The 142,677-nt window shown below is 47.2% G+C and overlaps 2 protein-coding genes and 1 long non-coding RNA gene across 24 annotated transcripts; 2 read left to right on the top strand and 1 right to left on the bottom strand.

Annotated features, from left to right (window-relative positions):
- The first annotated feature begins 9,955 nt into the window (after positions 1 to 9,955).
- RGMA (repulsive guidance molecule BMP co-receptor a) lies at positions 9,956 to 37,545 on the top strand. Of its 2 annotated transcripts, XM_056347486.1 has the most exons (4): positions 9,956 to 10,290; positions 17,507 to 17,622; positions 30,286 to 30,797; positions 33,383 to 37,545. In XM_056347486.1, the coding sequence occupies exons 1-4, from the start codon at positions 9,956 to 9,958 to the stop codon at positions 34,082 to 34,084; spliced, it is 1,665 nt and encodes a 554-aa protein (XP_056203461.1). In that variant the 3' UTR covers positions 34,085 to 37,545. The 2 variants fall into 2 exon arrangements, with proteins under 2 accessions (XP_056203461.1, XP_056203462.1); XM_056347487.1 differs by lacking the exon at positions 9,956 to 10,290 and having other exon boundaries at positions 17,265 to 17,622; positions 33,383 to 37,544.
- Positions 37,546 to 42,400: 4,855 nt separating this feature from the next.
- CHD2 (chromodomain helicase DNA binding protein 2) lies at positions 42,401 to 137,129 on the bottom strand. Of its 21 annotated transcripts, none has more exons than XM_056346580.1 (43): positions 136,663 to 137,129; positions 109,417 to 109,488; positions 108,608 to 108,702; positions 104,306 to 104,366; positions 95,661 to 98,842; positions 95,192 to 95,325; positions 80,915 to 81,134; positions 78,366 to 78,452; positions 71,880 to 71,941; positions 70,401 to 70,523; positions 69,923 to 70,072; positions 68,873 to 69,006; positions 67,999 to 68,224; positions 67,187 to 67,287; positions 66,493 to 66,537; positions 66,158 to 66,333; positions 65,366 to 65,490; positions 64,560 to 64,776; positions 63,825 to 63,914; positions 62,723 to 62,913; positions 61,512 to 61,700; positions 60,833 to 60,995; positions 60,296 to 60,448; positions 59,724 to 59,795; positions 58,402 to 58,551; positions 57,649 to 57,797; positions 57,034 to 57,130; positions 56,181 to 56,273; positions 55,526 to 55,699; positions 54,419 to 54,594; positions 52,890 to 52,931; positions 51,709 to 51,848; positions 50,835 to 50,973; positions 50,546 to 50,696; positions 49,085 to 49,207; positions 48,655 to 48,783; positions 47,779 to 47,919; positions 46,468 to 46,602; positions 44,920 to 45,098; positions 44,417 to 44,516; positions 43,672 to 43,888; positions 43,049 to 43,298; positions 42,401 to 42,934 (listed from the first exon to the last, which is right to left on the bottom strand). In XM_056346580.1, the coding sequence occupies exons 6-43, from the start codon at positions 95,251 to 95,253 to the stop codon at positions 42,601 to 42,603; spliced, it is 5,505 nt and encodes a 1,834-aa protein (XP_056202555.1). In that variant the 5' UTR covers positions 95,254 to 95,325; positions 95,661 to 98,842; positions 104,306 to 104,366; positions 108,608 to 108,702; positions 109,417 to 109,488; positions 136,663 to 137,129; the 3' UTR covers positions 42,401 to 42,600. The 21 variants fall into 21 exon arrangements, with proteins under 21 accessions (XP_056202555.1, XP_056202553.1, XP_056202552.1 ...); XM_056346578.1 differs by lacking the exon at positions 136,663 to 137,129 and adding an exon at positions 129,864 to 130,099; XM_056346577.1 differs by lacking the exon at positions 136,663 to 137,129 and adding an exon at positions 126,953 to 127,125.
- Positions 73,829 to 78,059, top strand: LOC130152661 (uncharacterized). The gene is made up of 2 exons (XR_008823070.1): positions 73,829 to 76,573; positions 77,614 to 78,059. It is a non-coding gene; the product is annotated as an uncharacterized LOC130152661 (long non-coding RNA).
- Positions 137,130 to 142,677: the final 5,548 nt, after the last annotated feature.

The raw sequence follows: 142,677 nt of genomic DNA, 5'->3' as shown, positions 1-142,677 counted from the left end.
AGTGTCATCTCTCAAAACATAACCTGTGCCTTCCCACCCCAGCCTGGCAGCCAAGACATCGGCCAACACCACCATGGCACCTCATCCATTCCATCCATGGCTGCTGACTTGGATCGGACATCAGCTCTGGTCCAGGACACTTTGGAGAGAGCTCACAGTCAGGTTTGAGTCCAGGCATTTCTGGCAAATCTACCTCTGATTCAGCAACAACATTGGGTTTGAAGGTTTGGCTTTTGAAAACTCACCAGCTCAGCTAAAATCCCTAGCGGACAGAATAAGTCTGGGAGATGGTGCCAACAGCCAAAGTGAGACAACCTGCTGAGAAGAGTCTTCCAGGAAGCTGGTTGAGCTGTGTTGGCATTATCCACACAATATTTTCTTCACCACAAAAACAATGTTTCTGCCACTGCTACCACTAATTTCACTCCATCGCTTGTAAAACAACCCCTGTCTGTACATCTGTTTCCTGAAGGGGTTTATAACCCTCCCATTTGCACCATTCACTGTGGGACTCACTTCAAGTCATACAGCAAGTGCGTGATGCAGATCCACTCGGTGGTCACCTCTAGTTGCTGCTAAGCGTCACATCTGCTCAGAGGAAGGTGCCCTTTTTGGACACCAATCCACCCCAGCACTACTGCAATCCAGGAAGAAGGATGAACTTCAGGATGGAAAAGACAAGACAAGCAATATGTGAGGTACCATTACAAGGGGACTTTTCCAAAGCTCTGGTACTACACGTACCAAACTAGAAGTACCATAGCATAAAGTTACCTCCAAGCAGCTGACCGTCTGCCTCCACACGAGGAACAGTTTTGGGCTGGGATGACTGAGCTCAAGTGTGTCAGGCTGGGGGTATCAGCCCGACAAGAGAAATGGGTCACAGATCGATGGGGAATCCAAGTGTACAGGAGGCAGTTGGTAGGGACGTCACATGGGACATTTTGTCCATCAAAGGTCTCAGTTAACAGCTGTATCTGATGCCAGTAGCCATGTATTTCACATATTTGTTCTGGCTAAATAGCTTTTTGTGCTTAAACTTGCCCTCACTAGTGCTTCTTTCAGCTGAATATGATACTCTCAACTTTCTTCCTAAACCATCCCATAGTAGTCTCCTACAAACTGAAGTTAGTCTCTATTCAGTGCTGACTTCTGCTGAAGCACTGCTCAAGCACCAGTTCCAAGTTCCTCCAGCCCAAATGGCCAATGTAAAACTCTGGCATAAAGATCAGCCACAACTTGTGTTCCTTGGGCAGAGTGGAACCCCCCCCAGGAAGGATAATGCCTGTGGGTGCAGGAGACAGAGCTCACACGGAGCTGGCACAGGGCTTGGTCTTTTGTTGAAGGACACGTGACACAAGACCCACAATTCTTCTTCCACATTTCTTCACAGAAAACGGTTGTGATCCAGGAACAGCCTTGCAGCACATGTGCTGAGGGTAAACAACTGCACTACTTTTAAAACAGTGCAAACAGGACTACGAAAACATGGACCAAATTCTACATCCTAAAAGGGTTTTTCCAGCCCTGTGTCCTCTGGTCCTGTTCCTTTGACCTTGCCTTTCCAGCATTAACACATACCACACATTTTTCAAAAAGCATCCAGCAAAATAAGATATTTCACTGCATTCGATCCTCCCTGGGAGAGATGAGAACAAAAGCTCCTAATGCACGTTAATCCCATCACCAGAGCGCTGCTGAAAGATGGTTGATACTTGGGATAGGAGCACTGGCAAGGAGTAGGAGAGCCTATAGCCTTATCAAGGCTCCCACATCCCACCCCAGCAGTAGCTGTCTATCAGTGGTTGGTGAAGCAATTCTCACATATAATTTGCCCAGCGTAAGTAAGTCCACAGCGAGGTTCATTCGTGATCACAAAGCACACAGCACCGTGGTTCAGACTCCGCGATCTGCTTGTGTAACGTTGTACAGGGCAGGAAGGTGGCGGGCGGTTTGGGTGGTGGGCAGCATATACACACTGCTCTGCACGAGTTGGGTCAAATCTCCTCCTCGGCAGGAACCCCTGTGCTTCCACCTCAGAAAAAAAAAACAGAAAAGATAACTTGCATCCATGGGAATTTCATGAACCACTTGTCTAGGGGAGAAGAAACCCTCTAACAAATAAAACTAAATACAAATAGACACAGTCTAGATGAAGGGTGACATCTTCAATGGGAGGAAGGGAGAGTCAAGCAGCAGTTTCCATGCTGGGGCTGGGGCTGGGGCAGGTGGTGGCAGCAGCCACCGGGGCTGTGTACAGACTTGTTCTCATTTTTGTCCTTTGACCCCCCTACCCTACCCCCCCCCCCCCCCCATCCCAGCAGCTGAGCCTTGTTTACTGGTATTTCGGCAGCCCATCTCCTGTTTCCATTAACCCTCAGAAGAGGTGGGGGGGGAGATAAAGGAGCAAGATCGTCACACTGGTGCCCTGAGGAAGGGCAGCAAGCTGCATGCAGGCAACACCACGGGGGGAGATTGAGCCAGTATTTGTCCGTGGGGGAAGCACGGAGATGGCAACCTGGCATGGGCTCGCTGCTTTGCCTGGCACGCAGCACATGGGAGGGACAGGGCGTTCATAACGACTCTGAAGTCGCCAGCTTTGCCTCCGATGTTGAGCACCTTGGGGGGCTTTTGCTGTTCTGATGATTAGACAGATGGTGTCAAAACTAGCCCCACTCTGCCTTCGGGCGGTGTTTATTCAGCACAGAGATGAGACATTTTCAGAATTCCTCCTCCCAGTCTGACCTTGTAAGAGAATAAAATCCATAGGATTTTTGTCCAGATGACACCATGGAGACTCAGTGCTCCTGGACAACCATACCCCATGGGTTAAATCCAAGAGTTTAACATAAAAACAAAGGAGAGACATTATCCTGCTGACAGTCAGAGCTGCTGAATCCAACTGATCTGAGCCACTTCTGGCCAAAGAGATCAGAGATGAATGATACCTGCTACAGGCAAGAAGGCATACTGCCGATTCTCCTTGCTCCCTCTGATAACACTGCATTTGCTACAGCATGGCTGGTACCTGGGCTATAGCTCAGGGTTATTTGTGGGAACAGTCCTGGGACAGTCCTGAGCCATCCCAGCTATAAGCCAGGCCAGTGCTGTACTGTGAATACCTAAAACCTGCTCCAGGAAGCACACATCTAGGAAAAGCCCTCCCAAGTCCTTACATTTTCAAACCATAGTGAGAAATGCACTCTGCTTACCTGCAAGGTCATCTAGTTTTAGATTTGGGATATTTATATTTATGGAGTTTGGCATTTCTCTTCTTTTTTTCCTTTTTCTTTATGGAACCTATTGTTAGCAACAAAGTAATTTCATCTTTGCAACACGGCCAACTGCGAGGCATCAGCCCTTGGTTTGGAGAAATCCCATTAACCATTTTACAAGATAAATGCTAAACCTAATGACAGGCTGCCGTACAGTTGTTAAGGATGGATAGACAGACAGACAATTTCAGCCCAGCTGCAGTCAGTAGCCTGGCTTAGCTGTAGGTATATTCGTCATAGAGGGACCTGAAGGATAGTGAAGGGCACAGATTTAGCATTATTCTTGCAAGTACAGGTTCAGCCTCCCCACCCTGTGCCTGGGAATTGCCAAATGCCACAAAGAACAAATTGAGGATTAAAAGGACCCCTTGGTCCCTGCGATGTCCTGCTTTGCTGCTGGCCCTGGGGACCATGTGCTCCCCTTCTCTTTGTCTCTGATCGGGACTTGGGCAGGTGGCGAGCCACTGGCTGGACCAGACAGCAGCCCTCCCGCCGCCCCGCAAGCGTCAGGGTTCTGATGAATATCCATCTAATTGGAATCAGGGATTCTCCAGACCAGCCCTCCAACTGGAGAAATTAGCTAGTTTATTCCAATAAAGATGCTAATACAGGGGGCTTTGTGAAGGGTGAGAAATTCCCATTGTCATTCAGAAGCAATTTGTAGCGGATTTGAAGCCTTTGAAAAGGTGATGTGCTGGTGGCTGGGTTTGTATAATACCCATCTCTGAAATTCACAGCTGAGCATTCTTCCCCTCCATATGCTTCAGCGCTGCCCAATTTGTATTCCCCGGGTGAGGAGGCGCTGGAGCGGAGCGGCGAGCGATAGCCAGCCACCAGCAACGGCGAGGGGAGGGTGGCTGGTCCTGGGGAGGGGGACATCGCTGCCGAGGGTGGCTGGTCCTGGGGAGGGGGACATCTCTGCCGTGTACGGTGGGGCTCCACGCTGAGCTGCTGGGGGTGGGGGTGCTAGGCAAACCTCTCTGATGGGGTGGGCAGCACCCAGCCTGAAAAAAGCTGCTTTGGGGAGAAGGGTCGTAGATGCCTTCACCCATTAATCGTTCAATGCTTCTTCAGGGTCTTCCTGCTGTTTTGCTGGCATCGAACTCCTCCACACAGCTCCTTTGCTTTTTGGAGCTCCAGCCTTCATTACTCTTTGTTTCTAGATTTAAGTCATCAACTCTGGAAGTGACTGAGACTGAAGTTAACACCATCTTTCCAGAACAACACCAAAATCCTTAATTGAACTTTCTAATTGAGTTTAATTTTCCCCTGATGCTCTCTCTTCAGGTGTAGCCTTCTGAACTGAAGACTGTACAGGCTGGTGTCCTGCATGAGGCACCTAATGGGACTGAATTATCTAGGGAGAGGTTTATGTTCTCCAAACTGCTTGGCAGGTAACATTTTACGGACCTTCTAGCCAGACTTGCCTCGAATGTACCAGCCTCTGCAGTAAACCTAATCAGCATTTTAAAAACTAAGCACTTCTGCAAACTGCAACCTAAATTCACATAAAAATTAAATGCCTCCCTAAGCTACTCTTCGCAGATTGCTCTAGGAGATACAACGATATAAAAATGTTTCTCTAGTCTATCAGCAGCCTGGAAATGGAGGCAGAGCTCTGTACCACAGTGAGGGACTATTTTTGCTGAGGGGGCATCCTCCACTGAGCTTATATCCTTTGCTCTGTCCGTCTTGTGATGTAAAGTCAAGGGATGGCAGCAGAAGCCATGAGCAGCTGGGGTTGCTCCGCAGAACCCCAGATGCACTTGACCCCTGTCCATCTCTCTGTCTCTATAGCTTTATCTGTGCGAAGCCTGGCACTGTTTCATGTTTGCTGTCGATTTCATCGCGCCATTGAGTGACATAAGCGACAGGAGATGCTCTACTAAAAATGTTATGCTAAGGCCCCCACTCAGCCAGGTATTTCAATGCACGCCTAAATTTAAACACAGGATGGCTGCACCGGACCCAGCGGAGGACTCCCACGCCTGCTGAAATTACCTTGAGGTCAGATGGTTTAGAAGCACAGGCGAGGGAGGAGGGGTATTTCCATCTGCTCAGGATCCTGCCTTTGACCATGGGCCATGGCCCCGCTCAGGAGAGGACAGGATTGACCAGGTCAGAGTCCATAAATGCTCACTCACGGTGAGGAGGACTCCTCGGCTGCAGCCACTGATGGGCTCATTCCCGGAGATGTGAAGCTCAACAGACTTTTCCACAGTATCTTTGCCAGATCTTCACATTTTTCAGTGGGAAGCCTGGCAGACAAGCAATGTGCCCACACGCGGCTTTTCAGCAGCGGTGAACTCCTGGCATGGCAGAATTATAAGTTCTCTGTTGAACCAAAGCTTAAATATTTTCTCTAGCAATACCCGGTAGCAGAAAGGGCTTTTGGTGTTCCTCAATAGCCGTGCTGTGCATTTACTGCTCAGGCTGCAGTTGAACCAATATCAGGTTTTGATGCTTAAAGGAGGCGTCAATTTAAAAGTAATAGATAGAAGAATATTAATAAATGGCTGCATAGGGAAAAAGGAGGCTTGGTCCCCAGCCAGGGCGGCTGATGCAGCTGTGAGATTTTGCTTGGCTGCGCAGCCTGGCTTGCCACGGGTCTCTTGTGTGACCAGAGCACAGATGAGGATCATACGGAGTAGGAGAACAGTCTTGGCTGAGCTCAACTTTGTGCTCTGAAATAAGCTAAATTCAGCTCTAAAACCCCCTGAGTAGGGATTACAGAATCTGTTTGTGATCACAAAGCACTAGATAATTGTAACTGTACACTTCTTTTCTTATCTCATTTGCAACGTTGATACGAACTTTAATGAAAATGAGGAAAAAAATGTTTCTCAGACATTTTGGCCAGCTCTGAAGCAATGCTTTGCATTATCTACCCAGAAAGAATATCTTTGTTAGCACAATAGCTTTTTTTTTTTTTTTTAACCTCTTGAAAAATGGAGTGAAGATAGCATTTTATTTTTGGTTTCCAGTTGGCTTCATTTTCTACATGGGGCTCAGAACTGGGGAGCTGTGCCTTTTCCCTGGTCCTTGATCAGGACGGGGCCATAGTACCTTCTTCCCAATGCAACAGGGAAAGGAAAAGAAAGGAACCAATTTCACTGAGATGTCCCAAATAGGTAGGTCAGGCCCAAGCCAAGGAAAAGTGTAAAGATCAGAACAGAGACCCAACAGTACAAGTTGACAGCACCTCCATAATGAAACGTTCACAGGGCAGAGGGGAAAGGGAAGGCTACCACCCTCCAGGCAGCAACCATGCAGCCCCGTGGTCCATCCTGCGCTGGTTCACTGCCAGGCTCCAGTCTGGAGACATCCTTGTCCTCCCCATGGTGAAGAAAACCCATACAGAGCTAAACACACCCCACAAAACACAGGCACCATCACCTGCCTGGGGGCCAGGTCTCACCTCCTTGCATGGGTAACATAGTGTCAGTGCCAGCAGCTCTGTGGCACTGGAAGGATGAACACAGCCCTTCCTCTCCTCGATGGTTCCACACGATTTAGCTCCAGGCTCTGCAGCTTAGGCTCCTGGTGACCCCATTATGGTTTAGCCCGTGATGCACTGAATACAGGAAAGGAGCTGGAGGGAAGGGTGTCCTTCCTCAGGCACACGGTCCCCATGGGGGTTTTCTCAGTGTCACCATCGGGCTGACCAATGCAGCTGCGTCATCACCTCCTGAATGGTGCCATTGTTCCTGCCTCCAAAATAAAACAGACACAGGAGGCGTTTCCACCCAAAGAAAACCAGTTTCCACTGGTGACTTCTCCCCCCTTGCTCGAGAATCCTCCCTCCCTCCCTTTCAAGGCCCCTGTAGCTTTTCTTTGTGCCTCTTCTAGGATGAAAAGAGGTAGTCATTGATTGTATTAATAATTCAGAGCCTAATCTCACGGACGGGTGTTCACGGCCCATGAGGTGGCAATCTTTCATCTTGAGATCAGGATCAGCCAGATCTTTTAGAGGTCAAGGAAGATAGCTGCAGCATGGAAAATGCCTTCAAAATAATAGGTTTAGGCAACTCTTGTGCACAGATGAAAATGGCAAATGAAAAGCTTGTGTGTCTTGTGCTCTCCGTTGCCTGCATCTCAACCTGATGATGCCCACAAGCCTTGAAAATGACTTCCATCTGTTTCAGTGAGCTGTGGAGTGATCTCTGCCACATGCCCCAACCCATCGACATTACCCAGGTCACCTGAACCCTCTGGCTCCTCAGGACAGCCACCTACCTGCCTGCTGATGAGGGATCTTGCACTACTGTCCCTCTTCTTCCATGGCCACGCTCCTCCTTTAACTGCCTGCTCAGTTGTGCCGTCTTAATTGTTTCTGGAAGGACAAAGTGTACCGGCACTGTACAGTTGCTGTGTTTGTTTTGTGGCCAAGCAGGTCCCCGTGCAGGGAAAGGGTCAAATTAATCTTCAGTACAAATAGGTGAAACTGGTCGCAGGCACTAAATTGGGGACTCCTGGGACAAAGAAAGAAAAGGGAAAGCTGAATACTCTTAGGTTGAATTTTCACCTAGCTGTACTTTACACACAGGGAGCAAATTTGCACCACTGCTCTTGGAGCCTATCTAAAAGGCCAGTAGTCTATTCTCAGACGAGTCCTTCTCTTCTCCCACGATCTGCAGTTATCTATCTGCTGTGTCTACGTTACTGCCCTGTTAGCTGGGTGTTGCGCTCACCCCAGAGGTGAAGGTCATGCAGGAGAGTGTCCATGGAGGAGTGCCATTACACCTACACCTACGCTCTGCACCTTGCTGGAGGAGGAAATGGCAAGGTCCAAGACACGCACCTTGCACCTGGAACTGAAGGTGCCAACTCCTGCTGGCATGCCAAAGATTAACAGCACACTGATAAGAACTGGAGGAAGTGGCCGGCAGGGACTTCTGAGAGTTCCCACGAGCACGGCTGTGCTTTGCTGGGAGCCTGCCTGCTCCGGGGCTCCTGATTCCCGACAGGAACCAGGCTCAGCACCAACTTGCTGCCACCGCGATGCTCTGTCGCTGTTACCAAGGCACTTCCAGCGCCCTGTGCATTAGCATTTCTTCTGTCTTGTGCTTTGTCTTCCCAGGGAAGCACTTCCCCAGCACAACCACAACTGATGCGTTTGCGGTGGCAATCCATCCCCCCCCAAACAGTGGTGGCACAGTCCCCAAGTGCTCAGATTAGTAACGCTCCACCGTACAGCATTTTACAGCCTGGGACTGGAGCCCGACCCACTGTGCACACCTGCAGGAAGGCCTGGGCTTGCGATCACTTCTCCCCCCTTCCTCTTTGTCTGCTGCTTTCACTGAGGCTTCTCCCAACAAGCAGTTTACCTTCTCTCGGGCAGGGTTTGTGCCTGGTTTCCTGTCTGCGCAGCGTCCCAGGCCTGACAGAAGCGGCTCTGTCTGTGCTACAGTATCCAGACCCCACAGTATCCAGAACTGTGAACTGATTTGCAAATAATAATTACGGAAGGAAGCCGTTCCTTCTATAGCTGATAACTTATCTGGTATACATCAGGTTTTCCCCAGTCTTTTCTCTGCTCCTGCTTTAACAATTCATCCCCAAACACGTGCCTTTGTCAGGACTAAAAACCCAGTGTATCCACATTTAAGAAAAAGACCTCTTTGATGGCAGGGTTTCCCTAGCAGGGCTGTTTAGGTTTGTTGTGATTAAATCACATCCATTTTCTAATTTGTACCTAACACACACTCAAATCCCTTCTTAAGCCCGAGCTGTACAGGCACATTTCGTCTTCACTGCTGACTTAATCAAGCAGCGGAGAGCTGCTGTGTGCTCTCTGCAATTGTGTCTTGCTCGGGGGGGGGGGGGGGGGGGGGGGGGGGGCGGGAAGGGGAGGAAGAAATGCTTTGCAAAGGGCTGCTATTATCCATGCACTACGGCGACAGCTTTAGCACGTTTGTGACTCTGGAGCTGCAGTAATTAAATGTGTGTCTGACACTCTGGCAGGCACAGCCTTGCACCCAGAGCTTTCCCATCCCAGCGGCAGAAAAGAAGCAGGCACCCTGGTACCCGTGCGTGCCAGAATCAGCCCCCCCAGGCCTCTACGGGAGGTGGGAGGTGGGTGCCGGCCCCAGGCTCACCCTGTGGTGGTGGATGCTGCAGTGGGGGCTGCCACACTGCCCGGCTCCAGGCGATGCCGGGTGCTGGGGCAGCTGGGGCCGGGGGGGCTACACCCAGGGGCTGTTAGGGCAGCCTGGGGTCTCCATCCCTTCCCCATCACATGAACACAGCCGTGCAGAGGGTCCTCTTCCTGCTCCCAGCCCCAGTCCTCGCCACAATCCCCCGCCAACGCAAAGATGCTCCCGGCACCTACGCATGCCCCAGTCGCAGGACAGGGGGTGCCCCCCCAAACCCCCCTTCCCCTCCATACCCTCCCGCTGCAGGTGGAGCCTCCGCACCCCCCCCCCGGGAGCGCTGTCCCCTGCAAGCCCCCTCCGCCTCCCCCAGCCCCGACCGCCGGCACGGGGGTGCGGGGGTGGTGGCGGAGGGTCTGCAGCGGGGGGACCCCCTCCCCCAGCCGCCCCTCCGCCCGGCCAGGGGCCGCGCCTGCCCTCCCTCCGCCGCCGCATGCTAACGACGCTGCTCGTGTGCGGAGGGCAGGAGGGAGGAGGAGGAGGGAGGGGACCTCCCTATCTGGCTCTATCTCCGCCGCCGCCGCTCACATGCTCCGGGCGGGCGATGCGGCTCCCCGCGTCCCGCTGAGCGAGGCCGCGCTGCACCGCGCCGGGGCTGCCCTGCGCCGGGCAGGGGGGGCTGCCTGCGCCGCGGCGGGCCCTTCCCCCCCGCCACCGCCGCTTCCACCCGTGGGCGGGGTCTTTTCTTTTTCCTTTTTTTCGTTTTGTACTATTTTATTTTATTTTGTTTTATTTTATCGGGGTTTATTCGGCTCGGGTTTATTTTTGTTTTATTTACCCCTCCTGGGAAAAAAAAAAAAAAAAGCCGCCGCTCCCTGCACCGACCCCCGCGGCGGGCTGGAGAGGCTGATGCGGCCGCTAAGGTAAGCGGGGGCGGGGGGCTGCGCGGGGCCCCCCGGCAGCACGCTGCCCCCGGCTCCCTGCATGGCCCTTCCTCCGCGGGACCTGTTGAGGCTGTCGCTCCCGGTCCCCGGCTGCCTGCTCCCTCCCCAGCCGACAGGAACCACGATTCTTCCCGTTTTCTCTGCCCAGCTCGCTCCCTCCGTCCGGCTTGATGCTAGCCTGGCGTGCATGCGGTTATTCATTTATCCTTCCTTCTGATGGTTGCCACTAAAAATGCACCCTGCTGGGCTAAGTCAATGGAATAATTCCTTGCAGACCACTGATGAGAACCAAAAATACCCTCCCCAGGATTTTCCCCTTTCCTTTGGATAGCTCATCACGGGGCTGATCGTGATTATCGAGACCGGAGCGCTTCATTTGCGGAGACACAAAGCTTTCCCTTAACTCCCGTGGCTGCAAAGCGCTGGGGTGTTCGCAGGCTCCGAGGGAAAGAAAGAGGGGGTGACAGCTGGACAGATGTGGGACATGGGCAGGGACGGCCACATCTGTGCGCAGGGAGAGGACGGGCAGCTGGAGCGTGTCTGGCCGGGGGGAGACTTTGCTGCTGCTGAACCGAGTCCGTAAATAGCCCATAACCTCAGCCAGGAGCCGAGGCAGGGGCACAACATAGTCCTCAGCCAGGACATTCTGGAGGCACCAGCCCTAGCAGCCCCTGTTGAGGCTTGTTTCCACTCTTGGGACCTGCACGTTGCCCTTCCTAAATATTATATATATTTAAGGAAACCGGGCTGTGTTTGCAAGACAGGTGCTTTTTGTTGTGGTGGTGGTTGCAAGGCAGGAGATGAAAGTTTGGTGGTGTTTTGATGTGATTCTTGATTGCTGCCTGTTGGAGTAATTGCATCGCAATTGCTCAGAGGTAGAATCAATTTCCCCAAATTGAGATTTTAATGGGAGCTCGCAAGCTGCTGTTATGTCATGTGGTTTAAGGCGGCGTTGGATTGCATTTATTTTATAAATTGGATAGTTTTGCAGGCGGCGCAGGGATAACAGCACCACCCAGTGGGGCCGCAGCCCCGGCCCAGCCCAGCCCAAATCCAAGCCCAAACCCAGACCCAAGCCCTGCCCCAGCCCCAGTCCAGCCTAGTCCCAGCCCAATTCCAGCCTCAGTCCCGGTCCCAGCCCAGCCCGGAGCTGGGCACACCTGGGAGGACTCCTGGTGCCACCTCTGAGCTGCTCCGTCCCCCCCCCAAAAAAAACTCCCACTTTCATTTGCCAAAACACCTATAGAGGTGCTGGATTAAGGTTGTTTAATTATTTTTTTTCCCCATAAGAAGGAATGTTCTCTTTCTCAGATATTCAGCAAAAAGTTTTAAATCGGCTGAGGACACTGTTGCTTAGGGTTCCACTACCAAGAGCGCAGGAAAGGGGTCCTGCAGTGGGCTGTATTTCTGGCCACTGCTGTCAGGAATTCACAAAAGAAGACCTGGGAAAGGCAGTTGGGTTTCACAAAGCTTTTTCCATAGGATACTTTAAACACCCCTTTGTCAAAGGGCTGAAGATGTAGATTTGCAAACACTCGATGCTATCTCCCACCTTTAAATGAGATCCAGGAGATGTCCTTAGCTGACCTGTCGGTTAGACGGGGGAGAATTAGGGAGCTATGTTTGCACTTTCTCAAGATACCAGTAGCTTTTAAAAGCAGCAGAGAAAAGCTGTCCCATTACATGGAGTGTTTTCTGTCTCTGCTGATAAAACACCCAGTTCTCTGCAATTCTTCCGTGCTGCTTATTTTTTGGCAGTTCAGATTTATCCATCTTTTCTGCTGAGCTGACTTTTGGCCATTTGAACTTGCTCTTGGGAACCTCCCAGCCCACCTTCTTCTTTTATTATTTTTTTTTTTTAGAGGGGAGCCCAGATGTGAAGAAGTTACACTAAAGAGATAGTGCTTTATATTTACCCCAAAGATGAGACTGGGCCAGGAAGACCAGCTCCCTGCAGGGAAGTAAATATACAAATGGTGAATTCCAGCCAGCCCTCCAAACACTGCCGAACAAGGGATGGTTACATCCTCCCCTGTGTAGGAGTCAGGCCTCACCCCACAGGGCTTTGCAAGCAAGGGAGAGACACGAATGAATGCCACCAGTCAAAAAAAAAAAAAAAAAAAAAAAAAAAAAAAAAAAAAGGTTGATGGGATGAACTCTCTTTGCCTGAAAATATCCCTGCTTGTTTCACTTTCTGTCATGGGTGAAACTGGAAGCTTTCCACCAGTCCATCTTCCCTTCCCCTTGTCCAGCCTGCCTGGCTGTGAGCATTTAGGGGTGATTTTTATGGCTGTGAGCTTGGAACAGGCATTTTGAAGGGGGCGCGCACAGCAGGGTTACCCACAGCGACTTCAGTTGGGGCTGCTGTTAATCAGTTAATCTGAGGATGCAAAGGTGCAGGTCAACAAAATATTCCCACTATTTTATTTATTGGAGTTATAAAATTTTATTTTATTCCACCTTCAACCCACTGGCCTTTTTTTACACAGCCAGATTGGTGAATCTAGTGCTCACAGGGGCAGCTGCGGGGAGGTGGATTAGCTTAAACCAGCAAACTCTTCTCTGCACTTCGCTGCACAGGAGTGTGTTGGCCTTCAAAGCCCAGCTCCATGCCATCACCTCCGCCTGCCCCATCCAGTTACTGCAAAAGTTCAGCGTGGGGCACTAATGAAACCTTGGGGGGACACTTTCCCTGTCAGCTGCCCTACCAGGAATTGTACTGCAAGGCAAAAGGTTTGTAGGGAAGGGGGTTTAGACGCATCTTCAGCAGCTTCAAGGCGTACAGCTCAGGGAGAGCGTCTGCTGGTGCTGTCAGCCAGGGAAACTGTAAAATGATGATAAAAAAACCTGTATGATGAGTAAAAGGAAGGTCTTTAAAATGAACTGCAGCGTTTCCCAGTATTGCAAACATCAGAGCTGTGGCTGTTACTTTAAAAAGATGAAGAGGGTTTTTTTTGTTTGTTTTTCTTGCTCAGAGATCTTTTTCTTTAGTAAGGGAACTTTTCAGAGCACAGGTGTTTGGGTTTACTTCCACGAACATTTCGGGATCAGTTGTCAAACCTCCCTAGACAACAGTTTGGGGATTTCCACTCCAAACTTCCTTTCTTCCTCCTTTAGGGAGCAATTTGCATTTTGCCGCTCACCCCAAACACGTATCATTGCACCACATTTCAGGATTAGCTTCCTGCGCAGGTGACCGTGCCTTACCCCAGCCCAGCCATGAGCAGAGCCCGTTGAAAGCCTTGTCCTGAGGCAGAGCAGGCAAAGGCACGTGCTGAAGCTGTGTGGAGATAGTTGTGTGAAGAGTGGCCACGCAGAAAGTTCATGGGAGAGTCAGGAGCAGACCAGGAGCCCTGACATCCATTTCTCTAACTACTAGTTACAGTCCTCAGAAATACCCATGTTTACTATTTTAGCCATATAATTACAGGTAGTGAATAATTCCATTAGGAAGGCTGTAAGGGGAGGTATCATCTGTAAACCTTAGGGTTCAAATTAGACATGTTCATTCAGCCCTGTTGAAGCCCACGGCCATACACGGTGTGATGCAGGGCAGAGAAAAGTTCAGACGAGTGATTCCAGCTGTGTTTCCCCTGGGAACTGGGAATCTTTCTGCTCATCCTGCAAATACCTCCGAGAATGCTATCAGCTCTTCACCCCTCCATAACACCACCAAACACGAGAATCAACGCGCAGCTGACCACGGAGGTGCCTTTGCTCCCGGAGCTGAGCCGCTGCTCAGCGTAACTCCGGTGTGCCTCAGAGGTGTTTGCATTTTAGCGGTGGGCGGTTTCCCACATACTGCTTGCAAAGAGCATCAGGCTCGGCACTGCCCAAATGGGGAGCCCCAGCCAGGCTCTGAGAAGGAAAGAAGCTGGGGAAAATGCAGTCGCTCCATGTTTCCAAGCCTAGATATCCCTGTTAAGCAAGGCAGGGATCTGAATTTCCCATAGACAGCGATTTCAGTAGGTGATTTAAAGTCCAGGTCTTTGATTCAGCTAATCAGAAAGGTAAAGGTAATTTGAAAAACGTAGGAGGGGGAGCAGGATTTCAGAAACACACCTTATTTGGGGCCTTTTCCTGCTCTGCAGTTACAGTTTGGACACATCTGTTGTTTTCTCCAGCGAAATCCACTGCTTTGATCGGTGCCAAAAACAGCAATCCCATTTGCAATGCATGATGCAACTGAGCAAAATCAAGGAGAAATTTTTACAAACTGGCGCCAGGGGCATTGGACCGTTGCTTTATGGCAGTGCAGTTTTCCCTTCACCAAAGGCAGAAGATCCAACAAGGGTCTTATTTTAAAAATAATGCTTCAAACTGGATTCCAGTCTATCATTGCAATGTGTTAGCTTGCCACAAAACGGCAATACCGAAGTGGCACTTTAGGTCAAACAATAAAACCAGCCTCCCAGCAGCTATTTGGCAGCTGGCTTTTAGAAGTTCGTAATTCAGATGTTTTTTTGAGTTAAAAATAAATAGATCATGCTATATGTTATCAGCTGGGATAACAGCAGAAGTGATGTTTTTCAGATTGAAATAAAAGCAAAAGTTGCATTTCAAGAGGATGGGGTGAGAGCAAGAGGAAGGGATTTGGGGTCTGAAATCCCATCTCCTGGATCTTTTCCCCCTGCCTGGGCTCTCCCCAGCTCATGGACCTTCTCCCTCCTCCCACCAGGCCCGTTCCAGCTTTCCCAGGCCTTTTCTGGCTCCAGCTCCCTACACATCCCATCAGCAGGCATTTTTTCTTGGGCGATAGCAGCAGCTGGCAGGGTTTGGACATGCTTGCCCCTGTTTGATATCCCCCACAACGAGGTGCTTCGAATAGGCATTCCTCCCATGCTGCCTTTGCTACGGGTCTGGATCTGGCCTGCCAGCTTTCATCTTCTGCCCAGCACAGTCTGGCACTGTCTGGCAGTTCTTCTGCACACAGAGCTCCCTCTGACTTTAGTGGACATCATCTGAGCGCAGCTGTAGGAGGATCAGGACCAAAACACATCTCCAAGTCAAGCAGGCAAGGCCCCAGGATTTTTGGATCCCATCTGGGTCCCCAGGTGGAAAAGCTTCAGCATTGTAATTCCTGTTGCAGCCTAGATAAAGCCCCAGTGATGTTCCTCCTTCGTTTGGAGGCTAAAGGGCTCAAACCCCACAAGGAGAACTAGATAGGTATTAATAGTTATCGTTCCTTCTTGGATATTTGCTCCCATTTCCTCTTCCTCGCCTCACCCTCCATGGGATACCTGTTATAGCTAAATCAAGATTCAATCTGCGACAGGGAGATCACAAGCTGTCACTGGAGACTTTAAGCTACCATCACTCCAAAAAGCATCCTTAAGGGTATTTGTGAGGCAGAAGAGAAGGGGATTTCCCAGGACAGCTAGATGTAAAGTCAAAGAGCATCCCAGGCCTATACCAAGCTGCAGGAGGAAAAACACGTTGTTAAAGGGCATTTACAGAGTTGGGAGGATTGGGTAAAAATAACAGCATCCTTTTCTTTGCATAAGGTCCCCAAGAAAAAGGAGATGAAACATTAGGATGGCAAGGGGGGACTTAATCAAAGGAGAGCTAATGATCTAAAGCAGGGAAGTTAAAGCGTATTAATTAAAGCGTATTACACCCGTAGGCAATCTCATTCAGAAGTGAAGGTGTCTTAATTCACTGTGGCTAAAACATCCTTCAAGGGAAATTTTAAAGAGATCCAAGTGGGCTGTTAAGGTGATGCCTCCCTCCTGGCCTCCTGGGTGGAGCAGCCCCACTGCATGGTGGAGCTTCGGATCCAATCTGCTCACCGCTCCTGTGGCATCGCAGGAGGTGGACAAGAGCAGGATTTTTAAGCCCAGCAGCCCAACGCCTGTGTGCTTTGAGCTGCTGCTCCACCTGCTTGGTCTGTGAGCAGGGAGGGTGCTCCCAGGGCTGCCATCTGCCCGGGGGCTGCTCAGAGGGTCTCTAAGGGGTGCTTATGAAGTGAGAGCCCCAGAACAACGGTACCAACACAACTGCTGAGACTTTCTCCCAGCGAAAGCGGAACATCCAGGCCTATACGCAGGCTGCAGACCAGGCTGAGATCCTGAGAGAGTGTAGGTACATGTTAGTCCTCTCCATCAGTCCTCAGCAGGCTGGCAGCTGGATTTGGGGACTCCGAACCCTTGTCCCCCTTTCTGAGGACTATTGGTCTAATGATAAGGATCTATAAGACTTGCCGTTCCTTAGTCATCGGGGATTACCTCACTGCTGCCAGTGCCACTGCCAGTGCCCGTGTGGGTGAATGACCTGGAAAGGTTGTGAAATGCTCACACTTACGGCGCAGCTGGGGCTGGGACAGCATGGAGGAGCTCCCTGTGCCGGGGGGGCTGGCCGTGCCCCAGCAGGCGGGGGTCACAGCATGGCTCTCGCATCCCTGCCCTGCACGAGCTGCCCAGCATCTCCTTGCCTCAGTTTCCCCCCTTTGCTCTACGGTGGCCTCTTTGCTCCAAACGGCTTAATCTGGAAGAAACCCAAAGCGAAGTGCTCTTGTTAGGCCCAGGGGAGAGAGCCAGGGAGGGCGCGCTGGCTGCTGCGACCTCGATGGGGCGGGAGGAAGCCCCCCCCCCCCCAAACAGCAACAGCACTGCGGCGCACGGCGGCGGGCAGACAGGGCAAAATCGCCAAAGCCCTTCCCGCTGCCCACCCCCGCGGCGTGGGACCCCCGCCACCCCCCACCCCGACCCCCATCCCTGTGGGGCTGCAGCCACGGCCGTACCCCCCCGTGCGGGTGTCCCAGCGCCCCCTCCCCGCCGCCCCCGGTGCGCAGCGCGGCGCCGGCTCCCCCGCCCCGCCCGCCCGCCGCAGGAGCATGGCCGGGGAGGCGGGCGGCCGCGCTCCGGAGGGGAGGAGGCGCACGGAGAGGATGCAGACATTGGAAGGCAGCCGGGATGATTGATGGTTTGAGCTGTTTTGTAATGGGAGGGGAAGGAGAGGAGGAGGAGGAGAAGGAGAAAAAGTCCGTGTAATCTTTCAGTGCGGAGGCCACCGGAGCCCGGAGCTGGGGCCGCCCGTCCCTGCATCGCTCCTCGGAGCCATGTGGGGCTTTTGATTTCCCCCCCCCCAATTCTTTTCTTTCGATTGATTTATTTTTCCCTTTTGTTTTTTATTCCCCCTCTCCCTTCTCTTTTTTTTTTTCTTTTTTTTTTTCTTTCTTTTTAAACTCTTCTTCCAGGGAGAGGATAGTGGTTAAAGCTCGAGCTGGATGGATGGGTATGGGGAGAGGGGCAGGATCCACAGCCCTGGGACTTTTCCAAATCCTCCCTGTCTTTCTCTGCATCTTCCCTTCAGGTAAGGAACAGCCTCTTTATTTTGAAGAATTTTTTCCTGTATTTCTCGCAGCCTTTGGACAGCCGCCTCCATTCCCCGTCTCTGGGCCTCTTTCTCTCTCCCCCTCTCTGCAGCAGTTTGCCACATGTTTAAAATAAGCAAGTGGGGCTCAGTTTTGGTGGTGCCCCCCCCCCCCCCCAATCCCTTTTCCCAAAGCATTTGCGCTGGGTGTTTTTCCTTGACCTCATCTTCTTTGTCTCCCCGCTGCCTCATCCCACAAGGAAGGAGATGGTGGAAAGCAAAGCGATCCCGGGCGGAGGCAGCCGGGGGTTGTTGCTGACAGCGGCAGGCAGGTTACGTTGTTCTCCCGTTCCCGGGTGTGCTCTGTGCCTGGCGGGGGGGGGGCGGGGGGAGCACAGGACGCGGGACCCCCACGTGAACGCCCCAGATGCCAAATTCCTGCCCGTGAGTGCGGTGGGGGGTCCCCGCTCCGAGCCCGCCTGGAAGGGAAGAGCCAGAAAGCTGTTGCGGAGGGGGTAAGGGGGGGTCGTTGCTTTGTGATTGCGGGAAGGTGGGGGGTCCGGGGTGTCGCAGGGCCCCGCGGAGGAGGGAGCACGGCCCGGGGCTCACCTGGGCCAGGCAGCGCGGCGGGCGGCGGAGGATGCGCGGGCGGCATGGAGCGCCCCCCGCGCCGCGCTGCCCCCCTTCCCGGCCTCGGGCCGGGCGTTTCGGGGGGCTTAGCACCATTATTTCGTTGGAAAACACCCTCTCGGGCCAGAGCACCGGAGCCGTTGTGCTGTCCGGGGGTGGGATGGCAACCAAATGGTCCCGCAAGCATCGGCTGCCCGGCCGAGCCCTCCCCGCGCACCCCCGGCCGCTCGCACCTACTGCGGGTCCCCGCGCCCCCCTCCCCACCCCCGGTTTGTTTGTATTGTGTCAGAAAAGGAGAGAATTTCAGAATTACAGCTGAAAACGCCATCTGTTTCCAATGAATCCCCCATAGTTTTTCACAATGTTTTTGGCAGATCTCTGCCTGCAAATTCCTTCAAGCCCTGAGTGCTTGTTTTTGTTGGGGGAGGGGAAACCCAGTCCACAGAGGCGGATTTGTTCCTTCCAAAACTCTCCAGTTTCTTTACCTCCTTTTTTTTTTTTTTTTTTTTTCATTTGCAAGGGGTGGGGGGGGAAAGGGGAGAAAGCAGGAGTGAGAAAGAAAAGCTTTAACGCTTAAATCTCCCCGTTTATCTTGCTAGTTTAGTAAACCTTTCCCTGTCTTTTTTTTTTTTTCATTTATTAATTTTTAAATCGCCTCTGCCTTTCTTTTGCATAACCGTAGGTGAAGCCGTCTTGCAGACACATGTAGTAAATAAATAAATAACTGCTTTACGCCCTTCCTTCCCCCCCCCCCCTTTGCCCTCTTAGCCTTACAGCAGGAGAGCGAGCCTTTTCAGCTCTGCCCTTAAGACTGAGGTGTCCCTGCGGACCCCACTTCTCCCGAGGGACTTCCCAGCAGGCTGGAAGCTGAACCCCTTGGTTTTTTTTCTTTTTTTTTTCTGGAAACTCTGGAACTGCTCCCATATGTGTTGCTTAACGCCCTTTTCGGAGCAGTTGAGTTGCAAAGCGTTGAGGCTGTGAGATTTACGGTGCAAGAAAGAACTTGATAGGAGATCTGGCTGGCTGCTTTGTTTGATTCTCCCTTCAGCAGTCAAATAAGGTGCAAAGAACTGGCAGAACGAGGCGATCCGGAGCCCGCGGGAGCGGGGTGCAGGCGGAGACGGTGCTCCCCATGCGCAGGGCTGGGAGCATGCCGGGGGCTTTCGTTGAAAGCTTTTTGGGGTGGGAAGATAGGAAAAGGAGGGGATTTATTCCATGGCATATCCTTTGCCCCTTTTTGCCTGTGCTTCCTGGGAATTTGTGGGTTCCCAGCAGGTTCCCAGCCCTGAGGAAGCTTCGCGCTCCTCCTGAGAGCCCTGGGTGAGCGGGACTGCTGGAGGCTGCCCAAGCGGGCGCTTGGCATGTCAGATCAGTGTCTCGCTGAGTCCTGCCCTATTTATTTATTTGCTTAACCCCCCCACATACACCCCCCAGGCTGGATTCCCGCTTGTGCTGCTCTCACACCAGTGGCTTCACCCTGCTGCCTCCTGGGCAGCCCCCACCTTCGAGCACCCTTGGGCTGGGGTCACCAGCGTGGGTCATCTCTGCGTGGGTCAGGGTGGCCGCTGAGCGTGGGGCAGCTGGAGAAGGAGGTTTGGGCAGAGCAGGCCACTGCGGACAGTTTCCGACAGAAGTCCTGCTCAGTGCCCAGTCCCAGCATCGGGTGCTCATGGGTGCTCTCCCCTCCCAGCTGAGACCCTGCTTTCCCCGGGGGGGGTTGGCAGACCCCAGCCCCTGCCTCCCATTAAGGGCTGGGCTGAGTTTTCTTGCAAATCCTTTTGTACCCTTTGTGCTTTCAAAATCTGGCCCTGCGTGTCTTGCCGCAGATGTCAGCCTTTGCTCTCCCCCTCGTACTCTGGTTTGCTTTGGCTTTCCCCGTTTGTCTTTAGTTTTGCTGTTCTGGCTGTAATACACTCCGGCCTCCAAAAAAAAATTTGGGATTTTCTGCCCTTGGTCTATCCAGGCAATGTGGTTGATTCCAGATAAGGATCCCTCCCTACTGGAGGTGTATTGGATCGGTTGATAAATGGCTTTTGTCTCGGTGGCAGGGAGGGAAGTGATCACAGCATTAAGCCGAAATTGAGCAGGGGGGCTTAGAAGCTGTTAAAACAACACCCCCCCCCCCAATGCTGCAAATGGGGAGTCGGGCTGGGGGCCGGGGAAGGTGGTGGCAGAGGAGGAGCGCGCCTCTGCGGGTTGTTGTCAGGGCAGAGAAGAAGGGAGGATTTCAAACGTAAACCTGGAAATATTTTGGCTTCCCTGTTTTGTTGCTTACTCGGAGCTGGTCTCGTACTTGGAACAGGGAGTTCTCTGCAATTGCCAGCAAGGCTCGTTGTGGGGCTGGAAGGAGGCGCCTTACGTTTAATGCAGATGGGGTGGATATGTTGCTTTTTTCCACAGAAAATCCTGAAATTCCCAGCCCTTGGTTACTGAGAACAGGGGGAATGTTAAGAATGACTTTGGATTTATCATGGCAGCAGCTGAGGTTTCCTTCTTTGTGGCCTGAACAGCTGTGTTGAGTTGGATGTGCACATGAAAGCGCTCACAGGGCTGGGCAGCCATAAAAACTTACTAACCTGGGGGCTCTGATCTCCCTGCACCAACCTGCTGTCCCCAGAGAGCCAGGCTGCAGCGCTGGATCTGGCCCCAGTGACAACAAGTTTTGCTGGCTCTCTTCTGGCTTCCTGATGGGCACATCCCATAAAATAACCGTAGGCTCTGGCAGGGTGGTGTATGGCCCAAGCGAGCCCCTCCTCAGCCCATCAGTCCCTCTGGGGACCCCACAGCTGAGCCCTACAGCTACCAAAGGATAAGTGCTAGTGGGACAGCAAAGAAGGTCAAAGACAAGCGGGGTTGGTCCATCTGGTTGGGTTTGATTTGCTTTTCCCATTGGAGCAGACTCTGAAGCAGGAATAAGGGGGAGTGTGGGAACCCACGAGCAAAAGAGCATTGGGGTCCCAGGTGGTGTGGAGGGGGCTGGGGTGAACTAAGGCTGCTGCAAGCCAGGAGTGATGCATGCTGAGGCGATGGGGGAGGGGTTTGGGGGAGGATGAGGGATGCTTGGAGATGCGGCTGTGGTGGGGCAGGTGAGGGGATGCCCTGGCCTTTTTCTGGCTGTCCTAGCAAATGCTGTCCTGATGCTGCAGATCAGAAGTGAGCTGTGCAGGCAGAGCCCTGCCTGGCTGTGCAGAGCACCCGGAGCGCTCTTGTAAGAGGAGAGCCCCTAAATGCCTTTAAAAAGCTTTGTACCCTGCACTTGGCAACTACTGGGATGAAAAGAAGAAGATATTTATTCCCTTGTCCCTGGGCTCTCAAAATAACAGGGCGTTCGATTGTAGCCTCAAGATTGCTTTGCACTCAAGTGCAGTCCGGCTGAGTAAATCACTGCTTCACCAGCTGAAATTCCTGCAGCAAGGGGGAGAATTGAATTATGGCCAACTGCAAAACCAGATGCCATCCCCTTGATGAAGTCATCGGGCTCTTACTGCAGAGAACAAGCTGGCTCCTACACACACGCAGCCCTCGTAGGCGCAGACTGAGCCGCTCTGTCTAACAGCTCAGCCGTGGTGTGCGGGGCAGCTGGAGGCTGGCACTTCTGCCGATGCGAGAACAGTAAGTCCTTCAGGGTGGAGCACCAGAAGGGTGTCGAGTCCCGCTTTCCACTGCATGAGCATCCAAGGCAGTCTGGCCATTTAATTCCCAGCAAGCAGAGCTGTCCCTGCATGTGCGTGGTTTTTATGGGTCAGGCAGAGAGCAAGCTTCACTTGAGCCCAAAGTATTTTCTCCTCCCTCGGTTTCCTCTCCTTCCTGGACAGCTGTTGACTTTGGTCCCCAAAGCCCTAGTAATGATCTATGGCATTTTGGTTTTCAGACAAGCTACCTTTTTTTCTCGCTGTGTGACACGTTTCAGCCGGCCCTCTCTGAGATGACAGGGACATGTGGCAGGGCATATTAGGGACAGATCTTGGCTCTGGGCTTTGCCGGCCCACAGCGATGTGAGAGCATCACTGTGCTGGGGATGGGAAGGTGGGGAGCAGCGGGACTGGAGGGGTGGGCTCCAGTTAGAAAGTTACTTTTTCTCTTAAAACGAAAACCTGAGCCCAGGAGGGCCAGCAATCGGATGCATTTGAAAATAAATAAACCTCTGAAGGTCTGTGGCTGTGAAGGAGGAACAGATATTGTGGCTTCCGTGGGGCATGAGTGATGGTGAGTGAGTCTGGTGCCAGGTGGAGCTAGCCTACAAGAGGGGATCCACTAGATCCCCTGTGTGCCTGGGTGCAGCTCCAGCATCAGTCAGGTGCCCACTTGGGTTTTCAGTGGGCTCATGGGGCTGCTGCTTGCCAGCCGGGCAGCTGCCACCCCACGCCCTGTGCGCAAACCAACGCCTCCGATTGAGATGCCGCAATTTTTTGGCAGGCATTTAATTGTATAAATTTGCCTCATCCAGATTTATGTGCTCCGGGCTTCTCTCCATCTACTTGTTTCGTGTCTCATTTACCTCTCCGTTTGAAGGGTTGAAATTTCACAAGAACACGGTGGGGATGATTATTCCTAGAGGGAATCCACACCTGTGAGCAGAAAGCGTTTCCTTGCCAGCCCTGCCGCGGCCCGGGCGAGGGGGAGGAGGGTGAGGGACCCACTGCCACACCTGGGGGGCCCTGGGGCGCTGGTGGGTGGCAGCCGTGCCTTCAAAGGCACCCTGGGAAAACAGCTTAGGCGTGGGGAGAGTGATGTCTGCTGCAAACCCAAAGTACTCGGCGATGGGGGTGGCTGGCAGAGGTGGCCTTGCCTGGGTACCACTGCTTCAGAGAGATGGGGACATGGGTGGTGTTGGCTGGGGGAGGGAGCGGTGGGTAATGCTTCATGCACAGGAAGAGAGCGAATCCACCTCTCTTCCCAGTGGGCTCATCTTGGGTGAAACCCTTCACGTCCTCAACATCCTCATCTGTAAAATGGACCACTCCCCTCAAGGAGATTTGCCGGCTCTTGAGGACTGTTGGTGAAAGCAGCTAGGCCCTCCCCAGCCGGGAAAGTCAGGTGTGCAGCTCCAGCACCGCTTCCCAGCCCACAGCACGCCATGGCGGGCAGCCAGCTTCCTTAGCACCCTTCTGCAGATGGAGAATCAGAGATTGCTTCCCTCTCTCCTTGTCCTCCATCCGCCAGCTTGTGGTGGAGCAAAACCTGCATCCTCTGAACCATCCTTCCTCTGAGCAGGTGAAAGCTCAACAGTTGCGGCAAAGGCAACGCTGAAGCCTGAATCCCAGGATGAAGTTTTACAAGCAAAGTCTGTGTGTGACTGTGGCTGCTCCGGCTGTGAAGGGTGGTTCCTCCTTTCAGCCCATCACGCCTCCTGAACTTCCCAAGGGTTGCTGGTAATTCTCAGAGCAGCATCGTCAGCCACTCGTGGCCTCAGCTGCAAGCTCCATGATTGATGCCCTCTCCAATGGTGTCTGCTCCCCCTTCTCCCTGCGTGGGGATGTGGAGAGAGCCTGAAGGAGCAGGGAGGGGGGCTGGGAGAGATGCATTCGCCCCCGCTGAGCATGCCGGGTCAGTGGTAAGCTGACTCTGAGTCAAAAGAGCTGACTAAGTGACAGGAACAATCAAGGGCTCCTTCGGCAGCATCCAACGGTTTGTGCCGTAGCTGGCGAAGACACTGACTCTGCTTTTTTCCTGCCTGTGCTTGCCCCGTGTCTCCGCACGCCTGGAGAGGAGAGATGGGGGCCGTGAACCCGGCACTGAGGACAAAAGGGAGTTGGCCGCGGCAGGTCCTGCAGATGCTTTAGTGACTGACACAGGCTGAAACGGGAAAACTCCTTCTGTGTCCCTCTTTTGACTTAAAAGGATCTGGAGAGAGCCTTTCCCCAGCAAGACAAGGACCGGGTTAGGAGATGCTGCGTGGCTGGAGCTGTGGTGGCAGGGACATCCCGAGTCACGCTGTCAGTGCGTCCTTTGCCTGGATTTAACGCATCGGCTGCTGTTGCCGGTGGAAGAGAGCCCAAACCCCCGCGGGGAAGGTGGCCCCTCCGAGCCACCCTCCCCACACACGCCCTTGCAAAATATGAGCTCCAGCTCTTTAAGAGTCAGGTTTATTTTTCTCCTTCAGTTCCCTCCTCCGGGTCCTCCCCCCACTTCAGTGCAACTGAAACCTGATCTAATCCCTTTGCACATGGGTAATTTATTGGTCTATTGGGCTTTTCTTGATGGCAAATTGCATTGTCTTTCTTCCTGGGTTGAGGCTTTGGAGCAGTTTGCTGCATTCCTGCAGCTCTTTTCTCAGGGCTGATCTTTCACACCCCCTCTGAGCACAGCCAAATCAGTTTTATTGGGCCTCTTTGTTATGCAAACAAGGCAATAATAACCAGGCTATTATTCTGCAAGATTGTGCTTGATTAACAGTTCAAAGGAGGTCGCTGGAAGAGCCCCGTGCTGCCATCGCGCACAAATCCCTTCCCGCAGCTTGGGTCAGGTGGCCCTTGGGTCCCCCTGGCCCCGCGGTGCCCGGGGGGGCTGCGGGAGAGCTGCCCCTGCCCATGGCATCCCATCCATCAGGGCTGCGGACCGCTCCGATGGGCTTCTTGCTCTCCCTGGTGTGATAAGGCGCCGGCTGATGCGTGTCGTAGAACCATAGAATAGTCTGGGTTGGAAGGGACCTCTAAAGGCCATCTAGTCCACCTCCCTGCAGTGAGCAGGGGCGTCTCCAGCAAGAGCAGGTTGCTCAAAGTCCAACCTGACCTTGAATGTTTACAGGGATGGGGCATCTACCACCTCTCTGGGCAACCTGTTCCAGTGCCTCACCACCCTCATTGTAAAAAATTTATTCTTTATATCTAGTCTCAACGGGCATCGAGATGGCTGGCACATGAGGTGGCTTGTGTAGACTTCCCTGCTAGGACAGGGACAGTGCGAGGGGCTGGACGCAAAGGGCTGATGTTTTCCATCCCCTTTGGTTTTGTTTTGGACTTCTGAAGCCTTGCTGGAAGGGATCGCATCAGCCAGGCTTTTGAGGAGCAATGTGATTTTTTTTTTTTTTTTTTTAACTCTTTGGGGGTCATCTTGGTGTTGGTGGTGACTGCTGTCTGCCCAGGAGTTGAGCAGCCCACACCTTGAATCTGGTAGATGTTGCAGGTATTTAGCACCTCCAAGAATTGCGCCTTTCCTATTGAGGTGTCAGCATAAATATGTTTATTTAGATTACTTAAATAAATATGTGTTCAGGAGCCTAAGTCTAGGTGCTCAGATCTGAGGCCAAAGGCAATTACATTTTACTGTGTTCTCAAAAAAAGCCTTTTACTGCATGTGTGAGGCTTGCACATCTACACTTCAATCTATGTATTTGGAAAGACGCGGGATGATGTATTTGCATCACATGTGGGTGATGAAATACTTTCCAGCCCGTTAGTAACCAAGAGGATATTAAACAACATCTCTTAGCAGTGAGCACTTTAAAATTAACAGGTCTGGTTAACATACACCCAAGAGTCTTAAAAGAATTGGCTTTTGATTACTGAAATTAATTTCCAGTAATTCTCTTTGCTACAGAAATTACAGGAGAACAGATGAATTGTTGATTTTGTACTGGTTTTCTGAAAGAGCGTGATTTGGGTAGAAGAAATCCAGGTAACCTGATACCAGCTGAAGGGAAAAGAGGGGGGCACTGATAATTAAAAGGCTGTTAAGGTTAGATGTGTGCATATAATATGTTTGAACACTTAATTTTAACAGCATGTAATATCATGTACCAACGACAAGGGCAGAGCAGTGGGGCTGGGGTCGCATGATACCCCAGGCTCCTGAGCATGTGTTTGGTGGGCCATGGGATGCTTGCTGGATGGAGGACTGGTGCTTTGCAAACCGGGTGCTCTGGAAAAGGTCTTGGCCAAGCAGCACATCTTGGTGCCTGCTGCGGTGCAGTGGCCCGGCGAAAGGGGTGACCTTGGGAGAGCAGTGAGCGTGTGTCCAGCATCGGTGTCGCCTGGCGGGGTGGTAGGTTTTGCAGGAAACAAGCCTGCTGGAGGGAGGTCTGATGGTAGAGCTGGGCAAACACCTTCCAGTGAGAACTTAAAAGTGCAAACCGTTTAGCTTATCTAGAAGATTGACAAGTGACTCGATTGCAACGTGTAAATATCTTTGTGGGAAACATACTGGTTACTAGCGGACCTTTTACTGCTTCGGAGAAAATCACTGGTTCTTTTTATGTCCTTACAATGAAGTCAGATAAAATCCACTTAGGACCAAGACCCGTGTTTTGTAAAGGTGATAAACTCCTGAAACAGCCTGCTGAGGAAAGGGGTGGCTTTTCAGCCCATGCAGACCACAGAAGTCCTCATGGGAGGTATACCTGAACAAACATGGGGCAGGGGGCTACGCACAGGGGGCTGTCTTAGTCCCGATGATTTAATGATTACTTCTGGCATTAAACTTACTGAAACCATTGGTTTCAAGATACTGAAGGAAATTCTGTCCTTGGTTTAAGTGGCACCAAGGCCTTGAAAGGAGAAGGTGATAGGGAGGTTGGGAGGTGGCTGAGCTACCAGGGGTTGAAGTCACCCGTCCCTGGGATGAAGGACCCCTTTGCGATGGACAAGGGTGGTGGCATCACCCAGACCCAGGGGTGCCTCTCAGATCCCAGGAGAGCCTTGCTGGGTTCCTGCTTGAGAGGGATTTATTTCCGTGCTAAGTCATCTGTGGTTGAAAAGCAGATCCATTGTGAGTCGATGGAAAATAGATTATGCGAAATTGAATAAACATCATTTCTTGGCCTGGGTACAGATGAGCCTGCACCGCTGTGCCAAAGCTGCTGCCAGAAGGGACGAGGCAAGGCGTGCTTGTCAGGAGGGGGAGAGGGTTGTGTTTGCTCTCCTCCACAGCCTTTATCGGCCACGGTCCCTCCCCAGCAGCGGGAGGGGGTTGCCAAACTCGGTGGCCACTGGTGTGGTTGGAGAAATGTCTATGGGAAAGCCCAGGCGTGAGCAGCCCGGGAGGGCGTGCAGCCCTGCTCGCAGGCTGCCTCTGCTGCTGCGGCACCTGGCTTTGGAAATCTGGCCTTATATGGGGCCCTGAGCGAAACAGCAAAAAGGGAATGGGTGCCAAAACCGGAGCGATAACATCTTAAAGAAGAACGCTCCCCCTTCAGGCCCAGGGAGGAAGGAGATGGGCTTCCCTGCCCTCAGTTCTGTTGGATTTTTTTAAACTCGGTACCTTATAAAGTCACGCGTGACCCTGGGCAGTGTTGCAGTGGGGGATGCTCGGCATGGGGACGCGTTCAGCGCTGGGTGTTGGAGGGCTGCTCTGTCTGTAGGCTGCCACAAGCTCATGCCTGAATCTCCTGATTCAAGCGAATTAAGCATGTCCTTAAAGAACAACAGGCTATGGCTTCGTTCCTATTAAAAAAAAGTCCCCTGTACGCAGCAGCTGAAGGGCTGGAGCAGCCAGAGCGTGCAGCAGCCTGGGCTCTGCAGACGGCTGGCTGGGTGGGATGCTTTGCACGCTGCATCCTGGTGCCTGAGCGAGCTGTCAGGTGAAGTGGGGGGTGTGGGTCCTGCACGGCCAGGGACATGTCTTCCAGCTCCTCCTGGGGCTATGCTGGCAAGTCTGACTGCAGTGACAGCGTGTTCGGCCGCATGCAACCTCAAGGTATCCTCTAGCTGTACATTAGCATAACTACTAGGAAAGCAATGATTTTAATTGCCTCATGCCACAACTGTTTGGGATAACTGGCAATAGTGGGACTAGTCACGCTCCTGCACGCTTTTTTGACTCCTGCCTTCCACTGGGAGGGTCCTGGGGCATCTGCAAAGCTACGCTCACAGTATCTCATCACAGGGAGTGAGATGCATTTTCCTTATTTTCCGCCCTGATAAACCCACACCCACACCACGAGCATCTTGCCCTGAGACGCCCCTGCTTGCACTCCCTGTGCCAGCAAACTCGCTTGCTCCTGTCACTCTGACTGTGCTACTGTGTGCAGCTGCCAGCATTAAATACCATCCCTTACTTCTCCCTCTGGGTTTAGGCACTGTGTTAGCTGTAGCGTATTGCAACAGCCATGTTTGAATGTATAACCTTCCGAGCCAAGGTGGGCAGCACTGGGGAGCCGGGCTTTTTTGCGTGCTGGTAACAAGACATTGTTTGCATCCCATTTCTCACCTGGGAGAAGCAATAATACTCCTTTGCAACCCAGCTGGCTGTGATGGGAAGCCCGCTGATAAGCAAAATGTCTTTGGTGGAAAACCACACTCTTGGGGTAGAAAAGAAAGCGGTATGAAATAATAAATATTTCTAAATTTGAGCCATACAGTGCAGAAGGCTTAGCAGAAACATGAGCCCATGTCCCAGGTCAAAAGCCTGTGACCAAGTCACCTCTGGTCAATGACGAGTTAAAGGCTTTCCACAGAGCTTCTTGCAGGTTTAAATGAGATGCTGCCAAGACAAAACAGCTCCTGGGTTCTTGGTGCTGTTGCTAGCATCTGAGTTTATTAAACACGAGTTTTAAAACTGTGAGGAACCTGTCACCATTTCCTATTTGCGCTTGACTCTTCTTGGAAAGGGAGAGGAGACAGGCTTGTTTCTTAAAGCTGGACTGCTTAGTGTTTTATGGCCCCGGTCTCCCTTTCTGATTTTCCAGCACCAACTGTGTTTAGGTTTCCAGCACTGCGATGTTTAAAACTAAAACATACTGTTTTCCCTGAAACAATACTGGGGTTTGTAACTTTCTTTTTAAACAAATCTGAAATGGTTTTGGCACAGATGCCTTGCCAGCCTCCTTCTAAGCAAACCCCGAGACAGTAATATACGTATATGCCTGCGAGAGGCACCATGAAAGCATCTGGAAATGGTGGGGCTTTCCTTCTTTCTGCTGCCTTTTGTGCCTAAGCCCATCCTGTCTCCAAGCCCTCCGAGGGGGTCCATTAAGAGGAGATGAAGGAAAACACCGTGAATTTTAAGTGGTGTGAGCCTGGGTTGGCCCAACAAGACTCCAAATTGGCAGGGGCAGAGCGGTGTCTGTGCGGTGTGCAGCGATGCCCATGTGCTTTTCATACAGCTGCTTTCGAGGCTGCTCCAGGGAGGCCCCAGGGGGCAGAGGCTGTGGAGGGAAAAAGCAGGATTTGAATTTTCTTTGCCTTACTCCGCCTTGCCAGCAAGCACTGGGGCTCTGGCTGGGCAAAAGCCCTGCTGCCTTCGCCTTCGCCTCCGCGTGGGCAACGCAGGCGGGCACAAAGGGGAGGCGGGGGCTCAGCTGGCATCCCTGCACCCTGCCGCACCGGTTTTTCTCCTCCACCTCTTGTTCTCTCTCAGTGGGCTGTGGTGGGGAATGGGCTCCTGGGGCTGGGCAGAGGTGTGCAGCAGTCAAGAAAGAGGTTTTTTGGCTCCTGGTTCTTTCCAGGGGCACGGGGTTACTGGCAGGCGCTGCTCCCAGCGCTGCTGCAGCCATGAGGATGGTGAGGTGGCCGCTGGCTCTGCTGCAGGGGTGGTCACGTACAGATCCTGCTCTAACCTCTGCACGTTGACGTGTGGCTGGGGCACAGCGGCCGTGCTGGGGCTCAGTTTCCCCATGCCCACGAAGGAGGAAAAGGAAGGTGGACGGATTTTTGCGCTGGTAGAGCTCGGTCTGGACACAGTGCACGGGAATTTGTGCAGCACAGAGCTGTGAATTTCAAACCCTAAAAAGGCATTAAAAACCCAGCTGCATCTCCCCCCGCATTAATGATGCTGTCTTATCGCTGCTAATGACTATGGCCCATTCTTCCACACCCTGGTTTTCCCCCAGGAGCATTAATCTAAAAGGGGGATGCTCTTTGCTTTCTTGGCTGAAATTGGGGCAGATCCTGTTGGTTTCTTTGGCTTTGATGCATGAGAGTTGGGTCATGTGAGAGGGTCACAACTGGCGAGCGAGGCCTTGTCACGCGGTAGAGCCAATGTCATGAGTTTGGTCTGTGGGAGGAGGACACCAACCTCTTGCCGGGGGTAGGGTTGGGTGTCCCACACGCAGGCGTGCAAGCATTGACCACCTTTGTTTTCCTCCCCCTCCCGCAGTGACTTCTCCATGCAAGATCCTCAAGTGCAACTCTGAGTTCTGGGCGGCCACATCGGGCTCCCACCACCTGGGCGCGGAGGAGGTGCCTGAATTCTGCACGGCGCTGCGCGCCTACGCGCACTGCACCCGCCGCACTGCCCGCACCTGCAGGGGTGACCTGGCCTACCACTCCGCCGTGCATGGCATAGACGATCTCATGGGGCAACACAACTGCTCCAAGGATGGCCCCACATCCCAGCCCCGCCTCCGGACGTTGCCCCCCGGGGATAGCCAGGAGCGCTCTGATAGCCCTGAAATCTGCCACTACGAGAAGAGCTTTCACAAACACTCGGCCACCCCCAACTACACCCACTGTGGGCTCTTCGGGGACCCTCACCTCAGGACTTTCACAGACACTTTCCAAACCTGCAAGGTGCAAGGGGCTTGGCCGCTCATAGACAATAACTACCTGAACGTTCAGGTCACCAACACGCCGGTGCTGCCTGGCTCCACGGCCACCGCCACCAGCAAGGTGAGCCTTGGGCATGTCCCTGTGCGCAGAGGTGGGCAAGGGCAGAGGTGCTTCTGAGCAGCCTTTCTTTCCACTGTCTCTCTCCTCTGCCATTCGCACATCTCCTTGGGGAGGGTAAGACCAGGTGGGGGCTCCTCTGAATTTGAGCATTTGGCCCTAAATAGCAGACACCCATCCTTCCTTTGTCCCCACCTTCACGTAAATGGCCTGTGGTTTCTCCCGGAGCACATCCAGCCCCATCACGGTTAGCAGGCTGAGATGCTGCAGCTCAGAGGGCCATCACGGCCAGAGCGAGGGATTGCAAATTAAAGGGCTCCACCTGGGCGACTACCAGGTGGTTGTGAACAGCCAGACCAGGAATGATGGTGGCATCTTTTGGAGGACACCCAAGGTCCAAGCAAACCCAGGACTGCCCTCCAGGGAGTTTCCAGATTGCAGGAAAAACCCTGGAGAGAGCTGAGCTCCTCACGCTGTGTTCCCCTCTGCCCAGGCTCGTTATTGTCTCTGTGGTTTGCAGCCCAGTCGAGGCTTTTTGTGGGGCACAGTCTGTTCTGGATGTGCTTTGACAGCCTGAAATAAACATCCTGAAGGTACAAGGCAAACACTGAGAAAACCCAAGTGAAAATATGCTGCTGTGAAAATGTGCAGGACTTGTGTGGCACGGCCTCAGCTTCAGGAGGAACCTGGAGCTGATGAACTATTAGTGTTGCTCCATGGTGCACAAGCTCTGAAGTTAACAGGCCACTTGGTATGCCAAAAAAGGGGAGGCTTAGCAGGAAGCACCCTCTTGCTTTTGGAAGTGTCCTGTCCTGCTGTGGCTGGGACTTCTGCTTCTCCCTGCATGTGGGGAGAGGAGAGAAGCAAATTTAGGGCAGGGACTGCTTCTCAGCTCTGTTTGACCTTTTTAGCTTGAACTAGAGCTGGCATTTTGGTTTTGGCCTGTCCCTAATAAACCTTAAAGATACTTAATGATGTTCGCAACTCCTTACCTACCAGAAGACATCAAAACCTGCTGAAACTTGAAAGGAAGTCTGGCTTGAGGAAACTGGTCCTTAAGGACCCCAGGGAACTGCAGCTTCTAGGCTGGATCCCAGGGTCACCATCTTAATTGAGCCTTTTCACCATTATCTGCCTCACGGGCTTGCGGTGAGGAGTTAGTCATGAGATCTGCAGCATGAGCTGTGGAAAGCGCTACTGGGTCATTGATAGAGGACCATGTGCTGCTGGAAAGGATGGGAGCCTCTCGGTCCATAGGGCTCTTTTGTGTTTTTGCACAAAACCCCATGTTCTCTGGTGTGCCCTTCTTCCGCCAGCCAGAGGCAGGGCCGGACCCAGAGGAGGTAGCAGGAGGTCCATGCAAGGGGTAGTGCAGTTGAAACCCAGCACACGGTGGTGCCTCATGACAGGGCCGAGGAGGGGAGAGAAGGGCTGCTGCAGGGCTGGGAGCATCTGGGCACTCAGCAGAGGAGTGGGTGGGAGAGAGGGACATTGCCAGGGCTTTGGACAGCTCTGGGCTCCTCACCAGCACCACTGGGAGCAGAGGTGCTGGGAGCCACCAGCCTGCCCAGCCCAGTCCTTGGGGAGCCTGTTTTTCCCTTCACACTCAGCCTTTGGGCGTACCTGCCCTGAGGCTGCTGGAACTGTCTCTACTCCAGTCCTGCCCCACTGGCCAGGTCTCAGTCTGCCCCTCCATGGGTGCCATGTGGCAGGAGGCTCCCCCTACCACTCCTCCTTCATGGAAAGAAACACAAGATGAAGAGCAAGTCTGCAAGAAGTGAAGAGGAAGCATAGTTTGCATGGGAAGAAGAGCAAGTTGCATTTACTCTTCCTCCTTCTCATCAAGCCGTCCCACCAAAGCCGGGTCAGCAAGGGAAAAGCAAGCACTATGAGGTCCTTCCTCCTGCAAGGGATCTGTGTTTGAGCCCAGAAAAGGGTGGGGAGGCATGGTGGGCTCAGTCTGCGCCCTTATCACCCCTAGAAGGGCCTGCCCACTTGAATATGTCGAACACCTGTGTGTCTGCATGGTTGAGATGGAGCATGACGTGTTCTGAGGTCCAGAGGAGAAGACTCTTGTTGATCTGCAAGTGAGCAGGGAAAGGAAGAGGCCCAGCCCTTGGGATGTAAATGCCATGGGAGCCACAGGAGAAGCTCCACCACCTTTGGGAGAGTCAGGGCTTGTCCCCCTCTGCCATCTGCCAGGCCCTGGAGGCAAGACAGCGCTGCATGCATGGGCATGCTGCCACAGGCCTGTGAGTAGTGATACTCCACCCAGCTCTAGCTACAAAGGAGTGTTGGGCCTCGAGATAACAGCGCAGATCATCCAGGTGGTACGTTCAGTCCAGCCTCTGGGTCTTGCCTCCATACACAGTGTCCTCATCCCTGTGCTGAAGCAGGATGGCCATGCCTGGGTGCCTGAACGTTGAGGCAACTTCTTAGGATGAAGCACTGACCTATGAGCTGAAAGCCACATGCCCAGCCAGGCTGAGCAGACAGCTCCTCCACCTCCCATGCTCCCGGTGGTGGCCATATGCTCTCAGGTGGTCATTGCTCGTGGTAACCGTGTTCCTTTCTTTCCTCCCCGACAGCTCACCATCATCTTCAAGAGCTTCCAGGAGTGTGTGGACCAGAAAGTCTACCAGGCAGAGATGGACGAGCTCCCCGCTGCCTTTGCTGATGGCTCCAAGAATGGTGGGGACAAGCACGGAGCCAACAGTCTGAAGATCACTGAGAAAGTGTCTGGCCAACACATCGAGATCCAGGCCAAGTACATTGGCACCACCATCGTGGTGAGGCAGGTGGGCCGGTACCTCACCTTTGCTGTGCGCATGCCGGAGGAGGTGGTCAATGCCGTGGAGGACCGGGACAGTCAGGGCCTCTACCTGTGCCTCCGCGGTTGTCCGCTCAACCAACAGATTGACTTCCAGACCATCCGATCGGCTCAGACCACAGAGGGTCGTGCTCGCAGGAAGGGGCCCAGCCTGCCAGCCCCCCCTGAGGCCTTCACGTATGAAACGGCCACGGCCAAGTGCAGGGAAAAGCTGCCCGTGGAGGACCTCTACTTTCAGTCCTGCGTCTTTGACCTCCTCACCACAGGGGACGTCAACTTCATGTTGGCTGCTTACTATGCCTTTGAGGATGTGAAGATGCTTCACTCCAACAAAGACAAGCTGCACCTCTATGAAAGGACACGGGACCTCGCCCCGGGCAACACGGCTCCCTCGGGGGGACCCCCCGCCCTCTGGGTAGCACTGCTGTGTTTGAGTCAGGGTTGGTTGTACTTGTTGTAGAGGTTTGCTCCTTCACGCCACGGAGAGTGGGGAAAGGGGAGCAGGAGGAACCAGGGATGAGATGATCGTGCTGGACCATGGGAGGCTGGGTATCAGGGCCACATGGGTTGTCCTCAAACCTCAGCCCCTCTCTTTGGCACCAGGTCCTCCACCTTCCCAGCTCTTGCCTGGGAGGAACATGCTGCCGATGGGACCAGTCAGGAGTTTTTGCTGAACTGTACCTTGTCTGGACCTTCCTCGCCTCCCCCTCTCCTCCTCTTCCTCTTCCTCCTCCTCCCAGTAGTGTGGGTGCTGAGGAGCCCCCAACTCCCTGTAGCGCTCTCCCACGTCCCAAAAATGCACGTGGTGACTGTGACCTTGGCGTGCATGAACATGGCTTTGTCTTCAGAGAGCAGAGCCCATGGGGAGGGCACAGAGCAGCCAGATGAGGCCAGACCTGGCCAGCACAGCAGGGTGGGCTTTCTGCTCACTGGGGCCGTGCTCCGCTTTTCAGGCATGTCCTGCTCTGCCCACAGCCCCAAGTTGCAGAAAGTGGTACAAGGGGCTGAAGAAATGATTGGGAACGGTCCCATGCTTGCCTGGCCACTGGTGCCAGTCATCTTCTGGGTGGAAGGAGGACACAGTCCTCAAGCCTCAGCTTGCATTTGCTGTGGTTCAAAGGGCATCTCCTGTTTTAGCCAGCTCATTTGGCTGATTCACTCAGTAGTTTTATTCCTGGCTCCCTTGTCTCTGCCTGGACCCACTGAGGACTCTTGATGGCAACGGGAGAAACCTGGCCAGTACCCAAGTGGTTTCTGCAACTTCTGCCCAGCGTTGGATGAGTTCCTCACACCATTTGCTCTCCGGTCCCCTAAAGCTGGCAGTGGGGAGGCTGCTCAGTGGGAGACCCGATCCGCACCTCCCTCCAGCCCTGCACCCACTCGCCTGCCTGCGGCTCGGCCGGGCCCTGGGATGGAGCAGGAGTGTCGCGCTCTGTTTGTTTGCTGCTAGGTCTCTGCTCCGCTCCTCATCCTGGGGACGCAACCTGCAACCCCATTGCAGACCAGTTGCACCTTAAGCCCTTCTGGGCTTGAATCAGAAATGGGGCAATGTTAGAAATCCAGCCAGGAGATGGGAGGCAGCAGAGCACCACCCCCCCACCCCCCCCAAATGCCTCTAAATGTCTGTTCCCTGCCTTGAAACCATCAATAATCTCCTTCCCCCTCCACGTAGTGCTGCCCATCTCCTCCTGTCCATGATCCTCTGTGGTTCACCTCATCACTCGCTGAACAAACAGCAAGACCACCTTTGGTCTGCATCTTGGAGACCTCCTGATGGGTTTCCCCTCCTTTCCTCAGGGGGAAGTTCCCAGAAGCAAGCCCCAAAACGTGTTACTGTTGGGGGCACCTCCTGCTCTCAAGGGAGGTCTCTGAGCATGATGAGACAAGCTAGCACCAAAAGAGGTGGGAACAGGCTACATTTGGCAGTCTGAACTGGTGCCAAGAGGCAGCCTGGTGTAAATACTCAACGTGACTATTCATTGTGTCCTAACAGCTCTAGAGCTCCATTTGTAAAGCAGCAGAGAAATGCAAAATTGTGTCAATGGATGTAATTTATATTGTCTCTTTAATATATAGAGCCCTGGCATTGATCTCGTGTGACTGTACAGATGAAGAGATGTAATTGGTTTTTAAATGTTTAAGGAAAGAAACGAAACGAAAATATGTGTTTACTACTTTGCTCCTTGCTTTGTTTGCTGGTGCCCCAGGTATTCTGTTTAGGGGAGATTTTGAAATAAGGATATCACAGTTTGGAAGCGCTGAGGAGAGCAACCACTGGATCACGGCACAGGACAGTTTAGTTTCCCAATGCACTAACTGCTCAGCTAGGCCCATTTGGACTTTTTGTTTCCTTTGTTCAACGATGAACCAAGTTTTTGTCTTCCCTGGAAATTCAAACCACAAGTTTTAAAAGCCAAAATTTGTCACTAAGTAAGAGGAAACATTTATTTCTTGCTGTGCTACCCCATAGATAACAGCAGCTCTGCAAAGCATCCCTCTGAAAACACAGTGCTTCTTGAAAGCAGTCTTAGCTGGCCAAGCCACAGCATGCCAACAAGTCAATGCTTCCCTTAAGACCTCCCCTTCCTATAAAGCAGTCACCCTACGGCACGATGCACTGTGGTTTAAGGGTGGTAATTTCCAGCCAAGGAGAGTCTGTTTAATTATGGTGTGGCGCAGTCCCACTGTCCAGGTGAGCACTCCAGTGGTGGCCAGCTGTTGTATGGTGGTTGGGGTATCCCTATTTTGGAAGCAAACAGTGAAGCACTTTATTTTGGTTGTGTTTGACCCAGTTCTGGTTAAAGGTGAAGTGTGGCCAAGAAAGACCCGATACTTGGAAAAAAACCCCCAAACAAACGTAGGCAAAGGCGGGGGGGGCAGTACAAGAAGGCCCCCCCACCACCTCCTCCCTGTGTTGAGACCCACGGGAGTGTCACCGTGTGTATATACTGTAAATTATTTATTGAGAGAAACGCAAGTAAAGTTTGAGGTTTTTTGACAATAAATGAGTGGGTCTCATTTTGTTCCCAGTGTGTTGGATGGTGCTGTTCACCGTGCAGGGTGTGAATGCCGCCCCATTTCTGCATTCGCTCTAAAGCAGCTGTCTTCTGCCTGTAACCCAGAGAGCCTTTGAAGAGCTCATTTCTGTCCTGAATTCTGAAGAATTTCACTCTGGCGCTCTGTCTGTAGCCAAATGAGAAAACCAAAAAAGGGGTGGGCTGAGAAAATACAAATAAACTACTGGAGCTAAGGAAAGGAGATGTGGGCGATGGAGTCCCACTGGGTACCATCGCCCTTTCCCTGCTCACCCGGCAGCAGGGACGTGCACCCCAATGATTTCCCCTCCTGATGATCTCCCCTTTCCTGGGCATCACTCTTGGCCCCAGTTGGGTCTGTTACTGCCCTCTAATGAAGAAAACCAAAACTGCAATTTAATTAGTTTTCTTCTTTTAAAAAAAGGTGAAAAACTCCTTGCCCCAGGCGCTGGGTCCGGGGAGATGCTGAGGCCGGGCCACCAGCACCAACGGAAAACATGTTATTTGGGCAAATCCATGCACAGACGCCCAGCACCAGCGGTCGGAGACCCAGCCTCCCCTCCCTCAGAGCCCTGAAGAACCGGCAGCTTTTGGGAAGAGCCAAACCCGCTCCTCCTGCCGCTGCTCGCAGTGCTGACGGAGCTTGGCTTTAGCTGAATCTGCAAAGTCACGTAAAAGCTGCCCGGGGGCCGGGGGTCCGCCTGCCCGTAGGTCACCAGTGGTCCCCCGCTCATCAGCCTCAGGCAGCAAGCGACACCTGCATCTGCTGGTGGGAGAAAGTGCCAATGGAAGGGGATGGTGACCCCCGGGTGACCACAGCGCCCCATCCTTGTGCGGCACTGAGCTTTCCCCGGGCGGGCAGTGGGGAAGGCACAGGCCGCGCAGGGACACCGGGGCAGCGGTGGCAGCAATGTCCCTGTGGCATCTGGGAGAGGTTCACACTGCTCTCCAGGCCATGGCCGGTGAGGGTGCAGCCCCAGCCTCTGCAGGCCCCTGGGTGCTCCAGGGTCCTGTCCCGCCCCGGCCCTCCCTGAAGCACGGTGGCTGAGGTGCCACAGCCGGGTGTCCCGGACAGGCCCTTAAGGCCCGTTTTGGCGGCACCTGCCCGTCCCCAGGCCCCAGCCCGTCGTCCCCGGCCCCTGGCCCCAGCCCATCATTCCCGGGCCCCAGCCCATCATCCCCGAGCCGGGGGGCCCCAGCCCGGCCCCGGGCCCCGGGCCGCAGCCTCGGCTGCTCCCAGCTTCATGTCCGACCGCTCGCTCGGGGTGCGTGGGACGCGGCGGCCACCCGCCCCTCACACCCGGCCGCCTGGGAACGCCACCACCACGGAGCAGAGCGCACCGAGAAACGGCGTTTTGCTGGGAACCGGCTGCCCTCTAGAGGGTCCGCTCCGGTGCGGCCTGAGGAAAAAGGGGTGGCGGGGCCGGGCTGGGACCCCCGCGCTGCACAGCGGCCCTGCCGGCCACCGGGGGCCAGCAGCAGCCACCGGGGGCCAGCAGCAGCCACCGGGGGCGGCCGCCGCGCTGCACGCACCGTGCCTTTACGGAGGAGACGCTCCCATGGGACCGACTGGACCACAAGCAGGAGATGTGGGAAGCTGCATCACGCCAAGGGGTCACGTCCCCGTCGGCTTCGACCTCGAGGCCCTCGGTAAGTGTTGGCAGCGCGGTGCTGTGGCTGGGGGCTGGCAGGGGGACGCCCACGGCCCTGGCATCGGGGTGCCCGTAGCCCTACCCGCCCCCTGCCCCAGTTCCTCGGGCCCCCGCGTCTCCAGCCTTCCCGCGGCACCCACCCCTGGGTAAGAGATGAGCCAGCACAGAGCTAAGCAGACACCTTCACCTGCCTCAGGCGGGGTGCTGTCCCCAGGGCAGGGACACCTGCACCAGCTCCCCATGGCCCCTGCGCCTCCCTCCTGCCGAGCCCCCTCCTCCCCCCGCAGCCCCCCCGCCAACAGCCAGTCACTCTTCCCATGAGGGGATCCATCTTTCAGGGGCATGTAACACAGCCGTGAAATTTCACTCTGGGCTGGAACTCGGCTCAGCAGCAGCAGAGAGGGCTGGGAAGGGCCGGACCCAGTGGTTACAGGTGCGAAAAGCACTTTTTACAATGAGCTTTTCTAACTTGGGAGGAACGGCTTCAATCCCTGCGCTGTCCTGCCGCGCGGGCCTCGGTGTGCGTGGGTGTAGGGTAAGCAGCCTGCAGGATGCCACCACATCCCACCTGGGGAGAGGCATGGCCTGCCCAGGAGGGGCTGGGGACAGAGCGGAGAACTCCGCTGATGCAGCGGGAGCAGCACTTCTCCTAGAGAAAAGGGGAATTCTCCCCAGAAAGGGTCAAAAAGAAGTTTACGCACCTCCAGAGAGCCAGAAGAGATGGAGATTGGAAAAACACATCAACATCAGTAACCATCCCAGTGAAATCCTGGTGGAAATGCACCGCTTCTGATTGGGCAGAAATTCCCATCCGAAGGGGCTCCCAGGTCCCTGTCACTGCAGACTGTGAAACTACATAAACCAGCCGAGAAGAACAAGCTTATTCCTGCACGATAACCATAGCCACGGCAGCACGGCCGCAGCGGGCAGGGAAGGGCCCTGCAAGCCCCAGACAGCCCCGGGGTTCCATGCTCACCCTGCGCTTCCACCAGACCTGCTGCTGCACCGAGGGGCTGCGGGACCTCCCCAGACACACCACACTGGCACGGTTCTGAAAATCTCAGTAACACTTTTTAATATACAAGAATCAAAAGTACAGCAGTTTTACAATGTAGGAAAATTTAATACATACTATATAAACAACGTATTTACATCAGAAATCACTAGGACAGTGGCATTTTTTTTTTTTCACAAATATAAATTAATATTAATTACTGTTTTTAGTCAACAGGTTTAAAAGTCCAATTTTTTTACAGTAAGAGTCCTTCTCTCCCCAGAGGGGAGGCAGAGGTCCGGAGGAAATGGGTGAAAGCAGAGTAGTATTTTTGTGTGGATCATTTAACTGTTCACGTGAGGACTTCAGAGTGCTGTCAAGTATCCATTTTGGTTGGGCACCACATCACCTGTCCCAGCAGCAGGTTCAGTTCGCTGGATTCCTATCCTATGAAATCACAACTTTACACCATTTCCAAAGGGGTTAGGCTGAAAACCTTTTTTTTTTTTTTTTTTTTTTTAAATAAAAGCCCAGCAAGTTGCTACTTTTTCCTGCAAAGAGGCTAGATGGAATCTCGCAGCTGTTTTGGAAGGAAAAGCTGTACCAAATGTTGACACAAATACTGCAGTGAAATTTATGGCTGTGGACCTGTCCCCTCTGATCCCACTCACACCCAAGTGACCGTGTCTTGTTATGGTGCTTACGTTGAGGGGACATAAAATGTATGTGTGTGTGCGCACAGGGAGGACTTTCTCTCAAATCTAATTCTCCAGCTTCATTAAAAGCAAACTCAGAGAAGACCACCCACCACCAGGGAACAAAACCACATGACTTCAGTGTCAGGCTAACGTGACAGCAGGGACAGCTCTTCAGTGGATGTGGGTAGAGCTTTTGCTGTTTGCACAAGAAGGAAACCCCAACCAACCTCATACCTGGAGCCCAGGATGAGCAGAAATTCCCACATCTGGACGTAGAAAATGCCTCTTGCTGGGGTTCAAAGTTTTCCTGCACCAACCGTAACACTGGTCTGGCCAGTATTGCCTTTTGCTACAGGTGTATGGCACAAACCTTCCATCACGATAGCACCGCTTGGTGAACAAAAAGAGCAATTCTCTTTGCCCATCGATGTTTCTTCCATTTTCACATTAAAAGCTAATACCGCTGAAAAGAAAGGACCTCTTTGTTGAATACCACAGCCAGCGCGCCTGCAATCACAGCTTAGTGAGAAACACTGCAGAAACATGCTGTCTCAACAGCTCCCATCGCCCCGGCAGCTCCAAGGGGGACTGTGGAAGACTTCCCTTCACCTCCTCTCGCACAGGTAAACAGAAGCGTAACACTTTCTCAGGGCAGTACAGTGCCCCTAATGAAGCAAAACTGACCTGCATTTGGTGGAAAACTTGCAAAATAAAAACAAAAAGGGGAGCAAAACACTTCCCGTGTGTCCCGTTACAGCAGTAGGCTCAGGAAGGAGTGACAGCAGCAGATTCAGGGGATGCACTATATGGAGGGGGGCACATGGGGGTATTAGTGTTGCTTTGTGTGCACCTGCCAAGGCACTGGCTGGAGTCAGGAAGCCGGCCCTGAACACCCATCTCCCCTCAGTCTTTCAGGGCAAGGACATCACAGCTTGTTAGGGTCAGATACTGGCATCTTAATAGGAGGCCCAGCTTCTATTCCCAACCAAAAAGAGGAGTCTGGAACAGCCTGGTCTTTAATACTGAGCTCTGGGAGATGACGCATCCCCAGACACCAGGCCCCCAGCAGCCCGGCTGCTGGGGGAGTTTTGTGGTCTCCAGGGATGCGACTCTATGGACAAAGACCTAGGACATGAAAAACAACCACCCAAGCTACTTCTGGCCAGCAATTTGTGTGCAACCCCTCTCACCACACCGCTCACCAGGCTGGACACTGTTCTGCATCACACGCTGTGGCTCAAATACTCGGAGAAGGGTTTGCTCTGAAGTTCACTGAGCTGGGCTGCAGACTCCTCTTTCCCCTTTGCCATGCTGGGCTCTTAAGACATTTGTTCCCAGGATTTTTAGGGACCCAATCCTGAAATCCTCATTCCCTCCCTGCTCACTTAGGTGCTAAGGCCCCAGGCGTTATTTCCAATTTAGACAGACAGAAGGTCTTTCGGCGTAGGTACCTTTAGCAATTCAGTTACTGCTGAAATGGTGGCAGGAAGGTGACCACTCACTGAACAGTCACCAGTCCAATGGATTACTATTTAACTCTGCTCTAACATTCCTTATCCTTTGCCTGCAGTAAAGGTTTGTGATCACTGTTTCATGAAGCACAGAAAAAAAATAACTTGCCCAAAGACTAGAGCACTTCAGTGGCGCAGGGAGGTTAGGAGCTTCAGGATCCCCAAGATGTCCACAGGCATCTTCTGACCTTGCAGCTCCCAACCAGCAACTGTTAGTTTCTGGACCATCCAAGCTGCCCATGTCAGAAGAGTAGAGGAGTTTTGTTACGAATTCCTGAGCCCTGTCCACCGGGAAATACTGTTCTCACCCCAGTTTCTTTCCTACTGGTTAGAAGTGAACTAAGTCTTTGCTAAGGAAGTAGGGGGTTTTTTTCCCACATATTCCAAAGCCCACGGAGTCAAGATTTGCCAGTTTTAGCCCTGGAGATGGAAGAGCCCCCACACCTCTTCTTGCTGCAGGGGACACAAAAGCAATCAAAGCAGAACCAGTTTCTTGAAATGGATGAAGACATGGAAATGGTAATACGGCCAGTAAAGCAATGGATTGTCACCAGCATAGCTCCAACTCCTTTGGAGGGACTCCGCAGGGACATCGAGAGGCCCTCTTTCAACCACACTTGGCTGTTGAAGGACTCCCCTGTCCCTGCTTGAATACATCCTCCCATTGTCTACACCGGTTACACACAAGCCCATCCCAACCAGTTTATCCCCAATCCCAAAGCAGCATCTGTCACATAACATCAAGTCAGAGCAGGCACACAGCCTTCTACACAATCCTAAGCAGCATTGATCCAGCTTCTCAGTTTGGGGAAACACTGGCTGGGAAAAATTCCCTTGGGTCCACTGGACTGGCGAAACGCAAACAAAACAAGAATGAGGCAGCAAGGTTGGTTCCAATGTTCAATGGTAGAAGAGGGAAAAGGAAACGGGAATCCAAATTAGAACAAAGAACTAGTGAAAAATCTTCCTCCATTTATAATCCCCCAAAATCCTCCTTGACCCAGCAAGATGATAGCAGCTTGTTCAAAGTTTCTGTTGCATCAAACCAAGTATTTCAGACGTGCGCTTCCCCCCCTCTCAGTCACCTTATGTCTTCCGAATGTTCCAGTTATAATCTGGATTGTTTTTCTGTTCTAATGACCTATCCAAAGGTGACCTGTGATCGAGAGGTGACTTGGAATCGTGAGGGGATTTCTGAGAGGGGGGTGAGCGAGGGTCCGATACTGCAGGGTGAGGTGGAGGGAGAGGCTGTTTGTAATCTCCCGATTTGTCTGTGTGGAAGGACCGGTAGTGGTCCGAAGGTCCCTGGCCATGGTATCCCATGGGTGGCCTGTGATCTGACATCCGTCGGAAATCCTGCTGGTGGTAGTTCTGAGGCCTGAACTCATCGGATCGTCGACGCTTAGAATCGTGATGGTGTCTGCAGAGAGAAAACAAGTGGATGGAGATCAGTTCCCCGAGGAAAGCCTGGCCGCCGTGGCCAGATGCATCACTACAGACTCCTCCCAGCCTTTCTGAGATGAAAGGGACTTACCTGTCGTAATAATCTCGATGGCCTCTGTGGTCTCGGTCACTGTTGTACTGTTCGTATGGCCTCTTGCGGGAGAGGTTATTTGGTCTGTAGTTCCCAGAGCTCCGGTGGGGTTCTCCACGAGATCGCCGATCCCCATAGTGGTGGTCCTTGTACCAGTGCTGCTCATACTGGTGATGCCGCTCCCCACCCCACATCTGGTTGCTGTTGCCACCATAGCTGAACTTTCGATCCCTCTGCCATTCTCCTCGGTCTGCAGTGAGGAAAGCACCAGTAAGTGTCTTTCATACTTCAGTTTAAGCCCATTACTTTGCTGAATTCTCAAAGAAATTGTAACTATTGCTGTGCCCCTTTAACCTTCCCCTCCTTAAACTACATGGGCCCAATGTTATTCTTTGAATTTGTTTATCATTATTCTAGAAAATCTTACTCTGTCCTGTTCTTATACTCTTTACATCACTGTATCATTGTGTCTTCTAGTCCAACAATAATTACAGTGGTAACGTATGTTCCATCCCTCCACCTTTAAACCTGACCAGCCGCAAGTGCCAGAAGGATCAAACAGTCCAACTTCAAGCAGCCATTAGGTCAGAAGAGATGGTTTCTCCTGGCTTGCCCGTGCTCACCTGTATTGCTGAAATGTCTCTTGTTTGGATGGCCATAGTTGTCACGTGGGTGCCCGTGCATCTGCTGCTGGGCATGGGAAGGGGGCAGGTGGATCTTCTGGGAATGAGGATTGTGAGGCACGTGAGACTGGGACATCACAGAATCGCGGCTGGAGCCTGAAGGCTCTGGGCGGAATGGCTTCTTCATGCTGGACATGTCCTCCTTCTTCTTCTGCTCCTGCAAGGTAGAAGAGAGGGTTACAGCTCAACTGCTACTCCACCAGAAGATTCAGACTGTGTGAGCAATGGCCTTGTCTGTCAGGCTCTGGATTCTTCCGTAGACTCTGCACACTGTGGGCCACCCACCCCTGAGGACTTGGTGAACCAACTGTGCCCAAGCATGGTGTGAGTGGCAGCGGCACAGATGCGGTGGAGGACAGGCACAGTTCTGCCCCATGCAGCTCCGCTTCCACGCCCTGTCTCTACAGGGCAGCACTCCTAGGCTCGTCTCTCTAAAGGTCAACTCAACACAATGTGCCACACCAAGTAAGGCTTTTTCCTGGTCAGAACAGCCAGGACAAAATGACCAGTGTTGTTAGGTGAAGGGAGAAATGGCACCTGAAAGAGGAGGCAAATGCAACCAGACTGTTAAGAAAATCACAACAACAATAAAGCAAGCCCATGATAAAGAGGAAGAAAGTATTGACACTTCCAAGTGCAACAACTTTTAAGACAGCAACTGGAGGGAAGGTACTTCAGATCTCACCTCCTCTTCCTGCGATCTTTTCTTATGAGCCATCTTGTAGAGTTTGTGCAGTTTTCTGGCATCAAATTCTGTGAATTTTGACACAAATATCCATAGGTTCCTAGAAAGACACGAACATTTTCTGTTAATCGCTACATCAGCAGTTTAACTGCCAACTGCTTTCAGACCAACACCAAATCAGTTCCACCCTCTCTGGAAAACAGTCTCAACCCAGCTCAGGATGGGATGATCAGAAGAGCTGGAGCCAGGTTCTTAGAAATAAAATAAAGAGGTTTGCACTCATTTGTCTAAACTAGCTCTGAAACCAATTTAAATGAAACCAGCACAAACTGCAGACTAAGCCCTCACCTAAGACTGGTCATGGACTGAGCGGGCTAGAGAACGCAAGATTTCACACATCAAATGAGAGGCAAATAGCACACTCATTCACATAAACCCAGCAGCCTCTGACTACCATTTTTAAATATCACAGACCAGCCAAAGACGACAAAATAATCCCCCACCTTCTCCATAGCTTGATATGATCCTGGTCAGTGTAGGCTTTAAGGCACTCAGAGATGCGGTCTCCAATTTTTAGGAGGCAGTTGCGTGTGTGCTCCAGCTGTTCTTGAACTGTCAGTCCCTTATCAGGCTTATCGAGTTGCTTCAGTGCTTTTTTGACTGGTCTCATCCTTTCCTTGCACTTGAAAAAGCAATAGAGAGCAGAAAGTGATCCATTTGGCACAAGGGTCTACACTGTTCCCTTGTTAATCAGACAGAGCTGAAAGAAGTTCATTAGCATGAGATACTAACTTTATCTGACCATTAGGCAAGGAGAAATCAGCTATGAAAATAGCAATTTGTTGGACATGCTGCAGAAAATGATCAGGAAAAGCCGAGAGACTCTCCACTTCCACTGCGCCTGCCTTTCAGAGGGGAACAATTTGCTTTGCAAACCATAACCACACAGTGTCTTGCACTGATCCCACGGCAGGCAGGGAAGCGTAACAGAGCATCGACATGCTGAACCAACAGCCCCAGCTGAGGAGCGCTCACTCAATAGCCTCCCTGTCCACCCCCATCTGTGGCTGCTTTAATCTATCGCTTTTACCAAAACTGGAAGACATGAGATGAAAGCACCATCTTTATCAGCTGTGCGCATCAACGCTGCGCACAGACAGCGGATCAGACAGGTTTCTACTGCCTGACTGGATCTTTCATGCATCACAGAGGGAAAGTTAAAGAAAAAAACCAGACAAAAACAACACAGGACCTGCAGCAAATGTACAGGGAAATGCTGAAATACCACTTTTTGAGAACAGTTCCGTAAACGCAAATCTGTGTAAGTCAGGCCAAGGAGAGTCTGCCATGACCACTTCTACTGAAAGGCTACTTTTACAACAAGCCTTGCAGGTGTGTTTGCTGCAAGAGCATTTACACAACCAGGGACGTGCTTACAGCTCAGACAACTCTGTACCTCCTACAGCCGTACAAGGCCGCCCTCAAAATTCTCCTGTATTTCCCCACCTGGAAGAGCTGCAATGGCTCCCTGGCTTCTACAGGAGAGACACGCTGCCACATAAGGCTGCAGGGTCTTCTGTAACCCAGGGCTTCCAAACGAGTGGTGGAAACTTATCAGGTGAAGAAGAGAGCCCTTCTGCATGTTCTGTTGACATGCTGCCACCTTCTGCCCTGGCTGGCATCCCTGGCAGAGGGAGGGGATGAACACGTGCGCTCATGCACAGCAGAATTGTGAAGGGAGTTAATCTGAATCCTTTAATAGTGCAATCGCCTGGTGAGAACTGGGAGCTGGAAGAGGTTTGAAGTTTCTTCCAGTTGAAGTGCCACTTGCAGCAGTCAGCTGGTTGGCGCAGAGGAGGCTGGTGGACCACTCTCGCACAGGGCTGTTCTGCCGCGCTCACAGATCGGGCAGAGGAAATCACTGTGGGGCACTAGGAGGGGGTTCACACCCTGACACCTAAACCACGTCCTTGGACAACATGTAATCAAACCCCAGCTGCCTTGCTGAGCTCCCTACCACTACTCTCCCATCTCCCGAGGAAAACACTTACTATGCTGAATGTTTCTTGGTCCAGATCATCATCCTCATCTTCTCCAATGGGGATCGGTTCACTCCCAGCGGTAATGTGGACAGGACCTTGCGATCTCTTCCCTTTACTTCCAGATTTAGCGTCACCACCTTTAAGCTTTACAAGGACAAATTACACACATCACGTGATGAGCCAGATTGCAGGATCCCAAGCGACCCAACTAACAACCTCTGCACTATTGTTACTGGCAGCTGTTAAATCCTGGGCACTGCTCCTACAGCTTTCCTCCCAAGATCTCAAACTGTTCAGCTGCAGTGCCTCTATTTAGCTTTACGTCATCCCAGAGGGAGTAGAGAAGTCAGAGCTAACATTTTGGACATGAATATGAAACTCATACTCATGGAGAGAAAACCAACACTGAAGACTTGGAAAAGAGGTTAAGCTAAAGAATATATATATCCCTTGCAAAGGACAGAGCTCAGACTAGCCTCATGTCTATGAGGATCTGCAACTTCATGTGACATCAGTAGTCCTCAGACCCTCCGGAAAGCAATCTCAAATCATGGCCTGCTAGTGTAAATTTTGATTTATATGACTTATCTGAAGTCAAAGTCCTTTAGAGTCAACATCATACCAAAAATCACTGGAAAGCAAACTGTCCCCTACATATGCAACAAAACTTCTTGGTTTGCACTTATGACCTCAGTGCCAAAACACACTGGGAATGCAGCACATACCCGTTGCTTGGACAGGTACTTCAGGGCATTATTATAGAAGCCTTTATTTGAACCCAGCCCCAGGGCAGCTGTACCACAATTCAAGGGACATTTTAGTCCACAACATACCATTGATGTTGAAACACTCATTTTGGGGAGTCCTGAACAGCAACAAGGAGAACTTACAGTCTTGATGGTGTGGACACTTGGATTATTTAGGGTGAGTTTAAATTAAAGGGGAATACAGACAAGGAGCTGCCAATCCTGTGATAAATGGCAGCTGAACACAACTTTGATCCGAGTGCTCCAGGCTCTTCCCTTTTCCTTCCTCAGCATCAGCTATTTGGCCATATCACTGGCACAGGGACAGCAGTACTTTAAAGATAGTCTGACAAAATCTCTTCCTTTTTGCTCACATTCCACCAAGCTTTACGATATATTGCCTTTTCTACTTTTCATTGCAATTCTTCACAGTTAAGAATTCAGGAGGGCTGAAAAAGGGCTAATACCTCCCCCCACAGTGTTTCACTGATGTCTCTTCACACAGGGCATTTAATGAATCATAGCTTGCCCTTCTGTTCTATCTCTTTAAACTGCTCCTGAGAGTACCACATACCTTTTCTTTCTTGTCTTTTGTCTTCTTTTTTTCTTTATCGCTTTCCTTTTCCTTCTTAGTGGTAGTCTGTTTTTCCTTGTTCTCTTTGTTCTCTTTCTTCTTCTGTTTCTTTTTCACTGGGCTCTTTTCCAAGCCATCCTCCTAGAAAATCAGTCGTGGCACAAAGTTGGAGTCCCTCACCTCACATATACTTTCTTCCATAAAGCTTACATCCTTGAAACACAGGCAATTTTTGAGATCCATCCAAAATTGCCCTCACAGCTCTTTAACCAGACAGCAAGCCCTGCTTAACCAGCTGCGATCCACCCAAGCCCTCACAAAAGGGCATTAAAAAAAATAGACAGAGCCCCAATCTCTAACTAGCTGGCAAACTGTAGATAAGCACTGCTTTCCCATGCCAGCTGCGCTGGAGAACGCTTAGCCCCTAAGGTAGATACTGATCAGCACACAAACAAAAAGCCTTAGACTACAAGCCAAACCACTCAAAGACAGAAGGTTTTCCAAGCAACAGCATGACCTTGGTAAACTCCAGCTTCACCACTGGCTGACGTACTGAAGAGGGAAACAATTCTTCTTTCTCCCCTTTATAAGGGCAACAGACTTTGTCCTGAAAAGACCTTTCCTCCAAGTCAGTATGTGGATGTGTGTGGCCATTCTAGGATCCCCCAAAACACTTCAGGCACTAACCTAAAAGAGTGGGTGGGAAAGGTCCTTCTTTCACCCTGACAGCTGTAGATATGGTTTTGCAAGTTTGCCAGTCTCCTGGGAAACACAGCTCGTAGTGTCCCCCAACTCCACAGAGCGTTTGCTAGGCATGCTTCTCACAACACAGCTCAAGAAAACCTGGAAAAGCCATTATCCACCAAGTTGACTCACCTTGACCTCACCCTCTTCTGACTGGTTGTCTGAGTGCCGAGGAGAGGAGAGTTCATTCCCATGCTCATCTTTGACTTTGGGAGCCTTGTTCTCTTTCTTTACTCGTGGTTTCCTCTTCTTTAGCTTGCCCTGGTGGCGAAAACACAGAACAAGTCAGGGCAAGAAAACAGCTACAGCTACTACCCCGGGGACATACCCTATGTCCTGAATATCTTGGCAGGGTGGCAGGAAGCCTGATGAACCCGAGCCCTTTGGTAAGCGTCGTAATTACCTGCCCCTTACTGAAATGATAATTAGTATCGCAACACAATCAGACAAGTCCATACTCTTTCACATAGATGATGTTCGGTGACCTGAGAACACAGGCTGTCTCGCACTATCAGCCAACCACTCATCCTGAAACCCCCAGAATCAAGCAGCCACATCTCACCTCTTCCCCATCTTTCATGTTTTCTTTCTTGTCCAGATCTTTCTTCAGCAGTTTCAGTAGATAATCAACTCGGGTCTGGAGCTGTTTTCCCTGAGGTTTCTTATCTGTCTCAACAGGCAGGATCTTTGATAAAGAAGTAAAAAAAAAAAAAAAAAAAATCCACATGCACCTATCAAACCTTGACAAGAGAGATATACACTAGCAGCAGTCCTTCCAGGCCCAGCAAAGGGCTGGAGATGCTGCACCTTCTGGCAGAACAAGAAGATTCAAGCATTTCTTCCAGCTCCCACACAGATTCTCCCTGTTTAGCCAAGAGCAAAGCTCCCAGCAAGCAAGCATCCCTCCCCTTGGCCTTTTGCATAAGTGAAAAGACCCCATGGCGGCTCTATATTTGCTACAATCTTTCTTGTAAGTGTGTGAAAACAAAAAGAAAAGAAAAATGCCAAAACTCTGCAAACTGTATTTGGGACCTTGAGTTGCAAAACTGAGTCTCCTCTCCGTGACACATCAGATTTGTTCGTGACAGCCTTGCCACAGCAGGCTGGTCCCCTCCGGTAACCTGAGACATTGCTACAGCAATGATGCAGATGCAGAATTTTTAGCGGAAAACAAGGCTGCAAGATGTCACTTTGTGGAGGAAGTATCTCAGCTTGCCCACGAGGTTACCTTCATACTTCACTGGAAATTGGCTGGCATGTCTCAAGCAATTGTTCGCATTGTAAAAGGCCTCTCTGCACTTCACGTGGGAGGGCTCCCAGCCACAGCCTGATCTTTGCTAAAAACACTAGCAGGGATGTCATGAGAACGTAGCACATGGGCAGCAAAGCTGGCGTAGAGATTCTTGATGTTCCTCAGCACTGTGCGGCAGTTTGCTCTCCTTCCATTGTGCTGACACAACGGATGGAGGCTTATTTTTAACCTGGATCATTTCAACATGGACCCCATAAACAGTTCTTACGGGAATGACTGAGAACAGAGGAACTAGATGGAGCCTTTCCAGCTGGCTTTGCTGCCGTGGCCAGTCATGTAACTATACCCTCAAAGCTAACACACACCAGTCTTGACATAAGCAGTGTCAAATCTGTGAAAAATTATTTCCACACAGAAATTCAGACGCAGCTTCTTGTGAGATGCTCAAGGAAATATTAAGTCACAATTATGCAATGCACCCTCTATACTGTGCATGTAACCACACATGTCAGCATTACAGTTTTCCTCCTGCATCATTTCAGTGTGGTTCATATGGTACTGTTCAGAGAAAATTTACTGCCAATCAAATAACACAACTCTGCTTTCCATTAAGCCTGCAACATTCCATAGAGGTCACTGTTTTCCTCATTATTATTTATTATTATTTTTGGAGTGGTTACAAACATAAACATCTGTTTCTGGAGTGAATCAAATGCTCTCTATGGACACTGCAATGGACCCAAAATGTAAGGCACAAGCAAAGTGACCCACCTTATCAGATAACTTCAATTCCGGATCTGTTTTAATTAGCTCCCAGTTTCCATAGCCATGCTCGTAAATTCCCACTAACAAGCGTGAATCCTCCTCCACTCCCCAGTCTACATCAAAATGGGCAGCTTTGACACGGCAGGTCAGGCGGTACCTGAAGGCATTTCAAACAGAAGCTACTTTTAATGCTGTGGAGGATAAAGCAAAGCCACATATCTAGGCTATGCTCTCTCCACTACAAAATCCAAATTCCCTGAACCTCTTCCTACATTGCCTGCTTAGCCAGACTCACTTCTTCCTTTCCTCTGGGTCTGTGGGAATGGATTTATGCAGCATTTCAAACTCCTCTTCATGCTGGATGATGGATTTCACATTGACTTGGACACCAGAAATCTTGATAGTAGGACCTCTTCTTTTACCAGGTCCTTTCCCTGCTCAACAATAAAACACAGCAACTCAGAGAACTCCGACAGAAAGAAGCGCCTCTAAAAATGTCTAGGCACACAGAGATCAAGGCCTTGCCTGCAATCTCCTGTTCAAACATAAGGCTGTCTGCTAAGGCAGGCCTAAAATGTAAGTTTTCTTTCACTAACTTACTTAGCTCTGTAATCTAAACACCTCCCAGTACAATTTTCTTAAAAATACATCTAAGCATGCTGGAGCTGTTGCTTCAGTAGTTTTGTTTAGTTGCAACAGGCAGGGACCCAGCAGGAGATCCAGCCCAGACCGTGTCTCTCCAGACCCACAGCACAGAACAGCCATACAGAGAGCAGGGACAATGCCAGCTCTGGGAAGGGCTAACAGTGGATGCAGCTTTACCATAGAGTACACGGCACCGCTCCGACTCCCTGGTCTCAGCAGCAGTTAAAACATGATCTGCTTTGCCTTGTGGCACAGCATTAAATAAGCTGATTACTTCAGCCTCTCCCCACAAAAACTCGTGTTCAGCAGAAGCCAAAAGACCCAAATGGCACCTTCCAGTCTGAGAAAACTCAAGGGTTTCTCACTGACAGCTGCCCGGCAGAAGGCAGTTTAAGTTTGTCCTTGTTCTTCGCTTTTAAATCGCAGTGTGGCATGCCTCCCCATCCAGCAAGGGAACGGTTTTCTCACCAGCTCCATAGAACACCCCCAAAAACATAACAGCAGCACACAACCTTCTTGCTTACCTTCACTGGGGTTTTCTTTCAGCTGCTCCTCATATTCTTGCATTGCTGACACACAGCTATTGTGGATGAGTTCTCCTAACCGTTTCAGATCAGCCACAGACTTATCCACCAGCTCAGCATCCCGGGCAATACACTCCAGCCTACGAAAGGGGAAAAAAGTTTTGTATTTGATACAGCTTATTTCCTCCCAGTCACTTCCTCAGCAATTGTTTCATAGCTTTTAGTAGTCAATGCTATATATCTATGAATGTATGAAACCTGCATGAGTCGAGTTCATGCAAGAAACAACACCGTTTTAGTCTTTTTTTTTTAGGTCTAACAGCTGCAGTACAGTGCAGATGTAGTATAACATCCAATCCTTTGGGTCTTTCAGTATTAAACCCAAGGTGAGAACTATCTTGGGCACAACAGGTGCCCTCTGTGACTGTCCAGTGTTCTTTCACATTCTCACAGCTCCACATTAACTCCATTTGATGGTCAAAAGCTGCCATCTGGTGTCCCTTTTGCCTGGCTGAAGTTAGTAACATCAAGGTCCACACACAAACCTTGTGCTTCACAACAGAAGAGTATAACCAGCTGAAAAAACAGTCATTTCTCATACAACATATATGGATCCCTGCCTCAGCTCTGAGACCTCAACAAGGGCTACAGCTTTCCAGACCCAACAGACATGCCCGTCTCCCTCCCTCCTTCATACCAGGTCACAGCACTCATGCAGCGCTCTGCAGACCCCCGCTCGAGGATGACGTGCGCCTCTCTTCCCTTCAAGAGGGATATGGCAGTGAGAGAAAGACGCTCTGAATTCATTCTTGAAACTAACACACACAGAGAAGCTTGGCAAGCGTTTTGGGTAGCATTTGCTGTTCAAACAGCTGATACCTCTCCTTTCTAGGCAGACTGGAAATGCCCCAAGGGCCAGACTCTGCCAGCAGGATGATGCTGTGTACAGCCCAGCACCACTACTGCTCTAGCTGTTTTTTGGCCAACATTCATCAGCACCATCAACCGAGACATGAGGGGCTGCATAGCAGTGCTAGCGTTACCGATCACACGACAGCAAGGCTTTGTGCTGTCCATGGAGGTTGTATCAAACACCCAGAGCAATGTGTGTATGGCTGTGCTCACGAATACAACATCCCCCCGGTGACTCCCCTCTGGTGCAAGCCCAGGCTGGGACTCACCGTTCAAGAGGCAGTCCAAACTTCTTGTAAGCCTTGATAAACCTAAGCAAAAAAAAAAAAAAAAAAAAAAAGAGAGAGAGAAAACAAAAACTAAACCAACTGCCATAAAAAGTAGGTCTCCAATATCACAAATATGCTTGAACATATTAATTACAGCCTGCCATGTTATCAACCTTGCATTCCATACTGATTAGGCTAAGCATCACTCAGCACTGGGAAGCCTAATCCATTAGCCCCCAAAAAGAGTTTTGTGACCTTGGCTGGAGAAGAACACAACATTATTGTGAATGTTTGACAGATGACGGGGAAAAGAAAAAAAAAAAAATAGAAAGAGTTATAACTGTAGTGTAAAAAAAATTTTTAAAAGTATTGGCTCACACCATGTTGGTAATTAACTTCATTTTTCCAAGGAGAAGAGAGGCATTAAATCAATGCCATCAGTATTTTTAACGCTCAGGCTACAAGTGTAACAACCCATTACAGAAGAGCCAAATGTGGTGCAATCCATCACAGAGGTTTGCAGACAAAAATTGCTATATATTTTTACGTCTTATTTTTATTGTGAAAATCACTGCCATAGCTAACAACTTCAGGGCAAGAGTCAGGCACCGTTGCTGCAACTGAACAGTGCCTTGTGCTGGGAGCAGACCCAACAGCTTCAACTACACATTTTTAAAATTAGTTAATTTTTTCCCCTTCTTTTTTTTCATCTTGTGCTCTTTCAGGTTCTACATCACAATAACTAAATGGCTGATATATTTCACATCGCAACACCTCCTTCCTTCTCTATGGTTTCAGGCTGGATATGGGGCAGCTTCCACAATCCAAAAAGTCTGACCAACCTCCTGTTAAAAAACACATTAACTCAGAGATGGAGAGAGTCAAGTCACAACTCTCTCTTTTCCATCTTTGGTTGGGTATCTGGGCAGAGCCATAAGCAAAGACATTTGGGAAAGCTCAAGAGTCAGAAGATACGAGAAGAAAGTAACGCTCTGGAATTCAGCCTGCAGCTCACTTCAGGGACTGACAGCGCAGAAGAGGACACACAACCACTGGGATAAACAGGACCAGTGGCTTCTCATGGAGTCATTTTGCCAGAGCTTGTCTTTCACTTAAAGCTTAAATCAGCAGGACTACTGCCAGAAAAACGTCAGGAAGGCCAGAGTCCTGCACTTCCAGCTCTGTGTCCCATAGCACCTAAGACCTCACGTGTAACACTGAATTAGCTCAATCCACTCAGCCCAGGAAGGGCACTTACAAAAAGGACTAATTTCAGGAAGTTAGCAGGTTCACTAAAGTAGCCTACTAAAGACAATCCAGTCCATTTTGCACAGACCTGAATGTTAAGGTCATCAGCTGGGAGCAAACTGAATTACACAAAGGTGCAGAAGCTGGCCCAATGAACCAGCTCTACACTTCAACTACTGACGTGCTTACAGGAGAACAATTCCTGGACTAATCAGGGGTTTTCTCCACCTGCATGGGATTTCTGTATTTGTTTTCTGAACTGTCTCACGCTCAGCACTGACCTCCTGATCTCAGCGTCAGTAAATCCTTCCACAGTATCTTTTCTAACACTCCGAGGACGCCCCCTGCGCTTTGGTCTCTTCTCATCATCAGTATCGTCCGTCTCACTTTCTGATGCAGATGACCTCTGAAGCCTTCTCTTAGTTTCTGCATCTGATTCACTGTCATTCGTCTGAGCCTGTATGTACCAGAAAAACAGCAGTACAGTTAAAGCTGCTAATCTGCCAACCTTTTCTGTCCCTCCCATGAGCTGCCACTGTTTAATGTTCCAACTGTAAAACACCTCAGCATCTCTTCCTGAAGATGCAGGAGCCCACGTAACCAACCCAGAGAGGCTGTCTTGTAGTTTCCAGCTAGCTAAGGGTGTTAAGGTGGCCATCCTTCCCTTTACAGCCTTCTACCCAGAAGTTTCACGACTGCATTTTGATTTATTAAGGTATAAGATACACTAAAACATATTGATTACCATGGTTTTGTGCCACAGCCCCTTAGACTCTTTTGAAAATCAGGACATCTCAGAAATGAATCTGGAGTCATCTGATACGAATTACCCTTCTCGCTACCTTTAACTTAAATGTTTTCCCCCAGCTCATCCCAGAGCACAGTTCATAACCCCTTAAAGTCCCATATCCCAGAAGAGTTTCCTTGCACAGTCTGCTTTCTGTTGGATTGGGGTAGATCCAATCACCTAAAAGAAGAATTTGGAAAGACACCATCTCTTCTGCCTGCAAAAGCCACATTTAGGCAAAAGCATTCCAGGCAGCTAGAGCACCCAAGGAAAAGAAACAGCCAGAAAACGGCATACAGTGGAGTAAAATCTGCACTACACAGTTGGAAAACTTGCCCTGTGCTCACTACAGGTTCTCTGCATTTTTTCTGCTAAGACAAGATGATTCATACCAAACCCAACGCGGGCCCTCACACTGCATTACCAGCTAGGGGGCCCGATGCGTTATGCCAACAGGAGGTCAGTGTGCTACCTCTGTGCTTTACTCCTAACCAACTTCGGAGGACGGAAAGCAGCACTCAGGTGGCAGGAAGGCTTCCCCTGAGTGTTGCCATTGCCAGCTCTTGCCTTCTGCCTCTCAGGTCCTCGAGATGGGCTGTACCTTTTTAGTCGAGCTCCGGATTCGAGGCAGCATGTAGATTTCCTCCAATTCTTTCTGCCTTTCTTCCTCCTCCACCTTTTTCCTCTGCTCCTCTGGAATGATATCATCCCAGTCCTTTTGCGACCGCTCGTCCAACTCTGTCTCTTCCTCCTCCATGGTTGCAAAGTTGGCCACCTTTTATAAGCAAAGGAACAGTTTTTAGAAATTCCCTCCCCTGGCAGGCATACCTCAGAGCTGTCTGCTACGCTTCAACTCCGTCCACATAGGAATTCTGCCAACATTTCTATAACTACTTAATAATTGATCCCTATGTCACTACATTCCTGGTTTCTTGCCACATCTTTGGGCTAAGAGCCTTTGAGGAAGTATGTGCAGTTTAATAAGTACTGCTGAGCCTCTATAAGTTACTGGGTTTGTTTCCAAATTTGGTAAATTCCGCATTTTATTCACAGCCTTCAAAACCACCTTAAGTGAAATGAAATTAATACTTACATATTTTGCCAGCTACCAAACCCAGACAATCCCTCAGCATACAGCTTTGTACAAGTCACCTCTTACCGAGCCTGATCTGCCCTGTCTGTTACTAACTTCACCGCCACGGCAAGATGTGCAGAGCCACATTCCTGCACCCATCCACACAGCTGCGGGTCCGTACCTTAAACTGAGAAAGAAGCTCGTCAGTAGCACTGGTGGACACCTCATTCTCTCGTGTTTCAGCCAGACGTAAAATCTCATCAATGTCCATCTCCTACCAGTCAGAAAGAGTGATGAAGTGGAGGGTGCCGAGCACAGCAGGAAATAGGAGACTTTGAGGACAGATTTGTTGAGTGCAATAGCTAAACACACACTGTGCTGATGCGAGCTAAATGAAAGTGCAAATATCTGCAAGGTGTCATCACCGGGAGCAAGGATGAGCTATCTCAAGTGCCACAAACGAGTATAAGTAAGGGTGATGGGACAGGAGATAAGGAACATCAAGGCTGAGCAGCAGGGAAAATTTCCAGACAGTGAGATATGTTAACTGTGGGCTGTTTCCCTTGGGGGAAACTCTGCTACTCAGGCCATTAAGAGAATTGGTCAAAGCACTCAATACTAAACTGTCAAGTAATGCTGCACTGAGGCAGGGGAGAGCAAGCTATTTAACTTCACTGTGCCGACTCCTGCGCCTCTGTGAACAAGCAAAAAAGGATCCTGAAGAAGTGCTCCGAGGAGGCAGGGAGAGAAGTTTTCAACAGGCTGTGCTATAACTAGCTAATGAATCCTTAGGAGCCAAGAGATTCTCTCAGCAGCCATTACTATTTAAGCTCTGACAACAAGGCTCTCCTCCACCCCCTGATCCCCCAAGGCCAAGAGCTCTCTTTCTTCAGCTTCTCCAGACTCGGATGTGCCCTGTTCACCAACCTGCTCTCATGCACAGGGCAAGCACAAAGAGGAAGCAGACACACACGATCCCCCATGCAGACCTGCAAAGGACTACAAGCAGCTGTGCAATTTCAGTTTCAAACTACCTGAGGCTCTGACTCTTCCCCTTCAAGCTCCTTGAAGAGATCTTCAGCTCCAAACTTCAGAATAGCTGTCAGCTCCTCTTTGTTGAAAGGATTGGAGCTGCAAGAACAAGTGAGAAAGAAAACGTGGTTTGAGCTGTTAAGTCAGCACTGCTACAGCACAAGACCGTACCAAAGTTTTTCCTAATTAAAGCAAGGAGCAAGTTTTCTATGCAGCACTCTGGAAAGCTTTTCTGTTCATCTTTCCTGCTCTAGCACAGGCAGCTACTGTAAAGGGAACCACCTCCATCTACTGGAGGGAAACAGGGAGAGTCTGAGGTCACCGTCAATGGCAGCTGTTCCACAGCCACCACCAGGTTCCCTCAGACCAGGATGACCTCTGGCAGGAAGACAGAAGGAAAAACAAGTAATGTATTAAAACTAGGTTTTTATTTCTGATCACCTTTATCCTATGTGTCCAGATTAATGCTTGCATGAGCCAAATCCATGACAATGGCCATTATTTATTAGCCTTATGCCCTGTACCCGATCAAATAAATATTGGGAAATACCAGCAGGTGAAGCTGGTTATGCCACATGCTGTACCAGACATCCCTGCCTCCTGTCACAATCACTTACTTTGATCGTCCAGAGTTGTTGTCCAGAACAGTCCGGCCAGTGGTGTCCATACGCTGGATCACCAAGTGATCCAGCACCATTTTCTTCTTGGCCCTCTCAATGATTTCCTCCTCTACTGTACCCTTTGTGACCAGGCGGTAAATATTAACCTGAAGGGCAAAAAAAGACCAGAGCTATTTCTGGACCTAAACACGCTCTGTCGACACGGCAATGCATCCCTCAGCTGTTTCCTCAGCAGACTGGTCTGCTGACATCTCTTCATGTTCTATATGTGGTGTTTTAGAAGAAAAACAAGCACATTCTTTTTAAATCTCAGGGGAACCAGTTAAAAATCACAGATCCTGTAGCGTGTCTACGGACAGAATAAAAATCTGCTGAAACAATCAGTCTAAAACCAAACTATCATAAAACTTTTCACTTCTCTAATAAGACCCTAGTAAAAACGGATGTTTACTTTCTAAGCTTTTGAGGGCCAGAAAGAATAGAGTGCGCTAGGCTGAGAAGTTTGGTTCGGTTCTTGGTTTTGAACCTTCCCAGAACCCAAAGCCAACAGAAAGACCTGGCATCTGGTAAATTTGGGTTGACTTTTTGTCTCATGGCTTTTAAACGAGCTTCCCTTGGGTTGGCAGCTCGCTCTGGAGTCAGGACTGGGGGCAAAAAGACCATGTTTTCAGAAGCTCTGGTGAGGTGGGAGGCCCATTTAGATGCACACACTGAGGCCACCAGGAAAACAACTCAGGTAACTCTTCTGACCTGCTTCTTTTGTCCAATCCGGTGAGCCCGAGCCTGAGCCTGAAGATCATTTTGGGGGTTCCAGTCCGAGTCAAAGATAACAACAGTATCAGCAGAGGCCAGATTAATTCCCAGCCCTCCAGCTCGCGTTGACAACAAGAAACAGAAGTCCTGGAGGGGGGAAAAACAAGGCATCCGTGAGTTAGCCAGCCACTGTGGCTGTAAAATAGCAATGGTGACTTCAAAGCTATGCAAGGCAATGGAGGGAGGGCTCTGTCACTTCTTAAGAAAACAGAAAAAGGATTTCCTTCCCACACACCCTGCTCATGCAGGCTGAGCACCACTGGCACAAGGCGAGGCAGTGCTGGAAGTGGTGAAAGGTGTGCTATTCCAGGAAGGGCCTGGCATCCATCATTATGGATGCAAACAGCTCAGAGCAAGGGCACCCTGGAGTCCCTTTTGAAGGTCAGACCATGCTGCCCACCAGACTCCTACAAAGGCAGCAGGCAAACACATGCTTTTTGTTGCCCGAGGCCTGCTGGGACCGAGATCAGCCACTAAACAGACTGTTTGGGTAGGGCACGGGGTGCCAGGTTAGAGCTCAGATGCCCGAGCCCCCATGAATGCCCCCAGGAGAGAGGAGAGGGGAAAGGGCAACTTCTTTGGGCATTCTTGCTCCTTTCCCACCCACACAGCTGTCTCCTCCTCACTTTTATTTGCTCATTTTCCCACAACCATGAAGCATCTAACTATATCTATCTCCTGTGTCAGCCCAGAATCCCCCTCCAGTCCGGGCTTGTGGAATGAGGAAAGGTATTTCTCACGGCTGGGCTGACTGTGGCACAAAACAAGTGTCTCGCACCAGTCACCGTGAGTCAGCAAGCCCAGACGAGAGGTCTGAGGTGCCCTCTCCTATTACACTGGAGACTTTCACATCCAACACCAGACTCCACTGCCTGCCAACACTTAAAATCTCCTTTTTGCCTCTGCCATTTCATATCCCAAACCAGCTTCAGACTGGTGGAATCATTTAGCAACCACCTCATTCTCCAGGCCATGGGGAGAGAATTGTTAAATTCTGGCTCTTCCCAGCCTCTTCAGGACTTTCTGGAGACGTGACCTGCAGCCCTGTTCTTTGGATGTAGGAGATTTAAAATAAGCAATATGGCTAGCTGCAAAAACTGCTATATCTGTGTCTTTAAAAGTATCTGGGGTCCTGTAAAAAGAAATGAACTGAACTAATCCCCTCTTGGCAGTCACAACCTGCGACTGAGTCATAAACACCCGCCGCTCGGGCAGCCCACCCAGACCCTCCTGAGGCAGGACAGCCCCAGCCGTGGTACCTCAGAGCCGTCAGCGTTGAAGTGGTCCAGAGCCTGCTTTCGGATCTCCCCTTTGATCGAGCCGTCCAAGCGCTGGAAAAATCAACGATGATAAAAGAAAGAAGGTAAAGGAGCCTTGAGAAACCGCTGCGCTCAAGTTCTGGGAGCCCTACAGCCCCCTTCCCTGCCTGCAGCATTTAATCATTAAAAATAGCCACCAATTAAAAATAACTGCACTGCCTTAGCCCACCGTGTGGCAAGGGTAGGAGCAGGGTATGCTCAGGCAACAGTCACACAGAGTGACGCTGCAGCTCCCGTTACAGGCTCCCAGCCAGGGTCTCTGCGCTGGCTATCCTATCCTCGGGGTTTATCACAGGACACAGCCCAAAGCAGGGGCCTGTCAGAGGCAGCATTTTGCAGAGAAACTGAAATTTCACTGAAACAAAAGGACTTCCCAGTTCCCTCCAGTATATTTCAGTCAGTGCGACTTGTAATCCCAGCAAGCAATCTCTGGGAAGCTGTGACTCCCGCCGCCCTTGGCATTTTCTCAAGTTTTCAAGTGAACCCCGCTTTTCCACGCTGATGTTTCTCACCTGAAAAGGGTAGTGTTTGATAGTCAGGTACTCTGCCAAGATGTCCAGCATCCTCACCATCTGGGAGAAGATCAGCACTCTGTTGCCTCTCTCCCGCAGCCTGGTCAGCAGCTTGTCCAAAAGAATTAGCTTTCCACTGCTCCTGATCAGAGACTGAACAAGTAACCGTCATTTCAGCTGATGCTTTTCAATCTCACCCTTATGTCCGTTACACAGACACATGCAGAGATCTGGTTCTTTTGGGGTCATGCTTCTCCCATACATCTCTGATTAGATCATCTGGATTTACACAGCAGAGGCCACGCACAAAATGAATCATGCAAGACAGATCTTACATTGCATACAACTCCCACTCTAGGTGGTCACAAAACATTGCCTACAGTGGAAGCAAAGGGCTCTAGACTCAAGTGGCTTAGCTGTGAGAACTATTTCTAATGGAAATGCCACAGAAGCTAAAGCTTCACCAGACCTCATTCTTGGTGGGAGGCCAGAAGACAGAGGAAAGTTAAGGAAAAAAGGTGGTAACCAAAGACCCACCTGCAGGGTCTCAAGGCCATTCTCTCTCTCGTTTTCCTCAGGAGGTTTAATAAGGTAGCAATGGTTGCAGCACTTTTTCAATTCCATCACAATGTTCAGGAAACCAGATGTGCTCCCTCTCGTTCCCTTTGAAAGAGCTTTGTAGTTTCGTGTCAAAATCCACCTGCAGGCAGGAAAATGAAAAGACCACGTCATTTCACAGTGCAGAGTGGGCATGCTGGATTCTTGGAGGGACAAAACCTTCGGGGACACCTTGTTCAAGCATCAGTCTACTTCCCTCCCTCCATCTCTCTTTACTTCTACAGGAAACTGCTGTTACCTCACTAAAAACCCTGATCTTACTTTCCAATTGACATTATTACAGCTTAATATTAAACAGCACCACAACTTTGTGGGGAGCTTTACTCCCCCAGGAAAGACATAGCCTCTGTCCTGAAAAGCCAGCCAGCTGAATTGTATCACTCTACAAAAGCACCCCCAGTGGTCTGCAGATGCTCTTTTAGAAGAAAAGTTACCAACTATCCTACCTCAGATACCTACTGGGAAGCTCCTGGTACTACAGGTGATGGCTGCCACACTGCATTCTGAAGGACACAGTATACTGGAACACATTCCCAAGGCACACAGAAAGATGTGCCCACTTCTACTGGCGCTCCCAGGAACATAATAAATCACTCACTTGTAATACTGCTTCTGCAAAGCAGACATTTCCACCCGGAGGATCTGCTCCACTTTGGCTGGCAAAGATTTCTCCACATCCTTCTTCACTCTGCGTAGGAGAAATGGTTCCAGGACCTTGTGAAGGCTCTGGTAGCCATTCTCTCTACCTTTCCCGTGGTCCTCTTCAAAATCCTCCCAGAACTCAAACCTAGCAACAGAAACAAGGAGCAGAGAAGGGTCTGAATACCTTGTCTTATTGCACCAAACAGCAGCTATTGGATATGCTCCTACTGCACAAGACAGGAGATCACCAGTTTAATGGAAACACGGCGGAGGACAAAAGGTTCACTCTGCTCTGGCTAACTAAACAGACTGGTGGCAAAGCCAGAAGCTCTCTGTCCTTAGGTGCCTTCCTAACATCTTGTCCTTGAGCTCCACGCTGACTCCCAGGGCCCAAAATCCCAGGCTTTCCAGTATTCTGCTCCACTGCCTCCTGCTGATGTTCACCTGGCAGCATTTTCTGAACTTTCCCCAGTGCCCTTCACTCAGCAGGGTTTTGGCAACAGTACTACGCTTTACACTGCTCTGAAGGCTCTTCTGGATCGCTGCTTCCTCCAACAGCTCCTTCGAAATGTGGAGATCTGCTCTTCTCCTCCGCTAGGGAGACCTCATCCCTATCCTTCACACTTTCTGTGATCCAAAGAATTTGGGGGACAGCTCTTTTTGGAGTCAAGTATAATTTTAGCGAGCTTTGGGGCATGCTTGTCTAAGCCTTAGCAGTGCACATAGCCCATTTTGTTTTAAAGAAAACATTTGTTACAATGCAGACACACGATCAGCTAGACAGCCCCATCCTCAAGCAATACTTCCAGAGACTGTCGTAAAATGGTTGGCGAGGGTGGCTGAACCACAGTGAAACCTCAGAGATGGTTGAGATGATTGCTTAAAACAAGTTTAGCTTTTTAGAGATGGCTCTAAGACAGCAGAGAGATTTGAAAGGCATGTATTAGGTTTCCTCATTCAATCTGCTGCCAGAAATATTCCTTGTGTTAGTCATTTAATCTCTGATTTTCCCCACCCGTGTCTGTTCCCCTTTTGTTGCTCTAACTCCACTGAGTTTAATTCAAGGATTTAATTCAGGGATCTCCGCTATTATGCACTCCCTTGAGCCTAGTTAACAAACAAGAATGGACACAGAGGTATTTTCTGAAGGACCAGGAGGAGACTTACTTCTCTGGCATGATGAAATGCAGCAGGGACCAGAGCTCTTTGAGTGAATTTTGAAGTGGGGTACCGGTAATCAGCAGCCTGTGGTTGGACTTGAAATCAATCAATGTTTTATACAGCAAAGAGTCATCATTTTTCAACCGATGGGCTTCATCCACGCCTAGAAAGGCCCAGTTAATACTTCCCAAAACAGCCTGGAGGGAAAGAAGAAAAAAAAACAGTCCCCAAGGAGACACAGGGTCAGACAAGCCCCACCACCTTGCACATGCCCCTCTCTCCATGGCCAGGAAGCAGTGCAGTGTTTGCTTTCCAGGATGTCCTGCCCCAGCCCCAGTGCTGGACCCACCAAAGGAGCTGGGCTCACAGAGTTTGTTGTTCACAAAATCTGGTGACCAAGGCACCCACGCTAGTTTTGCCTCCCTGGAAAGGTGAAAAGTAGCCATGCTGTATAGCGCTCCTGCTGTATAGCACTCCTGCCGTATCCAACAGTCTTTCAGCAAGTATATCTATTTTAATCCACCTTCGCTTCACCCAGAAAGCAGAGTCCTCCCCCAGCCCCCTACTCTTCCCTTTTCTCCATGCTCCTGCGGCCCTGCTGTAGCACTGGAGCAGCAGCAGGAGAGCAGACAAACAAGCCTATAAAGTTAAGGTAATCTGAGTTCTGATTTTTTTTTTTTTTTTTTTTTTTTTACATTAGTATTAAGCTTTTTTGTTTTCTGCTAGGACTCAGTGATGCACTGACAGGGATGATGAGCATTTCCTAAGCAGACAGATTTCTTCGAAGTGTAAAAATCCAGGTATTGTTTACACTGTGGCCAGCAGTTCAGTGTAATATTTTGTCCTCTTAACTAGCCTAAATTAAGCCAGGTAAAATCCCTGCCTGGTGTTTTACAAGTAAAAATAACACCACAACTGTGCAGTACAAGAGCGAAAACACTGTAACAGGTGTCCCACATTCCCTTTGCATTACTGGCAGCAAAAGCAAACAGTAGCTGTATGTTCTCCAGCACTACAGAGGAAAGAGGTGAAGCCCCCTAGCTAGGGCCTGGCTTCCCCCTTTGCAAGCAAAAGAAAGTCTAAAAAACATCCCTGAAGCATTACTCACCTTATCCTTCAGGAGAATCTCATACGTTGTAATAAGTGCATTGAATTTCAACCTTTTAGACTGAGAGTGGATCCACTCATATTCACGTATCTGTGAGAGGCGAGAGGAGACAAACGTTAACTTTGTTACCAAAAGAAAAGTTAGCAATCATTATTTTAATGTAGCTATAGCCAGCAACCCCAAGTCCAAAACCCTCGTGTTCAAGGTGCCATTTGATGAGCTCGGGGTGCCCAAGGAGCAGCTTGCTTTAGAGCACACATGGTTCAACTGCCCTCGCACAGGTGAAAAAATAAGGTCAAACAACTTGCTGTTGTGACATTACCCTGTCTGCCAAATGTACACATCATCTCACTATCGACACCGCAAGACTCACAACATTTGTGTGCTTTGTCACGTGAATAATTAAGCATATAGGAAGCAAGGACTTTTATACTGCTGTACTTCTTACTGCAGCACATTTCAGCCCAGCACAAGAGTGGTATTATCCAGACTCTCTGAGAGAAGCCAGTACTCCTGTGCTCACTCTAAGAGAGGAAATAAGTTAGAAAAGTAGAAAAGTCCTTGCAGCAGTGAATTACACCCGTGTGCTCAGCTACACCAGCTCCAGCCCCTGCAGTACTGCCAGTACTCTCTACCAGCCTCTCCAGCAGAACACGTCACACGTTACACAGAAGCTGTTGTTTTGCACCCAGCATTTCTACCCAACCCCACACTCTTTGCTTTCCGATTACACACCATGTTCCTGCTCATGAGGTCTCCGATGTAAACCACCACATTTATCTCAGGTGCCCACACTTCAAACTCCCTCTGCCACGAGGTGAGAGTGGACAAGGGCACCACCACCAGGAACGGGCCATAGAGCTGGTGCTGATGGAAGAGGTACGACAGGAATGATATTGTCTGAATCGTCTTGCCCAGTCCCATTTCATCAGCCAGGATCACGCTGTTGTTCCTGAGAAAGAACAGAAATGCTGCCTGAGTGCACGTTTCCCCCACTACTAATTCACTGTGCACCAGCATGAATAGCAATCCACCAGGACAGAAAGGGGGCAGTGCAAAAACATTTATCTGAAGACTTTCAAGTGGATCCCAGGGACAGCCAGACTGCACATGGCACAATAACTTGCAAAAACAAAAGCAAAGGGAGAAGAGAGTGAGTGGCCTAATTTTGGATGGACGTTTCTCAAAGACTTCAACAAGTGTATAAGCATGCTGAGCCAGAAACCCCTTTTTTCAGTTAAGGCAACAGAAAATGAGGGCTGATATGTAGTAGGCTGACACCACAGTCAAGTCCAGCACGTGAACAGGCCCAGCCAGGGCAAATGCTTTTTGTTTTCACACAAGGTTTCTTAAGTTCACGCTTCAGACAGCTCCTGCTTGCGGTGTCTGCAATGCAGCTGGGTGTGTTAACATTCAAAATCCTTCAAGCTGCAGAAGGAGGCTGGGTAAAGACCTCAGGTGAAAACAAGAGGGTCATATCCTACTGGGACAAAAACCAGGAGACACAAAACGAAGACCACATACATAGCATCTGTACGTACTTGCACCACGAGTGAGCGAGCCAGTTGAGGCCCTCCAGCTGGTAATCTCGCAGCTCCAGGTTCTCCCCACCAATGTAAGGAGGCTGTTTCTTCAAGGCAACAAACCTTGGTCTCTGCTTCAATACCTGAAAAAAAGATGCTGCCGTAAGTCCGCTGATGAAAAAGACAAATTAAGTAATGAAAATTCAGCAACGAAATCTATCAATTCAGCAGATTTTATCGGTTAAAGTCCGTCCACGTTTTCCTAGCCAGTGCTTATTGTGTGCATTTCAGATAACAGCTCCACAGTGTTACGTTCTGCCTGCTGTCCTCCGGTTCTGACGACCAGGGCCGTGAGCCTCCCCAGCAGTGCAGTAAGCTGTACATAATGCACACCAGATGGAATAAACTCTGCTTTCTTTTTTGTCCTCTTTTGGGTTTTCTCCCATGATTTCCATCCCTCTCCTCCACTGCATCTTTTCCCAGGTACGCTGTTATTTGATCCAACTGATATTAAAACTCTGCATTTCTGCTGCAGCTCCTTCTGAGGAGGAAGCACTTTGCAAGGGTTAATGAAGACTCCCACTCTCCGGGGGGACGGAACATTCTCACTGTGCAAGGAGTAAATCAAACTAAAAGGGGTTCACATCTCTGCCTGAAGTACAATACAAGAAAGGCAAACAACCATTCAAACACTGGTGGGAGGATAGGAAAATGGTCTCTGGCATTTGTCCTTACAAAATTACACATCCCCACCGCTCGTGTCATCACCCAGCCTGAAGAAACCCAGCAACAGGAGAGAATTAAGCAAACCTTGCAATCCCGGGTGGGAATGGTTTTGGAGTTGTTGCGGTTGTTGAAGCTGTCAATGCAGTGCTGAAATTTCTTGCTTATCAGAGCCTCATCTTCCCAGCTGCACTCGGCATAGGGCAGCCCCATCCACTTACAGAGGTATTCAGGGTCATTTGAGGATGTTTTGCGACTGTTTGCTGCAAAATATGCAAAAAAGCCCAAACCTCAGCAACTGTGGTTCTGTGGCTGCACCACAAGAGTGGTTCACAGAGGGGCAGTCCGAACCACCCATACAGCCACAAGACAGGTCTCAACCAGTAGGAAAAGTTTATAGGGACCAAAAAACACTCCTTTACCTGGGAAATCCGAATGTCCCGTGGCAGACTTGCTGGTCTTCACAGCTGTGTGTGGAGACAGAAGGGAAGGAAGGGTTTGGAGTGCCGGCAGCCAGCAGATGGAGCAGGGCAGGCAGGCTGCCTCTGCCAGACACCCCACCCGTTTTTACAGGAATTGCATTGGAAATGGGTTAAATAGCTCTCCAAGCCAATCCCAAAGAAACTGGATGCTGGCACCTATGACTGACATGACTGTGGTATTACTGAAGTGCTCAGGAAGTCCCAGTTTTATTTTTAGTAGCGATCATGAAAATCTCACCCCTGTGCAGCCTTGCAGCCTAACCACATCCTCAACCACGTCACATAAAGCGGTCCTCATACAAGCCAGACCTGTACTGCTGCTTTGGATGCAAACACCTTGCATCCAAAGGGCTGAAGTTGAGGAACTTCAGCAGCAGCAACCTCAACATCCTCTTGGAAACTACCGTATCATCCCACACTTCAGGCAAGGAGAGCGACTGATTTGTAAACCTGCATTCCTCCTGTTCAAACCCGTGGATTTCATACACTGAAATACAGTTAACACCAGGTTTCTTTCTCTGGAGATACTGAAGGACCAGGAAGAAGAGTGTGCCATACAGTCATTCTGCTGTCACTAGCTATTAAAGTTCCCACTCCTACTTCACCCCTTTACAAAAGTGTTGGGTCCACTTACCAATTACTCTCTCCACAATTTGATATTGTTTGTTGAGCTCTGAAGCTAGCTCTTGTTGGCAGTTGAAATATTCTACATCTTCAGGTGATACCTTGCCCAGCCTAGATGCAAAAACAATCCAGAACAAAAACACACTATAATGCTTCTGAGGCCACATATAGAAATTCTACTTTCCTATACGGTCCTGTCATTCAGACAAGTTACTGAAGCACACTACTGCTTATATGTTTCTTAAACTATTAACTATAAATCACTACTGAGAAGCGAACGTCACAGATGTTCATACTGTCTCCTTATTAAGTGATGCCTTATACTGCAGCAAGAATCAGCCTCAATACCAGAGTCACAGATGGAAGCTGCTACTCCAGCTTTAACACTTTGGAAACACACCATAGCTCCCCTTACAATTCCCGCGGAGGTTGGACATAAACTGATGCCAAAACTTGCACACAGATAAGCCCACAATTAGCAAGAGTCAATAAGGCTGTAAGCCCTCGTGTCACCTCCAGGGCCAAGTAAATGCGGGCACCACTTTTTTTTTGTCAGCTACCCCAACTCTTAAGCCTGGGTTGTGGCAATATTGTGGATTTTGTGTCCCTTCCTCTCTCAAGACCACAGCACGGACATCACCTCTATGAGGGAGGATGCTCATCAGCAGGCAAAGAGAGATGTGAGCGTTGTGCCCTGAAAACAGTTGCTTTGGATGAAACGTGCTTTTCAAGAAGAAATCAAATGTTCTCAGTCATGACTCCGCAAACCTCTCCTAAAAAAGATTTTCCCAAGGCCAAATCACTGGTTGAAGTAAAGCATACCATTGCTTGATCTCCTCCTCTTTTTTCTTGAAGTTTTCCAGCTTTTTCAGGCCCTTCACTTTCTGCTGCTGCAGGGACTCTTCACTCTCCCATGTGCTATGGATGTATGACCAGCCTTTCCATTTGATCAGGTACTGAACTTCTCCCTCATCCTTTTCAGGATCAAAGTCAGCGCTCGGGTTGCCGTTGGCTTCAGTTGCATACACTGTAGTGGAAGCACCAGTGGCTGCAAAAGAAATCAGGCTGCAGTCAGTACCTTTGCTATCGTGTATTGGACATGAACTGCATTAGAGCAGAAAGTTATTTTTCTAATACATCTTTTGTGACAGCACAAAGAATATCCTGCAGATTCTGCAACCCCATAAGACAGGCACACAGAAGTTTTCTATATAACAGAATCTTTTTAAGTCTCTCTGTTATAAACGCCTTTAAGTATAATTCAAAGGTCTCCTGAAAATGTTCACAACCATTCAGTTTTACAAAAACACTTCTGTAAGGCTACGAGAACAAAACATCGGCTTTATTTTCATTATGACCTTGTCAATGGAGCTACGAAAACTGACTCTACTAGAAGATTTATGCTGTATTTCAAAGAAGGGAAAAGCAAGAACTGCAGAACAATGACTGCATCTTTAAAATGTATGCACCCTAAATGAAAGCTGCCAAGCACATAAACTTGACGTTTTAGATTTTTCAATAGTGCATTTTACAAAAGCTGCTGGAAGACATAAATAAGAGGCCTAGAGGAAAGGGTAAAGAGTGCTGAAACCCTTGGCCCCACTTTGAAGTTGCAACAGCATTGCACCAGCTCAAGAGGAACTGTGATTGCACATGATTGACGTTAGAAATAAAGGCTTTTTCCAGAACTACGCACCTCCTTTTTTTCCAAGCCTGATGTCTAAGACTTTCTCAATAGTTTCACTGTTGTCTTGCTGTTCATCAGCTCCTTCCCCAGTCATCTCTATCAGGTCATCAGAATCCGTCTCAAAATCATCATCTTCTTTGTAACTGAACAAGATAAAAACCAAACTGATCAAAAGCCCTCGACTTTCCAGTCCAGAAACACAGAGAATGGCATGGACTGGGGCAAACCCTCTCCAGCATTTATCTTGTGGTTGACTGCATATTCACACATGCATTTCTTATCTTAGCTGTTCAGTGGTTTTTCCCCCGCTCAGATAGCTACACTTTATCAGACTAATAGTCTATCTTGTCCATATAGTTTTTCTGACTGTGGCCAACACCAGATGCTCCATAATGAGATGGAACAACCCCTGCAGCAGAAGCAAGGTCATCAACAAAGCAAGTCTCCTCTATCCAATGAAAGATTATTTTATGTTTAACAATGGAGGTTGCAGAGTATCAAAAGGCTACGTGGGTGCCTATACCACCCTAGGAGCTAAACTTCTCATCTTTGATGAGCGTTTAACTACCAAAAAATATTATTTGAGTGGCTCTTTGCAAGTCCTTTATTAGGACTGCCAAAAGGTGAGAAGGCACACTGGGGAACGGATAATGGTTTACCTCCACCATGTCTTGATACTCTGTCCCAAGACAGTACCTATCAGCCATTTCCAGACACTTGGTCCAGTCGAGCACAGATGCTCCCTTTCACTCATTTTGATCTATTAATTGCAGTTCTTAATCTCATCTGAGAGTGTGTTAGAAACATTATGCAAACCTCCTCACATTTCTCTAAGAGGGACTGGTAAATATTTCCTCCTTTACAGGTGGCAAAACAAGGTAAAGAGAAGTCCTGTGTTTGCAGCATGAACCCATCAAAAGAATCACATCTCTGCCAAGAGCTACCTGCAGGGGAGGGCAGGGTCTCTGCAGGGTCACACGGGCAGTCAGGGCCCACTGGTGCCCCCCCTTCCCCAGCCAGCCAACCCGCATCACCAAGCAGCCCCACACTTGTTGATACCTGACATTTTTGGCTGCTCTTCGGCGAGTTTGTCTCTTGGGAGTCTCATCATCTTCGTCATCATCGTCATCTTCAGATGAGTCTGGCCTCTTTCTCTTCTTCCCACGCAGGGGTTTGTGAGGCTTTTTAACATTGGTTTTGGCCACTGTTCTAAAATCAGAATTAATAAAGCCATAATACAGCGTGTTTTACATGAAGATCCATTTTAGTAAATCTTTAAGAAAGCATGAATCTCAAATATTGGACTCCTAGAGACACAGTCGCTGTTAACTACCACAAAACCCAATGCATCACTCACTGGAGCATGAAATAGGTAAAGACAGTAACTAGGTCCTAGGTTTACTAGGTTGTAAAGAAGGGCAATATCGCAGGAAATAAAACCACATTATTTAGTGACAACTACAGATTACCTCCCTGCCAAGCACAGGCAGAAAAGACATGCAGAAAGACAGACAAGACTGAACCAACCGCTCCTTACCTCCTTTGAGCAGGTCTTCTTGCTTTAACTTTCTTCGGTTCAGGCTCACTCTCTCCACTGGTGCCTTGCTCCCCTCCATCTTCATCCTCCTCTTCACCAGAAACATCTCTTTTCCATTTACTTCTAGAGTCAGAAATGTAGGTCACGAAGGGCAATCGGATTTCAACACAAATACTTGGATAAACAGACACCCAAGCCGTCTAGGTTAATGCTAGCAGGCCACAGTTACGAGGCAAAGGTCAAAACTGCACTCTCGGTTGGCCAGTGCAATGCACGGGTGATTTTATGGTGTGATTGTCTGCTTTTAGGAAGAAGCCTCAGTCACCTAGGTTTCAGTTCAGGTATTGGGCAGCGTATCTTGAGTAAGAGTGGCTCTTAACACATACTACAACAGTGCTTGTGGCAGAGTTGTACTTCTTACAGCTGGGTGGAAAAGTGCTTTGATTTATTTAATTTTCTTTTCTGTTTCTGAAATGGGCTGGAAAAATCTTAAGAGAAGTGCTCACTTTCACTTATGGCGTACAAGCCACAATGTGCACAGTTATATGACTTCCTTGTAGCCTGGAAAATGGAGCAAGAAGTCTCCTGCCATCCAAATTCAGGCAATTAAAGTTTCCAAGTGTGAAGGCAAATCATACTGTACCATTAGTGGAAGGAAGCATGTTCTCCGTGGACAGGTCAGAGCAAAGCTGCAGCTCTGAAATGCCCTTTGAAGGAGCCCCTCCTCTCTCCAAGGGGACATGGAGAGTCCACAGGGATTATTCCCCTTGCCCAGAGAGGTCCATACTACAACAGGGAGGACCTGTGCTTTATTACCTTCCCTCCTGCACTGATGTGTACAACTAAATGAAAAATTAAAAGACAAGAAACAGGAGAAAGGGAGCAGGATCATGTGGCCGTGTAAGTTCTCTCCAACAGGCAACTTGTAGCCCCTTCAGTTCACTTTAGTGTTTGGAAAAACAAAAAGGTACTTAGATGGAAAAGAGCAGTAAAATATGACTGTAGGTGAACTCGGTTATGGTGATCAGACATCCAAAATATCCTTTATGGAAGTTCTTTTGTTTTAATAGAGGGTTATAAAAGATAAAAGAGGACAATAATTTGACTTCTTATCCTCTGTTAATCAAAAAGGTGGATGGAGAAGGGGTTAAACTATTTTAAGTACATCCGAAGGAGAGTAAGTAACCTGACGGAGAACTGGAAGACTGACAACAGAAAGCGAACCTGACTTGTCCAGATTCCATCACAGGCAAGTGGGAAAATATAAATGAAAGAAAAGTTGGGAAATTCTACCCATCTGTAGATCCATATTCATACTGAAGTTTCAGTCATCCGAACTATTATTACTGGAAATATTAAAGAACTTATTTTACAAGCTCACCGTGTTGACAACACCTAGCAATCAATCAAATACTACCATTCTGAAAAACAAAACAAAGCCAAGTATCACCATTCAAAACCCTTTCCCTAGAAACTTACGGTTTTTTCATTTGCTTCTGGCCTCTTCTTTTTGGGCTGTCATTTTCAGATTCGCTACTTGCCTTTAATTGAAAAGAAAGAAAATCAGGTTGTAGGCTTTGCTCTGGACTGTCTCCTCAAGGATACAACTGAAACGCATGCACGTGGTCTGAGCTCGGACACAGCCTGCCTGCTCTTTCACTGCAGTGCTGGAAGGATGCTTTGGTGTGACGGGGCTGCAAGAGAGCAGCCAGCCCCCCGGCACCAGTCTGGTTACTGCTGCTGCACTCTCAGCGTGAAGAAGGTAACTCTCTGCAGAAAGGCTGGAGAAATCTACTACAACAGCTGTCCTGGAGTCCCTGAGCTGGGGATGCACAAGGCTGCGACCCACCTACCCCTCAGCATCAACCTCCAACACCTGGCAGATGCCATCTCAGCGGACAGTGCAACACCCCCTGGATTACAAAACCACAGGGTGAATTGAACCCACCAAACCTCGCACCGCCCAGGCGCTGTTGCAACCTGCGTTGCAAGGTGAGCCTCTCTCCTGCCTGATGCTCGAAAATCAGGCAGCAGTGTGACTTCGCGCTTTCAGGGCTTGCCACAGTGCTAAGGCTTAGCTGTTTTACAAGGCTTTTAACTGAAGGTGCAGTGGCTGCATGTACTTTCAAGAGCGCCCATACCTGCCATTTCAGCAGGAACCTGCAGTATTTGGGGTTGTTTGGGTTTGGTTTCTGTGATTCTGTGGCTGCACTTTCACAACAAATGCATTATCTTCTCTTCCTTCATTAAAGAAACTTCCTATAAGGAAGGAAATTCTCATAAACAGACAATATTCTCATCACAGGAGTGTCCCTGCTTTCCTGTTGGGTTTTTTTTTCCTCCCACAGCAAAAGTGACTGAGGACCTGACTGCATCAGGGCCGTGTCCTGCTGCTTTCCTTCCTCCTAATCCTCCAGTCTCCACCAGTGAAGTCTCGCTGGCTAAATATATCCAGAGATATTCTAACTCCTCGCTGTACTATTTTAAATGTGGGCGTCATTAACTCCTACAGACCAAGACAGCTAAAAAAAAAACACCCAACCCCCCAACCTTTAGGCTGGTTGTACACAACCCCATTTTCGTGAAAACTAGTCAACCATAAAAAACAGATTACCACACAAATGACACCCGTCAACCAAAAGATTACTTTGCCTTATACACTTGCTCTAGAAAATGCAAACCAGCAGGGAGAAAACTGAAGAAACCAATGTGAGATTTCTAAAGGAGTATTAAAATGACAGAAGCAGCCTCCAAGACACCTTGTTCTACACGCTTACTGGAAATCTGCTTCATGCTGCTTTTTGCAGCAGTACTGAGCTTTAGCTCCAGGTAATGCCTGCTCACCACCAGTACCCCAGTTTGCATCTCCTGGTACCCCTACCACCCTCCTGGATACAGCTAGCAAAGCTTACAGCCAAGAGCTGTTCGCAGTAATTTTTTGAAATGGTGTGAGCTGCAACATGAAAAACTCCAGGCTCTGGAGAGGCATGGCCCACCCTCCTGATTGCTTTCTAGATCCTTTATTTCCACTTTCCAGTTTCCCTTCCACCAACAGAATTTTCCCTCTCACTTGCATCACTGTTTCCATTAAAATATACTGAAATACTGGATGCCACACTAGACCAAGAGCTTTGCTGAATTTCACTGTGGTTTGGGGTCAGATTTACACGTGACACAACAGCACCTTTTGAACCGTATCTTACTACAAACACGTGTTCATCCACCTGTTTCAAGGCCCTGCATGAAATCCCTGTCTCATTTACCAAGCATCCAGGAAGCACGTGACTGGCAAACACCGCAGAGAGACCTACCTACCCTTTGCAACACAAGCCAAGCATTCCACAGATTTCAGTTTCAACAAGCAAAGTTTAAAAGTCTTCCTTACCCCCCCGCCCCCCCCCCCCCCCCTTTTAATGTCTTATCTGCTTTCTGAAGCGTGCTGCTTTGCCATTCCAATTTTGGCATGGTTTTTTGAGAGCTGTCCGTCAACACATGTTTATTTTTCGCTGTCTTTTGGCAAACCACAAGTAGAAAGAGGTGGATTTTATTTCTGCTCTGCGTCACAGATGATCAGATTTGGAGAAAACCAAATACAACCTTTGGCTCTCTGAAACTAACTCCACTTTTTTGCCAAAAATCCCATTTTCCAAGTTTCTTTTGTCCATTTTCCTCATGCCTCTACTCTCCCCCTGCTCTATCACTGTCTCTACAAAGCTGATGCTATCTCTTAATGACGTGTCTTTTCCTTACCTCTTCCTGCCTTGAAACATTTAACTCACGACTGCAATTCAGCCGCCTTCAGTTACATTTTTCAAAGGCATCACTGTCTTTTTTGGATGCGTGTCAAGCCCAGCTCTATCTCCTCTGACACAGCCAGTCCCCATCCCCAGCCTGAGTCATCTGCCTGCCTCGTGCTCCCACATCCTCGCTGTCCCAAGTGCTGGGAAGTGCCATGCCTGCAGCCCTGCAGCCCCACTGACGCAGCATCTCCTCCCCACTCCATCACCTACCTCCAACCCGTGTCTCCTTCTCACCAACTCCTGACCCCGGGGTGCCAGGCTCCAGCCCCTGGCTGAAAGCTGCTTTCTACCATCTTATACAGAAATAATAACAAATTTTGTTTTAAAAAAGCACATGCATGTTTTAGCAACCTCTTAATTCTGCTTAAATCCACAGTTGAGGACCCAGCTGCAAAACTCTACGTGGACTTGCTCCAATCAGCCCAAGGCTGAGATCTGCACCTCGGCCCTGGACTCTACAGCACAAACAGAGCTTGTGCTTGTAAACACCGTTATCGACATCAACCCACAGGCTCTGGCTGGTGGCAAATTCCTCAGTTAAGGAAGCACAGCTGATAACCAGAGAGCTGGGAGCATGCCAGGTCCAGAGCACACACCTGAGGTCCCATCCGCGCTCCAGCCTGCCACCCACCATCGCCGGGAAGCAGACTGGCTGGGAAATCACACGCAACTTGAATTTTAGTAACATCACATCCCTGAACGACACAAGCTCAAGCTGACACAATCGGTCTCCAGTCCCCACCAGGGTTTTTGTTCAGCCCAGCAAGAGACGCTGGGGGCACACACTGCTGGCTCTCAGAGCCTGCCTACCAGCACTGGCAAAACCCGGCTGGGCTCAGGCTGCCCCTCTAGGGTGCTGCTGCTGTGGCCAAGGGGGAAGATGCCTTGCCTTCCTAGATCCCCCTTTCCCTACCAAACACTACAGATGTGCCCATCTTACTCCTGCACCACCATTTCCAACTGGACCAGCAATTAGACTCTTAAAACGTGCTTTCCCACCTCCAGCTGAAGGGACCAGCCCTCCCTCTCCATGCCTGACTCCTCCCATCCAATTTATTCTTTCTCCCAGTGCATAAAGTGTGCGCACTTTTACTAGACTAAATATGCTGTATTCTGCCATGGAGTAACGCTGCACAAAACATAATGATACTGCACACGTAGCACCAAGCAGAGCAATGCAGCAGCAGTCTAAATGTTCTAGTCCCACAGGCTGTCCGTGAGCATCCTTGCTGCTAGCTCAGAACAGGAGAAATGGAGACTCAAGGCCATGGGCATGGTCCAGCTGAGCCTCTTGAGCTCATGCTGCCTACTAGGAGAGATGAAGACTTGCTTAAACAGAGGCAAGAAATATTTCAGAGTAAAGTCAAAGTGAGGATTTGCTCATTGCAGGCTTAACAGAGGCCAAGCTCTAGCACTCCAGAAAAGCTGGAGAATCTCAGCTCACCCCGTTAAGTTTTCTTATGTCTGCCAAACTTCTCTTTCCCTGTGATACTGGCAGTGTTTGAACTTTCAGCAAATATGTGAGGTGAAGCACCGATCAAAATGCAAATGAGCAGATATTTTTCTCAATAATAAAACCAACTGTATTTTGGGAACACCTCTGGTGCATGACTTACGGCCTCTCACAGAAAAGATGCACCACGCCATTTATTGCCAACTCCAGCCTGAAACCACCCTTTTTACAGCAAAAAGACCGTGCCTGTTTTGGGCACGTTTATTTCTTGACTGCCCCAGAACACTCTGAAAGGCACCTGGCCCTGCATGTCTCACATCCCCTTGCTGAAACTTCAAGCCAATTCATTAACTGCAGAGAAAATGCATGTGCAAGTACTGTTTTTACTAAAAAACTCACGTGTGCCCTTATTCCTGGAGACAGCTCTAGCTCTCTGAGCCGCTCTGTGCCCCCATGCAAAACTCCGCTTTCGCTTCCTCATCTTTCAGCCCACGCCTTCGCATCGATCGCTGGGTTTCACCCTCCCCGACTACAGCTCGGAGACCGACACAACGTGCTGGTGGCCTTACGGGCAGTTCCCAGAAGGCAATCATTTCTAACACAGAAATAACCCTACCCAAACTGCTGGTCTCAAGAGGACAGACCAGTGATTGAACAGTGCCCCAAAGAACTGAACCACCCCCACCTACGCAACATCTCCCCCGATCAGGGTGAGTCACGGGGCAGCACACGGGCAGGTGTGATGGGTGATTCTCATTCTGCGCTCTGAGCCTGCCACGCTGCCTAAGCGATGCTGTTTGCTAACACTGCAGAGAAGCGTTAGGGAAGAAGGCAATTAAAAGCTCCTAGACACTGTGCTGGAAGTCCCAAGCAGCAAGGAACAAGAGCAGGTCACTGGCGACAGGATTAACCCTGTAAAGGTAAAAAGCAAACTTAAGAGGTGTCAAGCGCCTTGGGTTTCTGCCAGCTCCAGCAGCAGCAAGGAGGCCTCAGCACCATGCAGGCTCGAGCTACGCTACTTCCTCCCTCTTGGCGTTTAGGTCTTCCAAAAGCAAGACTTTCCATCTCCTCCTGCTCTTCACGAGGCCTCAGCACTGTGCTCCTGACACGTCACACCCTCCACCGGACTCTGCTGCAGATGGGAGTTGCCCTATGGGGACCAGTGCTCCTTTGGGGAGAGAGAGGGGAAGGGGTGGGTCCAATTTTGTTGAATTTGGCTTTCCATTCCACAAAGGTGGCGATGGGATCATTGGGCCCATTGGAAGGACTTTTTTTTTTTTGTTTTTTACAATATTTTGTGGTATAGCAAAGTTTTTACATCTCAGATTTATTTTTTTAAAAAAAACTTTATCGTACCTTAAGTAGTAGGAAATAAAGATCTCGAAAAAGAAAACAACATTTGCAAAACCACGTAATATTGTAAAACAAAAAAAGATGGGACTTACCTGAGCCCCTAACAGGGCACTTGGGTCTGCAGTGGAGGTCGGTGGTGGGTGTGACATCGCCAGCACAGTGCATGCCGGGGCATCGCACAGAGAGGCGGCCAGTAAGCTTGGGCTTTGCCGAACTTGAAAAGGAAAACAAAAGCTAAGTCAATGATGTGCCCCAAGCCCCTTCCTAACCTGCTGCTATGTGGGACATCCAGCACAGGAGTCGGGGGGGGGGGGGGGGGGGGGGGGGCAGGTGGTGGTACTGCAGGTGCCACAAGGCTCAATAATGCACAGAGCGAGGAGCTGGAGACTTGCATTTGCCACATGACTCAGACCCCTCGAGCATCAAAACGCACATTTCAGTGGCAAAGCACAAGTAGCCCTATGGTCAGAGAGCACCACTGGGCTCCTGCTCAGCTGAAAAGCTTTATCTTCAGATTCCCAACCACGTGGTCCTGCACCTAGCTTTAAGCTCCAGGCTCTACTTTCAGTCTAAACTTCTCTCTTTTTTTCTTTCCCCTCTGCTACAGCTACTCAACCTTCCTGAAGACCTACAGATGAACAGCTGTATGCAGAAAGCCTGCTGGATGCAAGTCAAGGTGGTAGCTAATTCCTAAATCTTCAGAAAAAAAAACAGGAAAAGCAACAATTAGAAGGTTTGTCTGCCAGGCTTTGACCACTTGTCACCTCCAGCTGAAGCATGAAAGACTTCCCAATATTCAACAAAAGAAAAGTGATAGTTCACAAAGCGGAACGCACACAAACGCATTTATCAGCATGATCCATTCCAGGATGTACAACAATGACTGTTTTGTTGTTATAAGGTGTTTCTGAGAGGTTTCCTTTATTCCTGGTTGGATCTGTGTTGTGTTGTGGTTTTGGTTTTCTGGTTCTGGTTTTTTGGTTGTTTTTGTTTTGGTGTTTTGGGGTTGTTTTGGTTTTTGGTTTGGTTTTTTTTGTTTGTTTGTTTTTTGTTTTTTTTTTTTACAGACTCATTTATCTCCAGGACATTTCTACAGCAGAGCATGATTCGCATTACACCCCATTCCAGCAATCAGACCAGTGCATGCAGATCTCAGCCCACACCGTGTCCCGCTGACTCCAGAGGTCTCAGGCCAAGCGGATCCAACCGCAGGACTGGGACCTTAACTGTGAGCTCCATCCATGCACCAAGCCAGGACTCTGTGTTTACAAGGCAATGCAGACGAGACCTCCCTCTGCTCTTTGGGTTTGGTTATTTTTATATGTGCAGTAATCCCTCATTTGTTTTTTTTTTCCTTACCTCATCTTTTATATTAAATCGTGACGGTTCTTGTCTGCTTCGGTTTGACCTCCTAACCCCATAAACATCAGGATATTCTTCCCACATCTGCAAAATAAACAGACCATCAGAAGGCCTGCTTCACCCCAATTATTTCTAACATTTTCCAAAAGTTTGATGGTGAATGGTGGTTTGTGGGGTTTTTTTTTCAAAAATCAATGTAAGACCATTAGGGAATTAGCAACCAGTAGACAGACCCTTTAAAAAACTGGCTGAAAAAAGATTATGGTTATTCTGGGGTATTTGGCAACACGCTAAAGCAGCATATTTTATCTGAGCATTATCTTTACAACGGTCCACCTTTCCACCAGTGTACAAATTACCCTCCAGCTCACTTAGGCTGAAGGACAGAGTGTTGAGATAGCCAGTGCTCTGCAAGCAACGGTGCTGAAGGTAAGGAGGCAACACCTTGCATGTGGAATGAATGGACGTATCAACCCAAAAGAAAAATTTAATGTCGCCAACAGCTTCCACCACAATTCCCTTCCATTGGGAAAACCCCACCAGCTGCCTGAGGAGCCCAGCACCACCTTCAAAAGTGAATTCTGTGGCCCAGCGTGGACAGCAAATGGACCAGGGCACCCCGTCCTTTGGCAAGGCAAGGCAAGGCAAGGCAGCGGTGCTGCCGGTTCTTCTCCAGGATGGACTGATGCAAATGCAGTTTGGCAGCGCAGGACATGTGGATGTGCAGAGCCGACTACTGGGAATGGTTGTGCTCTATTTGTTGTAACCAGGCCCTCAACTGTTTAATACACTTTGCCTAACAGCAGGCATCTCTTCTTGCTGGATGAACAGGAGGACAAGGGGGAGACAGGAACTGATGCCCTGAGGGATATGAATGCAGAGCTGTGCTGGTGACACAGGACACAGATGATTTACAGGGTAGACAGAAACCACCAATGTGTCTCTCAAACACCTACACCAACAATCCCTCTCTCCCGCGGCAGACCTGATCCTCTTAAGTTTTCTAAGCCTATTCATTCTCCTTCTGCTTCTCTCTCCCTCCAGTCCTGAAATGTCTCTGCAAGCCACTAGCAGGAAAAAGAAATCAAAAGACACTGCCAGATGCAGCAGTAACTTGGGATTGAGAGCATGATGAATAGAAGGCTACAGCCCAGCAATTTTTCTGCTACTGTTAAAGGAGGAATGGGGTAACACTGCAACAGACAGATTGCGAAGGTGTTTATCTGTTGGGCACGCGAGTGAAGAGAGAAAAATTCACACCACAGAAAACATCAAAATACTCCCCAAACCATCTGAACAACTTGTCTTTTCATCTTTTAAATGGCACAGGTTTTGGATGAGGGATCGACTCCCATGACAAATCTGAATAGCATCTAATACAAATTAACCTCACCTGCACGGGTGTATCTAGACAGAAATACAAAATAAACAGTAATGTAATAATTAATTGCATTGCTTATTCAAGGGGAACAGGTATCAACATGCCTAGGTTAAGCCTAGCTAAGGAAAACGCCCATTAACAGAGAAATTAAGCAAGGGGAGAGGCTTTCTTATTAGAGGGTGCCCTGACCTTTTCATGCCTCATCCATGCTAATAATCACCTTCTGTATGGATGCGCTCCTTCACAGGATAATTTTAATGTTTATTGTAAGGGACATGCTCTTGGAACCCCACAGAGGAAAACTTCCTTCAGTCCCCACTTATCAACAATGAAACAGAAATTTGAATATCGTGTTACCACAACTGCCTTATAAACACATCTTTCCTTGCCCATCTGAACACGAGCTGAGCTGGCAGCCTAGAGATTTGTGAGAGGGAGAAGCTGGTAACACAATCCTTCCCTTCTCCCCTGCAGGTATGTGGGGAGTGCAGGCTGAAAGCACTGCCCTTCCTTCTCAGTCTTTACGTACATAGCAACTTTCTCCATAAAACCCTCTCATGAGCAAGCTGTGCTAAGTGCAAACCACAGCTCAGAAGAACAGGATAGTTACCACCAAAAAACGCACACACAAAAAAAACCCAGACCTGACCTAACCTGATTTTCTTCCCTTCAAGTAAATTCAGTTCACCAAGTTCCTGTCTCCAAATGGGTTCTTGGACTCCTCTTTCTCGCCTCACACCACACTGTGTTACTCGGGTGCCTCCATCCCTCAGGTGAAGTAGGTACTGAAGGCACAGCTTTGGTACAGCGGAGGTGCTCAGCAACCAGCGGGACACCACATGCATTAAACACCTGCAAACCCTTTTCCTCCTGGGCAGCAAGAGGTGGAGGGCAAACCTGCCCCTCATTCGCATCGGTCAGCCCCATCACCCTCTGGTGCCCAAAGGGCTGTCCCATCACAACAAGGATGACACCAGCAGGGCACAAGCACGGCACCGGGCCCAAATAACCAACGAACGTCCTGGGGACACCAGAGGTTGGAGGCTGTTGGGTCAATGTGCAAAGAGGCAGGGATGTTGAAGACAGCTTTGTTAAGGTCCTGCTGCCTGCTCTTTCATGGCAAGTACAGGGGTAACACAGCTATGCAGAGCAGCAGAGGCAATACCTTTTTAACATCTGCTATCCTTTCCTTCTTAGAGGCTGGTTTTTCTTTGGTTTCAGGAGGGGTCTGCTGAGATTTTGAACCCGTTGATTCACTTTCTGATTCAGACTGACTTTCAGAGGACTCCGAGCTGCTGTTTGACTCGCTGCCCTGCTCGCTGCCCTGCTCACTTTCAGACTGGCTTGCGGAGTCAGAGCCAGAGGCTTCTTCGGATGCCGAGTGACTGATGGTAGAGAAAGAAGAGATTACATTTTAACTGTACCGTCACAGCTTTGAAATACGCAGTGAGCAAACCTGAGCCATGTCCTACAACAATAGGCTTGGAACAGCCTACATTCAGGTGTGACCTGTGCGGTCCCAAACTGGCATACCGAACCAGAAGCAATTCTTTCTCAGGACAGGCACTGAACGCATGGGCCTGAGCACAGCCTCAAAAAAGCACTGTCCAGTATCTCCTGCTCATCAACCAGAACAAAAAGAGTGGTGGTACCATGAAGAGAAGCACTAGCAATACCAGTAGCACAGGTCCTACTGGGAGGATCTGGCTCATTCAGAGCGAGCAAGAGTAAGCTATGCTGGGTGCTGGAGCATGCAGAGACCATCCTGCTGTATTAAAGATAAGCAGCTGTTCCAGCATGCCGCTCCACTACATCCTAGTATGGCCAGCCATTCAAAAATCCAACATTCAATTTCTGAAAGAGGCCAGCACCAAATATCGTATGCATAATACTATTTATTATAGTAAATACCATGTTTCTTCTAAAAATAATAAATTCAGCAACAAAGCAGCAGTAAGGAGCTTATACAGGCATATCTATGCGGCTGAGGCAGGTCCTGTTTAAAGGGTTACACCAATGCTGTGCAGGCTGCATCTCTCAAGTAGCCAATAACAGGAAAGCAGAACATCAAATAGGTGAATTCACCTTCCCCCCCTTTACGTTAAAATAGGTTTATGTACAGAATATTCACTTAAATGCAGGCACCTCAACAAAACAATGAGAGGCCGGACTATTTTAGGTGGCCAGTATACTCAAATACCTTTGTCCAATCACTCCAACACCTCTTTTTCATTTAAAATCCAATTAAAGAAAATTTAAAACTCATTACAGCATATACCATACATGCTAGTAAGGTATTATTACAAATCCCACGCTTCGCAAACCAAAACGCAGCGCGGCAATAACAATGCTACAAACTTTTAGAACAAGGAGCATCTCTTTCCAAGTCAGCTCTTGATGTCCAGCGAAACGCTTTCATAATATTTAAGGGCATACTGCAAATGTAACGTCAAGAAAGAAAGAGTCAGGAAAACTCTGCAGAGGAAAACCAGATTTTTTTTTTTATTTTTCTCCTTTTGTACAAAACTACAAAAGTAAAGAGCTGCGTCAAAGGCTCAGATTTCCCAGTCCAAAAAAGAAATAATAGACAAAAAAGCAAAAGCCCATGTACAATTGCATACATCTCTATAGAGATCAACGCACGCTACAGAGACGGGATTTTTGATTCAGCTCCTATTCGCTGGTACACCCCCATGCAAATAGGGCTAATTTACACCACGGAAGTAAGTCTTCCGCTCTCGGAAAAGAATTCTTAAAGTATCTACGCGCTCGGGCAGCAGCGGCTCCCGGCTGCCGTGTCGGCGGGAGCGGGCAGAGGGCAGCAGCCGAGCGCGGCGGGAACCGGCTCCACCAATCCCCGCGCGGGGCCGCAGCCCGGCTCCCGGCCGCCATTTTACAACCCTCCCTCTTCCACCATCTTGCGGTTTCGTTGCAGTGGTGGCTGCAGCTCTGGGCCTCTCGGCAAACTCCTAAAATGGAAGAGGCACAGCCTTTTTTTATTTATTTTTTTTTCCCCAGGGAAAAAAAGAAACAGTTGCGAGCGAAAATTTCTAAGGCTGAAGTAACAGAAACAGAGCCTTTTTCCAGCAAGGCGCAGAGGGCGAGCTGTCACTGGTGGCTGCTGGTTTCATTAGCCCAGCTTGGCTTCAAAGGAGACGGGGGTATCGTGGCATTTCGTCCTAGCAGGGTTGGAAAATCAAGCTGAACTACCACTGCTCCAGGCCGGCCGGTCGCTCCTGCCTGTCCCACTCCCTGTCTGCGATAACCAAAGGCCCAGCCATCTCGCTACAGCCTGCTGCCGCCTGGCCCTTCCTCGATGTTTTCTGCAGCATTCAGCCCCCTCTTCTCCCCTGCAGCCCTCCATCGCTGTGCTCTCCCACTGCACCCTGCCAGCACCGTCTACCGTCTCTCTCCCCACTCGCCCACCACCCTGCAGCTTCCGTGCAGCTTCTCGTCAAGCACGTTCACAGACCTGCTGACATCTGCTACCAACGGCCCACTCAAACACATCGCTTTGCAACCGAGGCTACTCAGAGCAAGTGATGACACTTCCCCGCTGGAGAATTTTCAGAGTTCCAGGGTGGGTGGGTTTTTTTGGGTTGTTTGGTTGTGTTTTTTTTTTCTCCCCCAAGAAAACCATGGGAATTTTATTAGGAAGCACTGCCATAACACTTAGGGAAAGGATGCTCCTGCAGATCTAGGGACAGCCGGTTTCCACAGGCCCAGTCCCACAGAGCCTCCTGTGGAGATGGAGACTCAGCCTCCACAGAAGAATGAGACCTGAACTCATCCAAACTGCTAGTGTCACAGCACAAACTGGCAACATCAGGCTCTGTTTGAGTCACGTTGGTGTCCCATGTTCCACGGGAACACACAAAAGAAGACACTTTTCTTCAATCAGATTTACTAGCAATAGCTGGAAGAAATTCTAACCACCCAGGCTAGACTGAGGGCAGGCAGCTTTGGCAGTATTTGTTTAAAGGCAGAACAATAATTACTGGCCTCCTCCCACTCCCGAGCTCTTTGCTTCTCAAGGCCCTAAGCTTTATTTCAAGGACACAGGGACACAGCCGTTCTGCACATCTATAGCCATGATTCATGTGCTTTATCCACATTATCTGGGCACTTTTAATTCTTTTTTTCCAAGATGTGAACTGTATCGTCTGAAAAGAGGACTTCTCTAGTGACAGACAGATGACACACACGTCTGCACACACAGGTATGTGTGCGCTTGCCCTAATAAGAAATATACATGAGACGACGTATGTCCTTTTGAAGGCTGTTGCAAGTAATTCTTTTTTAACGAACAGCCTGTTATCAAGGCAAAAGGGTATGTGCTTGTCTTTGTTTCTACCTTGATACAATCAAATAAGAGAACTGAAAAGGCTAATTCCATAAAATAATCCTTTCTAACTATCACAACAACGATCAGGCAGCATATCTGCCTGCCAACAGAGTATAAAGGACTAGCAACATTATATGTCAAGTCAGGCCTTACACGGTACATATATGAGATTTAAGTCCTCTTTTCAGAAACTGTTTTTAGAATATGCCCTGCTTTAATGCCCCCAAGTTAAAAACCAAACGAGACCCACTTTCAACTCAACTGTAAGCGGAGATAACCTATAATTAATTCTCACAAAAATCATGATTCAACCAGTCCACACTCCTCCAAATTCAGCACAGAAACACTTGTGAACATCAAGAAAGCTACAGCTGCACCATTGGTAACTCCTTTAAAGTGAGAAACTCCTATAAAAATTGAGATCTGCCAAGACTCAGCCAAATACATCTAACTGGTTTCTAAGAAATACTTCAGGCTATAACTCCATTTTAATTAAGAGCCTGCTCCTGACTTGAGGGGGAAGAAAACCAAATCATCCCTTACCAAGAAGGACATGTTCCTTCCAAGAAGTAAGTAGCTGAACAGCACTGATAAGACCCTTTACAATCAGGCATCTAAGTTTACAAGGCAATTACAACGTGCCTGAAGCCTCCAGCCTTAGAGTTTAATATTTCACATACAACTTCATTTTATAGGGGACCATCTTTTCTAAGAGCAGGGGTCCTCAAACTACAGCCCACGGGCCAGATACGGCCCCCCAGGGTCCTCAATCCGGCCCCCGGTATTTACAGACCCCCCCCCCCGCTGGGGGTTTGGGGGGGGGGAAACCAAGCAGCAGCAGATGACTGCCTGCCACTTCACCCGCGCGCCGCCCCCTCTTTAAAAAGTTTGAGGACCCCTGGCTAAAAGCAACAAAACATTTTGTAAGTTCTCAACAAGTACAAACAGTAGATGTTTCCAGAAGGTGGAAGACGAGCTGAAAAAATTACCCAATATGCATTGCTGCAACCAAGAGCTGACAAGGAAATGGCTCGAACGGGCACCTCTTTGCCCGGACTTTTAAAATTTGGCTTTTGATGGACACGACTTGAATTCAGCCCAGGGGATAAAGGAGGATTAATGACCCAAGATCCTCCTACAAGCCAAACTCCTCCTAGCTGTAAGAATTGTTGTAACATTTCAAATGCAAACAAGTTTGAATCCAAACAGCAATGTTCTATTGGGCTTCACAAGCTCAGCAAGGCCTCAGCACCACTGAAACCAACCCATGCAGGCTTGACAAGGTCCTCGGCACAAACTCCCAAGGCTGGATAATATCAGAGACTAGGTAATACCAGAAACCAAGTTTATTGTTACCCACAACATAATAGTAATAAAATAAATTTTAAAAAATAAGCAAACACAAGCTTAACCCGTACGTGTTGTTGGACACAGCTTCACGTGTCCTGTGGATAACTGACACCCAGACGTCCATCCACATCTTGGCTTGCTGCCACTGTAAGGCCAAAGGCAGGCAGCTGCGAGACAGCCCCTCTCCTCCCCCCCCATCCTCCCCCATCTTCCCAGTACTCACTTTGTCCATAGGCCAGCATAGGTTGGGCTGATGGACTCCTCAATGAGATGTTTGAACATGCTGACACGTCAGAAGACTAATCCAGAGAAAGAGCAAAACACGCTTCTGCCGGCTTAGCAAGTAAAATCGCCAGCCAGGCTACAGGAACCAAAGCCTGTGGAAGCGTATCACAGCTGGCAGCGCAGGTGGGCTGCGGAGGAGAAAAGGTGCGCGCAAGACCCCAGTGCTGGGGCAGCAGCAAGCCAACTGCTGGGCCTGGCCACCTGCGGGCGCTCAACCTCTCTCCGTGGCAGTTGGAAGCCAACTGCCCGCCGGCGACCCAAACATTCCAATGCCATGGCAACAGGCTGGTGACATCACCTGATGGAACTCTAAGGTCAGCCCACCTGACCCGCTGCCATTGGTCACCACTGACCAATAGCAGCCAAGCTGCAACTCTCGAATGAGCGGGATGTCTTCTCCAGACCATACCTACCGGTCAGACCCAGTTCTACCAGTGAAAGAGGCTTTTCAGCCCCCACAGCTCTTCAGCAATGGCTGCCAGCCTCACCTGTCCACCAGTGGTAGTGGCCCAAGATTTACTCCAAAACAACACACCACCAAAGCCAGGGCAGGCCACCAATTTAAAACTATTTAAACAGATGTGTCTTCTTAAAGCAAACTACGTACAAACTTTTGTACGCATAAAGGGATGGTGGCAAACCACAGAAGCCGTTAACGGACCATCTCAGCTGGATACCATGTTGCCGTTAAACATTTCCTTTGAATATCTGATCTATAAATGTAACGTTCCTTATTATATATATACATGTATGAAATTTCTACATATATTGCAAATGAGCACCAACAGTTAACGTTGATGCATGCACTCGGGTTGTACAGTAGTTGTAAAACAAGCACCAAACCACATTACATTTCAACTCTAGGCCAAACAAGCATGGGAAGGAAACAAAACTGATTCTGGCTATAGATCACCTGAAGAGGGGATCACATTTGACAGAGGGGATAATATGTGGACCACAGAGGGCTGAGAAGAACAGTTCATGTGATCCATCTCTTGCCTTGGGAAAAAACATGAGCAAGCACTCTAAGCGTAGCCAAGGCCATATATACAGTACACAGAGTTCGTAGGAGAGCCAAGTCAATGACACTCAGATTGTGGTACCGAAGATAAATTAATTCCTAGCATTTTTAATTCCCTTTATTCTGAAAGTTATTTAAAAAAGCGATTGGTGCTTGCCTGTCTCCCAAGGCAAAGATTCTCTGAGTGATAAGCATTTGGAAGGGTCAGTCAAAGAGTTTTTCACAACTTACTTTTTCCTGCAGGCAAAAGTGGAAACAGGGGAAGGGAGGGAAGAAAAATATTCCTGCTACTCTACTATTTGTACCCACGCATGGTATGTATTTCTAGCGGTGATCTGTCTCAAAGCAGGAATTTAAACTAGAAGATAGTAAACGCAAACAACTTTGAATACTCACAATATAATTTGGCCAACTCTGGGCAGGCTTTCAAGGGGCACAACAAACGCTCCTAAGGTTACAGGCTTGCCCTTTCCAGATAACCAATGTGTCCTTCAAAAAACCAGAAAAATGTTTCCCCAAACTCATCTGTGACCTGCAATTTTTTTTCTTAAATAGGCAAGTGAGAAGAACTACCATAGAGAGCACATATTCCTTCCACACCTGACTACAATCTCTGCTTGCAGAGAGTGGGTGTTAATTACATTTACACATCAAGAGGCACAATAGCGCCATGGTGCTAACTGTAACAGTCAGGGATTATGCACTCGGCAGGTATCCTAGCCAAATAACCATCTGAATTGGGCTGTGGGATTTCCAGCCCATTCTGGCCACCACTCCTTGCCCCAGCACAGGACTCCCAAATGCCAGAGGCAAGCCAATCCTGAGCACACTGCCAGCTAAATACCACCTTTGCTGCTCTGCTGCAGCTCCCTGTAAAGCACATCGAGCTATCATGAATGACAAGTATTTTCCAAAAGTGGGGTGTTTTTTTTCCCCTCCACTACAAAGACACCACATTATGCTTGCATAAGCAAGCAAAACGAGCAGTTCATTCATGACTGGGAGAGCTGGCTCGCTCACTCTCTGATCTATGAGCCAGAGGCTGAAAATGCTTGGGATGTTTAGTGGGAAAAGAAAAAAAAGAAAAAGAAAAAAAAACAGCACGGGGACAAAAGGAGTCAAAACCTGTCTGCTTGATTAAGGAGCACCATTGAGAACCTCCAAAGGCAGCATCCTTTTCCTTCCCTGCACAGAAAGGAAAGGACAACGGCCGTTCCCAGACTGCTGAAAAGGGCCGGTCTTTCCCTCCCAAAGAAGCAGCCAAGCGTTTCAGCTCCACATCCACCACTTGTGGGAGGGCGCAGGCTGGCTCCTGGCAGCACCCACCACCAAAGTTCGAAGTGAAAGGAGCCCAGGGGCACACACCTTCCCCTAAGGCCAAGACAGTGGTGGCAGTTAACTCCTTGTGCCCCTCTGCCATTCCAGCCACAGCTTCTGCTTTGTCACAGCAGGGGACAGCCCAACTAAAGCTCCATGGCAGCACAAAGGGAACTCCGGCCACAGGCAGCATCCGACCTTTTGTAAAGGAGATGTTAGATGCAGCGGGGGAAGGGCTAGGGTTCACACACACAATTTTGGTTTAAATTAGTACAGAAGAGGCAATTGTTTTTTTCTCTCTTAACGTTTCCAAGGTTCCTTTAGGTCCTAACATTAAAAAAATGCAGTAATATGGACACTTAGGACCCAGAATCATTAACAAGAACACGAAGGTGCACACATTCGTTTCTGGTTCCAGACGACCTGCAGTTCAGAAGAGGGGAGCCTGACCTGGCTTGAGGGTTTTATTTCAAGTGACTGTTGCTAAAGGCTGGTTTTAGCCAAAAAATTTAGGGGCCATAGTTAAGACTCCATTTTAACGACAGCACAAGGCATTCAAAGCTCTCAACTGGTCACAACTCTGTAGTTAAGAGCAGAGGTTCCTCCCCATGAAAGAGATGCAAATGACTCCTATAATTAATCTATTAGCAATTCTATTAAGTCATCTATACCTAGCAATAAAACTTGCAAGAAACACAAATAGGTACAACACAACTTTTTCCTAAGGAGTGAAGTGTTCTGGAGTCAGTGGATTCTTGACATTGCAACACACTTGTTCACAGCCAGGGTAAAGGTTCATGAGCAATGAAGTGTTCAGCATCCTGTCCGTGAAGCACCGGGTGCTTGGCCAACACACTCCACAGAAGCCCTGCCAAAGACGAAACCAGCACAATACCAGCAGGGAATCCGAGATCACCGTTTCAAACTTTTTTTTTTTTTTTTTTTTAACCTTAGAAGTCAAGGCCAAGAAAACATATATACTGCAGCATAGACGATCTCAGCCCACAGGTAAATATAAAGCAAGCTTTATATTGAGAATTGTAATGCAGCAGCACTGCTGCACAAGTGGCGATGTAGTAAAAGCTACTGCACATTTGGAAAGACTCATCAACGTCTTGCTTATTATATCCAAAAGACATTCCCTGCTCCAAGAAAAGAAGGCATTAACAGCGTGACAGGCTTATAAAAACTTTACTGCAAGTCACTAGGTGTGAATTTTTCATCTAGGCTTTTTCGCTTTCGTTTCAAGGATGCTTTACAGGACAGAAAGGCAGACTTTACAAGCACACCACCACCACCTGTTGAAAAAGCATCTTCAAATGGCACTTCAGCACTCATCTTTTAATGAAAACACATCAGAAAAATTTACATAAAACCATGTCAGTAGAACAGTACATCCTTTGCTAGAAGGCTGCTTGTGTATAATTATGGTAATCCAGGCCATCCCCTCCCACCAGTGGTGGTGGTTTTATTTATTTTCCTTGAGGAGGGGGAATAATGCAGAACAGGATCTTCCCCCATCCATTATCACCAGCTTCCCGAGCTGGATTTCAGCTAGGGAAAACTGGAGATTTAGAAATACTTCTCCATCTTCAGATCTTAGCAGCCTAATTTAACAACATTGCAATTCCTGCTGGAACTGTTGTCTGCAACGTGGAACAAGGTACAGTGGATATATATACACCTCCAGGTTATGTATCAGGAGATGCAGACCCACCCAAAGTAGATTTTAACTGTCTTGAGTTCAAAAGAAGCAAGGCCATGGCATCAGAAGCTTCAGTTCAGTCCCTACACTCCTGTTCACAGGCCCAGGTCCTTAACCCCGTGGCTAATCTCACTGGATCTGCCAACTGGTACCCTCATCTGCTCCTTAAAACTAGGAGAGATAAGCCTGAATAGAGGCCTGCCAGTATAAAAATTCCTCAGAGACAGGTTTAGCAACTCAGTAACCTGCTGATGATAGGAACAGCTTTCTGAGACAAGGAGTGCAACATGAAAACAAAGATGGGACCTGGTTTCTCCCTATACCGAGTTGGAGAAATTACAACCAAACGCCACCACCTTCCCAGTCCTCCCTCAGGGGCTGCTCAAAACTCTTAAGTTAACAGTGGAAATGCTTGTTTTAATGCAAATGAAGTGCGGTTATTGTAGCCCAAATGGGGGCAGACACACTGCTCCCAAGATGCAGGGGTGAGATCCTGTGTTCTCAGAAGTACCCCGACCGCTTGTAAGGGATGGCATGACCCTGTGGCACTGCAACAGATTTTTCTCCGTGAGCCATGGGAGAGTTCAGCTTCAGCTCATGTAGGAAATGGGGGAAGGTGCAGATAAGGGCAACTGTTGCCCTCAAAGTACAGCAGGTGAAACATCAACCCAACAGAAAGCGGAACAGACTCTAATCTACAAACTCAGCCACATCAACTTCTCTTGGCTAAGGCACAAATAAATGTAGGCAGGAGTGGTGTGGGAGCATGCGTGCACACACGTGTACGCAAGGATAGCAATGCCCCGGCAGCAGCACACGCTGCGTGCCACGGAAGCATTTTTGCAGGGTTACAGGATTACCCAGGTGAGCTCTTTATTCCTATTTTCCCATTTTTATTCAGCAAAAGTCATGCATTTGAAGAATATGTAAAATTTGACTAATTAGCTTAAGATGCCTAAAAAGAAAAGTCCAGAAGATACTAAATTTCAGCTAAATGTAGCTTCTTGCAGTTAGTGAGCCCTTTTTATAGCACTGTATGTATCGTATCCGTTCCTGGCAGCAATCACTAAACAGGAAACAGAGAAGTTGAAAGTCTCAGAATTGTGTATTCGTAATTAGAAGAGACATTTCCTTCGAGAGGGTAATGTGAAACAGAAGTAACAAAGCAAACCAAGAACAATCTCCTTTGTGCTGCACACGTTACATCATTATTCATCTGAATTCCTTGCACATTATTCCTTTCATGCTCTGCACTGATCAAGCATTTTCCCTTTTCAAAAAAGCCTCCAGTTTCGGAAGGGGTTAAAGCTTAAAAAGGAGGAAATAAAAAATCCTTGTTAGAGAAGCCAGCAGTGCAAATGAAACTGAAAGACTCAGTGCATACAGGATGGTTGCAACAGCTAAAAAGTAACCCCTCAGCCCGGACGGAAAGTTGAAACCCGGTTAGCAGCATTTTAATAAATGTGTTTAACGTTCCACTCGGCTCAAAGAAAATGAGTTGCAAAACGCACGCTGAAAGCAAGAGTGAGTTTTAGTGATTTAAGAATGCTGAAAGCCGTAACGCTATAAAAAAAAAAGCCAGATGTTCCAGGAATACTATGATATTCTGCAATTCCTTTTGAAGTTTAAAAAAAGAAAAAGCGCCACACCAAAAATAACCCTGTTCCTTTTCAAGTCACTTGGATCTCAAAATAGCCCGCACTATTAAAAAAAAATAATAAAATAAAAGCCAGCGCCTGCCAGATGAGACGAAGCGAGGGAAGGCAGCAGCGGCCGCGCGCTCCACGGCCACGCTCCCAGTGCAGCCCAGCGCAGCCCAGTGCAGCCCAGTCCAGTGTCTGGGGCAGGCGTGGGAGAGGCCGTGCGGCGTGCGCAGCCATCACGCGCAGGCAGGGCTCTGCCTCCGCACCAGCCGCCTGTTACCAAGCGAGCGCAGCCAATCGCCGTCCCCAGCGAGCACAAGATGGCCTTTGAACTCCCCACCAGCAACTTCCTGCTGTTTTTAGAGTACACACAGTGCAATGCAGTATGTCTGTCAGCTATGCGGCACAAAGGAACAGCCATTTTGTGACTGAACTGGACCCGCACCAAAATGCCAGGCGGTGCAGCCTTCCCCTCTCCTTTCACAGGGAATCGGGGCTCCCCCAGCGCCAGCGAAACAAGAAAGGGATGCCCTCCGCTTTCATCGGTGGCCAGGGAGGGCAATTTTTATTTAACATCTTCATTTCCCTCCTCCCCCCCCTCCAAATCCTCTTTCGCATGTAACTACATCTTCATAAAATGGCTGCCACGTCAAACGAGGGTGTTCTGCTCTGCAAAGGCTGCAGCACACACCGCAGAGCACTCTGCCTCTGTAAGGTGGCTGCCGAGCAAAAAAACCACCATTTCAGACCTCAGCCCTCCAGCTCTCTGAACAGAAGACGGGCTGAGATCTAACCCACCACAACCTTTATTTTTTCCCTCTCCCCCAAAATGATGTTTTAGTGCTAGAGACGCCAAAAGCTGGATACAGACACAAGGGTTTCTTCAGCCCTGCTGCTTCTGTAGCAGAAACCGTTCTCACACCGGTGTTATTTAAGAGGTGCAAGAGCAACTGCAACAGATGCAGGCCAGGGGAAACTGGAAGAACAACGTATCCACTGCGTGTTACTTACTATCCCCTACAAAACTCACTCCTGGACTTCAGGGGGACCCCCAGCCTACCTCTCACCTCTGAAGTTCACATTAGGGTTGCACCAGGGATGTACCCTCTCACACCACCTGCCTTTCAGAAATGCAGCACAGAAGATGCTAGAAAACACACCAGGATTTTGTTCAATTATTTAATGCAAGTCCCAGGTACACAGGTGGTGGTTATTAGTAAACGCAGCATACCAACTTTTTTCCTAGGTGGAGAAAGTTGCACAAAAATCAATCAGCTTCAAGTTTGGAAAGATTTACTGTCAATATACAAAGGACAGGTGTTGGCTGTTTGGCTAGAAAGGCACCAAGTTACACCCCTCACCTTACAAACTGCAAAGAGTTAACACCATTACCCTCCCCAGGAGGAATCACCTATTTTGGGACAACTCTCAGGTATTCTTATTCAGCACATGCCTTTGCATTTCCTTAGGACTGGAGAGGCAGTCAATTGCAAACATACTCCCCAGTTAGGACACTAAGGTGGTACACAGGAATTGTATTTTCTTCTGCTTTAACACCTTTTTCTAGTCCTGCATTTTCACTTCTCCTGCCCAGGTGAATGGCACCAACCATATCTACCTTTTCCACCCATCGCCATCACCCAGGCCTCCAAACAGGGATTTATCTAACAGGACTTCATGTATTTCCACAGATGCTGAGCTGGTCTCACAACTGGGGAGAAAGCTGGCCAGCAGCACGTGAAATGCAGACATCAATGCATTTCTGGGCTAAAGCACAGCAAAGTGGTGGCTTTACTTCCTAGAAATCATTTCCCCTACAACTTCAAGTCAACCTCAGGAAGTAAAGCCCATTTTATGACATTCAGCTGACTCACAGCTCAGAAATAAGCTCGATGGGGTTCACTTACAAATATCCTGTGCTCAGTTGTTGCCACACTTCAGGTGAGTGGACGTTACCCACAGCAAGTTTATTTTGAGAAAAAAAAAAAATTGTAAAGGGGGAAAAGGGTGATCTCACACAACAGGTGCTACATGTAAATTGATCAATTACCACAAAATCTTTCAACCAAAACACCAAAAGCACACATAAAGACACACCATGCATATGTTAATACTGCTAAGGACAAAAACCCCAAAGGTCTTCTTTCTCTGGAACTACTGCTAGATGTCTCCAATTACACCTCCTGTTTAGCATGATATTTCTAACACCAATAAAATACCTTAATTTAAATTTCCTGAACAAATTATACCCATTATTGCTCTTGCTGATAATGTGCACTTCAAAAAAAAGCATGAAGATTTAAGTAAGAGAACTCGTAAGTAATTTCTAAAAAAAGCCTGGCTTTTCCAGCAATATTTTGTGTGTCGTATTTACAGTAAAGGTAACACTGTTTGAAAGACTGATGTGTTTTTAAACCTGCATTATAAAAGCTCTGTACAGGTGCTATATGTAATGCTCCAACAGTCCCTGAGGCTAATTTAGTTAATAATAATTTCAAATTAAACAAACTTACCCATATCCATTTTAGGATTTAAAATTTGACTGCAATTTTAATACATCCAGAATACCATCCACGTTTATACTAGAAGGGTACAGTAATTTGATAATAGATATATACTCCCACGGTATTTCATGTTTGTGTGTTTAAGGAAGGTTAAATACTGGACATCAAGAATACTACTCAAACACCTGCAAACATCACACAGAGCACATGTGATACAACAGACAGTTCAGAATTCTTTTTTATTAATGTTGGTTAAAAATTACTGAAGACAACACCAGAGAAAAATAAACAGGCCACAATTCAATTAAAATTAACAAAATGCAAAACTCAACTGTATTTACAAACTAGGAAAAAAATGCATATAGTTTAATTTCCAATTTCTGAAAAAGCCGACCCTTTAAATACAAAATGAGCAATCCAGTAATTATACTTCTGCATTCCCAGCAAACAAACATTTCCAGTATTTCGCATTTTTTCCACATCAAGATTAAGTTTATAAAAATCTGTAAAGAATCTCATTACTCAACAAAAGTAAATAAAAACACTCTGAGCAAAAATACATTAAACAAACAAGCAAAGCATTTGGAGCCTCTTGTTAACAGTACCAGTGTATATTTTATGATACAAAATGCTATCCCCAGCAGGAGAAAGTCTGGTTAAATTGTATAAAAATATTCTAAAATACCTAAACAGTATCAAAAGTTCTACAAGCTCAAATAAAATTTGAAGTAAGGGGTATCAGACAAACAGGCATTTTTCAGTTTATATTTTAAAATGAGCTTTTTTTCATTCATGTAACTTTTTCTTGTGTCTATTTACTATAATTTACTACTACACCAGGCTTCTGTATGGCCCTCAGTTAAAGTTTAGACTTCTGAGATTCTTCAAAGAAAAATTTGCCTTGTATGTAAAATGGTGCAATGCAGCAATGGCTAAACCGACAAGGTCATTTTTCACAGCACAAAAAACCTAAAAACTGAAATTCAAAAGCTGGAAAAACATAATACAGAGGAAAGGGCTCCCCTGAATAAAGGTACAGTACCTTTTGACTCTGACATGGGCCCTTAAGTCACAACACAACTTTCAGAAATTGCTACCAAAAAAAATTAGGGTGTGGCATGCTAACAATCTCAAGGTCATTCCTTAAAAAGGAAGCAAAATCAGTAAAATGTTTTGTATTAAGCACTGACAGTAATCCAAGGCTGTCAAAGTAAACAGTGTATTCACAGGTTTTACAAAAAAAAAAAAAAAAAGAAAGTTGATAGGTCATACCTCGATGCATTGCTGTGGACTGAACCCTCCTCTCCTTGGCTTTTGTCCTTATTTCTCATCATCTTTTTATTCTTAAATATTAAGAGGGGGTCAGGGGTGTCTGTTTGCTTTGAAGTCCTGTGCCCAGGTATTTACTGTCAAAAGTTGAAAGAAAGGTAAGGTCCCAGCTCGTTTCACTGGCTTTCATTATCAGGAACAAAGTCCTGACGCTGCAATGATATTGTTATAACAATACACAACACTGATCAACACGGCAAAACGGAGATTTAAAACAAATAATCGTTTTTAGAAGAAAAATCCGAGAATAAACACAGTAGAGGAGCATCCTGCAAACTTTCCCAAAGTAACACTGGATGCAAATAATCTCTGTATCTTATTGCGTCATCCCAATACAGCTCAAATCGGTCGAAAATCTAAGTATTTAAAACAGCAGAAATCTAAAAATTATTATTATTAATTGCTCACCTACCTGATCCATGCACCGCCACCAGGACCAAGTCGATATTAGTTTCGGGTAGTGGAAAAACATTAGATCCAAAATATTTAGAGTTATAACGATAAAATACGAATTTCAGAGAATGAAAAAAAATATATATTCTAATCCCAAAAATATGCTGCTGATAAAGCAAAAGAAGCGGTAATTAGTACAAAAATGTCCGGGGGAAAAAGCTCATTAGGAGAGCGCACAAAAATGGAGGTACGCCATGGCTTCTAAGCTGGAAAAACAACGACCTGGGCTCTCTCCACGGCTTCTTCTTTCCAGCAAGGCACGAAAAGGGAGCCCTCAAAAGCTGCTTTTCTGCCCGAAAAAGGTCCGCTCGGCCCCCGATTAGTGCCTAGGAGAGGCAAGGGGCTGTGGGGGCCCCCTGAGGCTGCCCGAAAGTTAGGGAAAGTTGCGTAAAGTGTTGGGGAAGGCACGGAGCTGAGCGCGCTCTCTCTAAGGCACAGCCGCCATCTAGAGCTCCTTCCCAGCTCTGAGCTCTGCCTTTGATTGACACTCTCTACATTTACCCCACAACTCAGGTGATGTACCATAGACCCACCCCTTCATTTCTACCAAAAAAAGAGATAGCCTCCACCTAAAGGGTGCCTGCTACCCCCACAGCCCTGGCTTCTTCCAACTACCCCAGCTGAAGGGGCACCTTAACCCCATGTGGCTCAGGCACCCTTTTGAAACCAGAAAGAAATGGAATTTGTGCCTTTTGTTTTAAAGATTTGCTAAATATTCCAGTGCCTGGGCTAAAATTACTTCCTCCCTGGACAGGAAGTGGTGCTGTTACAAGCCATTTTGAAAGAATGGAAGTGGAGCTGCCAGCCATGCAGCCAGCAGCAACCCACCTTGGGGGTCACCCCACCCAAGGGGTAGCTTTTTTTCAGTTCAGTGGCAGTATCCCCAGACAATAGCTCTTCCATTCGTCACCCAACACTTGCGCTTAAAGCTTGGGACAGAAGCGTCACCCGCTCCTAAGCAAGCCCTGCATCACTGGTAACACCCGCCAGCTCAACAGCGCCTCCCTGCTGGTTCTCCCCAACAACAAAAATCCAACAGCTACACAATTTCCATCAGTTATGTGAAGGCACTACTGCAAAACAAGGCTGACACTATTAAAAGGGTTATTTCTACTTCACTTTCTTAACCCATTAATGGGCATTAAGAGATTTTAACACAACAAATTAATTTTAAAGCCGTACAATAGCCGAGCTGTAGAACTGGAAATCAAGCAGTATCTCAAATACAATATCCTAGTGTGGAGACGATGCATCAGAGAGGAAATGGAGGAGACCCAAGGATCCCCTAGCCTAGTATTCTGACTACCCGTTGTCTTCCCACAAGCAACAGACACCTTGAAGCGCAAGGACATCTTGCGTATTCGTAAGCAACACAACAAGACAGTGAAATCGGACATTGGGGGACCACTGCGGGGGGAAAGGGGTACCAGGCTAGTTTGGGTTTCTATGAACACCCATGGCACAGCATCCCAACAGCCTGACAACACTGGCTTCTACCAGTAGGTCCAAGATAGTCCCCTTCAAATTCCTCCACACACTTGCCATGCACATCCTCCAACAACCTATCATCCTCCCACATCAATGGATTTGGGTAGGAACGCTCTGTTGCCACAGCCCATTTTAAAGAATGTCATTTTCCTGATTATTTACAGACAACCCCTTGCACCTGAACACAATGCAAGACCATTCCAAGCAATCCAGGGTAATGCTAAGGAAATCCACTCATCTGAACGGGGATCCCTTCAGGTTGGTCCCAGTACCCAACTCCACCATATAACATGGCAAAACCAAACTTCAGCAAGCATGCATCATCAAAATGGCTGGATTAAACGGGTATGAACAATCCATCATGGTAAAAATGGATATTTACAAAGACTGGGCAAGCCACATGGTTAAATATACACAATGGGGTTTTGTTTGTTTTTAGGAGAAAACACCTAAGTTAGATCAGTACCACCTTTGTCATCTTGCCCCTCCAGCATAAAACAAAGACAGCCAAAAATTTCAGGTGAAACATACATAGGAAGATGGCTACAGTTTAACTACCTGATCCCCAAGAAACTTGAAAGGAAATTGATTTTTGAACATTAGAACCATTTTAAAATTCATTTGTAAAGGTTAACATGTCATCTGTAGCAGTACCCGTAACAACTCAATTTTTTCTTATCAAATACATGGTACAGGATCACGCATCTAAGTCTACATTAAATAGCAGTGAAGCCGACTGGACACTTGTACGGAACAATTTTAAGACCGAAAACACCATTTAGGAAGTATGCTGTCCAGGAAATCTGTTGAAAAGTTTCTGTACCCATATACATCCAAACAAGCATACCTAAAAAAGTTACACAAAATACTCAGGCACTCCTTTATTGTCGTATTTACTCAGCCTTCAATCAGTATCAATTCCATCTTAAAATAACTTCAGAAAGTTCAGCAGAAGTACCCTGACAATAGGCCAAGTACTGAAAAACCCCTAACATTAAGCACCTGAGTGAACCAACCAGTGAATAAAAATTCATTGGAAGTCATGGCAAAGTGAACATAATTTGCAAACGAAAACCACATTTTAAATCAAGTATAGCGCAAAATTTTACCTTGCCTTTTAGTGCTTAGCAGCTAAAGTATTTCTCACTTTAACAGCAACCAAAAAACATAACCCACTTCAGCATCAACACAATAAAAAAAAAAAAACCAAAAAACAAAAAAATACCAGCCAGAAAGGACAAACACAAAGTGTGAAAGAAACCAAAACCTTTTATTAAGTCACTTGAAAAAACATTACATTTTCTCCAAAGGGGTAGCAACAGATCTCTTACCAAATGAATTTGCCTGTTATGCACATACAACCCCGAAGTAAAATTTTGCCACCCAGTCCTCAAACAGATCCATCATTGGATAGCCACTGATACCGTCCCCTGCTTAATTCAAGTGCAAAGTCCATTCTGATAGGATGATCACAACCCAGATCTTCTCTGGTTTAATAACACGAGAGTCCATGTTTTAACATCGTTTTCTTGGACAGACATATCACAGCACTCATGCATTAGTCCATTTCCTCAACCTCTCAATCAACAGTGGAACTGCCATCTTGGTGTCCCATTCGTAGACTCCTTTTGACACTCTTCATGTGATTGGATTCTTTATGGAAAATTAAAAGAAAAATGCTGTTGGAATACAGATCATATCTTTAAACTAAGACATTCAAGTACTGCACCCTGAAGATAGTTTAAACATATAACTGATGCTGCATTCTATATTACACATTCCAGAACACCTACTTTTACCATGGACAATGTCAAATCATCAGTTCAAGAGTCAAAAATTATAAATTTTAACCAAAACTATGAAGAAGTAGGGGAGGAAGTATTAGAAGTTCAAGAACCCTTTCAGGCTCCATAAATTCCTTTTGAAATTTCTGCATAGCGTTAAAACACTAGAGAAATCAATAGTGGGAAATCAGAGATATTTGCTCTGGCAACCATCTTTATTGGACTAACCCACCTACTAAAGCTGACGCTGCTTAGTGGAAAACCATGTTCATTATAATAAGCCAAATTTTTTAACTACTGTCCATGCTCCTTTCTTCAAAGACATAGATGCATCAAAACCAAGGTAACAGACATGAAAACTGGTTTCCTATATAAAGACAGTGACTGAACACCACCTTAACCCAGTTTCCCAGCTCATGGAAGACATACAGTGCAACAGCAAACACACAATTATAAACAAATAGAATGACTGGTTTAGTTACTGGTGGGAAAGGACACGTCAAAAGTCAGATGAAAATGGTAACGTTACACTAGTTGTCTTTAGCAAGGCCGCCATACTAGCCCTGCTCTGTATTCCAACTGTACTCTTCAAGTAACAGCAACTAAGACCACAGGTGAGTGACGAGCCAAAGTGATCAAATGACTTCCACATGGATAAATACAAACCAAGTGTCCCCATCTTTACACTATCATCCAAGAAAATAAGCTCATGTACTTAAAAAACCCCTCTACTACTCTCCTAGCATGCAAAAATCAAGTACAGGAAGTTATTAAGTGTTAAGAACATAATTTTAAAACAATGCTATGTGTAGAAGAGACCAACATACAAAAAGGGTTTTTTAGATGTCTTCATGATTTTGAGTATCTGCACTCCAGTGCCAATTTACTCTTTTGAATGTGTATAGCTTTAACCCCATTTTAGTCTGAAACCCAACTTCACCTCTACATTGTTCCCCTGGTAATCCTGGGCAGATTCTTACACATGATGCAGAAATTACCCACAGTACAGCAAAAATCGTGGAGCCATCTAGTGGTCTCTGCCTCCTCATTCCAGTTTCCCCATTCTCATTTCAAAATAACCAGTTACAACAAAGCAAACAGCAATGGAACCAGTACAACAAGCCTCAGTCTGACTTTCACAACTGCCCATATGTCCTGTTCCATATTACTTTATAGACTTCCTTGTTTTAAATACAATGGAAGCAGCACACAGAAGTGGAACACAGGATCTGGTAATTCACTTTGCCTTGTACTGTGCAATGTACATAGTTGTAATAGTATTCAACCACAGGATCATCACATTTTCAGAACCAGAAATTGAGCATTCAAGTTTGCAGAAGTTCTTTGTTTCAAGCATTCAACTCACCCTCAGTTAAGATAGAATGAAATATTTTGAAACATATTTTTTCTTCCCCATAGTAAACTGAATGAACAGTTTTGGGGGTTGTTTTGTTTTTTGGGGGTTTTTTAGTTCCAATTGTTACATTAGCCTAATTTCAAATTCAGTTAGGCATCTGAAGACAAATTAAAACTTTGAGTATTTTTTTTAATGCTAATGCCTTGACTGAGGTACCAAAACATGAAAAACAAGTCACCACAGAGTTGTCAATTATTGTCACAATCAAGTACTCAAAGTACTGACATGAGCACAGTAGAAACCCCATAAATAAGCTTCTTACAATAAGTATAAAAATAATTTAAACGGTCTTAACATAAGGAAATTTAATTACTGGTATCAGCTATCCCCACCTCTCAAAAATGTAATTTAGTTACATATTAGTCAACCTTGAAAGGCCCTTTTCAGTTGGGTTAGCCTCCTGCCTTAGACACTAATGAGATCTGCCAAAAGCAATTTGAGGGCAAGTTTCCCTACTAGGTTCACCTACATTTGGTTGTACCAAAACTCTGCAAGTAATCCTGCCACATTCATGTTAAACTCTTCTCTTGACCTTGTAAAATAATTAGCAGTAAACGGAACTGATGATATATTATAATTAAGAACATGCTACAACAATCCTTGTTGTAACTTATTCATACATCAAAAAGATGCTACAGTAACAGCCAAAATATTAATAGCAATCTGTACACTTTTTCATGTGAAATCTACATTTGCTTTAAAAGATTTCACAGCAGTTGTTTACTTATGAATTAAGGCACATTTTCTTAAGAGGTTTCAATAATGTTGCAAAAAAAATACTCCTCCACCAAGACATATGCAGTGATCCCATACTTCAGGTAGCCATTGAAGAACCCTATTTTTTTGCTAATGACATGAGCCTTTTGCTCCTTTTGTAGAATCAATAAGGCATCATCCCATTTTTCAAACTTCTATTATCTACTATTTACTGTATTTGTTTCCAAACACAGTATTTTGCTCATAACGATTAAGGGGCTTGCATAGTCATGTAATACTTTCAAGGTTTCCTTCACATCACTGGTAACATATTGACACTCCATGTCAACAGACAGAATTCACAAACATGCCTAAAGGTTTAAGGCAGCAGTTTTGAAACATCTTCAGTTTACAAAATTTTTCTCTTCAGTTTTTTTCTAATTATTTGTTGCTCTACCTATTAAGAGACCACAGCAATAAAAGACATCTCTTATGGCCAAAAACATGGCTTCAGCTATTTCATGTCTATTGAAACCTTGTGTTCCTGAAGTGTGAGATTGAAGGCCTGTAACAACATGTAACACACCCATGCATCAGTGCAAGTGCCTAAAACACCACTACATCTACAAAGTTTTCCAGAGTGAAAAACTCTCACACTCTGAAGCTTAAACTTAAAAATCGAGATGACATACTGTTAGTAAAGGGAAATTCACTCCAACAGAGGGAGCTGAATGGACAGAATGGAAGTTCTGAGCAACCAAACCTGAAGTTCTACACTTCGAAGTTCATTAATGCAAGATTTTATTCTCCAAGACACATCTCTGGTAACTCTCACACCAGAGGGAAAAGCAGACCTGTCCTTTACCGACATCAAAAGTCCACCTTTAAGTCCACCAAAAGACATCTTTAAAAGTAACTAAGTACTCTGGACAGTCCTAAGCCTGCTTTTACCACTATCAGATGTTCAGCAAGCACAGGAGTAAAAGCACAACTCATGTAAGACCAGGTATTCTTACTTAAGAAAGGTTGTTTGCCAGGTTTTGAGATTAATTTTCAAGTAAGATGTGACTTTATGCACTCTTTTGTGGATGTTATTTTTATATAATAAAGCATGCCAACTGCAGTAAGGCTCCCATTTTCAAATATTTGCCCCTTCTATCAAAAAAAAGTAATTAAAATCAGTGCTTCAAAACCAGAGACAGTAATACTAGATCTTTCAAGATCCATACATCTGGATGTTTTTACAAACACATTTTGAAGAAAACTGTTTCTTTAAGCCAATTAAGAGTTTCACTTTCACCCTTTACATTGGGTAAGGATTAGAAAACAGGAAAGTGGAAGCATTCCTTGGTCTGTAACTGAAAAGTCAGGCTCCTGCTCAAGAAACCAGATCTGACAACAACTAATTTACAATCCAATGAGAGAAAACAGAAAAAAGTACACAGAAAGATGTAGGAAACAGATGCAGATTAATACAAAAAATGGAACACAAATCACATGTTTACAGATTATAGCAGGTTACTGAGGAAAAAAGGCATCAGTGGACAGCATAGGGAGAGTTTTGAGGAACAGCTGGAAGGAGTAATAATTACTTCGAACATAGCAAGAAATATGCTGTTCTACACACACCTGTAGTGTGAAAAATAGCCTAAGACTTCAGAAAAAGTAATAAAACTCACAGAACACAGCAGAAGAAGATGAAACAGTAATCAAAGATCATCAAAACTGAGCACATGTACACACATTAAGAACTGAATTGCTCAAAGTTTGTGAATTCTATTGTTTTGCTTCAGAGCTGTAGTCTTAGTGATAAAATTGATTCAAAACGAGCTGTACCTAAAAGCAGAAAAAGGCCACGATAATGTGGGCCTAGCAAGGTTTGCACCTTACCCCCACTACTCCTTTTTCCTTTCAAAAGAGCTCTACATTGGTTTCTACATCACATGAGTAGACAGAGACCCCAAGAAAGCATGGGACTTTAGAGTACAAACAGGGAGAAGCTGCTTTTCTAGCAGCCAAGGCAGCATAGACAGCAGTTTGTACATGGTAAGCATGGCTGCTGAAGGTCTCTGCTAACACACGTAGCCACCAGACAGTTAAAAATCACTATCTATCATCTATCCACTGAAACAAGAATATCTGCATCCTGGAACACATTTTCTCAAGCTGTCTGCAGTCTGAGGCTGGCATTACTCAATCAGGTAGCATGTCATACTGAAAGAACTGTCTCCAAGAAACTGTCTCTTTTAAAGAAAAGCATCTATTCCAAAGCATAGCTCTACAGGAACAGAGCTTCCCACTAAATAAAAAAAAGTTAATTCATGTACACAAAACGCAATGGATGCCCCAATTAAAAATGTCAAATAAAGGAGTCTGAATTTTAAGCAGACAGGAAGACAAAAGGACTTGGGGTCTTTCCAGAGACAGCTCCCAAGAGTTACAGAACATGCCAGAGACAGCAAAAGGTCATCAGGACCAAATTCCTTTTAGATAAGGAAAATGGAGAAAATCCTATCCCCATATTCATCCAGCACAGAACTGAATTAATTTTTCTACTCAAGCCTGCCAATTTTGCATTTTGACACCATGAGGAATGATTCCTAAACAAAGTCTATATGCTAGCAGTTTAATATAGGAAGCTGTTACCAGCATTACATACCATTTTCTGCAAAGCTGAAGCTTCAAAAATGAACAGAAACAGAAAAATCATAGAACAGTTCCTATGTGCTCAGACTCTCACAGATCCTGACAGAAGCATAAAAGGACAACACTAGACGCTTGTAAGACAAGTTCTTCCTGCTATATCTTACACACCATTTGTTATCCAAATTTTGTGTAGTACTTCTCTGTAGAGACAGACATTGTGTACCAAATCCTTCTGAACAAGCATTAAATCTGTGACTTAATGTTCTAAATGAAATACGGAGTCAAATCACAGAAAATCAAAGACCTACAATTAGATATGAAAGCTGTTCTCCAGTGAGACAGGTTGAGAGCACCATCCAAGTATAGCTTCCTCTCCTAAAGAGCCCAGCAAGAATCATCATGTGGCCCTTCTAACTGAACCTTCTAGAAACATGTGCTCACAGACACACTTTAAGGAACTTCAGGATGTATCCAGCCAAAAACTTCATCAAGTTAAACATTATAGCCACGTGTGTTGCTGTTTTTTTTTTTAAAAGCTAAGTAGAAAATGTTATTAGGAATAACACAACTTACCAGTGCTTCAACCAAGAGCAGTTATTTTGGTTACAGTGAGTAAATCAATTCCTCAACACATCTGTAGGGAAAATGGTATATTAAACACTTGAAATAAAAAAATTAAAATAATTTTAAAACATTAAAGATCTACAAAACCAGAGCACTAGCCTAGGAATATTACAAAAATCCCTATCCTCAAATAAAATAAAATTCAAAAAGCACATTCCCAGCAGATCACAGCATACGGCACAAGAGACATTTTAATAAATAATTTTAAGTATCACTAGGCAACCTATTATCAAAGAACCTGTGCAAACCACCCAAGAAAGTCAGACCCAGTCCTGTACACAAATCCCTTGAGAAACAAAACAACAAAAATAATTTTGTAAGTTTTTGAAAAAGAGAAATTGGGCAAATGAAAGTATGCTTACACGAACTGATCTGCCCTTCACATAAAAATAACTAAAATACTCATTTTTACTGAGAGGTGCTATCAGCTAGATGCTGTGAAAATATTTAACACTGATATGGAATAAGTTTTTTATATCTCAAAGTTATCCCACGTATGGGTAAGGCCCAAATTTGAAAACTTAACTATGAAAAAGCTTATTGGCAATCCACATCAGTAACATTTAATCAAAATTACCTTAAGCAGAGGCAACAGAATTAAAGTAAGACCTAAAACTCTACAACTCATGAAACCCCCTTATTTTACTGTAAATCTCAACTGTGTGAAGTCATCCACTATCATGAGCCACACAAGTTATCTTCCTAACCTGTACAAGCAAACTGCTTCTCTCGTGATCTCTCAGAATCTACTTATCTTGGCATATAGCCTCAAATATGTAAAAATTAATGAACCTATTCAGTGATACCATACTGTGCATGATTTTCTACAATATTCTAAATACTCTTCAAACTGATAGCTACTCAGATGTGTAGAAAGCAAGCTGTGATGAACAGAATTGTAGTTTCTTTGCTGATATAATTTACTTGAAACTTAATATGGAAAAAGATCCCTTTAGGAAGGGGAAACAGTAAAAAGTTGTAGTAGTAAAGTGGCACAAACATGTAGAATATCCAAATGAACAGGAAATTTAGAGCTTCAAAACATGCATTTAAATGTGATCCAACAGCTGCTATTAAATGGAGGCACAAAACTGAAATACTTCAAAATGGCGGACAGGCACTTTGTAGATGAAACAACATGGTTGCTGGACTTTAATAATCCAAGAGGCATCTATCAGTCACGCAAAGCCTAAGAAATTAACCAGGTAAAGAGGTTTACTTATGCCCATTAAATCTCCTTCTGTCCTATATGTCCCATTTTACTCAAAAAAAAAAAAAAGAAAAAACACTTAGAAGCTACAATTTAATATATGAAGACTACATAGCATTAATGACCGCAAAATTTTCAGCTTGCGAGTCTTGGCCATTTTAAATAATTTACAGCACAGCTAAACATGTATCACTGCATTCAAGTTCATTCTTGTTGTCTTCAATTCTAGAAGTAGCATCCAGTTATGGTAATTTCACAGAAACTTTAATGAGGATACTTAATATGGCTTTGTACCACACAGAGGAACAGCCTCCTCTACTGAAAGAGTTACTAAGACTCGACCAGAGTGCGTTCTTCTGACCTCAGCAGAATTTTGCAAAAGGAATCTAGTATCTGTCAGAGTGGTAACACCTAGTAGCAGTAAAACTTCTCCACTCTGAAGTGAACAAATAAACCATTGAGTTTTGTAAAAATAGCACAAAGATCTTACTAACATATTACATTTCATTCATACGATCACACAAGTGATCGTTTTCCACCATTATAAAATAGACCGCTACATTCTGAGTTTTTGAATTTTAGTATCCAAAACTCACTCACGAACTATAGAACACATCACAAACACTGAAGGTTTACGCCAAGAGCCATGAACTACAGAGCCAGTAAACACAGGTTTCAGCTGAAAAAATTTAGTCTTTCAGATTAACACCTGTATTTCCTCTTTAACATTCAATTTATTTAATAAATGTCAAACTAAAAATATTTTCATCAGACTACTCTCAGTAATTGTTGTAGCCCCTGTGTGATTAAAAAATCCAAGCCCTATTTAAAAATAAACACGTTTTTCTTCTTTTTAAGTAGTTTTACAGTTGTGGCTTATATTTGGTTTTAAATTATAGAATGAGATGTTGTAAGCACAGTATGGCCTACACCACATAAAACACACCGTGCATCATAGGTCCATGACTCCTTCACCAAAAGACTGGCACTGCTAGCTCCAGAGAATCAGGAAAGCACACCTTTTACAGCAAGAGGTGAGGTCAAATGCTCTAAAGCTATCAACCTGGTAACAGAGTCTTTCTCAGGATAAACTGAAGTATTTCAGCAAAGATAATATATACCAGCACACTGATGTTTTTCCATATAAGCTACCAATGTTACAGATCAATTCTATGAGAATACTTAACATGACTTTGTACCACCAGAGGAACAGCTTCCTCTACTGAAAAAGTTACCAAGATTCGACCAGAGAGCATTCTTCTGACCTCGTCAGTCCTCATCAGTATGCTGCAGTGTGGTCATGAACTTAAAACTTTCCCAGTTTTAAGTCCCCAGCAGTGTGCCGCTAGCCTACTAAAGGTCTACCCAACCTAAAGATCAAGCTGCCATTTACAAGATGAAAACATGCTGTTCTTAGAAGAAAAGGCAGCTCCAAAGAGCTCACAAAAGTAACAAGGGACATTTAAAACTGTTTTTATTATAATACCTGTTCAGCACAAATAGCATCATGACAACATAGAAAATAAGTAAGACCTTTAAGACCAAAGTGCTCCATTTTGTACTCATTGCAAAACGCCCAGGTTAGTCAAGATGACTCTGCTCTTGAGCACCGTGCACGGTGGTTGTAATTTTTTTATGAAAGCAGATCAATTAGAAGTTGCAGCTTTAGACATTTAAGGATTACACATTAGGAAAACAAGTTTTGAGTTAAGACAAGATCAGTCCCATCATCACTACAAGTCTTTTATGTGAATCAGGCTAGTCTTGCCTTTATCGTAACAGATCATGCAGTATCTGGTGACTTTGACTCTCTGAATTGAAAATTCACGTGGGATTTCAAGTATGCTCTGCTGTTCCTCTCAAGGTACCAGATAATTTCTAACACAAACTTCTAATTCTTAAACTTCACAGCAGGCAGTTACACAAAGAAGTTCTAGAACACACTTAACAGCCTTGCTCGTTAGCTGTGTTTTTTTGCAGGACATCCATGGTGAACGGTAGTCTAATACCTATAAATATTACTTGAAACCTGCCTTGCATATTAGTAGTGACTTACTGCATATGAAGGTTTATTACAACGTGGAGAGACATTTTGAAAAAGCTTATGCAAAACCAGTACATGATTTTTCTTATATGAACAGGCTGAAGCGTTCATCCAAGCCAAAGAGAACAGCGGCACTCAGGCAGGGGTTCACAAGATCTGCATTCTTAAATTATCGTGATAAATTATGTAATTTTAAAATGCAAATTATCAGGCGTATTTTTGAAAATCCTGATACACATCTTCATGAAGATACCCTACACTCTGAGCTCCTGAATACATACTGAAGTACATTAGCATGGTAAGCTGTGAAAAGGAACCAGTTAAGACAGGCAAACAAGATCCCAACTTTTAGTTACACAGTGGTAAAAGCATGACTCAAATATAACATGTTGCTCTGTCTCTAAATGCAGAGCCTTAAAGTGAAAAAAAAAAAATAATAAAACCAATCAAACATTAGAAAGCCGATTTTTTTTATACTGCAAGGACAGCAAGACACTTCATAACAGCTAGGTGCAGGTTTAGGCTTTTAGAGTAAAATTTACACTGAAAAAAGAATTTCTATGTTTATTGTATAAAAACAACTTATTGGAAAAGAAAAGCTTATGAGTGTCACTTGCTAATGAACCAATACCTTGAATGGAAAGAAAAGCATTTGTGAAGTTTGATTAGACCGTATGTCCTTAGCAGAGATGGCAGTCAGTCCTCATAAGCACAGCTTTAGTTTACAGCATGTTGGCATGGTAATGTCAGATTCTTAAAAAAGTCTTATAAATAAGTGAGCACAAAAAAAAAAATCTCAGAAGATGTGTAAGGAGCCATTACTGTATTCAGTACACACTAACAGATTTCAAATGCACTAAAACTTGAAAAGAAAATTCAAGAAGGTAAAACATTGCAGCTTAAATGTTCAATGTTTATTTTGCTGCAACCCCCCCCATTATCCTCCAAAATATTTAAAAACAAAAGAAACAAGGAAACACAACACAGAATAACATACCTGGTATGTACAGTACAGAATTTTGTTCAAGGTCTTTTACCCAACCAGCCATCTGAATCTTTGGAAGTAAGAACAATATCCAGAGTAATAATAGCCTTTAAAGAAAAAAAAAAACCACCATGTTTGACTGAAAACAAAGGTGTATACAGATTTTACCTACAATTCTAACATTCTCAACTGACAGAAACTTTTTCAAAATACATACAAGGTGTCTTACGATTAATAAAAATTTTACCTACAGTACAAAACCATAATATTCTATCCTTGCCAAGCACTGGCATTCAGGTCTCCAAAACTGAGTAACAGAGCCCAAAAATCTTCTGTATGAAAACCTGAAGTCTAGGATTATTACTGTCATACACAAATTCTACAATATCCCCAAGTATTAATGCTACCAACTCATTAAATACAAAACCTGAAAAATTGTTAAAGTTCAATGTACGTTTTTCCTGGGACAAATGGAACTTCTAGGTTTATATGAAAATACTTTACTTTCCAGCAACAACAATGCACATGTATGCGCATACATATATTAAAAAAATAATCTACTTACTAAACAGCCTTAGTAAAATAAAATTTATATGGAAGCTGCAGCATGAACATCACATTATTTTAAGGCATTCTCCCCATATGTGCAAAAAAAGGTTTTTAAATAGTCCAGATAATTTATAAAATGTGTCCTCTCCAATTTAAAAAATGTTTTGGTTTTTTTTTTCCTCTCCATCTGCGCAATAACAAAAAGGCAAATCCCAAGATCAAAAAAATAACAAGGAAATAAACATACTATCACAAGTTATAACCACTCTTACCTAAGAAAATAAGGTATGAATGACTCTTCTGGAAGCCAGTCAGGAAATAAGATATTGTTCATGGAATTCTACCTAAAGAAAAAGAAAGTATGAAAATTTTCAACATTTTGCTTTAGAAAAGCAGAACAAGTCAGATGCTTGAAATTTATTGATCTTTAGGTAATTATTAAGTTAGGAAAAACTTATGATAGCAGTAACTGTATCTTTACAACTCAACTCTAAAAATAAAAGTACGGGTGGCTGCACATACTTGGCTGAAAAAAAACACTGGAGATGGAAGAGTGACTGACATAGAACATGTATGATCTATATTTTTGCATGAATACCTGCAATCTGCTCTTCTGTCTCCCTTTAATTTAGAATGACTTAAAGATCAAATCTCTGGTCAATTCTTCTTAAGAGTAATTTATCACACAATACCTCACAGTCCTTGTACTTTTTTTTCCACATTAGTGTCTTCAGAAGTAGGCTATGCAAAATCTAATAAAATCTCTAGTGATAGCAAAGTAATTTTAAAATGGCTTCTGCCATCAGCTTCTCAAAATTTTAAGTCCTAAGTTACTTGATCTCCCCTAGAAAGGTATCTTTTTTGCCCTTCAGAACACACTTTTTAAGCATTCAGCTTCTTTAACCTTTAATCAGATCCCAAACTATGCTCTTTAACACAAGGAACACCATATTTGCACTACCTCTAGCCAACTTTTCTTGCCTTTTGTGAAAAGGCTTAATGTTCTATTTTGCACCAGTTACATTTATCACCACTATTTCATACTCTAGCAGAAGTCTGGAATCATTCTGTAAATATGTGGGTAATTAAAAAAAAAATACATTTTAACGTTACATTAAAAGATACTAAACATAAATGAAATTCCTACATCTTATATACATAAAAACGCAGAATCATTGAATAAATATGATAAAAATTAAGAGCAGTTAATTTTCAGAAACTTAGCTATTTCATTTTCAGTAGCTGAAAGAAACAAGTCAAAGCTATTTAAAAATTATCACCCAATATATTAAAAAAAGAAAAATACAGCAGACACCCACCTAAAGCTAGAACTTTCTTTTCAGCAAAGTGTGTATGTCAGAACCTGTTCTACACTGCAGAACTGTTGCTGAGGTTATAAAACCACCATAATCCAAATCTAACATAAAGATACCGAAGACTTTGCACAGAGGTGATAGAAGTCCAATGGTTGCTGAAACTTGTATTTTTATTTCCAACAAAAGCCAGCTTTCATTGTTGTAATGACAGATTTATATGTGCAGAGGAAGTACCGAAAAATGTTGATTTACCTCCAATGGCAGTATTTAAAACCTGCACGGAGTTTTATGATCCTGTACAAGTGTGCACCAGATAAATCCAACTAATATGGCTACACACAATCTCAAATTAAAACTGAAGTTCTTAATATTTACCTCTTGCCCTACTACAGTGACTTTTAATACAATTGGAATTACAACTTCACCCTTAAATTGGTAATTGCTGAATGCGAGCCAGCGCAAAACAAACATCAGGCATTCCATTTAAACTTGCGTTTTTAGAGTCCTGCAATAGCGTTGTACAACTTCTAAATTATTAACCATCGAAAAGAACGATAAAAATGCTACATGAACAGAAATGACTGCGAGTTCCCTGAAAAATGCATAAACTGAATACTAAAAACAAAACTGACACCCAATTAATTATTTTTAAAAGCTTTTAATGTCACACACAAGCCCATTCGCTTCCTTGTCGTGTAATTCATATTTAAGTAACTACCTTTTCTTCCCGTAGTGCCTTCTAAATCACAACTGTAGTATTTTGCCAACTTTAAACTGTAGACTTGGCATGACCGAGCTTTGTTTTTTTAAGCTTGTTAAGTTTTTGTATTGTTGTTTTAATTGCAAAAATCATATCGTATCTAATTCTTAAGACTTTTCCTTAAAGTTCTGCACCTGAACTGCTGTTTTTCAAGTGAAGTAAATTTCTATCTATTGTTTCAGTAAAGTACTAAGCTGTCTCATCCGCAGCCTGTTTTTTCTTACTGGTTTAGAAAGAGTTAAAAGCCAACACCCCACAAAAAAACCACCAAGTTTTATTTTTAAGAGAAAAGGACATGGCGTCTTTGTTCTTACAAACTACGAAAACATATCCCCATCTGAGCAGCAACGGGCACCAAACGCTCTTTGAACAGGTACGGGCTTGGGGCTAAACATTTAACTGATGATGTAGTACAGTCTTCACCTCTCCCCCCACCACCACCCCCCCCCCCTTTACTGCTGCATTGGAGTTATAAGCTGGTTTGCAGATGCCCCCCTTCCATGCTGCGCTGAGGGGAACAGGTCTGCAGCCCCCCCTCTCCTCACTGCTGCACTGGGGAACCCGTCTGCAGCTCCCCCCATCCTCCGTGCTGCATCGGGGGCCGGGGTGTGCGGAGCCCCCTCGGTGCTGCATGAGCAGGGGGGAGGGGGAGCGCTCTGCAGCCCAGGAGCCGACGAGTGTCACCGGGGCGGCCGCCGAGCCGGGCTCCCTCTGCGGCACCCCTTCTCCCGCCGCTCCCTCCCCGAACCCCGCGGCTCCCCCCGCACCCAAAAGGGGTCACGGAGACGAGCGGGGGTCCCCGAGGCTCCCCTCAGGGAGCGGCGAGGGGGGGCAGGGAGAGGCAGGCGCCCCCTCCCCCTCCCGGCTCCAAGGACATTTTGTTTTTCCTCCCAAGGACAAAGGACAATGAGAAGCGAGGAGACTCAGGCACTTACCCAGCGAAGAGCAGCCCGCTGGCTGGCAACGGGGGCCCTGAGAACGGGACGCTGCTCCCCTCCTCGCCCTGCCGGCGGCGATGGACGGCCCCGCGCCCGCCCGGCAAGGGAGAGGCGCGGGCAGCGCTTCGTCGCCCGGCGCCATTGCCCTCCGCCCGTCGGCAGCCCCGCACGGCAGCCCAGCTCGCCGCCCTCCGTCGCCCCGGAACCCCCAGAGTGCCGGGCCCGACTTGGCTCCCGAGACCGGCACACGGGGCGCTCGCCGGGCGTCCCCGCTCCGAGCCGCGGGGAGAGCGCCCGGGAGCACGGCTGCAGCTGCGGCTGCTTCCCCGGCCATCTTGTGCCGTATGTGTGAGAGTCTCTCCCGTCTCCTCTCAACTCCTTCCTCCCCTCCCCCCCGCACAACATGGCCGCCCGCTTACTACTCACTGCGGCGAGGAAGGGGCGGGCCTGGGCCCCTGCCCCCTACCCGCGGCGCGCTGCGCCCCCCCTCCCGGCCCGCCCTCGGCTGCGCGCGCGCCGCGCGCCGCTCCCCATTGGCCACGCCGCGCCCTCCCCGCCAGGCCCGAGCGCGCGCGCCCCGCTCCTATTGGCCGCGCCGCGCCCTCCTTCGACCTCCCCACCCCGGGCCCGCGCGCACCGCGGCCGCGGCCTCCCATTGGCTGCGCTCCCCGCCTCAGCGCCCGCCGCCGAGTATTGGCGAGCGGCGGCCGGCCGCTCCCCATTGGCTCCCGCCCGGCTCCTCGCGCGCCCGCCCCGCCCGCCGCGGGCTCGCGCCCAGTCCGCACAAGCTGCCCCTCAGGGGGAGGAGGGCGGCGGGGAGCTGGGCCGGCGCTCCCGCCCCGCCGGCGGCCCCGGGCCCCGCTGCCACCCCCCTCCCCAGCCCCACCTGGCCGGGGTTAGGATGTTCCTCTGAAGAGGCACACCCCGCCTCGTGGCAGCAGTGACCCCGCTTCGTCCGAGCGCCGCCTTCGCTGCTAACCCCCGCTTCAGAAGTCCCGTCATCCCTCGGGGTGCCTAGGGCGCCCCTCACTAACCTGTGGCCGCCTACAGCGAGGCGCAGCCCCCCTGGCCTGGCTCGTTAGGAGCCCCTCGCCCAACGGCCCGGTTTGCTGTTGCACCCTGTGCTGCCATTCCCACGATAAGCACCTCGTTTCTCTCACAGTACCTATGCAGCAGCCTGGCCTGGGCCCTGGCGCTGCCCATCCACCGGGCAGGCCTGGGCACCAGCTCCACCTCACCGCAGAACGTGGTGCCGCAAAGCCCTTGGCTCCCTTGACCTGCGTACGGCCCACGGCCCGTGCGCCCTCAACCTGCTCCTGACCCCGCTGGTGGGAAGAGCCAGCACCACCGTGCTACCTGCCTGTAGTCCCAGTCCTCATTAGTACCTCTCAAAAGCACCACAGACACCCAAATAAAACTAGGTATGGTGCTTTTTTTAGCCGACTCCATAGAAACTGTCTTGTATGCCAACCTCAACAGGACATTGTCTCCTATTTTGACTACTGCCATGGAAACCAATTCAGATATCAGCAGGATTGAGGGGCATCCCCCACATTTTTGGTCACTTGTCATAAATGCCTGTCCCCAGCCAGTGGGTTAGGATGTTCCTCTGAAGAGGCACACCCAGCAAACACGACTGAACAGCGTAATTAATATTTACATACTTCAGCAGTCACTTTGAATGATACACATGCCTTTCTCCTTTTTCATTCGCACAGCTTACTCCGCTAAAAGCAGAGAGAAAGGGGTCCCGATCTTCCTTTTTTATACAAAGCATGTGGGCAGTTATGGCAGCAATTAAACCAACAATGTTTAAAATCATAATGGAAGGCCTCAGCAGCTAGCCTGGCGCTTGAAGTTGTGCAGTTGGACTTCAGCAGCCATCTCCTGAGCTGGGTCCTGGAAAAGCCAGAAGCAGCTGGTCAGCTGAAAAGAATCAGTCAACTAACGCCCTTGAGGAAAAACCACGTTGAGTTTGAGATGTACTTCCTTTCAAAATACAGAGAAAAGCTGACCTCCTTGTACAGGATAGCAGGGGAGGAACAAACATACCTACTGACTTGTAGACAGTGGTGATAAGATGGTTACAGTCTTCAAAAAAGGATAGTGGCATAAAGGTACCTCAGCATGGGAGCCTCCAGCTAAGGAATTAACGGTGGAGCAAAACTGCAGATACTGCTTCTCAGCTGGGAAAAAGGGCAAAAAGGCCTTTGGGTTTGTTTTCCCACAAGAAGAAGAAATGAAGTTCTGGTCTACAGAGCCTACGGAGAGCAGGAAGCCTGGTCTGCAACTTCATTCCCGTTCTGATTCCCGCAAAGGTTAATCCTCTTGCTCTCGGTGGAACCACTCACACATAACTGTGCATAAAGGTGCTTGCATGAACAGAACCCAGATGCTGTCGTCCTTAGAAAACTACCAACAGTGAAGAAAGGGGAAAGGCAACCAAGGATAAGGCAGGAACTAGATGAAAGTAGGGTGCAGCAAAAGCACTTCTACTTATGTCAGCATTTTCAGCCAACTACAAGGTATGACTTCACAGCAAGGACCAAGATTAGAAGTTCAGAGTACAATTTCCAGCCTTTCTATTGCTTCTTTCCAGAACACAAGTACATTTCTAGAAAAATTATATTAAGTGTGATCACTTGTAATAACCGCATGAAAGGGAGAAAAGAGATCAGGCATCCAAGACATAATTGCACTCTTTAAGAGTCATATGATTCCAGCCAGAAGAGTTTAAGGTTGTATTTACTTTTCTCTAGCTATACCAAACTGTCTAGTATACTAGACTATTCCTCTTTAAAAAAAACTTAATCCTGTACATTTACAGACAGAAATGTTTTTGAAAGTCACTTACTGTATTGCTGTTACATGTAACCAAAAAATTACTGGAAGTCTAATATCCTCATTAAATATTTTCAGTGCTGCTGTTTTGCTTCCTGGCTACCAAGGCCTAAAGCAGCTCCAAAAAAAGCTTGCACAAGTATCCATCACCTCTTCCGTTTCTTGGATTCAAGTGAGTTGTACGTATGTGAACCTGAGTACAGTCACTCTCTCCAGAGCTGCAGCACTCATCACACAACTTTGCTGTTCCTGTACCAGTCACAGTCTACCTGTTTGCATTCTTCCTGCCTAATGAACAGCAGAACGGTGCTAGTCTCCTTTTTCACGTTTTTTATCTCCCATGGTCCTCTCTGTATAAATACAACATTCTCATTCCTACTGCCTCTGCAGTTACCCCATTTTATTTTTCCTTCTAAATTCAGCATTTCTACACAACTGCAAAGTCCTTCATACAATTTATTTCTTCTCTTTTAGATGACAGGCTTCCTGCTTTGTGTAGCATTAGGCCAGATACTTCAGCCATGTTTTATGAACCACATTTCTGATAATAATGAGACAACTTAATGTTTCCATTACTAATTTGGGAACTATTTTCTGAGACTGCATCTGCGGCTAGAATTCCAGATGGAGGCACACAATCTCACTTTCTGGTACTCACCCAAACTATTTTCTTCTACAACCTTTTTTCCTTCCCCCCAGCTCCCACGAAGATTGTTATCATCCCTTAGGGACAGCATGCAAAAGCACACTTTAATTTCACAGGGCAGTGTCCCTTTCCCTGCCTGCTCCAACATGCCCTCAGTACCAGAGGGTACCAAAAAGTTGGTGAAGCAGCTTGCTTGTTGCAACACATGAGGTGCAAATGTAGCGTACAGCTCTTTGGAGACACAAGTACTGTAGAAAGGCCGGAGACCTGACACTGATATTTGACAAAATGGTTAAGTATTGTATCTGCCTTTTGAAGTGGAAAACAGGAGTCTAAACAAGACTGAGAGATGTGCAATGTCACCAAACCTTTCTTCAACCAAAACTCTATCGCTTTTCAGGAGAAATCAATAACAATTTTCTAGGCCCTAAGCCAAACATAATAGTTTGGATTATTTCGATAGAGAATATGCAAACAGGATACCAAATGCCCTTTGAACACAGCAAGCTGTTCTGTGGTAGGCATTTAACTTCCTGCGCACTGGGTGCTCACAGAAATTGTCACAGTGTCCTGAATAAAGTATAGCTCTATTTTCTTTTTTTCTATGTAACCTGTAACGTGTTGCTAAAACAATCTTTTTTTTTTTTTTTCCTTTCTGTTTCCTTCCTTAGCAGTTCACTATTAAAATCACAGTAATTGTACAGGCAGATAAAAACTACCTTCTATCACACTTCTGAAAACCTGGGATTTTGGAGCAACGTGCACAGAGACACTGCAAGAGTACAGCTATGCCCGCACTGCTGTCATCTGTGGCCTTCTCATAGCAGTGACACAGAGTAACATCAACAGACAGAAACATAAATAAAGACAAAGTTCTTTAAGCACAGAACCAGCTTCCCTGTGTGACTGCTGAAGACGACGAGGGTCTATTGATCCTAGCTAAAGTTTTTTGCTCCTGTCACAAGACAAGCGATAACAGCAGCAGCAGCAAGGATAAAATACACTTCCAGCAACCAGCTTGTGCTGTTCATTCTGCTCTGGGTCTGGAACTGGAATTCAAATCCAGACTTTTGTTCCAACCTATAATGAATAATTGCAAGCACATCTACACACATGGAGAGAACTTTTACATATGCCCTTTTTATTTCCGTGATTTAACACTGAAAACTAAGATTATGTTAATGTGGTGGTTTTGCTAGCACTTTTTTGGTGCTCATGTTTAGAACGATGAACCTTGTGAGCAGCAAGAAAAAAAAGATTTATTACCAAAAATAATTAGAAACAAATTCTTATCAATGGCACAAACATATGGTAAAGAATCTTCCAGTCTGCTAAGCCAAACTACAGTGCTTTTTCAGTATATTCAAAATGAAGCAATTTTAACCACAATTCAGCTCTTTTTATTTCTCTTTTCAAAGAAAAATAAGTTATCAATAAAAAGTACAAAGACGTAATGGAAGTGAGAAATGGAACCAATACCTTTTCTGGGATTTAACAGTCTTTCCTAAACAAATTTTTAACTTGTCGGTCACAACGCAGTACTGTTTCTGTACATGTGATCTTGCGGCCTGAGCTCAAATTTTAGATCTAAGAGCTCCTGAACAACCTACCCACCTCGCTATTTCAGTTTTGCATGAGTTCCTGTATACAATGAGGCAAATAAAAGACCAGTAACTATAGTCTAGTGAGAGGATTAATCATTGTGCTTTATATTTACATGACTAAGGAATATACGTGTATTTTTCTTGAGAAAATCAAGTCCACTTATCTTAAGAAGGTTTGAAACTTGAACTTCCTTGTTATTATAACATATCAGCTTCAAGTTATCCCTTGTTGCCAGCTTGACTGTAAGAAATTTTAATGATTTCAGTCAAGGGACTTACGCTGTATTTGGTCAATATTTAACCATAATAAGTGATTGCCTGAAATAGCAGTCTTAGAGATAGAAGAAAAATGGGAAGATACAGTAGCCCTTATTTTGAAAAAAAAATCTCATGCCAGTTTAAAACTGCAGGCTGTTTCAAACTTACAGAATTTGGGTGACTGTTTAATAACATATTTAATTGCTTCCTAAAGTAAGCCATTGGAGCTTGGAACAACAAATCTGTTCCTTTATCCCCTTTCTTTAACCTCTGGTACTTGTATGAAATGATCTGTTCTTTTAAAGTCAGCTTTTAGGTAACAAACTATTCTGCCTGGGTTGGCAAACTTTTATAGGAGGCTTGAACATAGCAGAAAAAATACTGATCGACCATTTTGCCTGTACCTACTTAGACACTACAATTTATAGAAATGCTAATAAGGTATTACATGTCTCCTTTCATGAAAAAGAAGAACTTGTTTATTACTGAAATCACCTTTGAAAGCAAGTAAGAAACTAATGTGCACCTTCCCAGGAACTTTAATACCCACAGCTACCAGTGCGCAAAGGCAGGTTCTGTGACCTGACTTCCACGTGTTAACTTCTCTGTACTGACAAGGTCTGCTGTTTGGAAACACACAAGGGTTAAGACATATTGCTAAGGTTTTAAATCTCTTTGAAAGGTAGAAGCTGCGAACAGTGTTTGTTATGCTACCATTCTGGCTGTAAATACAGTCTGCAGAGTCATAGGAGTGTTCTGCTGAGCTGGGAGATGGTCATTGTTTTGTCAAAAGTCTGTTCAAAAAAAAAAAAAAAAAGGCATTGGCAAGATTAAGAGAGCCATACCCAGTCTTACGTTTCAAAATAAAGATACTGTTCTCCCATTTTACAATATATTATACAATTGTTACGTAGATTCAGAAGAGTACATTTTATAACTTTTAAGTAATACCTTCATAATATTTGGATTTTAAATGTAGCTAGGGAAGAACACATTTTTAGAAGATCTAGACAATTAAATTAATAATTTTAGGGGTGTTTTTTAAAGTCAGATAATTCAAAATTCTAGCATGATTACTTCCTTGTGCAGATTTAAAGTTTGCTTTCCAAAGGCATTCATCTGTCCATCCTTGAAATTTATTAGCTGCAAACATGAGCCAGTAAAGCTTGATTGCTTAAGTGTTTGAGGAATGTGATCAGAAAAGGGAAAAGAGATTTTACACATCAAAATCAAGGACAAAAATAACCCCCAACTATAAGCTCTAATTTTTATTTTTTAATAACTCTCCATTTGAGTTCTAGTGGACATTTGGAAAGTTTAGATGACGAACATAACAGCAAGTATACCTTCTTGGTAAATCTCCTTGGAGATAAAGGCATTCATACTAGCCTTGTGAACATGATGAATTTCACTCAAACTGAACAAGATGAATTACAGCTACTCTAGAATGAAAAGAAAAACAACCCAGGCCTCCATAACTGCAAGTATAGAAGTGGGATTTAAATTTCAAGCAAGTTTCAAGCCTGTTTCCATAACAATCCTCATTCTTGTCTCCTGTGTGCAGGTAACACCATAGGGCATTTTATTGATTGCTGTATAATAGTTGACAAAATGATGCATTATTCAGCAAATTGTCACATGCAGTGAAAAGCTGTGCGTGCCTTTTTTTCTGAAATCTTACAAGTGTATACTTTTTTTTTATTTTATAGACAGTCTAACGAAGCACTGAATCACCCTATTGTAAAAAAAAATTATGTAAAAATATATATAAAAGAGAAGACCCCTTATATCTGTAGCTCAAAACAAAGTTCTTCATATTTGTCAAGACTTGTTAGGTGTGGAGTCCCATCAATTTTTGATGGAGTGACACTTTATCAGGGACACACTTGGATTAGAATGTCATCTGAAACAGAAATAGCTTCTGTGTCAGACTGGTATTTCCCAAGAGCTTTTATATTTTCTTCCTACAGTCGACTCACTATAAACTGGCTCCTGCCAGGGCTTTATCCAGCTAGGAGAGCTCATCAACCTAGGGACTAGAGCAGTTTTGTGTACGTCAGGCATGTCGTCCATCTAAACTCCACAACTGGCAGCTTTAACTGTTGCAGGCGACGGATTTGCATGCTGAAACAAATACTCTTTCTCTCTGGGCAAGCTGTTAATGGTGACAATCTTGTCTCAGCTTGAAAGCATTCATAGTGTATTGGGTTTTTTTTATATTTAGTCCAAGATTAGTATTAGAAGGTGAGCTGGTAAGAAAATGTGAGCAACCCAAGGAAACACTGTTGGTACAGGCCTGTCACAAAATGAGGTCAATGGCTTTTTGTACGATTAAAGGAGCAGAGGGAATGCAAGACACCTTGGGCGAGCCATCCACAGCACTTCATCACTGTCTGAAAACTCTCACTGCAACTTCCATTGCAATTTCACCCAGTGGAAGACCCAAGCAAGGTGCGACATACCCAAAACGTCACTTACTTTCTTCAAGATTCAATAGTGAATTTAATAAGAAGCTATTACCTCTCTCTACAGATCTGTCTTGTTGTAAGGTCTAGAAATGTCTAATTTCATGACAAAAGCTGAGACTTTGATCTATTCTTGTTACGGCAAACACATGGGTCTTAAGTTATGCGCCTGTGCCTTTAATTCAGCACTGAGTAATTACATTTAGGTCAGTGGAATCACTCCAGGTTTTTCTTGGTGTGTCTAAACCAAATGTTGTCCTAAGGATTTGGAAGCATATGAAGTGAATTTAGGAATGAACATGTATGTCAGTACTTGGAAAATGCAACTGGAATGAACTAACCCACTCTGCAGAAGGGAAAGATAACAAAAAGCAGAGGCCTAAATTTCAAGAATGAGAGCAAGCCCACATAGTTTTGCACATGCAGGTATTAATGCATCACTGTTCCTTGTATTTTCCTTACATTTATTTTATCTTACCTATTTTTATTAATAATGGCAAAAGGAATAATATAAATTAAATCGTTCTGGGTACTTCACCTCTTATTTCTCCTTCCATACACCTTTTAAACCTTTCCATAAAACAGAATATTGTCTATCAAGAGACCAAACAGGTCAAAATAAAATACCTTTAATTGGGAAACTATCTAAAATTTTCTTGTAATAAGCCACTCATTACTGGTATTAAATAGTATGTTTGAATACTCTGACCTAGTGTGTAAGATGGAGGTGACTTTAGAACACTTTGAAGGAAAAAATGTATGGGGAACACGGGTTTGTATGTGTAAGAGGTAAAGTCAAAAGCTTAAATAATTTATAATCATGATATTAACAAAAATGAAACACTGGGACTTTAATAACTGGTACTTTTTTATTAAACTCCAATTATTAAGACATTGTGCTCCTGGCTTATATGTAAGGTGCTGATAATGAACATTCAGGGACAGTACTTTTACTGCATGAATGAAAACTGTTCTGTTCAAAAGATTAATAAAGGATTCTCTTTTTTTATATACGTATACACACACACACACTAAAGTAAATGAAAATTGGAACCAAAAATGAAGCTGAAGTCTACTCAAGTATTGTTAATAAAATGGAATTAAGTTTAGGCAAAAATATAGCATAATTAAGAGGTTCAGAAGGGCACATCAGTATATGCTGGAAAAGTTACTTTTACATACGAAAATTATTTAGTGCTTTTTATTATCATTATAATGGACATTCCTACATGATCAAATCAAAGATGTGCACAACTTCATACTAGAGCTCTGTACTGCATGTATTGCTGTCGTCGCTGCACACTGCATCCAGGTTACCTTTGACCTGTGGATTTAATGTAACCTTAGCAAAATAAAAAAGGGCAATGAAGAAAACAATGATCTTGAGGTGGCAAGAAGTTTTCTTTACATTGCTTTTCTGTAACGAAGGAATCACTGTCTCAGAGAAATCTTTGCAGGTGACAGGCTCGAAAAGGAGATTCTCTTTCAGACCCAGAGCAAGGAGATCAAAGACCTTGCACAATTCAGCTGCAGCTAACATGGAGGAATCGCACTTCCTCTTGGTTTTAAATATGACTAATACTTTTTGCGATCCTAGTCTGGATTTTAATATCACAGAAGTTATTGGGTGTACTGTGAGCAGCTGAAACAGAGTCCTGCTCTCCTGACAGTCGACAGTCGCATACCCAACTAGCGCTGCGCTACTGCAGCATCCCCCCTCCGGTGCCATATTCAGGCAGAGGCTGCGATATTTCTGACCAGTCAACTGGCACATAGATGCTGATTGCTTGTTCAGCAAGGAAAGCAGAAAAAATAGCCTTTGTACCCATTCTGTAGTTTTTCCTTTAGCAGAAGCTCTAATTTGCCTCTGTAACCTGCAGCCTCCCCTGAAGTGCAGAAACTCTAGAACTGGAATTTGTTGAAACTGAAGATCAGATCAAAAGCTCAAGGCCTCCAACAGCATGATTTCATAAGCCCTGCCTCCTTAAGAAGTCAGGATAAAAATACAGCTACATGAAAAATAAATGAGCAGCTTTTCCCGACTCTGAAACCAGAAAATAATGACATGAAACCAAAATCAAATGCAATAGTATCGCTCATATTCCAAAACACCAGCGTTAATGCTCCCTTTCCCAGCTCCCAGAGATCTGTTAAACAAACGAGCCTTATAATGTGTTTTGCAAGTGAAAGGTCCTGGAGTGGAAATAGTAAACTCCAACACCAAAGACCCTTAAAAAGGCTCTTGCTTGCTCAAAGAGTTTAGCACTGAAGGGGATTCGGTCTGACCTCGCTCCTGCCACAACCCATATTTTCTGTTTTGATCAAACGAGTGGTTCAGCAGCACTAGCGATGGTCTGAGATTTTAGATGAAAACTAGTATATCAATACCTGGAAGTCAAGTCACCCTGCGCAACTCAAAAAGGGCCAGTATCACATGTGCACAGACCAGTCAGACATCTCTTTATACTGGGAAAAATACTCCATTTAAAACATGCTTGATGTACTACACTTTCCCTGAACACCTCAGCCATGCCCCCACGATGCTGAGTGCACAGCCACGTTATCGCCCTGGTTATCCTTGCTGCAGGCTTGGTGGCATTTTTGGAACCATGTTACGCCTTTAAAATTTTTTAAGTGTCCTGGAGAGACCTGATTTTCGTTGTACGCTGCAATCCCCTCAGGAGAATGCTTCCCCTTTTTCCTCATTTTTCTTACTTGCCATTATTACTTTTTTACCTTGAGTGTAAAAATTACAGCCTTTGGACTGAAAGGAGGGGAAAGGTGAAATTAATAAGCCTCTTGATTAAAAAACCAAGGAGAAAAACCTTGAAATACAAACTCCCATGAACACAACATGTCTCCTCCTGCTGCATTAATGCCAGTTCACGAAATGGCGACTGCCTCCGTCGACAGCTGCCTAAAAATGCACACATCCCCGCAGGAAATCAGAAACTCAACATTTTTTTTATTTTTTTTTTTTAAGCTTTCATTTTTCTCTCTTTACATTCAGCCCCTCCAGGACTCCCGAGAGCCCTCCGCAAAGCCGTAACCTGACAAACGCAGAAGTGATGGGGAACGTATAGCTCTCCTTGTGCAGAGAGCAGCTGCTTCCATCTGCCCCCAGCTTTCGGGAAACACCCGGGACTCATCCCCAGGCTGCACTGGGGTGACTGGGTGCAGGCAGGCTGGGCTGGTACTCCGGGCTCTGGACTCCAGCGCCCAGTACAGTGCAAATAAATGTGCTGATTCAGCCGGAATCATTGCGATCTTGCGTTTCCAGAATTTTCTCCCTCCGCTTCCCAAATATAAAAGGACTTTTTGTGCTAAATACCGAGCTGGAGCACTGATGGGCTCCGTGTAGGGCGCCATGTGGTATTTGGTTTCTCACTACAGTACATGTTTTTATAATGATGGGGGAAGGGAAGGAAGGGAGCTGCTCTTACCAGCATGCCAATAATCTGTTGCAAAGGACTGGAGCTCTGAGAGCCAATTAGTCCTGAAGTTAACCATTTAACTGCTGAAAAAAACTCAAGTCTCAGACAGACTCGGTGAGGTTAGGGACAGAAAAGACTGCATGGGTACCTGTGGCATCAAGCTCAGTGCAGATTTGTTCACAGATGTATTTTTTTACTTTAGTACTAAATATTTTTGACACACAAACTGACCACTGAAACTCCTTTAGGTCACAGCCATGCAAAGGTGGGACAGCTATATCCAGGACATATATAATCACACAACTTTAATAAAAGCTGGATGTGTTTCAGCATCTGTGCCAGCCTGTGGTGGAACCATGAAAGCTACCCACAGGAGCTGCATTTCCAATATGGATTTTGGGTGGGTACAAGTCCCTGCCACATGAATGTCAAAGCCGTGCTGCCCACCACAGTGCTGCCCTGGCAGAGGAGAGCTCGCTGTGTCACTGCAGCATCTCCCAGCAACGCTGCTGAGAATGGAAAAACACCAAACCCTGTAAGGTGGGGCAAGCTCCAAGAACATGATGGCACAGTTGTGTCTCCATCATCCCCAGGCTGTGCCCAGACACAAACGTGTACTTTGGACCTCCCTGCACCAGTCTTGTTTTTCTAACACCTTAACTGCATTAGAACAAGACACACCCAAAAAAGTTCTTTTTATATTCTGCCGTTTAATTTGTCATAAACTTTTACTGCCTGAGGCAGACTAGCTCACGGCTTGTGTGCTGCAGAACAAGCCAGGGAAGAAGATGAATGGGGAATTCCCAGCCTTGGTCTTTTTCTCCAGAATCAAGCCTGAACATGGCCAGAGAGTACAGACAAATTAGTCCTAATGCAGAGCCCCAGTAACATGCTCCCACTTGACCTGGCAGGTCGGCAAACCTATTTTTGTGCTCTTTTTTTATTCCATGGCATACCAGTGAATACAGGATCGGACTCTCAGGGATGCCAGGAAGACCAGCAGAGTTTGCACAGCACAATGAAGTGCCCTGGCATACCATAAGCGGGCTCTCCTGCCCAGTTCCTCAGCCCTAGCAAGAAGCAGGGTTTATTTGCTTGGGAGGGGCCATACTAGCTCTGCAGGTCTGCTTCCAGTCCGAGCAAGCGCTGCAGTGCACGTGAAAGGCATATTCCTACACCACCAACCTCCCTAATGGACGGAAACAGAGTTAAATCTCCCTGTTTGCCATGAGGAGAGTCCAGTGCATATGGCAGTTGCGTGCTGCTCCCCTTGCAGCCCTACAGCAAGGCTGGCACCATAACGCGTCCCACTTTTAAGCTCCAGGAAGAATTCTGAATACATGAGAGTATAATTTACCATTCTTACCATTCAAATTAAAAACATGGGGGGGAGGGGGGGGGGGCGGCAAATGCACTGCTAAGAAAGTGGCAGATTACTTAGGCATGTGAGCTGTCAGAGCTCTGGCAATACAAGGACTCTCTTGTTCCTGTTGCCTCCCACAGCTGCATTCACTAAATATATCCTGGGCAGAGAGCTGCATTTCTCCACCCCTTCCTCAGCCCAATCAGGTTTGCACAAACACCACCAGGCTCCCTTGGGACATGCAGGCAGGCAGCAGCGATGCCCTAGTTACAGGCATCATAAAGGACAGAAGTAACTAATGTCATCTGCAAGAGGGTGAAATTGTTACGTCTACAGGTTATTTCAAGAAGTAGCATGTGCAGCTGATCGATATTCAACTGTTAAAACCAGGGTGGTTTGTTCTCCATAATGATACACCCCATTTGTATGTCAGAATCAGTTACGGGAAGTTATTTCCATCAGATAATTTTCAGTAGCTTCTGGAAAAAAAGAACTGTGATCTCAGAACAAATTCAAAGCAGAATGGCCACTTCTATGAAAAAAAAAAAAACAACCCACAAATCAGCTCCTGGCAGATTTAGAGGTGAGCAGTGGTCTTCAGTACCTCAGGGACTGGCTGGCCCACAGAGAGCAATCCCAGTTTTGCCTTCTATCAAGTCAAGGCTCTGAGACATACCATCTGATCATATATCCAGCCTCTACGACTGAACATCTACAGGGCTAAGGTGCTTCCCCCATGACCTCCATTCTGCTCTGTGCTTCTCTCCTGTCCTCGCCTTGCATCTTTTACTTGCAAGGACACATATTCTTTGGCCTGGCACAACAGATCCATGGTCCCAGCCACATTCTCAAAACACTGCTGCAGTCACAGCAGCAAAGAAGAGGAAGAGCTGGTCCTTCTGATACAGTTAATTCTATATAGGATCAAGTTCTGGTAAAAAGAGTGATCTTGGTGGCTCTCCTTGCTTCTCAAGCTGTGAGCCAGCTGGGATTTTGACCCTCCTGGTCCCTGCTTCTTCCTTTCCTCACAGTTCCCTATTTCTTCAACACCTCCATCTTCTCTAGCAGCGAAGCACATTTGACAGAATCTGGTCAATTTTTCAAGCTTTCTTATTTTAAGAAGTCAGTGGGAGCAGACTGTATCTTGCAATTGAACCTCACAGGAGGGAGAATTAAATATCTCATGCATGACCTTAATCCATAGTATTTTGTAGATCGTTTTTCCTGTAATCTCAATACTCTGGGTTTATCATGCATTCAGATCATATCTGTAGCACTAGAACATTTTGCTACAAAAGGAACCCAAATTCTTTTTGATATAATTATGCAGTCACATGAGTCACATGCTTGCTGTGGAATAAATATAAATACTGAGCTTTTGGGAATAACTGGCAGACTTATGTCAAAGACAAAAAAACCCCTCAAGAATGAAAGCTATCTATTATGTAAGGAAAAAAGATCCACCTTAGTTATCAAATTGCAGTTAAGGAAAATGGCACGATTATGTAGGAAGTGTCTTTTAATATCTCCTTTTTTCAATCTGCAAAACATTAAAGAAAGAGCCTAAACTCATACTTAGGCATCCACATAAACTAAGGACCTTATTTTCAAAAGGTAGTAATATTATTTGAGGTATTTAAAAAACCTCTGAAATCAGATCATTCATTCACAAAACGGTCACAGGTCCCTAAGCTTAGTCAAATAGTTGAAAGCTATAAAAGTCAGAAGGTTGTGCTGTGTTTTTTGTGCCTTGCCTACACTTTCTTTCCTTCTTTGCTTTTCTTGCCTTCCTGAAACACATTGTTCTCAAGGACTGTTCTAAATTTGTATTTGGAAACTGCCACTATTTTAATTAGCGACATTGCTGTAGAAGAACTACACCCTGCTGCACCGGTTGTACTGAAAATGAGCCTTGTTCGCTGGGGACAGAAGCGGTGCTGCCTCCTCTGATCTCATACGGTCTGCTGGATCCTATGGATTTCTGAGCACATGTAGAAAGATGTAGTCTCATCTATGCGCTTTCAAGAAGGAAATACAAAATGTGAAACCAGATATTAAGACTGAGCCACAGAGAAGCCACGGGTGTGCGAGTTACCTTCAACAACACTGCAGTTCTAAAAGCAAACAAAGGCATAAGAAACTGGGATGGAAGGCTTCATTCCTCAAATAAGGCAGTGACTCACCCACATTCCGAACTGCTCAAACAAGGGAGGCCTCTTCCTGGCAGACCAGATCCTCTGCATTTTACTGTGAGGAGCAAATCCCACGCCAAAGCAAGCTGTGGCGGTGGCACATTGTAATAGACACAGCACAGGGCCAAATGTGTTTCGGAAAGGGACCCTTTTTGCAAGCCTCTGCCTTAGCTTGCCTTCTTGAAAACATTAAGAGTTCAGAAGTTCTGCTTTTCACATGGGAAAACACAATGAAAAGAAAAAGGGCTACTACTAACAATTGCTTTTCAAGAGCCAAATTCATTTTTTTCTTAGATACTCAGATAAAATTGCTGAGGCAGTAGTTGACTTTTTTTTTTTAAAAAAAACCACAACAAAAAACAAAACACAAAGAAAACAATCCAAGGACAGAAAAGACAAGTCAAAAAGTTAACTGAACAGAGAGCCAAGCAGCATGTAAGGTGGATAAGGTGCCATTGGTAACCATCAAGTCATCCCTATGGGAGAATTTGACCTAGGGATATGGAGATTTGCCATCCCAAACATCTGCTCAGTCATTCCCAATATACAAGGCAGACTTCACTGATGAAGGACAAGCATATTCCAGGTGACAAACAACATGTAGCCAAGCTGCTGAACATGCCCAGCTCCATCCTTCCTGCGTGGCTTTCCTGGACATGGGGCACACTGTGCAGGTCCCCAGATGGCAGGGGCATCAGCAGAGCTGCTGGGAGGCAGCAACAGAGCCATCAGCAGCAGGGATGAGAACGAAGTGGTAGGAAGGCTGGATGTAAGGGTACAGGACCAAAAGGAAAAGCAGCACAGAAAGCAGAGAACATTGCTAATTTTAAAGAGAAACTACAGGAAGCCAACATCTTTAAACTATAAACCTCAGAGAGGTTGTGGTTAGGAGGCAAACACTGCAGGGTGACAGGGCTACAGGGAGGGCTGCAGGTAGGGCTATGCCAGTGCCCAGGGAGGGATGCCTCAAAGCCACGATTCATCTGGAGCCCCCCCAGGGAGCGGGGCTGGGTAGGTGGTCCCCTCTGTAACTGTGCCAGGGCTCTGCTGGGTAAGGCTTGTTCATCTGTGTGATGAAAGATGCTAGATTATGAGCGTAAAATTCCCTTCTGGCTTCATACTCCAGGAAGCAAAATGAAGTCTGACACTCTGTGTGTTCCACCCTATACCACGTTTTTCAATTCTCAGGTTTCCAGCAGTAGCCAGACCCCCCAAAACAACATGTTCATTTCATTCCTCCTGGGGGTCAGCTCCTGAGGGTGTCTGGAGCTGCTGCAAAAAGCAAATGGCAGCATTACCTAACGGGGACGGCTTTCTCGCTCAACAGCTAGCGGTGTGGGTTTGGTTGCTGGTGTAGGGACAGCCCTTGACAATGCAGGCTGCTAACAGAACACAAATCTGTGTCATTAATGGAAGTATCAAGCCTCACACAAATAAAATAAGCCATCTCAGAGCTGAAGCCACACTCCAGACATCATGAAAATGCCTGTTGCAGTAATGCTGCTGTTGTATTTGAAGCCTAGCCCCAGCGAGCAGGGAAGGCACACAAACCCGATCCTCCATACAGCTGCAGATTTTGCTGGTGGCATTTGAAATATTTCAGGCATTTCAGACAATCCTCAACTAGAGCAGAGACTTACCCTTTGGGACTCCAGAGCTTACATTATAAAAAAAAATAAAGATCTGCTTGCTTATCAAGTTGCAGAACAGCAGCTAGCAGTCTAGTTTATTAGATGGAAACAACAAAAGCAGGGGAATATTTTGCTGACATTAGCTCTCCCCAATTCAACACGGTGCCTTGATTAAGTTCCTGTTACGATCAGCACAACAGCAGAAAAGCAACACAAGCTGTAACAAGATGTTTCCTTGTGCAAAGGCAGAGAAACCATCACAGGAGATGGACCCCGAGCATATTATTATTACGGAGTATTTTGGCTGGCTTGTACTATTTGGAAACCTTGGTTCTGCCAGGCTGCTTGAGAAAGGCAGCATTTGTCCCCTGCCTTCAGCATGAAAACACAACTCAAATCCCTTCTCGGGAACAAAGGTGCTTCCCAGGAGCCTGGCGTGCTGCCGGCATGCCGAGCGTGTAGCCAAGCAACGGCAGCCAGATTGGGGCTTGCGCCTCACCCGTGATGCTCCAGCTCCACAAACAATTCTTGCCACGTAGACAAGAGCGCGCAGGGTAATGGAAAATTACTGCAGGCTTTTTCTTAAAGGGCGAGAATCTCCGTTGGTGGAGAAGGTTGGTCTGCATCCCCCTTCCCAGCTCGCCCCAGGGTAATTTTTTATTTCCTGCGAGAAAGGCTGCAGTGCGTCACTAGCACGCCGGGGCGTTAATAAAGGCAGATATCATTTGCATGATATTTCAACTGACTGCAGTGATAAAAAATGTAAAACAGAGAGCTAAGCTGCGGGGGGGGGGGGGGGGGGGGGGGGGGGGGGCTGAGCAGCCAGAGGCAGGAGGTGAATGAGCCAGCAGCTGCCTTTCTAAACCTGCTTTCGACACAGCCCCAAACATGGCGACCTTAATGCAGCGCAGTTAATATTAGCTGAGAGCTGATGCCAAAATAATCCTCTTGCACTTGGCAGGCATGATGTTTTAACAACTGCCTGGCAAATTTCTGCCTGCAAGGCTGCAGGAAGTAAAAATGCCTTTAAAGAAAGAGCAAACTTACTTTGCCAGTTGTTAGACTATTAACGGGGCAACAGCAATTTTTAAAAATCATGCCCATGTTTACCTCCGGTTTCTAGTGCAAAGGAAAGCTTCCTTCTTAAGACAGCATTACGTTTACCTAGCTTAAAATACTAAAGTGCCATACAGATAGCTACAGTAGCACCAAACAGCCCATTCAAGCTACTACACTTTTGCCATGTGAAAATCAGCAATCTGCAAACTTACCGGTTGGGCAGGGCAACATCTGCCTGACAGGCACAGAGCCACAAGGGCTGGCCAGCAAGAGGGTCACAGCACTGCTGCACAAACAGCGCTCTTTGCAGAACTCAAAATTAGCTCCTGTAGCCATTACAAGTTTCATTTCACCTCCTCAAGGAGCAGACCACGTTGCCTGTTCCTCAGGGCACCTACGGGCAACCAACTGCATCTATCCTGCAGCAAAAAGAGAAAGGCAAACCTGCCCCTCTTGCTATAAGCCTTTTTTGTTCACTGCATGCAGCTGTAGCTCATGATGGCCTTGGTGTTGCTCAAGAATGCAGCTGTGCTTTCTGCCCTCCCTGGAGCTGCCCGCAATTTCAGGTGTAGCTTGACAGACATGTTCTAGGCAGCTCCTGCAACAACATGGCTTTTGCTCTTTCCCATCTTTGTGTTTTAACTCTTCTTCTTCTGTCTGTTTTTCTCAGATAAGCACTGCTTAAAGTCTCAACCCAAATCTTTCCATTTTATTGGAGCCAGCAAATGGAAAGGAAGCCCCTGCACCGAGTTAGAGGACTTCTTTGTAATAGATGCCCCACTCGCCCCCCCAACAGAAACCTTTGTTGTGAAGCTGCTTTCATTGCAAGCTCCACAGGGAAAGTCATTACATTTAATAGAGGTTGACCTCATTGTGTAGTCCTCGATATTAAAGCTTATAAGGAGGGAACATAATCAGAAGCGGTGACTTCTCAACAGAGATATACAGTACTTGTTGTTGCTACCTCCTTCTTGCCTAAGGATTCATTCAATATGGCTTGGAAAGAGTAACTTGAAACAGCTTTTGGCAGATAAGTGAACTCAAGTAAAATGCAAAGATCTGGTTTCCAAGAAGCCTTTTACAAGCTGTATAGAGAAATGAAATTAAACCCTTCAACAGCACACAAGGCCTCCTACAGAGCCTCCCTGGAAGAACTGCAAATATGCACGCCGGGTGAAAGCTAATCTGGGACTGAGTCTGGAGTTATGTAAAGACATCTGATGGTGGAGAGGACCTGTGGTTGTGCATGGACCTGCCCACGTGGCAGCCTTTGCTGGGCTGGAGGGAATTGCTGGAATTTTCTACTGCATTTCCAAGGCTGTGGTCTGAGACAAAGAAAGCCAAAGGGTTTGAGCTCAGTAAACACACACAAGGGAGTGAATGCAAAGGTGCCTCGGCTTTGTCAGCCTTCTAGCTTTACTAATGCAACCTGGGTTTCCACACAGTTGTCACAGGGGAATGAGTAAACACTGCCACTAGCTGCCACTAAATAAACACATTTTCAGAAGCGAGGCAGTGCACTGCAGTGAGGGATGTGCCACACCATGCCAGGGGCCTCGCTGAGCACAGCTGTGTTGGCGCTTTTCACCTTAGCATGTTTTGATTTTAAAACATCTGTTCATAGCCTGCTTTTCAAGCAACCGCTATGCTTTTCCAAACTGTAGCAGTGCACTTGAAATACACATTTTTAGTTAATTTTCCCAGCTCTTGTGATGTCCCCATTGCCCTCCCACCTCCTGAATATCCCTTGCATTTCCAGTGCTCTGGGTCCTGATGGCTAGGTGTCACCTCTCCCTGAAACATTGGTGCATTGCTATGAAAAACTGTCATTATGTAAAAAGAACAATTTCTTATTAAAAGCCCCAGGCTGCTTTACATTTCCCCTTAGATTTTGCAGTTTGAACAAGCGTTTCTGCTCCAGCAGGCCTCAGAACTTCCTGATTTTTGCATAGTTCTTCCCACCGCAAACAACTGAGTTCAGCTCTGCCCAAAACTCAGCTTTAGACTTGGTTTCTTGAAAAATCAAGATAAATGGTGGCATCTCCAGCTGAAGTGCTTTCACATGGTGTTAAATAACAACTTCTTTTTGGTAGTACCACCCCTCCCGGAGCTGTGCACCCTGCGCTGAGCAGAGCGGTTGCTGCCTACACCTGCTGTCGGTTTGCCCTGTGGTTTGTGGCACAACGTGCATTTCAATGGGAGAGAAGAGAAAGGCAGCTCCTCCAAGAGCATAATCAGAAACTCCCTGAAGACCACAGCACGGTGGCTTAAAACACCCAGCCTTTGTTCCTCCTCCCTCGGAACAGATTTCCACTCCAAACAAGCAGAAGGCATCACAGTCATGAAAAATGGGTGAGGAAGCCCAGAGCAGGGACACGCCAGCCTGTTACAGTCCTGGAGGGCTGGGGTGTGAGGCTGGGAGGACACTTGGTGGCCAGCAGCTCTCCTCCTGCAGTCCCACAGGGACGGAAGGATGTGGCATGAATAAGACACCTTTAGTCTTGCACCCTACTTCACCTCCACCCTCAGCAAGGCCAGGGCTGCTCCAGTTTAGCTAGTTTTTCCAGTTTCCTTCAGGTACCTCCTATATTAGATAAAGAGTGTTAATAAATCACACCCAACAATTCCCACCACACCTCAAGCAATTAACCCCATCCCGTGGCAGTGCTGGCTGGGGAAGCCTGAACATGGGACTCCAGTAAAGCAGAGAGCAATCTTGCCGCCCATTCAGTGCAAAGAAGGTTACTCCTTTCGTGTTTATTTTTAGAGCAGTAAGTTATTTTCAAAGAGACTTTCTGTCAGGCTTGGCCCCGTATAAGCTGCCAAGTCAGCACCTCCGGCTCCGTGGGCATCGTTAGCAGGGCTGCCGTGCAATGAAGTGGTGTCAGCACTTCCATTACAGCACTTTTCCCCTGTTCCAGCCCCGTTATAAATGGGGCATAAAAATCCAGTTCTGGCAGAAACATTCAAGAGCCAGCATGGAAAACAGTCACCACTTTAACCTGATCCCTGCTAAACTTCATCTGGATGGGGAGAGAAAGTAGGGATTTAAAATACATTTTATCCCTCCCATGCTTAAATACTGAATTTTGAAATCCAGCTGTATCACACTCAAATTACTCATGGGGAATTTTCTTTAGGGTTTTTGTTTTTTAAACATATCCGTGGTAAATGCAGAAGTGATCCTCTCCCTCCTCCGCCTCTTCCGCAAGCCAAACGCTTGATTAAAAAGTTGTCGTTGTCAATCCTAGTAACGAAGGCCACAGTTAACAGTCATTTTAATTGGGCACAAATCCGTGGTAGTGTTGAATGGGAGAGACGGATGTCCTTCTCACCACCCTCGGCCACACGCAGCCACCCAGGGTGCTAGGTCAGGGAACTAATTTAGCTGACAACTAACCAGGAGCTTCCAGCCAGCCCAGAACTGGCTAAACCCACCTGGCAGCATGAGGCGAGGGCACTGCGGTGTTGGGAAACAGCGGCCAGGGCTGGAGGAAAGCAGGGTTGCTCTTGGCACCAGCGCTTGTGCCTATGGAAGATGGTTTTTATTAACTGGCTTCTATATCAGCTGCTGCTCAAAGCAAAAGCGGCCCCTTCTCTTGTGGCTATTGAGTGGCCATGCTGTCAGCCAGAGCCATGAATTCATCCAGACTCAAACTCCATATTTTTCCTTTTTTCTCTGCTTTACAGCTGGATCATGTCCCTGAGTACGAGGGCCAGAACACAGAGTGGGAATAGGACTGGGACAGAGGAGCGCAAGATGCCTCCTGCCAGCAGCACCAAGGTCTTGGGTGGGTGCACAGGGCTGACCCTGAAACAGCCCCGTAGTGCCACAGCTCCGGGCTCGGCCGGTTTCTCTCTCCCGAGGCAGCACACAGCGAGTGCACTGCAAGATCAGCAGGGGAAGAGGAAGAGCCTATAGCTTACTCTGCACTGCCTTAATGCCAGAGGAAATGACTGTCTACAGGGGCAGGTAGGTACAGAGGAACTCTGGGAAGAGGAACTACAGTAGGAAGCCTACCAACTCTTTCACAAAGAAGTTACGCCACTCTGGTTTCACTGTTTATACATTTCCTAACTCCAGCAAGTATTTCTGTGTTATCCCAGAAAAGGCAGAGACTGGAAACTGCTACAGGCTTCAGCCAATGGGAGCTTGTTCTAGTGTGACATCTGCACCTCCAGACTTGTTGAGGATGTTTAGGAGATGCGGAAGGTAGAGATCTTGTGGAATCAGGTGGGACAGCAGCTAGTGCAGCCCACCCCAGTCCTGCTATCCCTCCTTCCTATGGGAACGCTGTGCTGTACGATCTGGCAGTGCCTCCTACAACACTTTCAGCTCCGTTACTGTATCCAACCACACTTGAAAGATGCGTAGAAGAACCAAAGAGAAGTTTCTACGTGTCTCCTGAGAACCCCTTCCCCCACTCGACCTCCAAACACTCGAGCTCGGGGTAGGAAGACTGCAAGCACGGCCATCTGCCAGCCCGCGTGGCGGCAGCTGCCCGGCCAGCCTGCATGTGCATTTTAGCCTGCTAATTAGTGTGCGTATCATCATATCATATACTCTCTGCTTGGTGTGGGTGTGACAGGAGACATGCGGAGGGGATTTTTTTTGCAGTGGAGTCTAGTAATACAAGACAGGAATTTGCAGGGAGTGAGGCTTTACTTCCTGCTCATGGAGAATCATGTCCCGCTTGTCTGCTTCAATTGTGTAAATCTGGGGGAATACACCAGAGGACGCATATTCCTTTGCATAATGCCGATGTAGCACCCCCAAGAACACCTGTAAGGGGTAACCAGTATTTTGGCTGATGCCCTCCATCGTGAGGGAATTAGAAGATTGGGAGGTCCCTCAGTAGGCTGGGTCAAACATCGGCATCCCAGAGTTATCTCTGCGTTCTGCTGTTAGCGTGGCTGCACCAGGGCTTCTCTTCCACTGAAGAACTGTTTTTTCCTGTGTCATCAAGTGCAGTGCAGCACATTGTTTGGCAAAGTTCTGCCATGACCTGTACCTGGCTAAAATTTGAGCGCCACTGGCAAGAATGACATATTACCCTAGGTGAACAAAAACCCTTTAATGAAGAAATTAATGTAAATACCAAAGGTAGGTGAGAGATTAAAGCAGGACTCAGAGGACATTGGGTTTTGCGGGGACTATGACTTCACCTCTAATGCTGTGGTTTGGCTCAGGGCTGGAATTTACTCCTGTTAAATATGTACCTAATGAGACCACTGACCTGCTGGGAAAGTTGCTTTGATTTTCATCCCTGCTGTTCCAGCTTCTGTTAAAGTTACCGTTAAAGAGAAAGGCGGTCACTTGGCACACTGCTGCCCAACACACCTTTGGAGCCTGGCCTATGATGAGATGTGTGGTGTCTCCTTGCCATCTCACCTGGGTGTGTAAATGCAAGTCTTGCACATGCACCTTTGGAAACTGAGGCCGAAGGGGTTGTACTGACCTCTCTTGAGAGGGGTTTGCCAGGAACTGGTTAATAATGTGGTACCCTGGCCCCATTTCCTTCTTCTAGGTGGGTCTGGGACTGCTGTAGCCCCAAAACCCTTATGTGCTGCTGCCTGAGGGAGATTTGCACAGGCGGGTCCACATCTCAGTCCTCAGTGAAATGCTGAGGTCCCCGGTGTCCTGAAATGCCATTACTCTGCCAGGGATTTTGTGACCAAAGCTGAGAGGTGAGTTAATAGCTCTCCTATGCTAAGAACCAAAACAAACCCTACGGTCTCCTCTGCTTACAAGATTGAAGTGCAAGTGATGGCTTTAGAAGTACGTATCATAGGCTTTCTTCTTTAAACGCAGAAATATTCTGTTGGTGAATAAACTACTTCAGCAGCCAGGCATAGGGTGACTCCAAAGGCTGTTGCAATTATGAGTTGTTGCAATTATGAGTTAAGCAGTCATTCAGATTGTGTAATTTCCTAGGGCTTGCTAATATCCCAACAAAGAAACAAAAAAGGAAATGATGAAAAATGTTCCGTGTTCTTAATCAAATTGATACCAGCAGACTTAAATCCCTCCAGCTCTGAGCCAAAGAGAAAGCCTTTGCAAAAGAGAGAACTGGGTGTCTGCTTGCCTGGCAATGCTTGCTGTCTGGCACCAACCACAACAGTGCATGAACATCTACTATACACCCACATACAGGGAGTGGTCAGGCCTGAAATGCAGCCAAGAGCAACAGTGTGCAAAAAGGAAACGCACCTCTGTCCTGTACTGCTCTGTCCATGACAGCCCACTGGAAACCGATTCTCCCTTGTGAGTTAAGGCGTTGCTATTGCAAAGGCAAAAAAAAAAAAAAAAAAAAAAAAAAAAGAAAAAAGAAAAGTAATTAGGAAGGCAAATGAAAAGGCCGCTAATTTGCCGTACTTGCTCTGTGTGTGAACAGCCAGGGGATTAAACGGCGCCTGACACTCCGAGGGCCGGGATGCAGTGGAGCTCAACAACCGTGAGACAATACAGCAACGCGCCCCTCATCCGCGCAGGGGCCCCACAGGAGCCCTCACCCCGGGACCGCTACACCCGCCCCCAGCCCGCCCCAGCGCCCCGCCTCCTGTCGCGACATCGCCCCCGCGACAGCGAGGGCCGGGCGGGCGGGCGGAGCGCCGGGCGGGCAGGCGGGAGGCCGGGCCGGGCCGGGCCGGGCCGGGCCGCGGAGGGGCCGCCCCGCAGCCGCCGGGCGCGAACGCAGGAGCGGTGCGAGCTGCCGCCCCGGCCCCGCTGGAAACCGGCTGCTGCCCCCTGGTGGCGGGAGGGCCCGGCGCGGCGGGGACGAGGCGCAGCTGGAGCACCGGGAGCCGGGCCGGGCCGGAGGGGGCGGGACGCGCCGGGCAGCGGGAGGCCCCGTTCCTGCGGGGGGGGGCGGGGGGCTGCCGGCGGGGAGCTGCCCCGGCTGCTGCGGCGCTGCTGCTCGGGGAGCGAGCGTCCCGTACACTTGTGCGCACACAGCGCGGGGTCACAGAAATTACCCGCCCCGCGCCTTCCCAGGGCAGCAACGCTTTTACCTGGTCGGAACTTCTAGGTAGGAAATTCAGGTACCAAGCGGGGCCGTGCCTTGCACAGCTGTTGCCATTCTGTAAACTTCTTGGAACGACAAGGGGAAGGTTCCCACCTGCAGACCTCTGAGCGGTGTGACAAGGTACCTTCCTGTGCCGAGCTTCACCAAGCCCTCAAGCCGTTGCATCGAAGCAGGCGTGCCTTGGCATAAGGGAAAGCACACTTTGCAGGGCAGTTTGTTTTACTATAATATTTATAGAGCGTTACCATATATATAAACCCAAATCACTGCAATTAAACAGCCTATGGAATTCCTGCAAACGTATGAGGGAGGAATCATGTAAAGGGACACAATGGTGAGCGCAGCTTTTCCCCTGACTTTTTTTCTGCCTGAAAAAACCAGCAGCTGGTGCAGAGAGAGCTGCCCCTCCTGCTCAGCATCACCTTTAGCCCCTACCCACCCCGGGGAGACCTGTTGCTATCACCCAGCATTTATGGGGATCAGGCCGGCGGCGGTGTGCGATTCTATCAATGGAAAAATTTTAAATGGATATAGATGCACAGCACTGATAACTTAGGTTCATCTCCTTTATTACTTGCAGTGGCTTTACAAAACAAAATGTAATTTTTTGTTTTTCCTACCATAGCCGCATTGTCTCTGTCAACAGAAATCATCCAGCATGCAAATGATTCATCTGAGTGTCTGGCATTTCACTAAAAAAGAAAAAAAAAAGCCCCGATCCTGGAATAATTTTATTGTCTGCTGCAAGGGATCAGTAATCTGACAGTTTTAAAGAGGGCGAGATGCTCCTGTCGGGCAGGCAGATGATCCTGCGCTGTGCTACGGCACCACATTTGCATTTCGAACTGCAGCAGCTGACTCAGAGAGGACTTTCCAGGACCATCGGGCAGCCACCACGTCGAATCTCATCCAGAGTTTGCACTGTGTAGAAATGTCTCCTATTAAATAGGATAAATGCCCATAATAGGTAGCAAAGCTAGTGGGCTTTTCAGACCGGTTTGAGAAATAACAGAGCCTCTGCTGCATGGCTGTGTTATGCCGCGTACCAAGCTGCACCAGCAGCTTCAACTGGCTGTTTATGCTTTTCTGAAGACTTTGCTGTTTCCCATGTTTTTTTCATTTAACCTGATTTGTAATGAATAGTCCCAGTTTTATAAAATGGAAAGTGTTGAGGTATGAAGTGTTTTAAATAGCTCTATTTTCCAAGTGTCAAAAATCTCTCCAGCTTGCCAAAACATGGCCATGGATGTAAACACGCTGTTCTCTGATAAAGAGGAGGAGTTGAGAACAACAACTTGGGGGCAGCAACAGAGCTGGCTGTAACACACAAGGTTTCCACTTCCTAGGGACTTCACCAAATGGAGCCAGGACCATTCAGGACCTGAACCAGGCTGAAAGCAAAATTGCTTGATTTTTCGTGTGAGTTAGCAATCCAAGAAGAGGATGCTCCACGGCAGGACTCGGTGTTAACCCTCTGCCTCCAGGATGCAGCTCAACCCGCCGGTCCATCTCTGCTGCAATGTACAACAAAATGGAGAGATCTGGGAGGCAGCCTCTGGCAGGCCTGAATGCTCAGGGTTTGCAAGCAGTGGCAGCCCTGCGGCTGTAGTGCAGAGCGAGATGTAACCCTCCAGACCCCACCAGGGCTTCTACCCCTGCTCAACTGAACCTCATCCCAAAAACCCAAAGCTCTCAGCTCCTTCAAAGCCTCTGCCGCACCGCTCTGTGACCATAGCTAGCCTGCCCTCTGGGTAGACCCACGCAATGGGAGTTATTCTCCATGCATTTAACAGATGGGTAAGCTTAGGTGGGAGATAAAGCGCGTCTTTTGGGGCAGAGGTGGAAAGAAGGGAAGCTTGCCTTCCCGTTCCTCCACCGTGACCATCCACTCCATCTGTTAACACTTCAGCACATGATGCCCATCTCCAGTGTGATTCCGATGAGTCTGCAAAGTGCTGTGTGTTGATGTTTTGGTTTGGTACTTCGAGAGCTCTGTGGAGATATTTAATTAGACAAAATTAATTCCTTTGAGAACAACCTTCTGGCAGCACATTGGGAAGTGCAAGGAAGCTTCTGTTGTTCTGACACTTCTTAAAAATTGGCATTAGCCATTTCCTAATTTATTTTTAAAAGGACAATTAAACCACATCATTCCCCAGGTCAGATGATAGATGTGCCTTGCCTGCCAGCATTGCTCTCAGAAGATGAGGTGCCAGACCTTCTCACCAGAAGACACTTCCCACAGCTGCCAAGCCCTTGCTGTTGCCTCCCTGGAAGGTTTCCCTTCTGCCTGAGCCGTCAGAGTCCTCTGGTCTCTTTGTTTTCTGTCCCTTTTTTGCCACCTTCACAGTGATTGCAGGGTCTGATAATGACAAGACAGGCATGGTAGGAAGGGGAAGCATCAGTGCTGGCCTTGCTTATGGCCACTCGATGGGGAGCAGGAGGCAAACCAGGAGGTGTATGGGTGCCCCTCTCCATGCCTGCCTTCTGCAGTCAAACGGGGATACTGGTATTTCTCGTGGGACCATCTGCTGCTGATGCTGCAAACCTCCTACAGGCAGGTGCACGGAAGGGCAAAGTCTTGATACGATTAAACTTCAGGAGCCCCAGAGGTCTGTGTTTGCAGTCGTGCCTGGGTTGGAGCGGGGAGGGACATGGCACAGGCTGCAAGGACTGTGCAAAACACTCACTTAAAACCTTGAAGAATCCCTGTAAGCCTCTTCCCTTTCACACTGCAAGCCAGGAAGGCTCTGGCTGCTCGGGCCCAGTTACATTGTGGAAGAGACCTTCGGGGTCAGTGGCAGGCAGAAGGGCCATGTGAAACAAGACCACTTTTTGGACATTTGTTTTCTGTCCCAGCTCCTGGGCCTCTTCTTCTCCCTCTGAGGTTGCAGGGGGGGGCTCCAAGCTTCCACACTGGCTTGTCGGCCTTTTTGCTGCCTGCATTGCCTATTGACCACCGTACAAAATAAAATTCTCCTTTTTGAGGTTTGCCTTGCCATCTGTACACGGGGACAGAACATTTCATGGCTTCATGGAATGAGGTGAAGGCTTGAAGCGGCCCCAAAAGGTACAATGTTTAGCCCTCTTCTGGCACAGCCTGAGCAATGCAGCAGGAACAAAGGGCTGCGTGGCATGATGTCCATTTTATTCACTCTCCTCACTTCCTTTTACATTGTCTCCAAATTAAATGAGGATTTACGTGGATCTTTAAAAAGATCTGCTCATATCACACCATAAAGGAAGAAGAAATCTATGCTTAAACACTTACTTAGGGGATGTCTGCAGAGTGCTCTGCAAATGGGATGGTGCCGGAGTATGCTACGCATTTGGTATTTAAATATAGCTGTATACACACCCTCAGCCTCCTGAACTGCTGAAAACCTCCTAGCAGGTGATCACAAGCCTTTTCTATAATTGAAATGAACTTAATCCTGACAAAAATGTAGCAGCAGCTGCTGTGAAAGCTGTGGCTGCTCTCCAAGTATTTCTTACATTACCCTGGCCTGTATATTAAAGCGAGACTGATTGCTATGTTGCAGAATCCTGCCACAGAGTGTCTCTTACAAGAAAGCTGCCGTGGTTTAAATGTAAGGGCTTTGTTGTATTTTTCATAAGAACACTTTTCTCTTGTGTGATGATTGCCACGCAAGGATCTGAGCTGCTCAGATATTAATTACTTAGGGCCTGCAACAATACTCTAAAGTAAAAGGTAAATACAGGTATTATTTCTCTTTCTTACACACACTATAGTGATAAGTACGGGCAGTTGCCTGTATGGTGGGCTGAAGAAACAGGGCTGCGTTTGGGGGTAAAGGAGGTGAGCTGCCAGCCCAGGGGGTGTCTGCACGATGCTGAGAGGAGACAGCAGCCAGCCCAAGGAAGGTATGAGAGATGGCTGTAGCTGCCCTCCTAATTTAACCTTCATGCCACAAATCTCTGCCTGAATCCCAGTGTGCAGTGGAGAAGTGGGACAATGAGCAGTTCCTCCTGTAATTCCTGATTTTCTGCCATCGTATGAGGATTCCCCATGCCTGCCTTGGCTCCTCTGAGTCCTTCCTCTCTCTGCCCTCTCTCTGTGCCTCTTCTCCTGTCCCTGGATCTCTCTGGGCTTTGCCACGTGGGACCTGGTATTTATGCAGTAGCACCAAAGAGCAACCATCAAGCAATTTTTCTGGCAAGGAGGAATGTCTTCACCTCAAAGGCTAGCAAGCCCAACAGCAAAAATCCGAGGAAAGCAGGGCTCAGCGAGCATGCAAGATGGATTGTGCAGAGCAGGCACTGAGTTCCTGCTCCCTCAAAGCCACCGCAGTAATGAGAGGGTCACGGGCCTTGAAAAATCCTATAAGCAGGAGTACAACCACCGAGGTGAAGGTACCTCGCCCGGGAAAACACTGGACTGGGAGCAATTTGCCCACAGTTGCAAGGGTTTACTGGTCCCTGCTGCCTGCCTCCCCCTCGGTCCGCAGAGCCGGACTCATGCTTCCCTCCCTTGTGCCACATCGGTTCTATGGCTCCGACTCCCAGCATGGAAAATATTAACTCAATCTTATTCAAACTGCTCTTTTGCCCCGAGCTAGCCAAGGCACATGCACACTTTTTACGGTGACAGCTAAGGCTGTTTAAAGGGCGGAACAGAAGATGGTGCTGACGAGCCAACATATTTTAACAAGAAAACTTCGTGGAGCTGCTGGGTTTTTTGACAGCTCCAGTTCCAAAATAATCTTTGTTTAAACTAAAGAGTTGTCAAGGAGATAAGTTGAAGAAGCACATGAGCTAAGGGAAACATCCCACCGCCTGTTCTCTCAGGGAGCAGAGATGTGGTGAAATATTGATGGACCAGACTCCCTAATTACATCCCCTACTGAGGGGCTAGTTTGAAATCTGGAGCTTTCCTGCTTTGTATGCGGCACCGTTGGGATAAAGCGATGGGATCCCTTGCAGAGCTACATGGGCGATTGGGCTGGCAACTCTGTGGCTAATGAGCAGGCACCAGCTAGTCAGCTTTGTGGGAGCTAATGATGTTCAATACAAAACGTGTCACCTCCAGGTATCGTCTCTTCCTCACTCCTGGAGTTTAATCCTCTTCGCCGCAGCTGCTGCCTGGGCAGCCTCGCTCTCTGTTTACTGAAGTCTTCTCCATGTGAAACAACAGGAGCAGCAGAAAGAACAAAAGCACTTTTGATCATCAAACTGGGCAAAATGGTGTCAAGCTCTTAGGCTGTGCTTTTTTTCTTACCAAGACTTACGTTATTCAAAAAAGTAAGGCAAATAATTTCCACCCACAGTGCTGGCAGCTATGTGTTTTTTATAGGGAAATTTTAGCTCAAACTGAGAACAGCAATAGGGAACTGCTTTATTTTTCACACCCAGGGTACCCTCATGCCTCCACCGTTCACCTGTCTGTGGATTTTAGTGGTTTGCTGGAAAGAAACATCCTATTTTCAGATGCCTCTTCAAAATCCAATTTATTCAGCAGCTGTAAATGAAGTGGCTGTAAAAGAAGCGGCTGTCTCACAGTATTTCATTTTATAACTCACATGGCACCTGTAAATGCAACTGAGCACTGAGAGCTGAGCATCTAATACACAGTGATGCTGAGAACTGAGACCACGCTCCACTTTGTCCCTTCTGGCCACTCCATACTTGGTGAAGCCCACGTGGGTTACAGGGCTGGAAATCAGGATTCATGCTGCATCTCAGCATAACACCATGATGGCAAATGAGGTCTGTACCGTTAATTCCTCTAGGAAAGGCTGCCACACATACATGTGCTGTGGCAGCACAGATGATGACTGCTATCAACAGTCAGGAGTGCTCACTGCTGGCCCTAACACAATTTTGTGGGTTAGCTTGGTGGAGCTGCTGTATCTTCTTGTTTCCACTTCTCTGGCTCCAGAGCAAGAATAATATTTACCTATTTTACAGGCCACACTAGAAAGATTAATTAGCTAATGCTTGTTGAGTATTTTGAAGACACAAAACAACAAATGCACTTAAG

Source organism: Falco biarmicus, chromosome 7, assembly GCF_023638135.1.
Source record: "Falco biarmicus isolate bFalBia1 chromosome 7, bFalBia1.pri, whole genome shotgun sequence".
Classification (NCBI taxonomy): Eukaryota; Metazoa; Chordata; class Aves; order Falconiformes; family Falconidae; genus Falco; species Falco biarmicus.
Note: the sequence above shows the minus strand (reverse complement) of the source record. Positions and strands in the feature narration are given on the sequence as shown.

Excerpts from the sequence above, each read along its gene's own strand:
- RGMA (XM_056347486.1), top strand. The coding sequence starts at position 9,956 with ATGCTCCGGGCGGGCGATGCGGCTCCCCGCGTCCCGCTGAGCGAGGCC. Across the intron at positions 10,291-17,506 it reads AGGCTGATGCGGCCGCTAAG|GGAGAGGATAGTGGTTAAAG; the intron begins GTAAGCGGGGGC and ends CTCTTCTTCCAG. Across the intron at positions 17,623-30,285 it reads TCTCTGCATCTTCCCTTCAG|TGACTTCTCCATGCAAGATC; the intron begins GTAAGGAACAGC and ends CCCCTCCCGCAG.
- CHD2 (XM_056346580.1), bottom strand. The coding sequence starts at position 95,253 with ATGATGAGAAATAAGGACAAAAGCCAAGGAGAGGAGGGTTCAGTCCAC. Across the intron at positions 68,225-68,872 it reads CAGGCTTGGAAAAAAAGGAG|CCACTGGTGCTTCCACTACA; the intron begins GTGCGTAGTTCT and ends TTTCTTTTGCAG. Across the intron at positions 54,595-55,525 it reads TCCGGAGCTCGACTAAAAAG|GCTCAGACGAATGACAGTGA; the intron begins GTACAGCCCATC and ends TGGTACATACAG.